This window comes from Oncorhynchus gorbuscha, linkage group LG16, assembly GCF_021184085.1.
Source record: "Oncorhynchus gorbuscha isolate QuinsamMale2020 ecotype Even-year linkage group LG16, OgorEven_v1.0, whole genome shotgun sequence".
Lineage (NCBI taxonomy): Eukaryota > Metazoa > Chordata > Actinopteri > Salmoniformes > Salmonidae > Oncorhynchus > Oncorhynchus gorbuscha.
In genome coordinates, this window is record NC_060188.1 from 36,531,089 (window position 1) to 36,656,665 (window position 125,577).

The following is a 125,577-nucleotide window of genomic DNA, read 5'->3' on the forward strand; positions in this document are numbered from 1 at the left end:
AAAGCATTACATGGGCTTGCTCCTACCTACCTCTCTGATTTGGTCCTGCCGTACATACCTACACGTATGCTACGGTCACAAGACGCAGGCCTCCTAATTGTCCCTAGAATTTCTAAGCTAACAGCTGGAGGCAGGGCTTTCTCCTATAGAGCTCCATTTTTATGGAACGGTCTGCCTACCCATGTCAGAGACGCAAACTCGGTCTCAACCTTTAAGTCTTTACTGAAGATTCATCTCTTCAGTGGGTCATATGATTGAGTGTAGTCTGGCCCAGGAAGGTGAACGGAAAGGCTCTGGAGCAACGAACCGCCCTTGCTGTCTCTGCCTGGCCGGTTCCCCTCTTTCCACTGGGATTCTCTGCCTCTAACCCTGTTACGGGGGCTGAGTCACTGGCTTGCTGGGGCTCTCTCGTGCCGTCCCTGGGGGGGGTGCGTCACCTGGGTGGGTTGATTCACTGTTGTGGCGGAGATCTTTGTGGGCTATACTCGGCCTTGTCTCAGGATGGTAAGTTGGTGGTTGAAGATATCCCTCTAGTGGTGTGGGGGCTGTGCTTTGGCAAAGTGGGTGGGGTTATATCCTTCCTGTTTGGCCCTGTCCGGGGGTGTCCTCGGATGGGGCCACAGTGTCTCCTGACCCCTCCTGTCTCAGCCTCCAGTATTTATGCTGCAGTAGTTTATGTGTCGGGGGGCTAGGGTCAGTTTGTAATATCTGGAGTACTTCTCCTGTCCTATTCGGTGTCCTGTGTGAATCTAAGTGTGCGTTCTCTAATTCTCTCCTTCTCTCTTTCTCTCTCTCGGAGGACCTGAGCCCGTGCTTTTACACCTGCATTGTTTGCTGTTTGGGGTTTTAGGCTGGGTTTCTGTACAGCACTTTGAGATATCAGCTGATGTACGAAGGGCTATATAAATAAAATTTGATTTGATTTTGATTTGGTGCGGTCTGCCCAACGCATCACCGGGGCCACACTGACTGCCCTCCAGGACATCTACAGCCCCCGGTGTCACAGGAAGGCCAAGGAGATCATCAAGGACCTCAGCCACCTGAGCCACCACCCGCTATCATCCAGAAGGCAGGGTCAGTACAGGTGCATAAAAGCTGGGACCGAGAGACTGAAAAACAGTTTCTATTTCAAGGCATCAGACTGTTAAATAACCATCACTAGCTGGCTTCCACCCGGTTATGCAATCTTGCATCTTACAGGTTGCTGCCCTATGCACATAGACATGGAACTCTGGCTACTTTAATGATGGAATACTGGTCACTTTAATAATGTTTATATACTGTTCAATGCATTTCATATGTATATACTGTATTCTAGTCAAGGCCATTATATTAAACTATTGCTGTACATATAGTATTCTATCTTATGTACACTACCATTCAAAAGTTTGGGATCACTTAGAAATGTCCTTGTTTAAAAAATAAAAAACAATTTTGTCCATTAAAATAAATTCAAATTGATCAGAAATACAGTGTAGACATTGTTAATGTTGTAAATGACCTTTGTAGCTGGAAACGGCTGATTTATTTTATGGACTATCTGTATAGGCGAACAGAGGCCCATTATCAGCAACCATCATTCCTGTGTTCCAATGACACAAGTTAGCTAATCCAAGTTTATAATTTTAAAAGGCTAATTGATCAAAAGAAAACCCTTTGGCAATTATGTTAGCACAGCTGAAAACTGTTGTACTGATTAAAGAATCAATAAAACGGTCCTTCCTTAGACTTGTGGAGCATCAACATTTGTGGGTTTGGTTACAGGCTCAAAATGAATATCTATCTTCTGAAATTCATCAGTCTATTCTTGTACTGAGAAATTATGGCTATTCCTTGCGAGAAATTGCCAAGAAACTGAAGATCTCGTAGAACGCTGTGTACAGTCATGGCCAAAAGTTTTGAGAATGACACAAATATTAATTTTCACAAAGTCTGCTGCCTCAGTTTGTATGATGGCAATTTGCATATACTCCAGCATGTTATGAAGAGTGATCAGATGAATTGCAATTAATTGCAAAGTCCCTCTTTGCCATGCAAATGAACTGAATCCCCCAAAAACAGTTCCACTGCATTTCAGCCCTGCCACAAAAGGACCAGCTGACGACATGTCAGTGATTCTCTCATTAACACAGGTGTGAGTGTTGACGAGGACAAGGCTGGAGATCACTCTGTGGTGCTGATTGAGTTCGAATAACAGACTGGAAGCTTCAAAAGGAGGTTGGTGCTTGGAATCATTGTTCTTCGTCTGTCAACCATGGTTACCTGCAAGGAAACACGTGCCGTAATCATTGCTTTGCACAAAAAGGGCTTAATAGGCAAGGATATTGCTGGCAGTAAGATTGCACCTAAATCAACCATTTATCGGATCATCAAGAACTTCAAGGAGTGCGGTTCAATTGTTGTGAAGAAGGTTTCAGGGTGCCTCAAGAAAGTCCAGCAAGTGCCAGGACCATCTCCTAAGGTTGATTCAGCTGCGTGATTGGGGCACCACCAGTACAGAGCTTGCTCAGGAATGTCAGCAGGCAGGTGTGAGTGCATCTGCACGCATAGTGAGGCGAAGACTTTTGCAGGATGGCCTGGTGTAAAGAAGGGCAGCAATGAAGCCACTTCTCTCCAGGAAAAACATCAGGGACAGACTGATATTCTGACCTAGAAGGAGAGCATTCCAGGTGAAGCTGGTTGAGAGAATACCAAAAGTGTGCAAAGCTGTCATCAAGGAAAAGGTTAGCTACTTTGAAGAATCTAAAAGATTCAATGTATTTGTTTGTTTAACACTTTTTTTGGTTACTACATGATTCCATATGTGTTATTTCATATTTTTGATGTCTTCACTATTATTCTTTAATGTAGAAAATAGTAAAAATAAACAGAACCCTGGAATTACTAGGTGTGGCCAATCTTTTGACTGGTACTCTATGTAAAACAATTGTTATTTATATTTACAATCCCTTTCATCCAAACAGATTACCCATTTACCTAGCTCATCAATGGTTTATCAATTTGTAAATTACAGTGCATAGAGAATGGTGTTATTTCTATCAGGGAAAAATATGTTATTCCACCACTGGAACCGACAGGTTTCCTTGTGCATAAAGGTGTTGGAATTATGAGGGAATTACGTCAATGCCAGAATATGATGTATCTGTAGACACACCTCTGCCACACCTTCATTTCTCTCATCTCTACCCTAAACAAATAGGTAGCTGGCACATGCGTTACCTCGTGCCTAATTTTAAGGTTAGAACATAGAAAGAAAAGTGCATAAAAAAGGATTAAAGTTAATTTTACGCTCATGTAATCTGGGCCTGAATTCCCCCCTAATTGAATAATGGTACAGTAGGTAGCCCAGGTTGTTCAAGTGTTGGGCTAGGCAGCGAAAAAGTTAACTGAACTGGCAAATGGAGGACTACTGGTCTCAGATCATACACATCACTGACAGTCTGAACTGGTCCACCCACTACCGTTGATCAAGGTACATGAGCAAGGGCGTAAACAGCTTATTCTAGCGGTTATTTTCTAGACCTTCCAGGTGTCCAACCCTTAGAGGATGCCCAGACTGATCAGTGAAGTGAGAAAACAATGAAACTGAGCAATTCAAGTTTGGATTACCAGGCTATACAAAGGCAGGAACTCTCACCATAACAACTATGGGACCAGAGGTCATGTAGTACAGGAGACTGGGGTAAAAGGGCTTCCTCCTTAACTCCTGGTAGTGCTGAGAGAGCAGCTCCTCTGATGCCTGAAGGAAAGAAAGCCAACATTGTTTTAACCTTTATTTTAGTCTGGTATTTACAGTGACTTCATTAAGTATTCATACCCTTGACTTATTCAACATTGTGTTGTGTTAGAGCCTGCATTCAACGTTTAAAATCTACACAGATTTTCAAGTAGATTTAAAAACAGTGAACATTCAAACAGTGAACATTCACTGTCTGCTTGGTAAGCAAACTCCAGTGTATATTTAGCCTTGTGTTTTAGGTTATTGTCCTGCTGAAAGGTGAATTCATATCCCAGGGTCTGTTGGAAAGCAGACTGAATCAAGTTTTCCTCACAGGATTTTGCCTGTGCTTTAGCTCCAGTCCGTTTATTTTCTTCCCCCCCCAAAAACTCCCTAGTCCTTGCTGATGACAAGCATACCCATACCTACCACCAAATATGAAGAGTGGTACTCAGTGATGTGTTGTTTGCCCCAAACATAATGCTTTGCATTCAAGACAAAAAGAGAATTGCTTTGCCACATTTTTTGCCATATTACTTGAGTGCCTTGTTGCAAACAGGATGCATGTTTTGGAATATGTTTATTGTGTACAGGCTTCCTTCTTTTCACTCTGTCAATTAGGGTAGTATTGTGGAGTAACTACAATGTCGTTGATCCATCCTTAGTTTTCTCTGATCACAGTCATTACATTCTTTAACGGTTTTAAAGTCCCCATTGACCTCATGGTGAAATCCCTGAGCTGTTTCCTTCCTGTCGGGCAACTGAGTTAGAAAATACACCGGTATCTTTGTAGTCACTGGGTATATTGATACACCATGCTCAAAGGGATATTCAATATCTGCTTCTTTTTTTGTTTTACCTATCTAACTATAGGTGCCCTTCTTTGTGAGACACTGGAAAACATCCCTGGTCTTTGTGGTTGAATCTGTGTCCATGCAATTTATGTGACTTGTTAAGCAAATTTTTACTCCTGAACTTAGGGTTGCCATAACAAAGGGGTTGAATACTTGATTCGACTCCTTTAATTTGTGAATATTTCTAAAAACTAAATTCCAGTTTGACAATTTGGGGTATTTTATATTCAGGCTGTAATGACAAAATATGGATAAAGTCTAGGTGTATGAATACTGAATGAACAAGCACAGTCCAAGTTCCAATTTTCGGATCAGAGTGCAAGTTGAAGCTACTATCATATTGCTTATTTTCATACTACTTACACCTATCCAGATCTACACAAATACCTAGGAGGCAGGGGCTTTGGGGTTCATTTGGAATTGGCCATCTCACCTGCAGCATCTTCATGCCCACCAGTTTGAAGCCTCTCTGCTCAAAGCGTTGCATTATCTGTCCCACAAGGCGGCGCTGGACCCCATCTGGTTTCACTGCAATAAGAGTACGTTCTCTCACACCAGGGATCCCTATACACAGATAGAAGAAAAACTCTTACACATATGCTCTGAAGGGCAGTCCCAGACACAGATTACGCCTAATCCTAGACTAAAAAGCACTTTCAATGGATATTCTCGATTTAACTGGCTTTTCAGTCTCTGGGACACCGCCCCTTAAACTTTTAGCAACAGGCATGCCAACTGTGGATGTTTAATTTCAGACATCAATTTCCTGTGTTTGAGGGGTGCAAAATCCACTTGTTTACTTAAATCTCACTGGATTGATGGCTTTCATTTCACCCTTTCAACTCTTTCCTACTCTTGCTTGTGCAATTACTTCCCCCCCCCCCCGTTTACGTTACGACTGCGGGAACGTTTGCAATGACCTATCATTTTAATAATAATGGCACCGGAGTGGGTGGCTGTTGTTTTACGAGCTCCTAACCAACTGTGCCATTTTGTTATTTTTTTTTGCATTGTTTGTAACTTATTTTGGACATAAAGTTGCTGCTTACCGTCTCTTATGAGCGAAAAGAGCTTCTGGAAATCAGAACAGCGATTACTCACCTCAAACTGAACAAATATTTTTTTATTTAATGAGTCCGACGCTAAGGATATAACGCTTTCCGGAGAACAGACCCAAATCCCTGTCATTCATGTGAAGAAATGGCGGAGACACCAAGGGAGAATGTCGGGGTCCCTGTTAGGATTCGTAGGTAAGTGAGTAAATCGCCATTACCATCGGTTCTATAGGCCAACGTGCAATCAGTGGAAAACAAACTTGATGATCTACGGTTGAGACTATCCTACCAACAGGACATTAAAAACTGTAATATCTTATGTATGTTTCACCGAGTCGTGGCTGAACAACGACACGGATAATATAGAGCTGGCTGTGTTTCCCGTGTATCGGCAGGACAGAGAAGCTACATATGGTAATGCGAGTGTCTATTTGTCAATAACTCCTTTTGAGTGATGTCTAATATTAAAGAAGTCTCGAGGTATTGCTCGCCTGAGGTAGAGTACCTCATGATAAGATGTAGACGACACTATCTACCAAGACAGTTCTAATCTATATTATTCGTATCCATCTATTTACCAGAACAAACCAATGCTGGCACTAAGACCCCACTCAACGAGCTGTATATGGCCACAAGAAAATGCTCATCCAGAAGCGGCACTGTTAAGTGGCCTGGGACTTTAATGCAGGCAAACTTAAATCCGTTTGACCTAATTTCTACGAGCATGTCACGTGCAACCAGAGAAAAAAAACACCTTTACTCCAGAGATGCATACAAAGCTCTCCCTTGCCCTCCATTTGGCAAATCTGACCATAAAAATCGCCTCCTGATTCCTGCTTACAAGCAAAAACTAAAGCAGGAAGTACCAGTGACTCGCTCAATATGGAAGTGGTCCGATGACGCGGATGCTACGCTACAGGACTGTTTTGCTAGCACAGACTCGAATATGTTCTGTAATTCATCCAACGGCATTGACGACGTCATCCCCACAGTGACCGTACGTACATATCCCAACCAGAAGCCATGAATTACAGGCAACATCCGCACCGAGCTAAACGCTAGAGCTGCCGCTTCCAAGGAGCTGGGCATTAATCTGGACGCTTATAAAAAAAATCCCACTATGCCTTAGAACGAACCATCAAAACAGGCAAAGCGCCAATACAGGACTAAGATTGAATCCTACTACACCGGCTCTGATGCTCGTCGGATGTGGCAGGGCTTGCAAACTATTACTGACTACAAAAGGAAACCCAGCCACTAGCTGTCCAGTGACACGAGCCTAACAGACGAGCTAAATGCCCTTTATGCCCGCTTCGAGTTAAGAACGTTGACCTGTTTAAAGGTCTTGCTCTCATCGGCTATGGAGAACAGCTGATGCTCTCATGCATTCTTCAGTGTTGCTTGCCTAGAAGCGAGCATAGAAGACATTTAGCTCATCTGGTAGGCTCGTGTGAATGGGCACAAGAGAAGGGAAAAGGTGTGAGGAGGAAAGCGCATAGATGTGAGAAGGAATTATGCACTACATGCTGTTTGCAGTGGCTGCTATGAAAGGGAACAGTGTTTGCAGGTTGTGTATTCATTCCACCAATTCTGTTAAAACGTTTGTTAAATGGAACAAAACTGGGATAAACATACCAGAATTTGAACAATAGAAACTCTCGTTTGCAACTGTTTGGACTAATGATTACACTATGTCAGTACTGAATGTGTCACTGTCACCTTGATTACAAGCCTACTAGAAAGTGTGTGCCCTCAGGCCTGGAGGGAAGCAAAAGTAATTCTGCTACTCAAGAACAGTAAAGCCCCCTTTACTAGCTCAAATAGCCTACCAATCAGCCTGTTAGTAGTAAACATTTGGAAATATATATATTTATATTTTACAGTAAACAAATTGACAGCAGACTTTCATTACGCTTATAGGGAAGGACATTCAACAAGCTCTGCAGTTACACAGATGTCTCTTGTTTTTCAGAAATGTCCATATGTCTACCCACACTCACAGACTGGAATAATACTGTTCAGCTACAGGCAATATTTACTCCCTTGGAGAGCATGGGTCAGGCTGGCTAGCCAATCAGGGCTAGTGTGTGCAATGGGTTGAGACACACAGCTATTGTCTGATTGGCTGAAACTATGAGGTGGAGGAAATAATTTGTCATGTGAGGGGGAGAAAGGGTGAGGATGGGTTAGAGTCAGACTGCACGGCTCCAGAAAGCAAATAAACAAATGCTCACACAAACGGTGTGCATCACACAAACATAGCGTCCTGTTGTGCCCTCAGCAGGGGGATTTTGTAACAGAGTTGGACATTTATTTTATTTAGTGTCATTTTAACTCCCAAATTATCAACACCATGACCAGAGTAGTTATATCACAAAATGGGGGTGGGAACATTAAAAAAAAAGTGTTACATTTGACTCCATAGGATTTTAATTAATTCTTGCAATTTTACCGTGTTGATTTCAGGAATCCTTAAACTGAAATTTTCCAAGAATTTTGCAACCCTAATAAGGACAAAGGACCCATGTTTAGCACCAGGTATAAACATGTCTTTAAAATCACTGTCACCCTTTGTCTAAGAGGGAATTTCCTCTTGACCTAATGGTTTCTGGTGAATACAGGATTTAGTGTTCAGATCCCACCTATGACGGGCAGCATTTCATTCCAAAAGTGTCTCCCTCACCACAAACCTTCATTTCACACCACTTTAAGACAACTGCATAGGTGTGGGAAGAAGTGCCACCTAGTTTAGGCCTGTGTAGCCTAATTATTTTACAGATGATCATGTCTCAAGTATAGGCTATCTGCCATTCCAATAACCAGAACCAGACACTTTGTTTGGTAGGCTAAGATGGGGCTTGGGAAGTAATCACTCAAATTCATAGGCACAGCTATGGATGCAAATATTGACAGTCTGAGATTGGAATTATTATTTTTAAATAGCCTGAATGAATTAATATGTGAAATGCTAAAAACTTCTAATCTGTATTTTGGCAAGGAATAAAAGTGTATAGTTAATCTATGTGCATAGTGACAACCAAATAAAAGACTGCTGTGTGTATGTGCGGGGAGAGTGTGTGCGAGCGAGAGAAGCAAGGTAGAATTGTGCTTCTGTTTGTAAACCTCACCCTATCAAGTAGCCTATAATTCAGTTGAAATGTATGACCCACTGCCCTATTTACAGTAGCCTACTTCTTAAACAGGTCTGTCCTCGTGGTTTAAAAAAGTACTAGGTCACGATCACCTATCAAAATGTGACCACTGTGAAACAAAATGACCCTACACCACAAGTGTCCAATCTATCTGATCAAATATGATTTGATCCAAAACAGGGTTACTATTTTAGCTATTGCCTGCCCTTACCAATGAGTGATACACTTTTAATTTGTAGAAAATAGACCGAGCTAATGACCTAACGATTCACTAAACATTGAATTAAGAGCATTTGAAGGCATGTGCACAACCCACCTGTCCCTGACTTTTCCTAAATGTGTGTATTTTACACTCTACCAGAACTTTGGGATAAATATAATAAAATATAATACAAATATATTGATGATTTTTTTTTTTACCTCAAAGCGTCAAAATGAGCATACGTATATTGAAACAGTAGAATAGCCAGGACAACCAGTACCAACAGCAACCAGTCTAATAAATCCATTTACTATACACAATCACAAAGAAATTCATTAAGATTCTGTTTAGGAAGGTCATAAAAACATGATACCTAGACAATTTATTTCAAAAGAACAGAAAAGCATGTTTTGAGTTTTATTGTTTTATCCATTCTGTGCTTAGTAGCTGAGGCTATATATGGCTGCATCATGAAATCAACTTTAGCAGACATTACATGCTTATATTCCCCTGCTCTGCCACAGTCAACACATACAGTATATATTTTACAGTAGGAATATAATGGAAGAAACAGAATAAAATAAATGACTATAGCTGATTGTCAACAGTATTTTGAAAATGAGCCCACACACACAATTTTGATAAGACTAGGTTCATTAGAAACATCTGAATCTACTCTTAGGGTATAGCAATAGGGTATAGCAATCACAACTTCTGGCCTGCATGGACCTCTGGAGGATTATTTGAAAAAGTGCTGTTTGGTAAACTCTGTTCCCTTTTTGTCAATGCACACTGAGCTGGTCATCAGTCTCTTCATTCTCAATTTGACAATTGATAATATTTTCACCCATCAGACTATTGTACATTTTTGTCTTTAGACCACATCTATTATAAGGGTTAAATTAGTTTAAATATAGTTAAGGTGTAGTTTGGATGGGCAACTAGCTGGGCAGGCAACTGTTGTCCTACAGTCAGAAAATACACTATAGTAATTTTAGAATTTACAGTCTATGCACTTTCGGGATCAATCTATTTATTTAATATGGCATATTTGCACAATTGAAAGATCAAATGGTCAGAATGACCATTATGAGCTTTCTTGTAGTGTTAATCACTTCTCTGTGCAAGCTTAACAAAAACATATGAATAGCCTACTTGTACACTACTATAGTATGATAGCCTATAGTACTTACAATGGTATAGCCTACATAGGCTACTAACCTGATATGGTACTGTATCCAGTGCATCGATGTCCAAGGAGGAGAAAAAATGCGAACTCAGGGATATAACTTTTACTCGCTGGTAGAACTCCCCAACCCCGACAGTAAGGACTCGGCAGGATAAGGTTTTTCAGCGCACACCTTTGAAATAGAACCATTATTTCAACAAACCAAAGTTATAATCGACTTGTGATATTCTTCAACATATGTACCTGTTGAAGTCAGTAATGGTCCTTTAAAAGAAATCACGAGTCCCACCCCCGTAATTTTAGAAAGGTAGCATAAGGTACATGTTTAACCCTAAATATGCTGGTTTTAGGTCTACAGTGGCATGACCAACTTGTTGGTTTTCAGTGTGCCTGGCCCCTGGTAAGAACCACATACAGTGCATTCGGAAAGTATTCAGACCCCTTGACTTATTCCACATTTTGCCACGTTACAGCCTTATTATAAAACAGAATTAACCTATTTAGACGCTTTGCTATGAAACCCGAAATTGAGCTCAGGTGCATCCAAAAAATGTCTGCAGCATTGAAAGTCCCCAAGAACATAGTGGAACCACCAAGATTCTTCCTAGAGCTGGCCGTCAGGCCAAAGTGAGCAATCAGGGGAGAAGGGCCTTGGTCAGGGAAGTGACCAAGAACCCGATGGTCACTCTGACAGAACTCTAGAGTTCCTCTGTGGAGATGGGAGAACCTTCCAGAATGACAACCCCTGCAGCACTCCACCAATTAGGCCTTTATGGTAGAGTGCCACTCCTCAGGTAGAAGCCACTCCTCAGTAAAAGACACATGACAGCCCCCTTGGACTTTTCCAAAAGACACCTAAAGGACTCTCAGACCATGAGAAACAAGATTCTCTGGTCTGATGAAACCAAGATGGTTTTTGGCCCAAATGCCAATCGTCACGTTTCGAGAAAACCCGGCACCATTACTACGGTGAAGCATGGTGGTTGCAGAATCAGGCTGTGTTGATGTTTTTCAGCGGCAGGGACTGGGAGACTAGTCAGTATCGAAGCAAAGATGGAGCAAGGTACAGCAAGATCCCTGATGAAAACCTGCTCAGGGGGCTCAGGACCTCAGACTGGGGCAAAGGTTCACCTTCCAACGAGGACAACGAGCCTAAGCACACAGCCAAGACAGCGCAAGAGTGGCTTCGAGACAAGTCTCTGAATGTCCTTGAGTGGCCCAGCCAGAGCCCGGCTTGAGCCCGATCGAACATCTCTGGAGAGACCTGATAATAGCTGTGCAGCGACGCTCTCCATCCAACCTGACAGGGCTTGAGAGGATCTGCAGAGAAGAATAGGAGAAACTCCCCAAATACAGGTGTAGGGTCATACCCAAGAAGACTCAAGCCTGTAATTGCTGCATAAGTTGCTTCAACAAAGTACTGAATACTTACGTCAATATATTTTTGTATTTATTTTGATACATTTGCTAAAATTACCAAAAAAATGTTTTTGCTTTGTCATTATGGGGAATGTGTTTAGATTGATGAGGGGGAAAAATGATTTAATCAATTTTAGAATAAGGCTGTAACGTAACATTTGGAAAAAGTAGAGGGTTCTGAATACTTTCTGAATGCACTGTACCTATTTAAAAAGATACCCATTGAAGATGCATGTCATTGGCCTACATCCTCAACTGTTACCAGATATTTTTTTTTCTGACACTTATTTGGTTGAATAAAAAACTAAAATACATTAATGCCTGGTTTCGGGCCTTATTTTTAATAACAATTAAGTGTTGGAGTCAGACTCTAGATTAAGATTAAAGGGCAATTTTGTTCTAAAAGAAGACAAACCAATATTAGGCGTATAATACTAGTTTCGTTTCATTATCATCATCATCGTTAAAATAATAGCTATAAAAAAACGATTTAAGAAAGTCATCTTTTTTTAAACGAAATGAACTACACTAGAATTAGGGCTTCATCTAGACTTGTAGGCGAAAAGTTCCAAACTGTTGGCAAGTGCAGGGAGCAGAACTCCCATGGTTAAATTATTAAAATTGCCCTCGAGTCCATTCCACCCCTTTGGAAGCTAAACAAACACGTAACATCATGTTAACAAACAAAGAGTGGGTCATTTACCTGAAAGAGAAGACAAAATTGGAGCAAGTAAAAAGACAAATTCTAGGGTCACGGTCACACTGGATTAAAAAGAATAACCCAGAACAATCCATATTCCCTTCTCCAAGTAGTGTTTGTAAGGCTAAGCATTTCCATTGCAATGAATCCTAACCAAACTGAACTTTTTTCATTTCTGGTGACGAAGAACAAGCAAGGCATATCATATGAGAGAAACACACAGGTACAAACACACCTACAGGAAACAATTTATCCACAGTAAATATCAATACCTTATTTTTTGTTAGGGGGTAGATCAGATTTAATATTGCTGATAGATTGTAGCTTCCAATGTAATTGTTTGCATCATACACATACAAACATACACGTATATATACACAGGCATATATACAAATACACACATATATACATACATACAGGCATACATACAAAAACACACACACACACACAAAAAAAAACACATACATACATGCATACAAAAAAATATACACTGCTCAAAAAAATAAAGGGAACACTACAATAACACATCCTAGATCTGAATGAATGAAATATTCTTATTAAATACTTTTTTCTTTACATAGTTGAATGTGCTGACAACAAAATTACACAAATTATCAATGGATATCAAATTTATCAACCCATGGAGGTCTGGATTTGGAGTCACACTCTAAATTAAAGTGGAAAACTACACTACAGGCTGATCCAACTTTGATGTAATGTCCTTAAAACAAGTCAAAATGAGGCTCAGTAGTGTGTGGCCTCCACGTACCTGTATGACCTTCCTACAATCCCTGGGCATGCTCCTGATGAGGTGGCGGATGGTCTCCTGAGGGATCTCCTCCCAGACCTGTACTAAAGCATCCGCCAACTCCTGGACAGTCTGTGGTGCAACGTGGCGTTGGTGGATGGAGCGAGACATGATGTCCCAGATGTGCTCAATTGGATTCAGGTCTGGGGAACGGGCGGGCCAGTCCATAGCATCAATGCCTTCCTCTTGCAGGAACTGCTGACACACTCCAGCTACGAGGTCAAGCATTGTCTTGCATTAGGAGGAACCCAGGGACAACCGCACCACCATATGGTCTCACAAGAGGTCTGAGGATCTCATCTCGGTACCTAATGGCAGTCAGGCTACCTCTGGCGAGCACATCTTTGGGGGGCTGTGCGGCAGCACAGGCAGCAGAACGTTCTCCACGGCGTCTCCAGACTGTCACGTGCTCAGTGTGAACCTGCTTTCATCTGTGAAGAGCACAGGGCGCCAGTGGCGAATTTGCCAATCTTGGTGTTCTCTGGCAAATGCCAAACGTCCTGCACGGTGTTGGGCTGTAAAGCACAACCCCCACCTGTGGACGTCGTGCCCTCATACCACCCTCATGGAGTCGAACATAAACACACATACGGGCGGAAGGGTAGCCTAGTGGTTAGAGCGTTGGACTAGTAACCGAAAGGTTGCAAGTTCGAATCCCCGAGCTGACAAGGTACAAATCTGTCGTTCTGCACCGAACAAGCAGTTAACCCACTGTTCCTAGGCCGTCATTGAAAATAAGAATGTTAACTGACTTGCCTAGTAAAATAAAAAAATAAAAATACATATACATACAGACACACATATACATACACACATATATATACATACATACATACATACATACATACATACAGACATATATATATGTGGTTGCTAGCAAGCCAACAGCAAATGTTGCTAGCAAGCCAACAGCAAATGATTTTGTATATATTTATCTCCAATATAATCATCGATAGTTAATAAATAATATACACAACACACAGTGACCAGGAAGCATCAGGCGCTGCTCAGCGGGCAACCTGTGTTGATCTTGCCAATCACTGCACTATTTCCACATAAAGCCAAGTCAATGAAATATTGTCACACAACATTGAACTTTCACAGCAGTATAAAAAGCCTTGCAACCAAATCATTGCACATTTACGGCATATGGTTAATTAATCCACACATCAACAAGCTGATATTGAGAACAGGGGGGGGGGGGCACAGTTATGTTATGGGGAAGGGAGGGGTAACGGCCGAGATCCACAGAGAAAGTTGGGGCGATAAAACAACGGAGGCCCATTCATTTTCAATGGAGGGAAGAGAAGTGGGCGGGGAGAGCATGGGCGAGGGAGCATGGACAGGGCGGGACCACATTTAGGGAAAGCTTAACTTTATGCAAATATTTTGCAAAATCACAGCACTATCGACCAATCAATGCTCATTATAGCTTCCAGACCCTACTGGATTGGCTGTTGATACAGAGCATGCTTGATCGTTTGCTAGCACCCACCCACATGAGGGTGACGTTAGTGGAAATCCGAATTTCATTAAGAGTCCTTAAAAACGGTCAATTTTGTTTTTCATGAATTTCTGTGTTTGATGTCATGTCTGGCCTATGTCATGTCTCTCACCCTATCGCAGTTAAGGTCGAAATGGTCCATTTCAATGTTTAAAAAAATATGCATTGTGGGGTTAGACCTATACATTCAATATTTATTTATTGTCTGATGTATTTGCTTAACGTACAAGAAAATGCACTGCGCTAGGTTGAACAGTGAAAATATCCATAGCCTAATAAAATATATTTTTGAGTTTTAGCCTGTCTATGTGCTCTTAGCCAACTCCTTTGTTGTTGCTTAGTCAAATGAACTAATCCTGAATTATTGGAGCACACACAGGGCCGGGTATCCCAAATACAGATTATATATATATATATTTTTTTTAATTGAGTTAAGAACAAATTATTATTTACAGATTAGGCCTAGTTCTGGACTATTTTTATTTATTTATTTAGAATCCAGGAAACCGGAACCCAGGGTGGTATTGTCAGTTCTGGAGAACCCCTCGTGAATGCAGGTTTTTTATTCCAACCTTATAATAAATTGTGATCATTGTACATTGCTTTCTTTTAAAGTCTACTTGTCATTGTTTTTGCAATTCTTTCAAATGTAATCGCAAGATTCAGTGTCACGTCATAGCACAAAAACAATTAACAAAAACAAAACATTTTTTAATTTTTTATAAACTTTATTAATTAAGCATAGTTTCTTCTGTTTCAGAATGGAATGATATGAAAGACATTAAGTTGAAAGTCTGTCTCCTTTGGAGATGAAAAACTGAAGGCAAGATCAATAAAAGCGTACAAGTTTGTTTTAAAAACTCAAAATCGAGTTGGAAAGTGCTGAGTCCCAGCCTGGCCTTGTCGCAGAGGCCTGGGACGGAAGGCCTGGCTCAGACCGCTTCAGTCTGGTTTAAATTGGGTCTAGGCAAGACCAGATCTGCCCATCTTGCCGTCCATCAATTTGGCCTCGTCATCATCAATGGCAACAGACAAGTGAAGGAGGGCGCTGCTAAAAAAAATAATAATAATAAAACCCTCTACAGCAGAAATGAAGCGCCAGTCCGTACTTTTCTCAGAGAATCTTCAACCCAAAAGACAGGCCAGCCCATGTGGAGTTCCTATCCCTCTGGGAGGCTCAATAGAGGTGGTGGCTCAGAATTAGAGGGGGTAGATAGGAGGGGAGTGGGCAGCACTTGTTTGGATAGACCACAATGTTGAAAATCTGAGCTGTTTGGAGTGGGCGATGTGCTATAGCTTGACAGTGCCAGTGGGAAGGCTGCTGTTACACAATCTGTAATAACGCAGGTCGTTTACCAGTCTGTGCACACTCTGAGTGAAGGAGGGCAAGTCCTAAAACGAGAGAGAGAACGAAAGAGAGGCACTGGTTACAAAGAAAACAAAAATGTGAAATTTAAACATCCAATGTACCAGAACACCCATTGGAACTATCCTACCAGTGTGTGCTAGTGTATATATTGGAAAAGAGACAATGTAAATTGTATGTTGCATATGGCAGTTTTTGTTTATAAGCACACATACTGTGCCCCCTGGCCCTCCTCCAGTCCCAAATATGGGCCATGGGAAATTTAGATATTTTGTTGCACATATGCAAAGTCACATGCATAACAGATTTTATGGTAATTAAACAATTGCATCCTGTCATACTCTAAGCATTCAGTTCAAACAGGAAAATCTGAGATACAACGATGCTACCGGTTTTCCACTCATATTTCTCAGTCCAGAGTCTCTGATAATTCCAAGAGCACATAACCATATCATATTTGGCTAATACCCCACCACCATCACCTCTTTCACTATGAAACACAGTATACCCTACCCTAGACTCCCACCGCCGCGGCCATAACCCACTCTATAAACCAATTCCCATTAAGTCTTACCCGCTCCAGTTTAAAATTGCGGCCGAGCACCGCCCGCTGGTTGGCGTCCACACCCTGGCAGCCGTTGAGGAATTCGGGCATGAAGGCAGAGTAGAACGCATCAAAGTCCACGGAGGCCATGTTGTACACTGCCAGGGCGATCTCCTCTTGGAGCAGGTCATGACTTTTGTGGAGGAGCACCTGTAGGAGCACGTTGATGAAATGAAACAGCATGGAGGTCCGGAACAGCTTCTGGAATAGACACACAGACAGCAAGAACAAACCAAATTATTCCGCTGCTCTATCGTTATACATCAGTCTGAGACTGCCATCATTGAAGTCGTTTTTCAACCGTTCGCTGCCTGCACCTGCACGCCTGACCAGCATCACCACCCTGGATAGTTCCAACCTTGAATATGTGGACATCTATAAGTACCTAGGTGTCTGGCTAGACTAAACTCTCCTTCCAGACTCATATCAAACATCTCCAATCGAAAATCAAATCAAGAGTCGGCTTTCTATTCCGCAACAAAGCCTCCTTCACTCAAGCCGCCAAACTTACCATAGTAAAACTGACTATCCTACCGATCCTCGACTTTGGCGATGTCGTCTACAAAATTGCTTTCAACACTCTACTCAGCAAACTGGATGCAGTTTATCACAGTGCCATCCGTTTTGTTACTAAAGCACCTTATACCACCCACCACTGCGACTTGTATGCTCTAGTCGGCTGGCCCTCGCTACATATTCGTCGCCAGACCCACTGGCTCCAGGTCATCTACAAGTCCATGCTAGGTAAAGCTCCACCTTATCTCAGTTCACTGGTCATGATGGCAACACCCACCCGTAACACGCGCTCCAGCAGGTGTATCTCACTGATCATCCCTAAAGCCAACACTTCATTTGGCCACCTTTCGTTCCAGTTCTCTGCTGCCTGTGACTGGAACGAATTGCAAAAAAAAAAAAAAAAAAAAAAAAGCTAAAGTTGGAGACTTTTATCTCCCTCACCAACTTCAAACATCTGCTATCTGAGCAGCTAACCGATCGCTGCAGCTGTAATATTGTAATTGTAATATATGCCATTTAGCAGACGCTTTTATCCAAAGCGACTTACAGTCATGTGTGCATACATTCTACGTATGGGTGGTAGTCTATCGGTAAATAGCCCACCCATTTTTACCTACCTCATCCCCATACTGTTTTTATTTATTTACTTTTCTGCTCTTTTGCACACCAATACCTCTACATGACCATCTGATCATTTATCACTCCAGTGTTAATCTGCAAAATTGTAATTATTCGCCTACCTCATGCCTTTTGCACACAATGTATATAGACTCTCCTTTTTTTCTTCCTACTGTGTTATTGACTTGTTAATGGTTTACTCCATGTGTAACTCTGTGTTGTCTGTTCACACTGCTATGCTTTATCTTGGCCAGGTCGCAGTTGCAAATGAGAACTTGTTATCAACTAGCCTACCTGGTTAAATAAAGGTGAAATAAAAAAATAAAAAAATAAAGTTTGTTGTGACATCAAAATGAGGGGTGTAGTACAAAACAAAGTAATCAGCGATTGGATCATCAAACCAATCAGAGTATCAAAGCCAATGATTAATTTACCCACGTGTTCTGGCCCAACCCATTGGCTTCTGCAAGCAATCAGACGGTCTAGAAGTCTGCTAAATGACTTAAATGTAAATGTAAATGTAGAATGGATCCAGACCAATTGTGGAGAAGAAACTAACGTCCGTGGGCCACGCAGCATTTGGCCGGAGCAAGGAGCTTGGGTAGCCAGGCAAATCGACCATATAAACTGGACAGATACTAATCCCAGAGAGTGCTTATATTATCCTGTCAGGTACTGTAACTGTCTGTCCATTATTTAAATGTTGATTATGTCATCAATGTAAAATGTAGTTGTAAGGTCTTTTTAGTTCTGTGTGGGACCACAGGAAAATTAGCTGATGTAATTTTGGGGCGGCAGGTAGTCTTGTGGTTAGAGGGTTGGGCCAGTAACCGAAAGGTTACTAGATTGAATCTCCAAAGTAAAAATCTGTCCTTCTGCCTCTGAACAAGGTAGTTAAACCCACTGTTCCTAGGCCATCATTGTAAATAAGAATTTGTTCTTTACTGACTTGCCTAGTTAAATAAAGGTTAACTAAATAAAAAAATGTGGATCCTAATAAAATGGACATTAGACATTTGTTTACAGATCATGTGCAAACAGCATCCAGTCCTTTGGAAAGTTTTCAGACCACTTCACTTTTTCCACATTTTGGTACGTTACTCTAAAATTGATTAAATTGCCCCCCTCAATCTACACACAATACCCCATAATGACAAAGCAAAAACAGGTTTTTATAAATGTTCGTTAAATTTATAATTAAAAACAGAAATATCATATTTACGTAAGTACTCAGACCCTTTACTCAGTACTTTGTTGAAGCAACTTCGGCAGCGATTTCAGCATCGAGTCTTGGGTATGACGCTACAAGCTTGGAAGACCTGTAATTTGGGGAGTTTCTCCCATTCTTCTCTGCAGATCCTCTCAAGCTCTGTCAGGTTGGATGGGGAGAGTCACTGCACAGTTATTTTCAGGTCTCTCCAGAGATGTTGCATCGGGTTCAAGTACGGGCTCTGGCTGAGCCACTCAAGTATATTCAGAAAGTTGGCCCGAAGCCACTCCTGCGTTGTCTTGGCTGTGTGCTTAGGGTCATTGTCCTGTTGGAAGATGAACCTTTGCCCCAGTCTGAGCTCTTGAGCAGGTTTTCATCAAGGATCTCTGTACTTTGCTCGTTTATCTTTCCTTCGATCCTGACTAGTCTCCCAGTCCCTGCCGCTGAAAAACATCCCCACGGCATGATGCTGCCACCACCATGCTTCGCCGTAAAGATGGTGCCAGGTTTCCTCCAGACGTGACGGTTAGCATTCAGGGCAAAACTTTCAAGCTTGGTTTCATCAGACCAGACAATCTTGTTTTTGATGGTCTGAGTCCTTTAGGAGCATTTTGGCAAACTCCATGCGGGCTGTCATGGGCCTTTTACTGAGGAGTGGCTTCCGTCTGGCCACTCTACCATAAAGGCCTGCCTGACTGGTGGAGTTCTGCAGAGATGGTTATCCTTCTGGAAGGCACTCCCATCTCCACAGAGGAACTCTGGAGCTGTATCAGAGTGACCATCAGGTTCTTGGTCACCTCCCCGACCAAGGCCGTTCTCCCCCGATTGCTCAGTTTGGCCGGACATCCAACTCTTGGAAGAGTCTTGCTGGTTCCAAATATCTTCCATTTTAGAATGATGGCAGCCAATGTGTTCTTGGGGACCTTTAATGCTGCAGCCATTTTTTGGTACCCTTCCCAAGATCGGTGCCTTGACACAATCCCGGTTTGGAGCTATAACGACAATTCCTTCAACCTTATGGCTTGGTTTTTGCTCTGACACGAATTGTCAACTGTGAGACCTTATATAGACAGGTGTGTGCCTCTCCAAATCATGTCCAATCAATAGAACTTAACACAGGTGGACTCCGATCAAGTAGTTGAAACAGGATGCACCTGAGCTCAATTTCGAGTGTCATAGCAAAGGGGCTGAATACTTATGTAAATAAGGTATCCGTTTTTTATATTTAATACACTTGCAAAAATGTACAAAAAAAAACTTTTCGCTTTGTCATTATGGGGTATTGTGTGTAGATTGCTGAGGAATTGTTTTTATATAATGACTTTTAGAATAAGGCTGTAACGTAACAAAATGTGGGAAAAGTCAAGGGGTCTGGCTTTGAACTAGATGGTGGAACATTGCTGCGGGGACTTGCTTCCATTCAGCCACAAGAGCATTAGTGAGGTCGAGCACTGATGTTGGGCAATTAGGCCTGGCTCGCAGTTGGTTCAAATTCATCCCAAAGTTTATCAATGGGTTTGAGGTCAGGGCTCTGTGCAGGCCAGTGAAGTTCTTCCACACTGATTTTGACAAACTTCTGTTAGTGGATTGTCAATGTGACACTGAAACAGGAAAGGGACTTCCCCAAACTTGCCACAAAGTTGGAAGCACAGAATTGTCTAGAATGTCATTGTATGATGTAGCGTTACGATTTCCCTAAGGGGCTTAGCCCAAACCATGAAAAACAGCCTCAGACCATTATTCCTACTGCACCAAACCAAAGGTAGCGTTCTCCTGGCATCCACCAAACCCAGATTTGTCCATCGGGCTGTCAGATGGTAGAGCGGGATTCATCACTCCAGAGAACAAATTTCTACTGCTCCAGAGTACAATGGCGGTGAGCTTTACACCACTCCAGCCGACGCCTGGCTTTGCACATGGTGATCTTAGGCGTGGCCTACCACTTCGCGGCTGAGCCGCTCCTAGACGTTTCCACTTCACAATAAAAGGATTTACAGTTGACCGGGGCAGCTCTAGCAAGGCAGAAATTTTATGAACTGACTTGATGGAAAGGTGGTATTTTATGAGAGTGCGATGTTGCAAGTCACTGAGCTCTTCAGTAATGCCATTCTACTGCCAATGTTTGTCTATTGAGATTGCATGGATGTTTGCTCCATTTTATACACCTGTCAGCAATGAGTGTGGCTAAAAAAGCCAAATCCACTCATTTGAAAGTGTGTCCACATACTTTTGTATATATAGTTTAGAATTAGATAGCAACAGAAAGGTAATCATATTTTCATGATGACAACAATATTAGGTGAGGTTATTAAGTTGGACCATACAAATAAAGTGTCACAAAGCAGAGACAAAGGGTAATTTTGGAGCAACAATAAATGCACTTTAGGAGCTGAACTCACTCTGTGGTAGAGCTTGTGCTTGCTGTTGAGGGACTCCAAGTAAGAGAGGTTCTGCTTGAAGATGTGGATGTCTGGCTGTAGGAAAGACTGCCCAAAAGCCTGGAGAAATAGATTTGAGCCCATGTCAGGGAATTCTACAGTCCTGTCCAAAAACAACCCATAACCCATTCACCCTAGATACTGAAATAACTGGATAGTTATAATCCAGGGTTGGTCAATTCAAATTGAAGGCAGTTCATTCAGAAAGAGGAAAAACAGTTGAAATTAATAGCTTCTACTTTTAAGGTTATTGAGAAGTCATTGAAATCGAGCTTAATTCCTGAATTGACTGAATTCAATTTGAATTGACCACAATCCTCTTTAAGCAATATGGTATCGTTATATATATAACAATTTTTTCAACAGAACATTGTACAAATGGCAGCAACATGCTGTATTGTGTTTACAACTTACATTTGAAAATAGGCAAAAAGCTTATCATAGCTCTACAATGGACAGGCTAGGAGGTGGAATTTTCTGCACATTGCTTAATGATTAGAAGGGTGCTATAAACCAATTATATCATGTACATGAGGTAAATATTAAAAAAGGCTATTATTAACTTGGCGTTGTAGTTTCATTTAGACATTTTTGGAAATGTATTGACAAATTCACTAAAGCGCCGTTTCTATTAGCACTTTGAAGTCAATCCGGGTTGGGCTGGCCTTGGTGGACTTGTTTGAATTGAGTTTCCACTGCCTCAAAAAATAAATAATGTCAAGTTGTTAGGTAGCCAATATGTGACGTGCAGCTGGCTTCGCTAATGAAGAACTGAATTCACCCTCATCATGCTGTAACTAACATTACCACATACTCATGCCAGCGCCAGCCAGACTCATATTTAGCTTGCTAACGTTCTCTATGACCTGGCCAGCTAAAATTAAACTGATTTGCTAGCTAATGTTAGGTAGCTACCATTTGAGGGCTGACCGTTCTCATAAAAGTTTATTGTGTAGTGCAAAAATGAATGAAGGACCCAGCTATGGTGGTAATTCGTGTCATGTCTGACAACTGCAGTAGTACTATCTAACATCAACAAGCACAGACGAGCTAGCTAAACATGGTGTGAGCACCCCCCCCCCCAAACACTCACCTGCATGGCAGCACTAAACTGGGCCTCATTCTCCATGGCCTCCTCGGCCGATCCCCTCTGCACACTGGCTAGGACAGAGGTCTTGAAGAAGTACCTCCAGTTATGGTGAAGCACCTGGTATAGCAGCTCAAACATCTCTGCTTTGACATCTGGAGAGGAACGCTGTGGAACAGACAAAGAAATCACAATAGACCTTTATTATCCATTGTTGATCAAAAATTCATATATTTTTTTTCTGACCCAGTGCCCAAACCTATCGATGGACAAGCCACACACACACAGTGCATGTATACATTTTTTTGTTATATCAGTGTGAATGAGAGTGCGCACTCTCACCTCAGCCACAATAGGATAGACCTGCTCCATGCAGAGAGCTATTATGCTGGGTAGGAAGGGTTTGAAGGCCTGACCGGGCTCCTGAACCACCACCTGGAGAATCTTTAAGAACTTCTCCACCACTCGGCAGCCTGCGCTGCCCTCCTGCAAGATACTGGCTGCCAGCTGCTCCCTGGGACGGACGGACATACAAGAACGTAAACGAACAATGTATAGCTTCTAAACGTGTAAAACCATCATGGGGTTGTTGAGGATGGCCACTCCTTGCATCTACAGCGCTGTCTATTCATTTGAGAGGGGTTACATTTCTCTAGCCTCATCCCTCAACTGTATATCAAAACATGTGGCGGGACTGCTGTTTTGTTGTTTTCAGAATCCCAGATTGTAGCTTTAAAATGGTCACAATATTTGTGTCTAAGCATGTGTGTGTGTGACCTACCTGGTGAACATGCTGAGGAAGGTGTGTATAATTTGTCCGGTGAAGGGCACGCCCATCTGAACACGCAGACCTTGAAACAGTGTGAGGAAGAAGCTCAGCATCTCATCCGTCACATCTTGAGGATAGAGTGCGTGACAACGGGAAAGACAGAATGTCAGAAAGAATAACTCAGCGTTGGCATTATATCAAAGACCAGAATGTTTTGAATGAAAATGAAATTTGAAGTGATAAAGAAAATGAAATCTGCAAACGGTCCCTTTTAAGGTGACTACAAGCTTCACTCCATTGATCTACTGTATGTGCGTACATGTGGGTGGAACGGGATTTTGGAGTAGCGGACACCTTTTCGTAACATGACATCCTCGCCGTTTAACTCCCATTCACAAGGGGGCGATAGTTGTTTAAATTTTTAAAAACATTTTTTGGTCTTTTAATTTTGTGAAAGCAAGAAAGAGTTACCTTCCCTTACTAGTAGTAGCTAGCTGGCAGCCTGGCTAGCTGACTTTAGCCTGGATAAAAACATAGCAAGCTAGCTTTTTTAGCTTCCCACATCTCCATGTGAAATAATCATAATGAAAAAAATATGCCCTGCCAAATATTTTACTTGCCGGTGTAACCTAAAACATTATCCCACTTTGATATGCTGCTTGCATATTAACTCCCATATCAGCTAAACATAGAACGTCATGTTTTGGTCACAGAGTAAAAAGCACATGGCTAGCTAGTTGGCTACAGCAAGGTTCTACCATTTCAAAATATCCAACCTTTTGGGTGGATTCTTGTTGTTTGGTTTACTGTTTGAACAGCTGTTGAGATTATCAATGCAAAATAGGCTACTTTGATGAATAGCCTATTTATCAGATGGAAACAAGTGACAACACTGCCCCCATGGCAGCAGAAGGAATGATACCACGTCTCACTTTTTTACTACCTGAAAGTTACGTAGAACGCCAGAGTGTATTACAAGGAGCAGACACTTTAGTAGACGAAAAAAGACATTGCAACACTCCGAATCTTGCGTATGCGTAGAGCTTGTAGTAAACTTGAAATATCATTCATAAAAAGGTGAATGTCATTGAAAATGGGAAAAGGGCACAAGCAACATTTGTGAAATTGTTAGAATGGCTGAAAGTACAGTTGCACACTGTGTGTACTTGTTAATAAATATTTTGTTAAGTGCAACGTTTTTGTCACATACATTGACCTTGCTCAGGCATATCACACGTATAACGTTACATTGTAAAATTACTTGAAATGTACTGTGGTGGTGGATTTTAAATTTGAATTTAAGGGAGATAAAAATCAGTGAATGGGTAGTAAACTTACAACAAGTCAGCTCTCTATTATGACTGAAACTGTTGTGTTGTAAAATTGTGTTTTTTCTTCTAACCTGGCTGCTGGATGAAGACAGGAAAGAGGCCCAAGGAAACTTGCACGGACTCCTGGAGACTCTGGTAGCAGATCTGTCGGGATTTGGTGGATTCCCCGGAGATGCTGTCCACTATATCTCTCAGCACAGGCAATGTCTGGTGCAACACTGCTTTCGCTAAGAAAGAAAAAAGAGGCGTGGGGGTAAGAAAGATGTTAGGGTTTATGCTATGAAGCCAAAAGAATGATGTCTCTAGTGTTCCTTCCTTACAATCAGTGCATTAAACTTCAGAGGTAAAACGACTACATCACTCTGTGTTGATTATTGTACATTGTCCCAGTCAAAAAAGGGCTTTACTCAGTCGGAAGTTTTTTAAAAATAGGAATTACATGGAATTATAGTGGTATTATAATTACATAATTATTCCCCCATAATTAACCTTACATTTAAATCAAACGTTTTATTTATGCATTGAATTATATACATAGTGGCAATAAAAAGTAGGCGAACCCTTTTGAATTACCTGGATTTCTGCATAAATCGGTCATTAAATTATCTGATCTTAATCTAAGTCACAACAGAAAAACTGTGTGCTTAAACTAATAACAAACAAATTATTGTATTTTTCTTGTCGATATTGAATACATCATTTAAACATTCACAGTGTAGGTTGGAAAAGTATGTGAACCCCTAGGCTAATGACATCTCCAAAAGCAAATTGGGAGTCAGGAGTTCGCTAACCTGGAGTCCAATCAATGAGACACGATTGGAGATGTCGGTTAGAGCTGCCTTGCCCAATAAAAAACTCACAAAATTTGAGTTTGCTATTCACAAGAAGCATTGACATTGAACCATGCCTCAAACAAAAGAGATCTCAGAAGACTGAAGATTAAAAATGGATGAATTGCATAAAGCTGGAAAGGGTTACAAAAGTATCTAAAAGCCTTGGTGTTCATCAGTCCACGGTAAGACAAATTGTCTATTAAATAGAGAAAGTTCAGCACTCTTGCTACTCTCCCTAGGAGTGGTCATCCTGCAAAGATGACTGCAAGAGCACAGTGCATAATGCTCAATGAGGTTAAGAAGAATCCTAAAGTGTAAGCTAAAGACTTACAGACATCTCAGGAACATGCTAACATCTCTGTTGACGAGTCAACGATACGTAAAACACTAAACAATTCATGGGAGGACACCATGGAAGAAGCCACTGCTGTCCCAAAAAAAATCCATTGCTGAACGTCTGAAGTTTGCAAAAGTGCACCTGGATATTCCACAGCGCTACCGGAGAAATATTCTGTGGACAGATTAAACTTCAGTTGAGTTGTTTGGAAGGAACACACAACACTATGTGGGGAGAAAAAAAAGGCACAGCACACCAACATCAAACACCTCATCCTAACTGTAAAGTATGGTGGAGGGAGCACCATGGTTTGGGGCTGCTTTGCTGCCTCAGGGTCTGGACAAGCTTGCTATCATCGACAGAAAAATGAATTCAAGTTTGTCAAGACATTTTGCAAGGAGGCTATCTGTCTGCCAATTGAAGCTCAACAAAAGTTGGGTGATGCAACAGGACAACGCCCAAAACACAGAAGAAAATACGCCTTCTGGAGTGGCCCAGTCCAGAAGGCGTCCTGACCTCAATCCGATTGAGATGCCGTGGCATGACCTCAAGAGAGCACTTCACACCAGACATCCCAAGAATATTGCTGAATTGAAACAGTTTTGTAAAGACGAATGGTCTAAAATTTCTCCTGACCGTTGTGCTGGTCTGATCCGTAACTACAGAAAAAGTTTGGTTGAGGTTATTGCTGCCAAAGGAGGGTCAACCAGTTATTAAATCCAAGGGTTCACATACTTTTCCCACCGTGCACTGTGAATGTTTACACGGTGTATTCAATAAAGACATGAAAACATATTTGTTTGTGTGTTTGTCTATTGTTGTGACCTAGATGAAGAGCAGATCAAATTTTATAACCAATTTACACAGAAATCCAGGTATTTCCAAAGGGTTCACATCTTGCCACTGTGTGTGTGTGTATATATATATATTAAAAGATTTGGGAAAAAATTAAGAGACCTCAGCAAAATGATCCGTTTCTTTCGTTTGACTATTTATAGGTATGTGTTCGGGTAAAAAAAATTGTTTTGTTTTATTCTATAAACTTCTGACAACATTTATCCCAAATTACAAGTACAAATATTGTCATTTAGACTATTTATTTGCAGAAAATGACAACTGGTCAAGATAACAAAAAAGACGCAGTAATGCAAAGAAAAGAAGCTCAATAATTTTTTAACGTAGGAAGAAAAATTAATATTTGGAAGAATAACCCTGACGCTTTCATGCGTCTTGGCATGCTCTCCACCAGTCTTTCACATAGATGTTGGGTGACTTTATGCCACTCCTGGTGCAAAAACTCAAGCAGCTCGGCTTTGTTTGACAGCTTATGACCATCCATCTTCCTCTGTGGTCCTGTGTAGCTCAGTTGGTAGAGCATGGCGCTTGTAACGCCAGGGTAGTGGGTTCGATCCCCGGGACCACCCATACGTAGAATGTATGCACGCATGACTGTAAGTCGCTTTGGATAAAAGCGTCTGCTAAATGGCATATATTATTAATCACATTCCAGAGATTTTCAATTGGGTTCAGGTCTGGAGATTGTGTTGGTGAGACTCATGTCGCCTACGGTAGACCTACAGTATATTGAAAAATGTGTGACCAATAATTACATAAAGGATTGGAGGATTCAAAATTAAAACCAAAAGCCACCCCATGGGTCTCCCTGTGGCGGCCGGCACGGATATCGAACCTGTATCTGTAGTAACGCATTTGGCACTGCGGGAGATCCCCTCCACTCCGGAGCCCCCATCCACAAAGTATCAAACTACAGAGAGGTGTTGGTAAAAGGTATATTGTCCTGTTAATATCTGAATAAAGGCCAAAATAATATTTGTAACAGCCAAAACTTTTATTTCTGTTTTTAGAGGGAGAGAAACGCTGGGCTAATTGTGCGCCGCCCATAAAGGCCAAAATATAGCTCTGTTAATAGCCATAATGGTGCTGTACAACATGACAGTGTGTGTTTGAAAGAGCATTTTTATAATTATTTTATTAACGAAAGCAAAGACGCTGAAGAATAAATACAGTACTGTACAGTATATGTTTTTACATTTGGAAAATAAAGCATTTAAAGTATTTTTAAGATATAAGCCAGCTGCATTTGTTTAATAGGCTACTGTGCAGTCTGACAAGTAAATATAGCCTACGGTACATACTGTAGTAAACATGGGAAAGTGCCTAATTCCTTACATAAGGAGAGCAGGTCATGTCCAGACTTTCTTGGTGACCCCAAGGACTCATTAACTCGGTCTAATGAGTTTTTGGGTTGCATCAGTCATGGACAGAAACTTTTGAGACACAATATTAATGATGAACACCCAGAGGTTCACCGGTAAGCCACATTTGCCTCACTGTTTGTATTCAAATCAAATCAAATTGTATTAGTCACATGTGCCAAATACAACAGGTGGTAGACCTTACAGTGAAATGCTTACTTACGAGCGTCTAACCAACAATGCAGTTAAAAAAATGGATAAGAATAAGAAATAAAAGTAACAAGTAATTAAAGAGCAGCAGTAAAATAACAATAGCAAAACTATATACAGGGGGGTACCGGTACAGAGTCAATGTTTGGGGGCACCATTCTGTGCCCACTTGTGGTATGTATGTCTCTTCTGTTATACATCCTTGGAATAGCAGAACAGCATAGCGGTCTGGACAGCCCTTGCTGTGCCTGGTGAGCAGTTGGTCAAGTTCTGTTGCCAGAAGAGGAATGGAAATGTCAGGGTGAACCGACGACCTCGCCGGGTATGTTAACTCTGCCTGTCCGAGGTGGAGTTCCAGAGCTCACAGGTGTGCCTGACATGGATTGTGACTCCATCATGTTCCTCGCCCTCTTCTATACGTCATTCTCATAAAGATGCCATTATTAGTTACATTGTTTTAGTTTGAACGTGCAGACTGGCATTAAGAACAGCAGGAATGTTTCCCTAGTCAGTGCCATTATTAGTGCAATGCCCCTTAAAGTGTTGCCAGTGTGGCGGGGTGGGTGTCAACCCCCCTTCCTCCTCCTCCCTTCCCCATGGGCTAGGTCGGTCTTCTGTGCGCGGCTCTGCGGCCCATCCTGTGCCCCCTGCCCTCGTAGCTTGAACCTCGCACACTTTCAGTGGATACAGCTGGAGAACTGCAAGGCAATCCCATTGTGCACCACTCAGAGCCATGATAAATATATATTGTCCTGCTAATAACAGGGTTAATAATATATCTGAGAGAATATCCAACAGGCTTTTAAATATTTTGTTTTCAAATAATGTCAAATGAGTGAGAAAAAGGCCATTCTTGAACATTGGGTGAGACATTGTTTGAATTTGTAAATAAAGCCAGTTTGTTATTTAGAATTATTTATCTCCGTTTTTAGAGGAAGAGAAACCAAAACCCTACAATCATCTCATGGGTCTTCCAGTCAAGGGTTGCACAGGTATTGAACCAGCATCTGTAGCAACACCACTTGCACTGCTATGCAGTGTCTTGGACCGTTGCGCCACTCAGGCGATGTACAACATGACCAGTCGGGAGTGGCCTACACTACTACAGTAAGAGAAAAATAATCCTAAAATAAAATAAAAATCTTAGTGTAAGAACCGTTTTAGAAAGTAATACTGAAGTCGTGCACAATTATCAGTTTCTATTTAGGTTTATGTCACCCATTCATTGTCAGTTAGAGACACAGTAGGACCCAAAAGCATAATCAGTGCTCAAACTCCCCCTTGCGCTGGTCTGGAGCAATGAAGTGGTGACGCTGGGCACCGTTCTAAACCACAAATCACCTCTTAGGCCTGCAGCATAAACACAAAACTTAGTGGAGCAACCACTGTACCTTCACACTGTTCATGTACCATATTGGGGTATGCAGTATTACCGTCAGTGCCCACAAGGGGTGCAATTTCTTTCCAAACATTGTTTACTAGCAAATTCTCAGAGGACGCTAGCTAAATGCTAATAAGAGCAAGCGAACATAAACTAAATGCAAGGCCAGACAACCCAGCTAATAAAGTCATAATTATATAGTATACCACCCAAACCTAGAAATAAATACTTAAAAGTACCCATTGTCATCACATCTTTCACCACATTATTTCTTAGTAAATACCAGCCGAAACAGGACTATAGAAGGAAGCGTTAACAAAACTATAAGAGACTGATAAAGGTTGATAAATGGCATGATGCCAAACTGACTGTCTTCCAGGCCAAGGCGGTGTGGGGGCTGGTTGGCAGTGCCCCTCAGTAGGCGGTAGTGGCGGGTAAGGGCAGCCAGCAGGCTGGCGTGGCTACTGGAGCGGGTTTGCCATTGCTGCTCGCTCTCTGGCAGGTTAGACCAAGGCAGCAGCAGCATGTTGGACAGAGCCCTGCACACAAGCATGTGGGCCTGGAGGAGTGGAGACACACACACACATTAGACAGATCCCTCCACGCATAACCATACTCATATAGGTGGGGTGTATAGACATTCCATGAGACACATTATGCATACACGCACACACACACACCCTAAAGTGCTACACCCCAGAATCAAGACAGATTTTTAAAAATGATTTCAAGTGGTCCACTTCGAATCAGGAAATAAGATTAAGGCCAGGCATTGATAACAACCCATGGGTGGATTGAATTTCAGCCCTGAGCCTCAAAATAACACTAAAGCCATAACGGCGCACTCTGACCTCTTGGGGGAGCCTGCGAGTCTGGCTCTCTGTGATGAGGTTGAAGATGTTCTGCACGGCGGGCAACGTGACTAGGAAAACAGGACGCACGGTGGTGGCCATGGACACCATAAGATGGCATGCCGACAGCAGCAACTTTTCAGGTACCTAGAATAGAAATACAGTTTGACAATGAAATAGGTAACAAGGAATTGATAAAGACTCTTAGTTGACTTGCTGAAATGATCTGATAACCAGTTTTTGGCCAATGAGCACACAAATATGCAAGCTCAGTTGGTCAGCATAAAAATGGAACCACTGTGTGTCATGATACCAATTGCACAACATCAGCAACCAGGTAAGATTTAACAAAGACATACTGTTACTACCACATACTGTGTGTGTGTGTATAGTTACCTTAGCAGTGATGAGTGGTGCAGTTGCGTCCATGGTGGAGGTGACAAGGCTGATGAAGCGGCTCTGATTCTGCCTCTGGACCTCACTGTAGAATTGAGCCAGCCAGTGGGAGTAGGCCTGCAATGCCGCCAAGGACTGGGCATGGCTGGAAACAAACACACATTAACAACTGTGACAATACAGTTATATCTGTCAAGAAAATCAAACACTCTGACTATTTTCTTAGCACACATTTTTGGTTTAATAAAAGGGGTGAATTCTAACAGACTATGGTAAAAGACAGCAGTTTGTGACGAATCCACTTTATATCTACAGTGCCTTCAGAAAGTATTAATACTCCTTCACATATTCCACATTTTGCTACAGCCTGAATTCAAAATGGATGAAATATATTTATTTTCTCATTCATCTACACACAATACACCATAATGACAAATTGAAAACATGTTGTCTCGAAATGTTGGCAAATTTATTGAAAATGAAATACAGAAATATCTAATTTACACAAGTTCACACCCCTGAGTGAATACATGTTAGAATCACCTTTGGAAGTGATTACAGCTTTGAGTCATTCTGGTTCTTTCTGGGTAAGTCTCTAAGAGCTTTGCACACCTGGATTGTACAATATTTGCACATTATTATTTTTTAAATTCTTCAAGCTCTGTCAAGTTGGTTGTTGATAAGACAGCCATTTTCAAGTCATACAATAGATTTTCAAGCAGATTTACGTCAAAACTGTAGCTAGGGCTAGTCAGGAACATTCAAAGTTGCCTTGGTAAGCAACTCCAGTGTATATTTGGCCTTGTGTTTTAGGTTATTGTCCTGCTGAAAGGTGAATTTGTCTCCCAGTGTCTGTTGAAAAGCAAACAACCAGGTTTTCCTCTATTACATTTATTTGCCCCAAACATAACACTTTGTACTCAGGACACAAAGTTCATTTCTTTGCCACATTTTTTGCTGTTTTACTTTAGTGCCTTATTGCAAACCAGATGCATGTTTTGGAATATTTTTTATTCTGTACAGGCTTCCTCATTTTCTGCATTTTATTAGGATCCCCAGGTTTATTTGTGCAATATGAGATGGAAGGAAGTTCCATACAATAAGGGCTCTATATAATACTGTACGCTTTCTTGAATTTGTTCTGGATTTAGGGACTGTGAAAAGAACCCTGGTGGCATGTCTGCTTGGGTAAGTGTGTGTGTCAGAGCTGTGTGTAAGTTGACTATGCAAACAATAAGGGATTTCCAACACAATATTTCTTGTAAAAAGAAGAACTCTTAGCCAAGAGACACTGGCATGCATAGTATTTATATCAGCCCTCTGATTACAATGACGAGCAAAACGTGCTGCTCTATTCTGGGCCAACTGCAGCGTAACTAGATCTTTCCTTGCAGCACTGGACCACATGACTGGACAATAATCAAGATTAGACAAAACTAGAGCCTGCAGAACTTGCTTTTTGGAAAGTGGTGTCAAAAAAGCAGAGCATCTCTTTATTACGGAAAGACCTCTCCCATCTTTACAACCATTGAATCTATATGCTTTGACCATGGTAGATTGTAAACTAAGTTACCGGCAAGTAATTTAATCTCCTCAACTTGTTCAAAAGCCACACCATTCATTAACATATTCAGCTGAGGTCTATAACTTAGGAAATGATTTGTATCAAATAACACGCTCTTAATTTTAGAGATGTTCAGGACCAGTTTATTACTGGCCACCCATTCGAAAACAGACTGCAACTCTTTGTTAAGGGTTTCAGTGACTTCATCAGCTGTGGTTGATGAGGAGTACATGATCGAATCGTCAGCATGCATGGACACACATGCTTTGTTTAATGCCAGTGGCAGGTCATTGGTAAAAATAGAAAAGATTAGAGGGCCTAAAGAGCTGCCCTGCGGTATAGCACACTTTACATGTTTGACATTAGAGAAGCTTCCATTAAAGAAAACCCTTCGAGTTATATTAGATAGATAGCTCTGAATCCACGATGGCAGAGGTTGAAAAGCCACAGCACAAACCTTTCAACAGGTTATGCTCAATAATATCAAAGGCAGCACTGTTATCTCCACTCTACTGTGGAGTAACTACAATGTTGTTGAAACATCCTCAGTCTTATTCTTTCACAGTCATTAAACTCTAACTGTTTTAAAGTCCCCATTGGTCTCAAGGTGAAATCCCTGAGTGGCTTCCTTCCTCTCCGGCAACTGAGTCAGGAAGGACGCCTGTATCTTATCTTTATATGATGGCGCCGACAGAGATGGTCGCATCACTTCGAGTTCTGTGTGTATTAAGTAGTTTTTTGGGAATTGTTAGATTACTTGTTAGGTATTACTGCACGGTCAGAACTAGAAGCACAAGCATTTCGCTACACTCGTATTAACATCTGCTAACCATGTGTATGTGACACATACAATTGGATTTGCTTTAATCTTTGTAGTGTCTGGATGTATCCAAAGTGTAATGAATTACTTAACCATGCTCAAAGGGATAATCAATGTCTGCTTTGTATTTTTACCCATCTACCAATACATGCCCTTCTTTGCGATACATTAGAACCTCCCTAGTCTTTATGGTTGAATCTGTGTTTGAAATTCACCGCTCGACTAAGGGACCTTACAGATAATTGTGTGTGTGTGGGGTAGAGAAAAGAGGTAGTCATTCAAAAATCATATTAAACACTAATAGAGTGAGTCCATGCAACTTATTATGTGACTTAAGGAAATGTTTACATCTGATCTTATTTAGGCTTGCCATAACTAAGGGGTTGAATACTTGACAACATTTCTAAAAACATAATTACACTTTGACATTATGGGGTATTGTATGTAGGCCAGTGACACAAAATCAAAATGGTATCAATTTTAAATTCAGGCTGTAACAACAAAATGTGGTTAAAGTTAAGGGATGTGAATACTTTCTGAAGGCACTGTAGACCGTGGCAGTAAACGGTTGACACTCACACGTCGATGAGGTCCGGCTTGAGCACAGATGGCACGGCAGTCTCCAAGTCATACAGGCTGATCTGAGAGCCATAGCATGTGACCTCCACCAACCTAGAAACACAAGTGCAGACACACTAAACAATGATGCAATCTGAATTATTTCCTTATCAAAATTCTCCCCTGTAATACAAGACAGGATTGGGGTCAATTTGATTTCAATTCAGGAAATACTGCATTGTCAATTCCAAATCAAGACATAAAATCGTCATGCCACTTCAAAAATTAACTTGGAATAATTCAATCAAGTGTAGGTGGTCAGTCAGGAAAATGCATAATTTCATTTTGGCCAAAAGCTATTTTCTCCCTTTCTCTTTCACATATTGGAGGCCACCAAAGGGATAGACACTAGGAACCAAAACGAAGTTAGACACTGATGTTTGACAACAGAGCAAGTGGGTCAAATTCATTTTCATTTAGCCAATTCAGGAAGTAAACTGAAATATCAATGGATGCGACTGAATGAAGAAGTGTGGCACACTAACCGCTCCACCACCGCTAGCGCATCGTTGAAGCGTGCGGCGAAAACGTCCCCAATGAAATACCCAGCCAGCCTCCCAACAGCCTGAAGTAGGGAGCTGAGGTCCCTGAGAGCGCAGTGTAGCCTCCGACAATCATTCTCTGCTGTAATGTTCAGTCTCCGACCTGCCACAAATAAAGAGTAGAGATGAGGATAAGCACATGCTCAATTTCATGAATTAATCTTTCAGTAGTCCATTACATGCATTGCATGCTTTTCAGAAGACTCTTTCAGTACTGAAAATGACTTGGTGCTTTTTTACAGCACTTTTGGTAAAATGAAAGGCAAACAACCCCTGCCTTCTGAGAGAACTAATTAGGTGTTAGAAAAATGGCCCAGCCTATGAGAGATACTACCATATCACTTAGACCTATCCTATTCCTTAAAATCTACATCTGTAACAATGAGATAGGTACTGAAAGTTATTTCTGGATACCACGATTGGGATTTATTCACTGCAGATGTCTAAAAAAACAAAACGTCTTGATTGTGTGCATCTTCACACCCCAGAGCTAATACTTGGCAGAAGCATCTTTTGTAACCAGTCAGCTGTGAATAATTTTGAATACGATTCTACCAACTGCACAACTCTTAGGGCAACACACACTCAGTCGGCAGTTTATTAGGTACCTCACCCGTTCATGAAAATGGTTCGCTCCTACAGACAGTGAGTCACGTGGCTTGCTATATAAAGCAGGCATCGAGGTATTTAGTTACTGTTGGATTTAACATTAAAATGGGCAAAACTAGTGACCTAAGCGACTTGGAGCGTGGTATGATTGTCTGTGCCAGGCGCACCAGTTCCAGTATCTCAAAAATGGCCGGCCTCCTAGGCTTTTCACGCACAAGTGTCTAGGGTTTACTGAGAATGGTGCGACAAAAAAAAAAGTCAGTGGTAGTTCTCTGGGCAAAAACAGTTTATTGATGAGAGGTCGAAGGAAAATGGCAAGAATCATTCAAGCTAACAGGCGGGCCACAAACAGGCAAATAACGCACAGTACAACAGTGCTGTGCAGATTGGCATCTTAGAACGCAAACTTGTCGGTCCTCGTCACAGATGGGCTATTGTAGCAGGCGTCCACACCGGGTTACAATCCTATCAGTTAAAAACAAGAAGAAGAAGCTCCAGTAGGCACACGATCGCCAACACTGGACAATTGAGGAGTGGAAAAACATTGCTTGGTCTGACGAATCCTGGTTCCTGATGGCAGTCAGGATTTGGCGTAAGCAGCATGAGTCCATGGCCCCACCCTGCCTGGTGTCAACGGTACAGGCTGGCAGCGGTAGTGTTAATGTTTTATTAACTATGATTTACTCAGGGGAGCCCAATTGAGATCAGGGTCTCATTTTCAATAGTCCCCTGAGACCATAAAGCAAAACACAATAATGTGTGGGGAATGCTTTCCCGGCACACGTTAGGTCCATTCATACCAATTGAGCAACGTTTGAACGCAACACCTTGTAGAATCCACGCCCCGAAGAATTCAGGCTCTTCTGGAGGCAAAGGGGGTCCGACCCATCGGCCAATGAGTGTATATCCATTGTTTTTGTAAAATTACTCAGTACATTTAATTGGGAATCATTGATGGAGGGCAATATTCAAACCTGGTCTTTGATTATGAAGAACATTTTAGTCAGGAATGAGAATGGACCACTTAATACCACTTGAAAAGCCCTTCTAGCAAATGATTCTGGTGTGTCTTTGGCAATCAGTCTGAAAACCTAGTATCACATTTCCTTATCTCCAAAATCATATCGTTGTCACGCCTCCCTTGAAACACTTTTTGGCGTATCTCCATTCGTTAGGCTGCTGGCTAACATTATGCTTTTCTTCCAGGAATGTCTTTTTACATAATAATAATAATAAAGATTCCATGATTTTATTTTTGTAAGATCCAAAAAAAACTGAGGCAGTGGGAGAACATATTCAAGTAAGTAAATACATTTTTCAAATGTAATTTTTTAAAATTATTACCTAGCTAGCTAGCTGGCTACAGTAGGTGCCTTTGTAGGCTAACGCAACTAAGCTGCTAGCTAAGTAAATTAAATGTATCAGCTAGCTAACTTCCTATTAGCTAGCCTTCTTGATGTAATTCACTGTAAATTAAAAACAGTCTCCAAATGCATTTGTAAATAACAGTCATGAAAAGGGGTGAAATTGCAGCTCCAGCTGTCAGTAAAAGGAGAGTGTAGGCTACTGCACAGAGCAGGTCATTTTGTGGGAGGACATTATGAAAAGATTCTCCAGTCCCTAGAGAGTAAAACTTTGAGGACAAAGAGAACATAATATTCAGTGCCAACTAATTTGAGTATAATAAAGCCTGTCTTTGTGTTGTTTTCTGTCTTCAGATAGGGAAACCAAAGCCTGCTTGCAAATTAAGACAGCACTCCTAATGAATGTCGCAAGAGACCAAGAGTATATCTTAGATGTCATGGGTTACATAGTGCCTTCAGTGAGTATTCATACCCATTGACTTATTCCACATTTCGTTGCGTTACAGCCCAAATTCAAAATAGTTTAAATATTTGTTTTATCCTCTCACCCATCTACACACAAAACCCCATAATAACAACGTGAAGACATGTTTTCAGAAATATTTGCAAGTTTATAGAAATAAATACATGAGGCAACACGTTAGAATGACCTTTGGCAGTGATTACAGCTGTGAGTCTTTCTGGGTAAGTCTCTAAGCGCTTTGGACACTTGATTTGTACAATATTTGAACAAAATTCTCCAAGCTCTGTCAAGTTGGTTGTTGATCATTCCTAAACAGCCATGATCAAGTCTAGCCATAGATTTTCAAGTAGATTTATTTTTATCACAAAAAACATGACAAGCATATCCATTACATTTACATTTAAGTCATTTAGCAGACACTCTTATCCAGGGCGACTTACAAATTGGTGCATTCACCTTATGACATCCAGTGGAACAGCCACTTTACAATAGTGCATCTAAATCTTAAGGGGGGGGGGTGAGAAGGATTACTTTATCCTATCCTAGGTATTCCTTAAAGAGGTGGGGTTTCAGGTGTCTCCGGAAGATGGTGATTGACTCCGCTGTCCTGGCATCGTGAGGGAGTTTGTTCCACCATTGGGGGGCCAGAGCAGCGAACAGTTTTGACTGGGCTGAGCGGGAACTGTACTTCCTCAGTGGTAGGGAGGCGAGCAGGCCAGAGGTGGATGAACGCAGTGCCCTTGTTTGGGTGTAGGGCCTGATCAGAGCCTGGAGGTACTGAGGTGCCGTTCCCCTCACAGCTCCGTATGCAAGCACCATGGTCTTGTAGCGGATGCGAGCTTCAACTGGAAGCCAGTGGAGAGAGCGGAGGAGCGGGGTGACGTGAGAGAACTTGGGAAGGTTGAACACCAGACGGGCTGCGGCGTTCTGGATGACAAGTGCCTGGATTAGGACCTGCGCCGCTTCCTGTGTGAGGCAGGGTCGTACTCTGCGGATGTTGTAGAGCATGAACCTACAGGAACGGGCCACCGCCTTGATGTTAGTTGAGAAGGACAGGGTGTTGTCCAGGATCATGCCAAGGTTCTTAGCGCTCTGGGAGGAGGACACAATGGAGTTGTCAACCGTGATGGCGAGATCATGGAACATCCATAACATGAGGCAGTCACCACCATGCTTGAAACTATGAAGTGGTACTCAGTGATGTGTTGGATTTGTCCCAAATGTAACATTTTGAATTCAGGACATAAAACATTTTTGGTTTTGTTTTGTACACAGTGTATTTGGGCTTGAGGTTGAATACTGAGACTCAAACAGACTCAAAAATTTCAGCTTTTAATTTGTAATCCATTTATAAAATTTTCTAAAAACAATTCCACTTTGACATTATGGGGTATTGTGTGTGTGGGCCAGTGACACAAAATCTCAATTTAATCAATTTTGATTCAGGATGTGAAACAAAATGTGGAAAAAGTCAAGGGGTGTGAATATTCTCAGAAGGCACTGTATCTATTGGCCTACATACTTCAGCAAATGTACACAAAAACAGTTAATCACACAATGTATAAACCTAAACCTAACCAGCAGGCCAACCCTGCTGGATGGAGGTCTGCTGGGTGTGGAGGGTTCTGTTTCAGCCCAGCAATTAAAACCTGATTCAACTTAAACCTCAAGTGTGCTACTGCTTTACTGGAACAGTAGTGTGCTCACCCAGTAGATCAGGGATCAGTGGGGCAAGGTTGGCCACCACTGGTATCGAGTTCATTTTGTTTACTTGAAATAACGCTTTAGTAATAATAGTCCACTTGTTACAACTCAATTATCTACTGTTGTTAAGACCTCTAATCTTTACATAGGAGTTAGCTTATTTATACATTTTGCAGTGATTAAGTGTTTTGATTCTTTGAAGTATTTAAAAATGTTATTTGTTAAACTATTAATAACAAAATAAATTAGTGTCAATGTTGATTAATCACAATTCTGCAATGAAGAGGGGAAGGGGTTTGGTTATAATGTTTCTGTTGTATTCTCAAATGAACATTTCCTTTTTGTTTATTTGTAAGATCAATAATCCGTTTTTTTCAAAAGTCAAAAGTATGGACACCTACTCAAGGGTTTTTCTTTATTTTTACTATTTTCTTCATTGTAGAAACAAATATAAAAATGTGATTCTTCAAAGTAACCACCCTTTTGCATTGACAGCTTTGCACACGCTTGGCATTCTCTCAACCAGCTTAATGGGGTAGTCACCTGGAATGCATTTCAATTAACAGGTGTGCCTTGTTAAAAGTTCATTAGTAGGATTGCTTTCGTTCTAAATGCGTTTGAGCCAATCAGTTGTGTTGTGACAAGGTAGGTGTGGTATAGCGGAGATAGCCCTATTTGGTAAAAGAACAAGTACATATTATGGCAAGAACAACACAAATAAGCAAAGAGAAACGACAGTCCATCATTAGTTTAAGAAATTAAGGTCAGTCAATATGGGACATATCAAGAACTTTGAAAGTCTCTTCAAGTGCAGTTGCAAAGACCATCAAGCGCTATGATGAAACTGGCTCTCATGAAGACCGCCACAGGAAAGGAAGACCCTGAGTTACCTCTGCTGCAGAGGAGAAGTTCAATAGAGTTAACTGCACCTCAGATTGCATCCCAAAAAAATGCTTCAGAGTTCAAGTAACAGACACATCAACTGTTCAGAGGAGACTGCGTGAATCAGGCCTTCATGGTCGAATTGCTGCAAAGAAACCACTACTAAAGGACACCAATAAGAAGAGACTTGCTTGGGACCAAAAACACAAGCAATGCACATTAGACAAGTGGAAATCTGCCCTTTGGTCTGATGAGTCCATATTTGAGATTTTTGGTTCCAACCGCCGTGTCTTTGTGAGACGCAAAGTAGGTGAACGGCTGATCTACCGCATGTGTGGTTCCCACCATGAAGCATGGAGGTGGTGTGATGGTGCTTTGCTCGTGACACGGTCTGTGATTTACTTAGAATTCAACGCACACTTAATCAGCATTCTGCGGTGATACGCCATCCCGTCTGGTTTGCGCTTAGTAGAACTAACATTTGTTTTTCAACAGGACAATGACCCAACACACCTCCAGGCTGTTTAAGGGCTATTTGACCAAGAAAGAGAGTGATGGAATGCTGCGTCAGATGACCTGGCCTCCACAATCACCCAAACCCCAAGCCAATTGAGATGGTTTGGGATGAGTTGGACTGCAGAGTGAAGGAAAACATCAAACAAGTGATCAGCATCTCCTTCAAGACTGTTGGAAAAGCATTCCTCATGAAGCTGGTTGAGAGAATGCCAAAAGTATGCAAAGCTGTCATCAAGGTGGCTACTTTGAAGAATCAAAAATATATTTTGATTTGTTTAACCGTCCATATGTGTTATTTCATAGTTTTGATTTCTTCACTACTATTCAACAATGTAGAAAATAGTAAAAAAATAAGAAAAACCCTTAAATGTGTAGGTGTGTCCAGACTTTTGAATGGCACTACATGTGAAACCATTTCGCAGCTTATATGGCCTGCATCGGCAATGCAAATAACATTTTATGTCACATGGGCCGAATACAAGGGGTGTAGCAATGCTTGCACCATAGTACCCTCCAAGCTCGTCATCAAGCTCGAGACCCTGGGTCTCGACCGCGCCCTGTGCAACTGGGTACTGGACTTCCTGACGGGCCGCCCCCAGGTGGTGAGGGTAGGCAACAACATCTCCACCCCGCTGATCCTCAACACTGGGGCCCCACAAGGGTGCGTTCTGGGCCCTCTCCTGTACTCCCTGTTCACCCACGACTGCGTAGCCACGCACGCCTCCAACTCAATCATCAAATTTGCGGATGACACAACAGTGGTAGGCTTGATTACCAACAACGACGAGACGGCCTACAGGGAGGAGGTGAGGGCCCTCGGAGTGTGGTGTCAGGAAAATAACCTCACACTCAACGTCAACAAAACTAAGGAGATGATTGTGGACTTCAGGAAACAGCAGAGGGAACACCCCCCTATCCACATCGATGGAACAGTAGTGGAGAGGGTAGTAAGTTTTATGTTCCTCGGCATACACATCACAGACAAACTGAATTGGTCCACTCACAAAGACAGCGTCGTGAAGAAGGCGCAGCAGCGCCTCTTCAACCTCAGGAGGCTGAAGAAATTCGGCTTGTCACCAAAAGCACTCACAAACTTCTACAGATGCACAATTGAGAGCATCCTGGCGGGCTGTATCACCGCCTGGTACGGCAACTGCTCCGCCCACAACCGTAAGGCTCTCCAGAGGGTAGTGAGGTCTGCACAAAGCATCACCGGGGGCAAACTACCTGCCCTCCAGGACACCTACACCACCCGATGTTACAGAAAGGCCATAAAGATCATCAAGGACATCAACCACCCGAGCCACTGCCTGTTCACCCCGCTATCATCCAGAAGGCGAGGTCAGTACAGGTGCATCAATGCTGGGACCGAGAGACTGAAAAACAGCTTCTATCTCAAGGCCATCAGACTGTTAAACAGCCACCACTAACATTGAGTGGCTGCTGCAAACACACTGACACTGACTCAACTCCAGCCACTTTAATAATGGGAATTGATGGGAAATTATGTAAATATATCACTAGCCACTTTAAACAATGCTACCTTATATAATGTTACTTACCCTACATTATTAATCTCATAGGCATACGTATATACTGTACTCTATATCATCGACTGCATCCTTATGTAATACATGTATCACTAGCCACTTTAACTATGCCACTTTTTTACATACTCATCTCATATGTATATACTGTACTCGATACCATCTACTGTATCTTGCCTATGCTGCTCTGTACCATCACTCATTCATATATCCTTATGTACATTATTTATCCCCTTACACTGTGTATAAGACAGTAGTTTTGGAATTGTTAGTTAGATTACTTGTTGGTTATGACTAAACTGTCGGAACTAGAAGCACAAGCATTTCGCTACATTCGCATTAACATCTGCTAACCATGTGTATGTGACAAATACAATTTGATTTGATTTGCTTACGAGCAATGTTCCAAAGTAAAATAACATTTTTGGGGCACTGAGCAGATTTTAGATCTTGGGAGCTGAATTTTGTGTGTAACTTACGTATACACAGACTGTAGAGTTAGTTTTAGACAGTATCCAATAGGCTACTGTAGCAAATTGAGCATAATAGCGACAAAACAAGCGGCGCAAATCCCGTAAAATGTTCACGTGGAAATAAACTCTCAAAAACTCAGCGTTCATTTCCAGAAAACTTCATGTCTAAATATTTCTATGAACATAAGATTCAACAACTGAGACAAACTTAAGTTCAGACATATAACTAACAGAATTGGAATCATGTGTCCCTGAACAAAGGGGGGGGACAAAATCAAAAGTAACAGTCTGTATCTGGTGTGGCCACCAGCTGCATTAAGTACTGCAGTGAATCACCTCCGAATCTGGACTGCAGATTTGCCAGTTCTTGCTGTGAGATGTTACCCCACTCTTATACCAAGGCACGTGCATGTTCCCAGACATTACACTTTTGTTTTTAAGTCCTGGATATCAAACCCCTTAATGTTACTGTTGGACATTTCTCAGGGGAATGGCCATAGCCCTCACCCTCCGATCCAACAGGTCCCAGACGTGCTCAATGGGATTGAGATCCGGGCTCTTCGCCAGCCATGGCATAACAGACATTCCTGTCTTGCAGGAAATCACGCACAGAATGAGCAGTATGGCTGGCCCTACATTGTCATGCTGGAGGGTCATGTCAGGATGAGCCTGCAGGAAGGGTACCACATGAGGGAGGATGTCTTCCTTGTAACGTACAGCGCTGAGATTGCCTGCAATGACAACAAGCCCAGTCTGATGATGCTGTGACACACCGCCCCGACCATGACGGACCCACCACCACCTCGATCCCGCTCCAGAGTACAGGCCCGCCTCGATCCCGCTCCAGAGTACAGGCCTCTGTGTAACCCTCATTCCTTCAACAATAAACGCGAATCTGACCATCACCCCCCCAGTGAGAAAAAAACGCGACGCGTCAGTGAAGAGCACTTCTTGCCAGTCCTGTCTGGTCCAGCGACGGTGGGTTTGTGCCCATAGGCGACATTGTTGCCGGTGATGTCTGGTGAGGACCTGCCTTACAACAGGCCTACAAGTGCTCAGTCCAGCCTCTCTCGGGCTATTGCGGACAGTCTGAGCACTGATGGAGGGATTGTGCGTTCCTGGTGTAACTCGGGCAGTTGTTGCCATCCTGTACCTGTCCCGCAGGTGTGATGTTCAGATGTACCGATTCTGTGCAGGTGTTGTTACACGTGGTCTGCCACTGCGAGGACGATCAGCTGTCCGTCCTGTAGCGCCATCTTAGGCATCTCACAGTACGGAAGTCAGTCTCACACAGAAGTCAGTTCTATTTGAGACGCAGATCGCGCCGTAAGTCCTGCCTCTCCCATTTCCTCATTGGTTTACCCACGTGGGTGACCGAAAGACAAACGAGGTCGGTGGCGGTAATGCACGTAATTTATGAAAGTTGCCAATAGCAATATAAAGTCCAGAGAAGAAAAAGCATGGAAGGAGGAGAGAACACTAGAAACGATTCGGATGATCGGTTTATGTGTGGATTAATTGTCGGAGTAGAGGACCTTATTTTACCTGAAATGCACAACTCAATGTTTATATCCCAGGACAAATTAGCTAGCAACAGCAATCTAGCTAAATAGGACAAATTAGCTAGCAAGTGCAAGCTAGCTAGCTAAATTTCCATAAAAGTTCAATGCTTTTCGACCTGTCCCCAAATATATGTAATTGGTTCAGAGTGTATGATTTCTTTAACCTGTGTGTCGTGATCACGTTTGGTGAGGGAGGACAAAATAACTGTATGCACGATAGCGCACGCGCACAGCCGGTTTGGGTTCCGTGTAAGTTTTCATAACGGTGACCTTAATTTCCTACAGTCTGTAAGCTGTTAGTGTCTTAACGACCGTTCCACAGATGCATGTTCATTAATTGATTATGGTTCATTGAACAAGCATGGGAAACAGTGTTAAACGCTTTACAAAAGAAGATCTGTGAAGTTATTTGGATTTTTACGAATTATCTTTGAAAGACAGGGTCCGGAAAAAGGGGCGCTTCTTTTGTTTTTACTGAGTTTAGCTTTTGATTTCGGTGATGTAGCAGCCTATAGTGGCCTTTATATGGTGTTCAATGCAAGCCTATATTGCATGAGACTTTTAAAAACGTTTTTCATTATGAAGGGCTTGACATTAATTCATGATTTTTTTGTTGGTCTGTAACATGGACCAAATAGGTGACTGTAAATTACATTGTGTTGTATGATACAAGACACCACTTTACAAAATAAAATGTATTATTATTACCATACAGAGAATTAGACTATGTAGGCTTCTCTTCTGCCTATTGGTTTATCTGCATATTCAAGCCTGTCAAAATACAACACCGCCCCTTTAATTAAGGCATACGCTTTTTAACTGACTGGCTTTTCAAAGATGGCTTGAAATATAGCCTACACATTTTGTGATTTTGTTGGAAGCAGTAACCCGCCGTTGTTGACCTGAGATGTAGGCTTGATTACCATTATTATCTACGACTGGGCTAATAAATCGCTAACTAGCAAAGAATATAAACAAATGTGCACATGCACGGATCTGAAAAACGCATTCACTCGAGGATGATTTAAAGTCTGTGCTACCCTCTCCAATAGGATTATACTCCGCTGCGCTCTGGCTCTGCCTACAACAAAACCCCAGACTCAATCTTGCAAAGTTATATATTTTTTTGTTTGTTGCATTGAAAAGGGGGTGATATAATGTTGACTTTATCACAAAAAAAAAAACGTTGACTTATATAGTGCAAACTAATGGAGCGAACTCAGTAACGTTCAATCACCTGCGTCTCTGCGCAGCACTGACCTAAAGGAAGAAAGAGGCTGCGCACGCACACAGTTTAGAGGGAACATTGCCCTTCCCAACGACGCAGTTAAAATAATTATAATCGTAACACAAGGAATAAAATACACAAGAATGGAGCCATATACAGGGAGTACCAGTACCAGATCAATCTACAGGGGTATGATGTAATTGAGGTAGATACAGTACATTAGGAAAGTATTCAGAACCCTTGACTTTTTCCACATTTTGTTACATTAGATTAATTCAAAAATGTATACAATTATTTGTTTCCATCAGCCTACGCACAATACCCCATAATGAAAAAGTGACAACAGGTTTGTAGATTTTTTTGTGCAAATTTCTGAAAGTAAAATCTTATTTACATAAGTATTCAGACACTGCTATGAGAGTCGAAATTGAGCTCAGATGCATCCTGTTTTCATTGATCATCCTTGAGATGTTTCTACAACTTGTGGTAAATTCAATTGATTGGACATTATTTGGAAAGGTAAACGGGGCGGCAGGTACCCTAGTGGTTAGAGCATTGGGCCAGTAACTGAAAAGTTGGGGCTCAAAACCGCGAGCTGACAAAGTAAAACAAATCTGTCGTTCTGCCCCTGTACAAGGCCACTGTTCCCGGTAGGCAATCGTTGAAAATAAGAATTTGTTCTTAATTAACTGACTTGCCTAGTTAAATAAAAGGTTAAAAAAAGAACCATCTGTGTATATAAGTGTACAACACTTCAAAATCACTGAGACGCGGGCAGTGCATGTTTGAGCAAAAACAATCCATGAGGTCGAAGCAATTGTCCGTGGAGCTCTGAGACAGGATTGTGTCGAAGCACAGAGCCACGAAGGGTACCAAAAATGTCTGCAGCATTGATGCATCATCGTTATTTTTGTGGATGATGCACACTGCCTGCCCTAAAGGACACCAGGTGTCGCAGGAAGGCCAAGAAGATGATCAGGGACTCCAACCATGCCCTGTTCTCAACACTTCAAATCACGCAGACGTGGGCAGTGCAGGAGCATCATGGCAAAAACTGGAAGACTGGCCAATAGTTTCTACCCTCAGACCATCAGGCTGCTGAATAGATACACCCCCTATGCAACCCCCCCTCCCCTGTTAATGAAATCTGTAATCACAAAATGTTTCAAGTTGACCACCACTGTACAGCAGGTGAGCAAAAACTTGGTTATGAAGAGCCTTCACCCTAAAATTTTAAATATTGAAATGACAAGCATATTAGACCATTTCTCCCTTCTTGCTGCAGCTTTAGCACAATCTCAAAATAACAGAAATCCTGTGAAAACCAGCATGCTGCAAACCTTCTAAAATGTTTTGTCACCAGTGCTGGTTTTGTTGAAATTTTTGTTCCTCATGAACTGTTGCTCCTATGGCACAAGTCTGTTCTGCACCTTTGGATCTCCGCCCAAGCAAGGAATTTGATTGGTTTGACGTGTTGCGAAGCATCACTGATTTACATTGAGTTCCGACCCCTCTTTAGAAGATTTTTTGTCATGGAATTTCCTCCGGCTTCCCGTTTTAGAGAAGCCTGGTTCGCAACTGAAAACCTAACCCTGGGATAAAGTTGTATTTTTCAGCGGGTCAATCACACAGTCACCACTTCCACCAAGTATTAAAGGATCATTTAGCATTTTTTATAACCAAATCTAAATTTGTCATATAAATGGCATGTTATAGAATGGTCCAGAAACTTTTTTTTTTGCAATTTCACTTCTTTTTGAGCAACCAGTGAACCACTTCATCCTCATTGTGCAGTTTGGGGCTCAAAGGCTCCAAAAACACCCAAATATGTCCTTTTAGAAACAAAAAAAGCCCTCAGTATAGTTAAGCAGGACTTTACATGTTGAATACATGAAATTCCAAACTTTATCCGCAACGTTATATTAAATTTAGTTGTGACACCTCTCCGTCCATTTTAGCAGCAGAGAGATGGAACAGCTGGATAGGGAAAACGGTCAGTCAAGTTCAGAATGAAACAATTTCATGTGTACAACATCTGAAGACCTGCACAGTATACTCAGAACGTTTCCATTTATAAAAGGATGTAGTTGGGTGTTTTTAGAGCATTTTGTATGTTTTTTTGGAACACCTGGGTCTAGACACTTCTTTTTGAGAAACATTCTCCAACCAGCGAATCACTTCCTCATCCTTGTTGTATACGAGGATGAGGAAGTCAATTCAAATAAATAAATTAAAAATCACATGCTCGTAAACAGGTGAAACAGTGAAATGCTTACAGGCCCTTCCCAACAATGCAGAGGGGGGAATAAGCCTTTGAGCCCCCCATACTGCACTGGATGAGGAATTGATTCACTGGTTGGGCAAGTTTCTCAAAAACAAGGAAAATCTCAAAAAAGTCAGAACCCTTCTATATCCCAATTACATAAAAAAAAGACTTGGTTGTAAAAATTTGGCTGTAAAAAATGCAAACTTCTCATTTAACTCTTCGTTTTTTAATTATATTATTCATTATTAACATTTCTGTAACGTACTCTCACTTTTCAAATGTGGAGTTGGTTGTGTATATCATTTGTATTTAAAAATAATTAAGGCAGCAACATGAAGACTGAAAGGGGCGTGTAGACTTTCACTACGTACTGAACCAGACACCTCCACCCACATCGGGGCTACAGAGGAGACGGTCTGCAGTTTAAAGTTCCTCGATGGATCTAACATACTGTGTATTACTACTAAATGTACTACATACGATTTAGAGGGGACTGTATAGTAAAAACGAATGTAGTGGGCTAAAAATAACACCATTACTAGGCTCACCCGTTCTGAGAACGCATCATATAATGAAGGGGTTCCCAAACGTTTTCACTTGGGGAGGGGGGGTGGGGAGGCCTGCCAGCATTGGGTTACATCCTGTGCCTCCCCCCTGCACACACACATGCCTATTTTTATGGGCACAAGCACTGTTCATGACACAAACTGTTCACACCCCTCTTGTTAGTGGAGAGAATTTAGCACCTTTAAAGCTTCTTTTCTGCAATTCTATACAATTTGCCATTTCTAATGTGTATTAATGTGATATTTGAGTGACAAAAAAAGTACAACATCTCTGGGCTAAAAGGCCTAAATAAAAAAACGTTAGCTGAGAGAGGGAGAGATATATACATATACACACACAGTTTAAGTCGGAAGTTTACAAACACATTCGTTTTTTTACAATTCCTGACATGTAATCCTAGTAAAAGTTCCCTGTCTTAGGTCAGTTAAGATCACCACTATTATAAGAACGTGAAATGTCAGAATAATAGTAGAGTGAATGATTTATTTCAGCTTTTATTTCTTTCATCACATTTCCAGTGGGTCAGAAGTTTACATACACTCAATTTGTATTTTGGTAGCATTGCTTTAAAATTGTTTAACTTGGGTCAAACGTTTCAGGTAGCCTTCAACAAGCTTCCCACAATAAGTTGGGTGAATTTTGGCCCATTCCTCCTGACAGAGCTGGTGTAACTGAGTCAGGTGTGTAGGCCTCCTTGCTCACCCATGCTTTTTCAGTTTTGCCCACAAATGTTCTATTGGATTGGGCTCAGGGCTTTGTGATGGCCACTCCAATACCTTGACTTTGTTGTCCTTAAGACATTTTGCCACAACTTTTGAAGTATGCTTGGGGTCAATGTCCATTTGCGACCAAGCTTTAACTTCCTGACTGATGTCTGGAGATGTTGTTTCAATATTTTCACAATTTTCCATCCTCATGATGCCATCTATTTTGTGAAGTGCACCAGTCCCTCCTGCAGCAAAGCACCCCCACAATATGATGCTACCACCCCTGTGCTTCACAGTTGGGATGGTTTTCTTCGGCTTGCAAGCCTCCCTCTTTTCCTCCAAACATAACAATGGTCATTATGGCCAAACAGTGCTATTTGTGTTTCATCAGACCAGAGGACATTTCTACAAAAAGTACAATCTTTGTCCCCATGTGCAGTTGCAAACCGTAGTCTGGCTTTTTATGGGGTTTGGAGCAGTGGCTCCTTCCTTGCTGAGCGGCCTTTCAGGTTATGTCGATATAGGACTCCTTTTAAAGTATAGATACTTTTGTACAGGTTTCCTCCAGCATCTTCACATGGTCTTTTGCTGTTGTTCTGGGATTGATTTACACTTTTCTCAGTTCGTTCATCTCCAGGAGACAGAACACGTCTCCTTCCTGAGCGGTATGACAGCTGCGTGGTTCCATGGTGTTTAAACTTGCGTACTATTGTTTGTACAGATGAACGTGGTACCTTCAGGCGTTTGGAAATTGCTCCCAAGGATGAACCAGACTTGTGGAGGTCTACAATTTTATTCTGGGGTCTTGGCTAATTTCTTTTGGATTTTCCCATGATGTCAAGCAAAGATGCACTGAGTTTGAGGGTAGGCCTTGAAATACATCCACAGGTACACCTCCAATTGACTCAAATGATGTCAATTAGCCTATCAGAAGCTTCTAAAGCTATGACATCAATCTCTGGAATTTTCCAAGCTGTTTAAAGGCACAGTCAACTTAGTATATGTAAACTTCTGACCCACTGGAATTGTGATACAGTGAATTATAAGTGAAATAATCTGTATGGAAACAATTTTTGGAAAAATGACTTGCACAAGGTAGATGTCCTAACCGACTTGCAAAAACTATAGTTTGTTAACAATACATTTGTGGAGAGGTAGAAAAACGAGTTAATGACGCCAACCTAAGTATGTAAACTGTATATGTATTTTTTTTTCACTTTACTGCCGAGAGCTCGCAAGTAAGCATTTCATTGGACCGTTAACACTCCTCTGTTATTATGTGCATATGATGAATAAAATGTTGTCTCATGCAAAAAATTTCACTCACTTGTTCCTGAAGTGACGATGAACTGCTGCAAACCCAGGTACACATCCAAGTCCTCTTGAAGGACAGGGAACTGAGAGAGAGAGATAAATGGTTCAGGAGTCAGGGGTTTAAGAAATAGTAACTCCAACATCAATGTTTGTCAGGCGTTTTGTCTTGAAGACAACACCATGTTGTCATAAGCGCATCACATTAAACTATTGCAGGGTGAAAGGTGATACATGAACCAGACAAAAAAGGCCTGCACATTCAATGTGCATAATACCACCTTTAAAATCAACCACATTTTATTAATTAGGCGCATTTCAGTGTGTTGACCTTTTTTGGGATTTTCCAGGAATAAAAACAAACAAGGAGAACACTCACCAACGTGGCGAAGGCATGGGATGGCAGCAGCTCCATCACCTTGACAACAACCTCCAGACTCTGCCGCAAGTACCGTTGCCATTCAGTCTGTTGCTATGGTAAGATTTAGATGCACTATTGTAAAGTGACTGTTCTACTGGATGTCATAAGGTGAATGCACCAATTTGTAAGTCGCTCTGGATAAGAGCGTCTGCTAAATGACTTAAATGTAAATGTAATGTAAATGATACAGGTTGAGGAAAAACAAGCAGTCTGTGTATGTGTATACACGGTTGTAATATATGTGATTAATGGAGACATCAAAATGTTCCTTTAACACACTAGGCAATAAAGGTGCAGACAAATATAATTCTCAGCACAACTGACGAAAGCAGTGCGAGAAGTAAAGCCTCTTACATCATCATCCAGGGTCTCATCATCCAGCTCCTCTAACTGGGCTTGGTTATATCGGAACTGGATTCGGTTGAGAACCTCTCTTAATAGCAGCACTAAAGCGTCCTTATACCTGTAGGACCGCACAAGAGGCCAGATTAGCAGCCAGTAGAAGAAGCAGCGTCATACAAGAGGCTAGTAATTAAAGACAGAACCATATTAAAACATTAAAGCAACTCTGGCCCTCAAGGGTTACTGGGTGTGCAGGCTTTCGTTTAAGCCCTTCAGTAAGACAGACTCCGCTAATAATATCCCAGACTGGATGCTATGGTTAGTTGATTACTTGAATCAGGTGTGTTGATCAAGTGACGTGCTGGGAGAAGTCTGCACAACCAGTAGCTCTCCAAGATCAAAGTTGAAGAACCTTGCATTACAGACACTGATCCATAAATGTTTCACACATCAGAAGGCACTATTGATAGTACATCCAAACTCCTTTGCATTATATACAAGTAGAACCAGAACAACACAAAGTGACATTACATCCATTCAGTTGTACCTGTTCAGCACACCATCTCGGTCAGCCAGCCTACTTTTGATTTTAGTGGTTAAATAATCCAAGAAGATACTCCAGATGTCCAAACAGGCAAAATAGCCTTCGTGGGTGGGCTATAACAATAGAGCAGAAGAGCAGTTATTTTCTCTACAGTACATGACAGAGGTTTCTGATTCCTCAACAGTCAAACTCTAGGTAATATTATTATGGAAGCCATCTTGGCCTGCTGCAGAGTTTTCTTTTTCTCTAATCTTTCCTCAACTACGGTATACGATACTGTAGTACGCGCATACTTCCATAGGATATTTTGGTGTCAGCAGCCCCTGTGAGCAGCGTAAAGGCAAATGTAGAAAGTAAACAAAATGGCTGAAAGGATGTGCTACCTGATTGAAAGTGTACTTGAAAAGTAGGGCTAAAAACTCCACCACAGGAAACTGAGCGTTGGACTCGATCCGCCGAAGGTGCACGCTGACGAACAGGCGCAGAAAGTCAGTGAACTTCTCTACATAACTGCAGACAGAGGGAGAGAGTGCCACATATATCTTTGCATTAGTCAAACTGATATATTGGTTGACTGATATTGGCCTGTTTTGGTCTTTTACAGATGATACCCGCCTTTACAATGGATGGAGTATAATTTCAGATAGTAGTTGTGTACAATGTCAGATGTGGGTCATTCCATGACTAGAATGCCTTTTTGTCCCTCAGACATGTGTACATTTTTCTAAAACACTCCATTTAAAATAGGATCACCCTCTCAAAATAAACCATGCTCAAAATGTTCATTAAAATGTTTTTACTTGTAGAGTATATTGTTTAACACTTAACATTAACTAAATCTAAAAACAGGTACTTTAGAGATATTTACATTAACATATTTAACTATCCATAAATTAAGGTAAAGAAAGTGTATCCTTTATCTCTGCTGCATTCTTAACCCTCTTGCTTCAGAGCATGCGTTTACTAGGCCTACATGACGGGAACGAGTGTGCAGATCTTTTAACAATTCTGCAACTTTCTCCACTGGGAATTGGAAAGGACTGCAGATAGTATATTATGCATGGAATGAGCCATACACTGACACATCAAGTTCAAAACTTAAGGTTTAAAAAAAAAAAGACCAATGTAGTTTCCAAGATCCCGTCTAGCCTCTTCAGAATTTGAATGCCGATTCCATCTTTGTGGGGCTGTATTTCCTCAGGACCACAATATGTTCAGAAAACTGGTCCATGGCTGGAAGACTTGTCGGCAGACATATCGGAATGTGTATTTTTTAAAACATTTTTACTCATTTAGCAGATGCTCTTATGCAGTGACTTAATGGTCAGCTCAAGGCCAGAGATTGTTCACATAGGTGCCTCGAGGATTCGAACCAGCAACCTTTCGGTTACTGGCCCAACCCTCTTAACCACTAGGCTACCTGGCCCCATATTGGTCAGGCTCTACTTTATATTGAGGTCTCTGGCTAAATTTCTGAACCAATAACCAAATCATGAATGCATTGGCCAGCTACCTGATTTCATTCTAGGGGCTGAGCTATTTCTGTTCTGTGCAGAATTTGAATACAAGACTTGAAGTGGAGTGAAATAGGTTCCGGTACTCTTTATATCCAAGTCAAGCACTGACCACTCCTCTCAAAGCCCCTGTCATAGCCTTCCCCAGCCCCTTCTAAAAAGTCTATCTGTGCTGACAAGCCAGGCAATCCGATGCACTTAATGGCATCAAGGAAGTATCTGACAAAGTATTTGATGCACCAGAAGATGTTAGCAGCACAAAAAGGCTCACTTCAATATAGATTACACTTATTTCCTCAAAATATTAACTTTTGTCTAACAAACTATTTAAAAGACTATAGACACGTGGAAAAAGCATCACATTTTTTTTCTGTCTCCATGATACACATCTGATGTCGCCGTCAAAACACTATGCAGAGAACCAGAATATTTTGTGAAAACGACACTGATGACCTGTTATATTTAAACAGTGAGTTGTTATACTGAACCAAAGTATAAAACACAACATTAATCAATTTGAAATATTTTGCTGAGTTACAGTTCTTATAAAGAAAATCATTCAATTGAAATAGATTTATTAGGCCCTAATCTATGGATTTCACATGACTGGGCAGGGGCAAAGCCATGGGTGGATGGGGAGCCAAGCCTAGCAAATTAGAATGGGTTTTCCCCCACAAAAGGGCTTTATTACGCCGATGATCCCGCAGGTGAAAAAGCTCGATGTGAAGGTCCTGGGCTGGCGTGGTTACACGTGGTCCGCGGTTGTGAGGCCGGTTGGATGTACTGCCAAATTCGAGAGATTATCTTGAAAAAAGGCTAAAATGCTAATTAACAGGGATTTAAACACATTTGTGCACAAAATTTGTGAGAAATATGCTTTTTGTGAGTATGGAACATTTCTGGGATCTTTTATTTCAGCTCATGAAAAATGTGACTAATACTTTACATGTTGTGTTTATATTTATATTTTTAAAATAGATTTTTTAAAGTGTAAGTATGATGTAATTAAAGTACTTCTCCAAATCAGAATAATCAACTCCACCCCTAAAAGCAATGCCATTTGGTGTAGTCTGCTATTTAATATGTAAAGAATTGATTGAATGTTGCAATTTGGTCATCGTCAAAGTATTCAGACCACCTGACTTTTCCCACATTTTGTTAATTTACAGCCTTATTGTAAAATTTATGAAATTATTTTATTTCCTCATCAAATCTACACACCCCATAATGACAACGCAAAACAGGTTAAGAACATTTTGCAATTTATAAAATAACAGAAATACCTTTTTTAAACGTAAGTATTCAGACCCGTTGCTATGACATCCGAAATTGAGCTCAGGTGCATTCTGTTTCCATTGATCATCCTTGAGATGTTTCTACAACTTGATTTGTAAATTCAATTGATTGGACATGATTTGGAAAGGCTATATAAGGTCCCACAGTTGACAGTGCATGTCAGAGCAAAACCCAAGTCATGAGGTCAAAAGAATAGTCTGTGTAGAGCTCCGAGACAGGATTGTGTGGAGGCAAAAATCTGGGGGAGGGTACCAAAAAACGGCTGCAGCATTCAAGGTCTCCACGAAGACAGTGGTTTTGAACCCGATGGTCACTCTGACAGAGCTCCTCTGTGGAGATGGGAGAACCTTCCAGAAGGACAACAATCGCTGCAGCACTCCACCAATCAGGCCTTTATGGTAAGAGTGTTCAGACAGAAGCCACTCCTCAGTAAATGGCACATGACAGCACGTTTGGAGTTTGCCAAAAGGCACCTAGGAACCTCTCAGACCATCAAAAACAAGATTCTCTGGTCTGATGAAACCAAGATTGAACTATGTAGCCTGAATGCCAAGCGTCACGTCTGGAAGACACCTATAGCACCATCCCTACGGTGAAGCATGGTGGTGCAGCATCATTCTGTGGGGATGTTTTTCAGCGGCAGGAACTGGGAGACTAGTGAGGATCGAAGGAAAGATGAACAAGCAAAGTACAGAGATCCTTGATGAAAACCTGCTCAAGAGCTCAGACTGGGGCAAAGGTTCATCTTCCATCTTCCATTTTCCAACAGGACAATGACCCTAAGCAACGCAGGAGTGGCTTCGGGACAAGTCTCTTAATGTCCTTGTGTGGCCCAGCCAGAGCGCAGACTTGAAACAATAAAATATCTATGGAGACCTGAAAATAGCTGTGCAGCAATGCTCCCCCATCCAACCTGACAGAGCTTAAGAGGATCTGCAGAGAAGAATGGGAAAAACTCTCCAAATACAGCAAGTGTTTATTGCACTGTCTGTACTGAAGCTGCAACAAAGTTTCTTATTTCTGACTGAAAAGTTCTGTTAAAACTCTAATTTGTTTAGGAAAAACATTCCCGATTCCCGTAACCATCGCTCTCTTTACGTGCATCGCATGCGATCAATTACATCAATAAATTATAACTAACTCCATACACAGTAATGTCGACAGCAAATTGGATGCGGAGGACGTGAAAAATACATTTGAAAGGGGCAAATGTTTACTGTTTGCTCAGGGGGGAAAGGGGAAGTCAGCTCTGTGGAAGACATTTGACTTAGTTGTGGAACCTGCTGAAGATCATGAAAAAGGAGGGTATAGGAACAAGCGTTGCATCAGTATTGTGTGTGCCAAACAGTTGCTGTAAGATTACAATATTTAAAAAAATTCTGAACATTTGGAACATTGCAACCACTAAACAAGTGTACCAGAGTCTGTGCCAACAAAATAATTAATATATAAAGCCTTTGATACAGCAGACAAAAAGAGTAGCATGCATTTGTGAATTGTGGTTTATTTATTGTTTTGGCCTTAGTTATTTAATTTTAAAACCAAACTGCTTGATTGTATTTCAAAACATGAAACATGTGTGATGGCATGCACAAATGAATTGATTGATACAGTAACTTACATATTGAAATATAGGCCTAAGTATGTGTGATGGCATGCACGAATGAATTGATTGATACAGTAACTTACATATTGAAATATAGGCCTAAGTAAGTTACGGTATTAAGACTAAACAGGACTCCCTCTTAGGCCTACAGCTCGATTTTGGTTATACAAGGCTAAAGAGTAGCCTGCTAATGATAACGACATTACTTAATATTATAATGACGATCATAATAATAATTGTAATAATATCAACAAGGAGAGCAAGAAAAATTAAGGTACAGGAGTGAGAGCCGTGTGCATATTATGTGTGACAAACAGCTGCTGTTAGATTACAATATAATTTTTCTGCCTATTTCTGCTAAATAAATAATACCAGTTTGTTCTAACGGGAAAAAAGCGGTAAAGCTTTTATTATAGCATAGCATAGATTAAAAATAGCCAAATCTGTGAAATTGCTTTATCCGACATATTGCGGTTGCATGAGGCAACCATATACAATTTCAATATCACGTGTCTTAGATGGACTGTGCCATCCCTGTGGCCTCCACAACGAATCAGACAGGTGTCCTGTTCACCATGAAAGAAAGAAACATTCCGTTCTGCTCGACTAAAGTAATCTCGGTCGACCAAAAGCATATCGAACAAACAAACAACCAGTTGACTAAAAATGGGGTCTGCCCTAATCAATACACCCAGTCACTACAAAAGATAACGGAGTCCTTCCTAACTCAGTTGCCAGAAAGGAAGGAAATTGCTCAGGGATTTCACCATGAGGCCAATGGCGAGTTTAAAACAGTTACAGAGTCTAATGGCTGTGATAGGAGAAAGCTGAGGCTGGATCAACAACATTGGCGCTACATTACTCCGCAATACTAACCTAATTGACAGAGTCAAATTAAGGAAGCCTGTATAGAATACAAATATTTCAAAACAGGAATCCTTTTTGCCACAAGGCACTTAACATTTTAAGTAATACTGCAAAAAATGTGGCAAAGCAATTAACATTATGTCCTGAGTACCTACCACTCCCCATATTTTCAAGCATAGTGGTGGCTGCATCATGTTATGGGTATGCTTGTAATTGTTAAGGACTGGGGAGTTTTTCAGGATAAAAAGAAATGGAACGGAGAGGAAAACCTGTTTGTCTGCTTTCCACCAGACACTGGAAGGTTAATTCACCTTTCAGAAGGATAATAACTGAAAACACAAGGCCAAATCTACACTGGAGTTGTTTACCAAGAAGAAAGTGAATGTTCATGAATGGCCGAGTTACAGTTTTGACTTTAATCTGCTTGAAAATCTTTGGCAAGACCTGAAAATGGTTGTTCAGCAATGATTAACAACCAATTTGACAGAGCTTGAAGAAAGTTGAAAATAATAAATGGGGAAACGTTGCACAATTCAGGTGTAGAAAGCTCTTAGAGACTTACTCAGAAAGACTCAACTGTAATCACTGCCAAATGTGATTCTAACATGTATTGACTCAGGGGGGTTAAATACTTTAAAAAAAATACACATACATATATATACACACACACACATACATTTCTCATATATACATATATTTTTAATCCAAATGTTAGAATTTTTTCTACTTTGACAGTGTATTTAGTGTTGATCATTGAAAAACATATATATTTTAATCCTACCGTGTAACAACAAAATGTGGAAAAAGTAGAAAGGTGTGAATACTTTCTGAAAGCATTGTGTACTGTATGTGTTCTATTTAATTCCATGTGTGGGCCTACCTCTCGTCCAGCTCCTGCAGCCGGCTCTTGACGGTGTGCGCGTTGTTCTCCCTCGTCAGCCTCTGTAGCAGGAAGAAAGTCTGCTGAAACATCCTCAGTAGGTACTCCTCAAAGTCTAGGGGCACACAGTTCTTGGACACCAGCTCGTTGATGCACGTCATGGCCAGCACTCCCAGCCGTGACCTGTCCACCTGCCCGCTGCCGCCCATCTGATGCCCGGGCCGACCTCCGCCATTGGCAGGGGGAGCATGCTCGCCATTGGACGAGCACGACGAGTAGATAGAAGGGGGAGTCTTGGGCTTGACCCGCAGGTCACAGCCAAAACGGGCAAAGTGGAAGATAGAGGCGAGGAGGGAAGGGGTGATGCTGGTAGAAAGGGGGATCCAGCTGAATAGATGGGCCAGACACTCCAGAGCTAGGGAGCACAACTGTTGACTGTCATCATCCAGTGCTGGGATGGGCTGGGATAGCAGCTTGGAGTAATGGGTGCCCTGCAATAGACTGCCCAGCAACTCTGCTTAAAAGGGAGGTGGGACGAGGACAAATAAAAGGCCGGGTTAACATCATCTCTCCCAGTCCCACTCCCTCTCTCAAATACACACACATTGTCATACAACCTTCACAAACACACTTAGCACAGTTGTCTCCTCTCCTCCCCCATTGTTCACTCCCCCCTTGTAGATCTAAGATGACTGGGTGGGTGAAAGCAGTAGCATAACCTATACAATCTAATCAGATCTGTAAAGGGTGTGAACAACTTTCTGGAATGAAATGTGCCCCCTGATTTATAGCCCACATTCTCACCGCTTTCTCCTGAGGTGGGAGAGGGAGGGGGGGTGGCAGCCGTAACACTGTGCTTATCCCAAATCGTCTCCAGGATACCTGCAGGGTAGAAATGTAGAGAAGTGATATTATGGATGTGCACATATCACACCGCTAGAATCCACAGAACAGAGAGAGTGATGTGGGGAGAAAGAGGGGGGGGGGGTAGTAAAGTTCACAGGTTGTTGGCAACCTAATTTGGGAGAACGGGCTCATAGTAATGACTAGAGCGGAATTAGGGGAATGATGTCAAATACAGTATGTAATAGGGAATTGATATAGACTAACAATCAAACGAGGGGGGGGGGGGGGGGGGTGGATCGTGGCTCTTCACTGGTCACGGCAGAACACTGACATTCCTGTCTTGCAGGAAATCCAGCACAGAACAAGCAGTATGGCTGGTGGCATTGTCATGCTGGAGGTTCTTGTCAGGATGAGCCTGCAGGAAGGGTATACCACATTAGGGAGGAGGTCTTCCCTGTAATGCATCGTGTTGAGATCGCCTGCAATGACAACAAGCTCAGTCAGATGACGCTGCGGCACAACGCCCCAGACCATGACGGATCCTCCACCTCCAAATTGATCCCGCTTCAGAGTACAGCCCTCGGTGTAACGCTCATTCCTTTGACGATAAATGCAAATCCGACCATCACCCCCCGGTGAGCACTTTTTGCCAGTCCGGTCTGGTCCAGCGACGTTGGGTTTGTGCCCATAGGCACAACAGGCCTACAAGTCGTCAGACCAGCCTCTCTCAGCCTATTGCGGACAGTCCGAGCACTGATGGAGGGATTGTGTGTTCCTGGTGTAACTCGGGCAGTTGTTGTTGCCATCCTGTACCTGTCAGGTGTGATGTTCGGATGTACTGATCCGGTGCAGGTATTGTTACACGTGGTCTGCCACTGCGAAGACGATCAGCTGTCCGTCTTGTCTCCCTGTAGCGCTGTCTTAGGCGTCTCACAGTACGGACAATGCAATTTATTGCCCTGGCCATGTCTGCAGTCCTCATGCCTCCTTGCAGCATGCCTAAGGCACATTCACACAGATGAGCAGGGACACTGGGCATCTTTCTTTTGGTGTTTTTCAGAGTCAGGACACTGAAGATGCCTTTCTACTAAGTTTTCTTAACTGTGACCTTAATTGCCTACCGTCTGTAAGAGTCTTTACAACCATTCCACAGGTGCATGTTCATTAATTGTTTATGGTTCATTGAACAAGCATGGGAAAGTGTTTAACCCTTTACGATGAAGATCTGTTAAGTTATTATTTGAAATTTTACTAATTATCTTTGAAAGACAGGGGCCTGAAAAAGGGAAGTTCCTTTTTTTTTTACAAGTTAATATTAGGGATGCACGATAGATCAGTGAACATATCGGAATCGGCCGATATTAGCTAAAAATTCCTGCCCCGGGCGATGTTTTGTGATGCTCGCCACAATAAGGATTAGGCACAATAGTGGAATTTGCGGTTCACCTTCAAAATAAAAGTACCTCTTTGAATGTAATGCAGAAGGTTACAATTGGTGGAATCATGCCATATTAAGTCTTGATCATTTTAAACAAGGTTGGAATATGCAATGAAATGGGGTTTCAGTCTACTCGGTGACACCCACAGAACACAACTGTCAAGAGTTTATGCAAATATTAGCGTCGTAGCTCTTATCGGGGGACTGTGACATCACCTCCCCAGTCAGCCTATTGACATTAATATCGCACTGTACAGCTTTACCTAAGGATTGGGGATCAATGAAATGGGGTAACATGCCTCAAATGCAACTAACTAACAAATTAGTCTTTTGTTGATTTTATATAACATTCCAACCTTGTTTAGCAGGATATATTAAATTATGGCATAATTCTACTATTTGTATTAATTTGCATTACCGTCAATGACATACTTTTGTTTTGAAGGCTAACCGCAAAGTCCGCTATTGTGGCTACTTCTTACTGTGGCTAGCTTCACATATATGAGTCCGACCACCATTAATCAAAATAGAACGGTCTTATAAATCAGGGTTATTGTAGATGACACCTAGCTATATAGTTAGCTAGCTAACAACAGATGATTGTTTTGCTATGTTTTTGGGGAAGAAAATTGTTTGCATCCATGAGCTAGCTAGCTTTTTTTTAAATGACCAGCACTGTAGGTGCGCCAGACACCTTTACAAGCATTCTAGCATACGTATCGATGAATCGTTGTGACATGAGTGACATTTAATTACTACGCATTAATTTATTATGTGACGTGCAGTCATTTCAGGTCCTGATTGGTCAACAAGTTTATTTGACACGTCAAATAGTGTTATTAGATGTGAATCTTTTTTTAGAAATCCTGATAAAGAATGAAACGACTGAACAAATGAACAACGAAACAGCACAGCAAATAAGTGAAAGAAATAGGTTTTGATTATGTTTTACTGGTAATGGGGACCTGTAAATGCCAACAAAATTACTTTTTGGTCAGTGTACTGTGTGTATTCTTTATTTAACCAGGCAAGTCAGTTAAGAACTAATTCTTATTTACAATGGCAGCCTAACCTGGCCAAACCCGGGGGACGCTGGGCCAATTTGTGCGCCGCCCTATGGGACTCCCAATCACGGCCGGATGTGATACAGCCTGAACTCGAACCAGGGACTGAAGAGACACCTCTTGCATTGAGATGCAGTGCCTTAGATAGTTGCGTCCATGTGCGTGTTAACTATTTAACTGTACTAGAATGCTTAAAAGGAGAGCAGAGACCATTCCAGAGTTTGCTTTGCCAGTCAGCCGTTTAGGCAGTGCACGAATTGCTTTAAATATGATGTCGGCATTTGAAATGGAATTTTCCAAAATGAGTTGTATAATTAATAAATCATTCTAAATACTTACCCAGAGAGCATGACTTGGCCACATTTAAAAAATGAGCTGTGGATTGTTTTAAGCTCGCAATTTTGGCACTGCACCCGGCAAATAGCCCACCAAATAGCCGATTGTTGAGATGCAGCGGCAAGTGAAAAGCAGTTAAATAGGACTATGCAGTATTTCTAAATACAATCGTAGATTGGGACAATCATTTCCTCCTCCAGGTAAGATGGATGCATTGTAAAATGTGCGTCTCCCACTTTTCGCAGCCCTAGATGGTTTAATAAATTCACTTAGGTCCCCCGTTTTGCCCATTTGAATGTTCAATCAAACAGTAACAATGCCTCGATGCCTGTCTGCCCGTTTTATATAGCAAGCCATAGCCATGTAACACTCTGTTGGAGCGGTCCGCTTGGTTCGGGTTTATAAAATGCCACATTTTTCCCGTGATATGAAAGGAAAAGAAAGGTCTCTGATTAGGCCTACTCTGTCCCTACGCCCTAAGGAAGACATTGTTCAGAACTGTGTCTTGCAGTGATTGACTTAAATTATTAGCCTAAATTATGGCTATGCAATATACTCAAATTAGGAATCGTAGCCTATATAACATTAGTCTGCAAATGCGATTTTAGATGCATGTAATCTTTATTATAAAGGTGCAATTTTATGGTGAAAAATAATAGCTACGGATGTCAGCATTTGACATTTTACCGTTCCAGAAGTAAGAGTCAATTTATGATCAGTTTTAGTACTGGTTGACGTTGCATGCCTTTCCACAGACCTTTACATTTTATATTGTGCCGATAACAAATGTCTGGGGTCATTTGTTTGTTTTTGCTGTTCTCCAAATAGCATTAGAGGTTTTTGTTTTTGTTTTATTGTGTAGAAATGCAGTAGATGAGCTTCAACTTCCCCACAACCAACTATGCCATACCATTTCACGTCAACAATCTACACAAAATACATTTGTGAGAAAAATTTTAATAAAAACACTAATATATCTTGAGTAGATAAATATTCAAATTCCTGGGTCAATGTTAGAATCACCTTTAGCAGTGTTTACAGCTGTGAGTCCTTCTGGATAAGTCTCTAAGAGCTTTCCACACCTGGATTGTGCAACATTTGCCCATTATTCTTTTTATAATTCTTCAAGCTCTGTTAAATTGGTTGTTGATCATTGCTGGACAACCATCAGTCTTGCCATAGCTGTTCAAGCAGATTTAATTCAAAACTGTAACTCGACCACTCAGGAACGTTCAGTCTTTTTGGTAAGCAACACCAGTGTAGATTTGGCCTTGTGTTTTAAGTTATTATCCTGATGAAAGGTGAATTCATCTCCCAGTGTCTGGTGAAAAGCAGACAACCAGGTTTTCTACTAAGATTTAGTCTGTGCTTAGCTCCATTCTGTTTCTTTTTTATTCTGAAAAACTCTGCATAACATGATGCAGCCACCACTAAGCATGAAAATTATGTAGTCATACTCATTAATGTATTGTATTAGATTTTCCACAAACATAAAATGTATTCAGGACAAAAAGTAAATTACTTTTCCAAATTTTTTGCAGTGTTATTGTTGCGAACAGGATGCATGTTTTGGAATATTTTTTATTCTAGACAGGCTTCCTTCATTCACTCTGTCAATTAGGTTTATATTGTGAAGTAACTAATGTTATTGATCCATCCTCAGTTCTCACATTAAAGCCTTTAAACTGTTTTAAAGTCACCATTGCTCTTATGGTGAAATCCATTAGTAGTTTCCTTCCTCTCCAGCAACTGAGTTATGTCGTCTTTATACACCATCCAAAGTATAATAAATAACTTCACCATGCTCAAAGGGATATTCAATGTCTGCTTTTTTTTACCAATAGGTGCCCTACTTTACGAGGCATTTGAAAACCTCCCTGGCCTTTGTGGTTGAATCCGTTTAACTTATGTGACTTGTTAGAACAAACACATTTGTGACTTAAATATTTTTTACTCGTAAACTTATTTAGGCTTGCCATAACAAAAGGTGTTGAATAATAGACATTTAACCTTAATTTTTAATTGATGTAAAAAAAGGAAGAAAAACATAATCCCACTTTGACATGATCGGGTATTGTGTTTACAAAAAAAATCGTAATGGGCTATTGTGCCAGTGACAATTTTTTAAAATCTACATTTAATCTATTTTAAATTCAGGCTGTAACAAAATGTGGAAAAGGTAAAGGCATGTGAATAGTTTCTGAAGGCACTGTAACTGGAAGCATGCTATTGAAAGAACCAAAGGATTCTGTACTGGCACGCATCACATCAAGCAAGGAGCATTTGAAATGCACTGCACTGTGAAGAAAGAAAGAAGTTCTAAACTCCATGGGAACTGACTGAGGTGTCAACACTTGTTAATGATAGCCAGCAAGAACTAATCTCTTGGACAAATGTGTTCAGTCAGCACTAGGGCTGTGGTGCTCACAAAATTTTGTCTGCCGGTGATTGTCAAGCAAATAACTGTCGGTCTCACGGTAATTGACCGTTAATTAACAATCATTGAGCATGTCCTGGCTTCCACACAGTCTACAAGTACCTGATGCAGACTTTTGGAACATCAACATTTTTAAAAAAGTCTAATAAATCCATGTAATATATCCCACACCTTCCCAATAAATACCTTATTTATCTTAGACAGGTCTAAAGAAACATGAAGAAAATGTAGTCTTTTTCAGAATAAATTAATATCATACTCAGTTGTCCTTATATAAGGTGCTGATGTGGCTATGCCAAATTGCTGTGGGCTACATTTGTTTATTTAGCAGACAACATTTCCTTATAATTCCATGGCATTATGTTAAATTATTTTATAGTATGAAAAATACAACTGAACAAATCTGAATAAAATATAAATATGTTCTCCCAGCGATTTGAGGGAGTGCGCACATGTGGCTATTCTGTGTAGAGCAGTTAACAAAAGCATATAGGAGCACCCATTTCAAATTTTGAGTTATTAATGTAACTTTAGTTGTACAAATGTTGGGCTATATGTTTAGATTTTTAATACATTGTAAGGCTGCATGACGAGACTCATGATTTATTTTAAAGTCGCTTGAAAGGCACGAGCTCTGCTGTTTTTTGCGCAGGCAATACACACTCCAATAGTCTCTCATTCACAATTTGACAAGCACTTGATTATTTCATGGCAGGATCCCCTTTGTGGCCATAATGCACCCCCCCCCCAAAAAAATCTGTGTGCTGCGCAAGTTTTACAGAGCAAGCCAGACTGCTTTAGCCATGGCACCTCCTACTCAATTTTGGCTGAATAACTTAAGTGCAGCTTTGTTGAATTTCTCAACTTTTGCCATCCAAGCAGTGCCAACGTGCATGAACACTGCGAACTGCTCCGCTTGGGTAACAGGCCAGCATTTCACCTCCCAACTTCCCAATGTAATGAATGGGCTAACTTGCTCACCTGTCAGTAATCCCAGCACTGTGGGGACCTGCTCCAGCAACAGTTTGCGCAGTTCGTCTTTCCGTGCCACGCTCAAATCCTCCCGGGGGCACGCCAGCTCCTCGGATGTGGTCTTGAGCAAAACCAGTCCCAGAGAGGCCATGGTAGGAGACTGGATCAGCTGCAGTAACACACACAGAACACACACATCAATTTGTGATAACATCACAGCAAAAGTGCATTCTGTAGCCTTTTATTTTGGGCTCCCGAGTGGTACAGCGGTTTAAGGCACTGCATCTCAGTGCTAGAGGGGTCACTACAGGCCGTGATTTGCTTCCAGGCTGTACCACAATCGTTCGTGATTTGGAGTCCCATAGGCCTGAGCACAATTGGCCCAGCGTCATTAGGGTTTGGCCAGGGTAGGTCGTCATTGTAAATAAGAATTTGTTAACCAACTTGCCTAGTTAAATAAAAGGTTAAAAAAATAAATCCTAAAGTAGTAGAACTACAAATTATACACACGATCACAGCAAAAACAAAACGTGCACACACACACCAACATTTTTTGAATCAAACCAATCAGTGCACCTGTCCAGAGACAAAGAAGTGGTGGCCTCACTTTTGAACAAAAACTATAGGCAACTAAATGTACATTAAATGTACATCAATCTGATTGTGACTGTCACTTGGAAAATGTATATTTTTTAAATGGCATACCCCAATACTGTACCTTGTGTATGTTAATTTATTGTTACTGTTAGTATGTCTAAATTGTACTTATGTTAGCATGCATTTGCTAAAACACAAGTCAGCTTAGACATCTACTTTAGGCATGACAAGTAATTTTTCCAACAACTGTTTACAGACAGATTATTTCACTTATAATTTTCACTGTATCACAATTCCAGTGAGTCAGAAGTTTACATACACTTAGTTGAATGCGCCTTTAAACAGCTTTAACAATTCCAGAAAATGTCATGGCTTTAGAATAGGCTAATTGACATAATTTGAGTCAATAGGTGGTGTACCTGTGGATGAATAGATGTTCAGGAGTCTTATGGCTTGTGGGTAGAAGCTGTTTAGAAACCTCTTGGACCTAGACTTGGCGCTCCGGTACCACTTGCTGAGAGAGTCTATGACTAGGGTGGCAGGAGTCTGAAATTTTGTAGGGCCTTCCTCTGACACCGCCTGGTATAGAGGTCCTGGATGGCAGGAAGCCCTGGTGATGTACTGGGCCGTACACACTACCCTCTGTAGTGCCTTGTGGTTGGAGGCTGAGCAGTTGCCTCACCAGGCAGTGATGCATCCATGCTCTCGACGGTGCTGCTGTAGAAGTGTTTGAGGATCTGAGGACCCATGCCAAATCTTTTTCAGTCTCCTGAGGGGAATAGGTTTTGTCGCGCCCTCTTCACAACTTTCTTGGTGTGCTTGGACCATGTCAGTTTGTTGGTGATGTGGACACCAAGGAACTTGAAGCTCTCAACCTGTTTCACTGCAGCTCTGTTGATGAGAATGGGGTGTGCTCTGTCCTCTTTTTCCTGTAGTCCACAATCATCTCCTTTGTCTCGATCATGTTGAGGGAGAGGTTGTTGTCCTGGCACTACACGGCCAGGTCTCTGACCTCTCTATAGGCTGTCTCGTTGTTGTCGGTGAACAGGCCTACCACTGTTGTGTCATCGGCAAACCTAATGGTGGTGTTGGAGCCGTGCAGTAATGAGTGAACAGGGAGTACAGGAGGGGACTGAGCATGCACCCCTGAGGGGCCCCCGTGTTGAGGATCCACGTGGCAAATGTGTAGTTAACTACCCTTACCACCTGGAAGCAGCCAGGAAGTCCAAGATCCAGTTGCAGAGGGAGGTGTTTAGTCCCCGGGTACTTATCTTAGTGATGAGCTTTGAGGGCACTATGGTGTTGAACGCTGAGCTGTAGTCAATGAATAGCATTCTCACAAAGATGTTCCTTTTGTCTAGGTGGGAAAAGGGCAGTGTGGAAGTGCAATAGAGATTGCATCATCTGTGGATCTGTTAGAGCGGTATGCAAATTGAAGTGGGTCTAGGGTTTCTGGGATAATGGTGTTGATGTGAGCCATGACCAGCATTTCAAAGCACTTCATGGCTATAGATGCGAGTGCTACGGGTTATGCAGGTTAGTGTTTTTGGGCACAGGGACGATGGTGATCTGCTTAAAACATGTTGGCATTACAGAATCGGACAGGGAGAGATTGAAAATGTCAGTGAAGACACTTGCCAATTGGTCAGCGCATGCTCGCAATACACGTCCTGGTAATCCATCTGGCCCAGCGGCCTTGTGAATGTTGACCTGTTTAAAGGTCTTACATTGGCTGCGGAGAGCGTCACTTCGGCTGAGGAGCGTAACCACAGAGTCTTCCAGAACAGCTAGTGTGCCCATGCATGCTTCGGTGTTATTTGCCTTGAAGCGAGCATAGAAGTAGTTTAGCTTTTTTGGTAGGCTCGTGTCACTGGCAGCTCTCAGCTGTGCTTCCCTTTGTAGTCTAATGGTTTGCAAGCCCTGCCACATCCGACGAGCACCGGTGCCGGTGTAGTACAGTTCAATTGTAGTCCGGTAATGGCACCTTGCCTGTTTGATGGTTCACAGGAGGGCATAGCGGGATTTCTTATAAGCTTCCGGGTTAGAGTCCCGCTCCTTGAAAGCGGCAGCTCTAGCATTTAGCTCAGTGCGGATGTAGTTGGTGAAACTAACACTGTAAAAGTGTGAAAAATAGATGGAATTATTATTTCCTGACAGTTGCTGGTTAAAATACAATCTTCACAGGACCTCCTAAATCAGTAGGCTTTGCATGGGTGGAGTGTCGGCTTGCCTGGTGACATCACCTGAATTAGTTAATAAACGAATAACAAAAAGCGTTCTGAACTACGGCTGTGGTGGTCATGAAATTCCGTCAGCCGGTGAATATCAAGCAAATAACTGTCGGTCTCATGTTAATTGACCATTCATGAACAAACATTTTGCGTTGCCTGGCTTCCACACAGCCTACAAGCCCCTGATGCAGACTTTTGGAACGTCTACATTTTAAAAAGTCTAATAAATCCATGTAATATAGCCAACACCTTCACAATAAATCCATTATTTTAGACAGGTCTAAAGAAGCATGATATGAAGAAAATTTGTATTTTCAGAAGAAATGAATAGCATACTCTGAGTTGTACTTATATTAGGTGCTGATGTGGCTATGCCAAATGGCTGTGGGCTACATTAGTTTATTTAGCAGACAAGATTTGTTTAGACTTCCGTGGCATTATTGTATAGTATGAAGAATATAATTGAACAAAGCTGAATAAAATAAAGGATATTTTCTCCAAACGATTGAGTGCACATACCGCTATTCTGTGTTAAGCAGTTAAAGAAATAGGTCTTCCTATATGCTTAATTTAAGAGTTATTAATGTAACTTTAGTTCTACAAATGTTGGGCTATACATTTTGATTTTTAAAAAGTTGCTTGAAAGGCATGAGCTCTGCTTAGATTTTTTGCACAGGCTGTGCACACCATCAGTCTGGATGGCTTCTGGGTTAAGTGGGCATTGTGTCAAGAAGCAGCGCAGTTGGTTTGTGTTTCGGAGGACGCACGGCTCTCGGCCTTCGCCTCTCCCTAGTCCGTACGGGAGTTGCAGCGATGAGAGAAGACTAACTAGCAATTGGATAACACAACATTTGGAAGAAAACTGGGTAAAAAAAAAAATATTGGGGGAAAAAGTAAAAGTATTTGGTTCTAAATATACTTAAGTATCAAATTCCATATATTAAGCAACGCGGAAGGAGCCATTTTCTTGTTTTAAAAATGTACAGATATCCAGTAGCATACTCCAACAATTAAGCATTTGTGTTTAGTGAGTCCACCAGATCAGAGGCACTAGGGATAACCACATATTCTCTTGATACGTGAAATTGGTCCATTTTCCTGTCCTGCTAAGCATAAAAATGTAACTAGTACTTTTGGGTGTCAGGGAAACCGTATGGAGAAAAATGTACATTACATTCTTTAGGAATGTAGTGAAGTAAAAGTAGTCCTTCTGGCCCTGCTGTAGCTCAGTTGGTAGAGCATGGCGCTTGTAACGCCAGGGTAGTGGGTTCGATCCCCGGGACCACCCATACGTAGAATGTATGCACACATGACAGTAAGTCGCTTTGGATAAAAGCGTCTGCTAAATGGCATATATTTATTTATATTTATTTAGGCTATTTTTTTTGGTGAACTATAGGATCCCCCAGATTTGTTTTTTTTTACATAAGTAATTACACAACTGGATACAAGTGAAGACAAACATCGGCGCCGCAACTGCGTGCGTGCTTATCAGAGGTGCATATTGAAGATATTGGAAGAACTGTCCACATTTACTTTGTCAGCCAACGAACAGCAAACGCACTAGCCTACGTCAATCTACTATCCTACATAGTACAAAAGTCGACCTATTTTATTCTGTGCAAGAAATAAATATTCCAAACAGTCTCGGGCGATGGATCCCAAATTAATACAAAACAACTTTTTTACGCAATGTGACTGACTCAACAGATCAGAACTTTTAGCTTAAAACATTGCTAAACTATTAGGCTATTTCTTCACATTATAAGAACAGCAATGCGCACATGGCAGTAGGCTAAAAGCGCAAATGTTCCATTAGCAGGAAAACACCATTATCAAAAGTGACTGCAAATGTGACTATGCATGTAATGCTTTTATTATAAAGGAACAATTTTATTATAAAAGGTGCATTTTTATGGTGAAACTTATCTTCCCCAAACTTGAAACTCATGCACTGCTTATGTATGTCAGTTCATGTGTTTAATGTGTCCACTTTAGTTGTGATACAAACCTCATCAAAACATATAGGCCTATGGGCTATAGGCTAAATGAGGTGTGCGACTAGGATTCAAAAAAGCAAAAAACAAACAAACATGGTTTCTTACCTTATGCTGGGCATCATTCACAAGTGGTAATATTGTCACCCATTAGACTATTTTTTATTTAATATAGTCTTTAAATATACAAAATAACATGTGAGAATTTTTGGGGGATTTAGAATGGACCATTATCATGCACCTGTCTCGAATCAGGGGCAGCGGGAAAAAAAATACATGTCGTGTATGCACTTAAATAGCGAATAGAGAACGCTTTTCCCGTGGTTCATTTTCATGCCAGGCAGGTAGGCTATACTCCTGTAGTAAAGACAAGCAGAGTGTTTAATATTAGGAAAGTTGATGAATAAATAAATATAGTAGGCCTAGCCTATAGAAAGCTGATGGGGTCCTCCTATTTTTAATAGAGGCCATCACTCTGTTTTTCTCCCGCAATTGCATAGCTTATAGAAACTAGATTTTCAATTGCATTGATCCCAGAGTGATTAAATGGACAATAGAGTGCTGAGTACCAGGCAGTTAGCAAGTTTGGTAGGCTGCTAATGACCATCAGCATCAGAACTTGGAGAAGCCTATTTACTGTGACTAAGTGTTCACGTGGAATTTGACTGCCTTTATGACTCGTGATCGCTGGTGTGGCGGTAATACGGTCACTGCAACAGCCCTATTCTGAACTTCTCTGCCAATAATAGCTCGTTTTCAGTTTTCCCCTGCTCACTCAGACCACGCCCAGACAGTCCTAGCAAAATTATTGCTTGAGAAATGGATTTATTTTTAGACCATTTTATTCAAAAACTATTGCAATAAGGTAATTAATTGTTTACCAGAAATGAATTTTTAGCCTGTCAAGCAAATTAATGAAATTGTGGATTGCAGCCAAGTGCACAATTTTCAGATACTTAAAAAGTTGAGAGATGTCAAATTCTTGTCAAATTCTTATTTATAATGACGGTCTACCAAAAGGCAAAGCACACATCACGACGAGACAACACTACATAAAGAGAGACCTAAGACGACAACACAGCATGGTAGCGACACATGGCAGCAGACCAACATGGAAGCAGCACAAAACAAGGTACAAACATTGTTGGGTACAGACAGCAGCACAAAGGGAAAGAAGGTAGATCACAATACATCACACAAAGCAGCCACAACTGTCAGTAAGTGTGTCCACGATTGAGTCTTTGAAGAGATTGAGATCAATCTCCAGTGTCCAGTGTAAGTGTTTGTTGCAGCTCGTTCCAGTCGCTAGCTGCAGCGAAATAAAAAGACGAGTGACCCAGGAATGTGTGCTTTGGGGACCTTTAACAGAATGTGAGTTAGTTTGGCAGGTGGGGTGAAAGAGCTATTACGATAGAGGAAACCAAGTCTAGATTCAACTTTAGCCTGCAGCTTTGATATGTGCTGAGAGGACAGTATACCGTCCAGCCATACTCCCTAGTACTTGTATGAAGTGACTACCTCAAGCTCTAAACCCTCACGAGGTAGTAATCACACCAGTGGGGTGAGGGGCATTCTTCTTACCAAACCACATGACCTTTGTTTTGGAGGTGTTCAAAACAAGGTTAAGGGCAGAGAAAGCGTGTTGGACACTAAGAAAGCTTTGTTGTAGAGCGTTTAACACAAAATCCAGGGAGGGGCCAGTTGAGTATACGACTATCATCTGCATATAAAGGGATGAGAGAGCTTCCTACTGCTTGAGCTATGTTGTTGAAGTAAATTGAGAATAGTGTGGGGCCTAGGATTGAGCCTTGGGGTACTCCCCTGGTGACAGGCAGTGGCCGAGAGCAGATTTTCTTACTTTATACACTGCACTAGAGAGAAGTAGTTAGCAAACCAGTCCAAAGACCCCTCAGAGACACCAATACTACATCGCCGGCCCATAAGATTAGTCTACCGTATCAAAAGCTTTGGCCAAGTCAATAAAAAGAACAGCACAACATTGCTCAAAGGCAACATCATTGAGGACCTTTAAGGTTGCAGTGACTCATCCATAACCTGAGCAGAAACCAGATTGCATACCATAGTGAAAACTATAGACATCCAGAAAGCCAGTTAGTTGATTATTGACAAGTTTTTCAACACTTTTGATAAACAGAGCAAAATAGAAATAGGCCTATAACAGTTAGGATCAGCTTGATCTCCCCCTTTAAATAAAGGACAAACCGTGGCTGCCTTCCAAGCAATGGGAACCCCAGAAAGGAGTGGCAGGTTAAAAAAAGGTCAGGGATAGGCTTGGCGATGATCAAGGCAGCAAACTTAAAGGGACTAAACCATCTGACCCAGATGTTTTATTTGGGTCAAGTACCTCAGATTCAGTGACCGCCTGCAAGGAGAAACTTTGTAGCGGGGGAAAGAAGAGGGAGGAGCATCGGGGCTTGTCGCATTAGAAGGGGTGGTAGATGAGGAAATGTTGGACAGGCAAGGAGGCATGGCTGAGTCAAATAGGAATCCTGACTTAATGAAGTGGTGATTAAAGAGCTCAGCCATGTGCTAGTCAGCCTGAGTATACGTGTTGATATGCAACATTCTGATGAAGGCCATTGACAGCCTAAACATCGTGATTTTAATATTTAGATAAATAAAGTATGAAGTTGTTAATTGTGACCAAGAGTTCCCCCTACTCCAGTGGTCACAATTACATTCAGCCATGGGGCGTTTCTTTTCTTGAGCGGATGGTTGGGGGGCCGGAACATAAAACATTTGTACACTGCAAATTGACCGCATGAGGCCCAAAACGGATACACAGAGTACAAAACTTTAAGAACACCTGCTCTTTCCTTGACATAGACTGACCAGGTGAATCCAGGTGAAAGCTATGATCCATAATTGATGTCACTTGTTAAATATACTTCGTATCAGTGTAGGTGAAGGGGAGGAGACAGGTTGAAGAAGGATTTTTAAGCCTTGAGACATGGATTGTGTATGTGTGCCATTCAGAGGGTGAATGGTCAAGACAAAAGTTAAGTGCCTTTGAACAGGGTATGGTAGTAGGTGCAAGGCGCACCGATTTGTGTAAAGAACTGCGATGCTGCTGGGTTTTTCACACTCAAGTTTATCAAGAATAGTCCACCACCCAAAGAACATCCAGCCAACTTGACAACTGTGGAAAGCATTGGAGTCAACATGGGCCAACATAGGTTTAGGGCTAGTGGCGAGTTAGTTGAATCTCTATGAGCCATTTGTGAGGCACTAATCAAATATACCAAACAGTAAAGTTTTATGTGCAAAGCAAACATAACATATTTAACACAATTTTAGCAGGGCTCACCTGAAGGGTGTTGGTGAAGAAATCATGGTAGAACATGGGCCAGTCCTGGCGACCAATATCCACTATGACTTTACAGAGTTTGTTGCGTATGAAGAAGGGCATAGCTTTGTGCTGGGCCAGCAACAGCTTGGGCAGGCAGCTACGGATCTCCATTTTGTCCTGCGAGGCTACTCCCAGCCACATCTTATTGACCAGGTTCTGAAAAGGCAACAATGGGTAGATTTTCAGGTGTTATGACGACCACTTTGCATAACTTTATTTGAACTAGCCAAACACTTATAACTTATCATGATCATAACCATAATTAGGCCTATAATGGAATGAATTTCTATTGCATATTCATTCCAGTCATCAGCAACACACCACTAGGTTGGGTACATGTCTAATATCAATGTGTTAACAATAACAAGGGTTATAAAATGACTATGGGTTGAGGGAAATTCTCATTTTAACCTGTTGATCCTACCCCCCACTTTTTTGAACATTCTGTTAAAAATCGCGCAACATTTCAGCGACTTGCTACTCATGCCAGGAATATAGTATATGCATATGATTAGTATGTGTGGACAGGAAACACTCAGACGTTTCTAAAACTGGTTAAATCACGGCTGTGACTATAACAGAACGTGCGTTTAATCGAAAAGTGCAGGAAAATCTGATCACTGAAAATGGGAAAATATATCAATGCGCCACTTGCATGAATTGTCTATGGGAAAGCAAATTACCTGGAGCCGAGATTGCAATTCCTACAGCTTCCACACGATGTCAACAGTCTTGTCATTTGCCTAGGCTTTGTTTCTTGGTCAAACGAAGAAGAGACAGCCCATTTCTTCAGGTCTCCGACCGGATATTTTGGTTGAGATTTACCCGGACATTATTTCCAGACGTACAGCTATAGAATTACACATCGCGTCGTGATCAATTTGATCGCTTATTAACGTTTACTAATACCTAAAGTTGCATTACAAAAGTATTTCGAAGTGTTGTGAAAGTTTATCGTCGACTTTTTTTATTTTAAAAAATGACGTTACATTATAAGACGCTATTATTTTTCGTTGATTACACAGTCATCATAGATCGTTATCTAGGCTATATATGGACAGATTTAATCGAAAAAAGACCCAATAGTGATGTTTATGGGACATCTAGGAGTGCCAACAAAGAAGATCGTCAAAGGTAATGAATGTTTTATATTTTATTTGTGCGGTTTGTGTAGCGACGACTATGCTTATTATTTTGTTTACGTCCCCTGCGGGTCTTTTGGGGTGTTACATGCTATCAGATAATAGCCTCTCATGCTTTCGCCGAAAAGCATTTTAAAAATCTGACTTGTTGCCTGGATTCACAACGAGTGTAGCTTTAATTCAATACCCTGCATGTGTATTTTAATGAACGTTTGAGTTTTAATGAGTGCTATTAGCATTTAGCGTAGCGCATTTGCATTTCCAGATGGGACGCCTGCGTGCCAGGTAGGAGCAAGAGGTTAACAGATAATTTTAAACCTTTTTGGAAAAAAGTGTACATTGTGAGAAGCCTGGGGTGGGGTTAGCCATTAATTACTGTTCTGCATCGTAACACGATCATAAAATCCTAAAATGTTGCAACATTATGATCTGTCCAACACGTTTTCCGACAGTTTTTACATGTGCCATGGAAGTACTCTTGACGCTATATTATGCAGCCGTTATAGTCAGGTGTCAAAAGACTAAGAATACCGCAATATGTCACAATGCATGAATATATGCACTTATTGCATTATAATAATACATTTCATTTTAAGTGCTTTTCAAGACACCCAAAGTCACATACACAAGAAATTATATTGTCATAATATATATTTGGCAAGTTATGACACATGCTATGAAGCTTAATAACACTTATGAACAGTTATGGAGGACAGCTTATATCTTTGGGCTTTTAGTAACGTTCATAATTATAAATCACAGTGAGAAAAAAAATATTAAAGGGACACTTTTGGATTTTGGCAATGAGGCCCTTTATCTACTTCCCCAGAGTCAGCATTGGCTCATGAAACTACATCTAACTTCCTTTAAAAAAAATGGTATCAATGAGTTCATCAGACTCTGGGGAAGTAGATAAAGGGCCTCATGGCCAAAATCCAAAAGTATCCCTTTAATAATATACTGTAGGCTACAGAAACAATTGCAAAGGCCTACATAACCTTACATTACAGATGCTCTTTCCTAGAACCCAAAGAGGTACCCATAACACAGTTTAAGAAAACACTGCACAGGTCATAAGAATGTTTTAAGAGAAAATCCTGTGTTATGGCATGTTTAATATTGACGGCGGCACACTTTCGGAAATCATGATCAAACAGCTTATTTTCAAGATATATTGCCACTGGCCCCAGGGCTGACCACAAGATGCAGACTCATCCCAATCCCCAAAATAGTTCTTCATTAAAAGGCTATCACCAAAGTTCCTGAAGCATTAGTGATGGAAAATGTCTTCAAGTGTGGAGAGCCCTCAATTTTTGTTTCATCTAATAAGAAAATGATCCGGCAGTCCGTTTCTCGAGCCTAGCCCCTATAATACAACTTTTTTCCCCCCTTTAATATACAATTTTTATAAGAGGTGTGAATGTTTGAATGTTAAAACTAAATTGGGATGTGAATGTTTGCTTTCTCGAAAGCACGGCAACTAAACAGTCTCCTCTGTCCAAAAATACAGAATCTTGAGAGTCTGTTCATAGCGGAATTGAATCTTGACACATAGAAATGGGAGTAGACACTGGGAGGAATCAATTACTTTGAAGTCGGCTCACCACCACTTCATCATTGTTGTTAACAGTTGGAAAAAAGGTGACTGCAGCGAAGTCCTGTAAGGCAATACTATAAGAAGTTAAACGAGAAGGAAATGCAAACTTTGCGAGGTGGAATTGGGGTAATGTTAGTACAGGTGCAATGCTTAACCATCTGAAAGGAACGCACCATAAGACCCAAACCGTGGCTGGCAGCTGCATTGTGAATTCACATGGAATTTTATGAATTTTCGGATCATTTAAACGGAAAAATATATATTTGTAAATTGTTTAAACCTGTTATGATCGCAGCGATGCCCATACAGGGACCAAAATCAGGGGAAATTTCAGTGACAACTAAAAATACAACTTCGTAACATTAAACATTCTTGAAAATGCAAGTGTCTTACACCCTTCAAAAGATTAGAATCTTGGTAATCAAACTTTTTCCAATTTTACACCAAGTCACTTGGCTCCGTCATAACCTCACACGGTCTCTCCTATCATTGCTATGCAGACGACACACAATTAATCTTCTTTCCCCAGTCTGATGACCAGGTGGCGAATCGCATCTCTGCATGTCTGGCAGACATATCAGTGTGGATGACGGATCACCACCTCAAGCTGAACCTCGGCAAGACGGAGCTGCTCTTCCTCCCGGGGAAGGACTGCCCGTTCCATGATCTCGCCATCACGGTTGACAACTCCATTGTGTCCTCCTCCCAGAGCGCTAAGAACCTTGGCGTGATCCTGGACAACACCCTGTCGTTCTCAACTAACATCAAGGCGGTGGCCCGTTCCTGTAGGTTCATGCTCTACAACATCCGCAGAGTACGACCCTGCCTCACACAGGAAGCGGCGCAGGTCCTAATCCAGGCACTTGTCATCTCCCGTCTGGATTACTGCAACTCGCTGTTGGCTGAGCTCCCTGCCTGTGCCATTAAACCCCTACAACTCATCCAGAACGCCGCAGCCCGTCTGGTGTTCAACCTACCCAAGTTCTCTCACGTCACCCCGCTCCTCCGCTCTCTCCACTGGCTTCCAGTTGAAGCTCGCATCCGCTACAAGACCATGGTGCTTGCCTACGGAGCTGTGAGGGGAACGGCACCTCAGTACCTCCAGGCTCTGATCAGGCCCTACACCCAAACAAGGGCACTGCGTTCATCCACCTCTGGCCTGCTCGCCTCCCTACCACTGAGGAAGTACAGTTCCCGCTCAGCCCAGTCAAAACTGTTCGCTGCTCTGGCCCCCCAATGGTGGAACAAACTCCCTCACGACGCCAGGACAGCGGAGTCAATCACCACCTTCCGGAGACACCTGAAACCCCACCTCTTTAAGGAATACCTAGGATAGGATAAGTAATCCTTCTCACCCCCCCCCCTTTAAGATTTAGATGCACTATTGTAAAGTGACTGTTCCACTGGATGTCATAAGGTGAATGCACCAATTTGTAAGTCGCTCTGGATAAGAGCGTCTGCTAAATGACTTAAATGTAAATGTAAAATGGCTATTACAGAGAACAAATCCCATTCTTTTGTTTGAGAAGAGCAATCAACAACAGAAACATTTTCTGCCATGACAGTTTTTACACATTCACATCTGAAGGTAAGATTATGACTTTACATTCTGATATCTAGCTCTTATTTCTCTTCCTGAGGGTTCCAGTGATCAAATGAAGTACCGTTTTCTTTGATAAATTCATTTTTATAGCCTAAATCGAAACTGTGTAAACCGTTTGTGCCGTGAATTCCATCGCTATCAATTATTTACGGAGCATTCGAAGCGATTCCCCCCTGTAAACAATCGTTTATCTAGTCATGGTGGGTTTCAGTGCATTCCTCTGGATGTTTGCAACACAGCCAAACGTCATCGTTTTTTTGGCGGGGAGAATTGACCAAAGTGAGCTGATTTGAAGACAACGATAAATGACTACCTTACGCACCAATAATTTTAGCGAAGCTTCATTGATTGACTATATTTCTGCCCAATGACCACTGATCTTCTTGAAATCTAGCTGGGTAGATAGCCAATGAGCTGAGCTGAAGTAAACGCCAGTATGTAATGGTTTGGGGTTGGACCACAATTCCTTGTTTGTAATCGCATGCGCAGGGAACTCCATCCCGCCTTGACGACCAGAGGAGTTGCTGTAAGGCTTTTTACGCGCAGCTGTATTTCGGAAAGTTGTAGTTTCAACGATTTCATTGAAGATATCATGGCGAATAAATGAGGTAAAGCGAAGTCAAACTAAAGTAAAAGTGAGACAGATTTTTTTGTTTGAGGAATCTTGGAGTGTTATGATTCAAACGAACTGAGGAGCTGTTTCTGCAAGGACAATACGTACTTCTGGGCGGTTAAGTGCTAATGCCGTTTTATGAAATATTTAAAATATATATATTATATATATATATATATATATATAAAAATAAAAAAATCCAGGTAAAGCGAAGTAAAACGCTAAAGTAAAAGTGAAATATATAAAAAATATATATATTATATTAAAAAAAATATATATATTTTTTTTATATATTTCACTTTTACTTTAGAGTTTGACTTCGCTTTACCTGAAAAAAATAAAATAAATGAAATGTGTGGTTTGTTTGTTTGGGGGTATACATATACACACACACACACACACACACACACACACACACACACACACACACACACACACACACACACACACACACACACACACACACACACACACACACACACACACACACACACACACACACAACAATGGCCGGAGTTGAATGGAACAGCACTTCACCTTAGTGACTGTTTCCTCTGCTCTATACAATACATATGTTTATTTTATGTGATGATAAAAGGCTCATACAATAAATATTTTTTTAATGTTTTCTTTCACAGTGATAGCGACTCCGACTGGGAGCCCCCGGTGCCAAGCTGCCCGCTCTACCTGTGCCCCCAGTGGTGTTCATATGCCACAGTTCATTACTGCAGACATGACTGTGCCTCAGGGCCAAAAGGGCACAGCATGGAGGCATCGTCGTGTTCTGTGTCGCATGAAATGCGCCACTTGTTCAGTTTGCCTCTGCTTTAAATCAGAAAGAGACTGCTATGGGATATGGCACAGGCAGAAAAATATTATGATGAGGACTTCCAATGGGTGTCCTTTAACTTCTTCGATATAGGGGGTGTTCTTTTAATTTTTGGATAAAAAAACGTTCCCGTTTTAAACAAGATATTTTGTCACGAAAAGATGCTCGACTATGCATATAATTGACAGCTTTGGAAAGAAAACACTGACGTTTCCAAAACTGCAAATATATTATCTGTGAGTGCCACAGAACTGATGCTACAGGCGAAATCAAGATGAAATTTCAAACAGGAAATGGTCCAGATTTTGAAGGCGCTATGTTCCAATGTCTCCTTATATGGCTGTGAATGCGCCAGGAATGAGCCTACACTTTCTGTCGTTTCCCCAAGGTGTCTGCAGCATTGTGACGTATTTGTAGGCATATCATTGGAAGATTGACCATAAGAGACTACATTTACCAGGTGTCCGCTTGGTGTCTTCCGTCGAAATTATTGCGTAATCTCCAGCTGCGTGCATTTTTCCATTTGCTTCAGAGGAGAAACCCAACTGCCACGAATGATTTATCATCGAATAGATATGTGAAAAACACCTTGAGGATTGATTCTAAACAATGTTTGCCATGTTTCTGTCGATATTATGGAGTTAATTTGGAAAAAAGTTTGGCGTTGTAATGACTGATTTTTCGGGGGTTTTTCTTAGACAAACGTGATGAACAAAACGGAGCGATTTCTCCTACACAAATAAGCTTTTTGGAAAGACTGAACATTTGCTATCTAACTGAGAGTCTCCTCATTGAAAACATCTGAAGTTCTTCAAAGGTAAATGATTTTATTTGAATGCTTTGCTTGTTTTTGTGAAAATGTTGCCTGCTGAATGCTAGGCTTAATGCTATGCTAGCTATCAATAATCTTACACAAATGCTTGTGTAGCTATGGTTGAAAAGTATATTTTGAAAATCTGAGATGACAGTGTTGTTAACAAAAGGCTAAGCTTGTGAGCCAATATATTTATTTCATTTCATTTGCGATTTTCATGAATAGTTAGCTTGAGGCTATGATTACGCTCCCGGATACAGGATTGCTCGACGCTAGAGGTTAATTTTATTTATTTATTATTTTCTAATATTTTTTAAAACATGTTTTTGTGTGTGTGTGTGTGTTAGAATTGCTTTTTGATATGTTGTATATAGTTATTTGCACTGCTGTATATAGTTATAGGTCATTTCACCAATTCGACCACTTGGGTACATTTGGGCAACTTGTGTGGGACACCTGGGTGACTTCATGCTAAATGTCATGTAGCTCACCCATTCCTGAAGTTATCAGTCTCAAACTTTGCACACCTACAGTTGCTCTCTTGTGTTATCCATCAAAATTATCTCCAGCATCCTATTCTAGTACATGTGAAAGATGATACTACAACAATAAAAAACAGAAAACGTATGCTCTTTCTTTCTCTTTTCTTCCACCAGATCTACTGTGTTATATTCTCCTACATTCAATTAACATTTCCACAAACTTCAGAATGTTTCCATTCAAATGATACCAAGAATATGCCATTCAAATGATACCAAGAATATGCATATCCTTGCCTCTGGGGCTGAGCAGTTAGATTTGGGTATGTCTTCAGGCAGAAATTGAGAACAAAGGGAAGCAGCCATAACAGGTTAAACTAAGAAATTTTCTTCATTTGTGATATGCCTCATTTTATTTAACCCTTGTTTTACCAGGTAAGTTGACTCAACGACGTTAGGAAGTCAGCCATGCACTGATGTACATACAAAAATACAGACTAGAGTTAAGTTTCTTTTCACGAGGGAACTTCTTGTTTGGAGGTTCCAAAAATATATCTGCATAATGACTACAACGTTAATGTATTCAACAACAGTCATCAAACACCAATGAGCCTACACAAAGGACATGAATCCAAGAACCTCTTGGAGAGACCCATTTCCATGGAAACATGAGACCCTTATGATCATCAAGCAAAGTGATGTTGAAAACATGCACAGTACAAGTTCCAACAAACGGAATACAAATTCAAAACAAACGTACAAAATTCTAATTATGACGCTACAATCATCACCCAGGAAACTACTACTCTTGAAATAGTGTAGCCCATAGCTGCAAAAACCCATAGAAACAAAGCATGTCACCCTTCCACTGATCTAATCAAGCTTCACACCACTACCATGTCACAACAAGCTTATCCTTAAATACAGCTTTACCAATGGAACTATCAACAGGTTAGCTAATGTTAGTTTAGTATCAAATAAATTATAGTTTAAAGTCATGTATCTCCGAGCAAACTGATTTCTTTAACACGAGATCTCATGTTCTGAAAATGTCAATATGTGACATCTGCATTAAGTACTGAAAATGTCTTGAGTTTATTTATCAACAGAAAGCAGCCCAATTAAAATAACCATTGCTATGTAATGTTGTGCTATTATTAATCTTGGACACAGTGATGCGTTGTGAGGTCTGCACAACGCATCACGGGGGAAAACTACCTGCCCTCCAGGACACCTACACCACCCGATGTCACAGGAAGACCAAAATGATCATCAAGGACAACAACCACCCGAGCCACTACCTGATCACCCCGTTAGCATCCAAAAGTTGAGGTCAGTACAGGTGCATCAAAGCTGGGACCGATTGAAAAACAGCTTCTATCTCAAGGCCATCAGACTATTAAACTGCCATCACTAACACAGAGAGGCTGCTGCCTACATATACAGACTCGAAATCATTGGCCACTTTAATAAATGGATCACTAGTCATAAAAAAAAAAAAAACCCTTTAATAATGTCTACATATCTTACATTACTCATCTCATATGTATATACTGTATTTTATACCATCTATTGCATCTTGCCTATGGCGCTCGGCCTTCACCCATCCATATATTTATATGTACATATTCTTATTACAACCCTTTACATTTCGGTGTATTAGCTAGTTGTGAAATTGCTAGATAATACTTGGTAGATATTACTGCACTGTCAGAACTAGAAGCAGAAGCAATTCGCTACACCCACATTAACATCTGCTAACCATGTGTATGTGACCAATAACATTTGATTTGATTTCGACTATTCATAACATTCACCAAATTAACTTACCTCAAATACTGTGAGACTGTACATCATCACATACTCATTGCGAGTGTTGGAGAGGAAGTACAAGCAGTGGCGCCAAGCTCCCATCTGCTGAGCAAAGTTATTCAGCAGCTCTTCTGCAGAAAGGGCAGAAATAAAGGAAGCACATGATATATATATTTTTTTTTTAGTCACTTCAAGTCATTGCTTACATAAAAAAGGTAATTATGACAACTTTTCACAAATATAATAACATTTATATAGTGCTTTTCATAAGAATGTCAAAGAGCTTAAAATGCAAAAAACAAGCAACACATCATCATGAGAAGCTTAGCTAGTTAGACTTGGCCTCTATTGGTTGACCTGAGTGCATGCATGCTCTAATGATGGAGAGAAACAGTTCATGACATGATCAGAGGAAGATGGTCAGGGCGACAGTTGATGAGTCTAGTGCAGGACTACTCTGGGAACCAGTCTGTTGTGTTGCTACTGGACCTCTCCTCCTTCACAATGTGCAGCACCCACTTGGATGATGTCTCAGCAGCTCTGTGCGCCAGAAAGCTCACCAAACACAGTTCAGAGTAGTAGCCCTTCGTCCTCACTACGAGCCTTTTGCCTCAGCACTGAATTATTTTACTTTACAAATATGAGGATATATCTGTCATTAAAAATGCATCCGCACTCTATAGCAAATAAATATAAAAAGTTCTGCAAACTGGCCACCATTTCGCCACCAAATGTTGAATGAATGCAATTATCATGGAACTTTGAACCAACATAGCAGTACCCATTACAATTTTAAAATCACATATCAAGTGCACCACAGTACATGGCTCTGGTCCATCCTACTATAATGCTAAATTTCATAAGGGTGGCAAGACTTGCTCAGATGGTTGCACAACAATACTTTTGAATATTAAAGTTTCTGCACCCATATCAAATTTGGCACGGTAGTAGCACCAGTGCCACACTCACCAATCTCTCTCTTGCGCTCGTTGGTTGTACAGCTGTGGAAGAACTCTGTCATGAGACTCTCCAGAGCGCGCAGTGAGCTCTCCTCTGATGCCTGCCGGATCAAAGGAGGAAGGGAGCGAGGAATGATAGAAAGGCGGGGAATAGGAATTGGAAAATATGAGCGATAGGTAGAGAGCTTTAAGAAAAAATTGTTAGTTTATCAGAGTTAAGAATGTGACCTTAACTCACTCCACAGCTAGCTTACAATTGTGCCAATGGAGCTAGCGAATTGGATCGTTTTCTTTAGCTCAATTGGTTGGTACGTTGTCAAAGGGGTGAGTGTTTGCGATCAGAGGATCACTAGTTGGAGCCCGGTATGGGGACAGGGACAGTGGAGGAAACTACCCTGTTAGCTACACACTGACAACAGTTTCATTAAGCCAGGAATGCACTACATGATTTTGGCCACGATTTAGTTTGACATCAGAGAATAAATCCCGATGTTGTTGCCTACTCGGGGCGTGCGGCTCTCACCGACGCTCATTGAATGTGAGTGGGTCAGAGAGACAATCTAGGGGCTACCGATCCAGTCTTTGAGCAGTACGGATAATTTCAAACATGTTTGATTTTATCGGCACAAAATCTGCAATGCTGTTGTAGTGTGAGATATGCAACGAAAGATTTTGAACAGTGATCAGGAAGAGCCAATGAGAGCTCGCCAATGTGATGATAATGTTGTAACACATCACCCAAAATGTGTAGACTCTCGAGCATGGGCAATGACTACTACTAGTATGCGTTTGTAGCCTTTAACCAAAGCATCAAATTGTTACAGCTCTGAAGTTCACAAGCAATGTTATTGAATTCAAAATGTATAGGCTACACACACTACATGACCAAAAGTATGTGGACACCTGCTCATCAAACATTTCATTCCAAAATCAGGGTCATTAATATGGAGTTGGTCGCCCCTTAGCTGCTCCACTCTTCTGGGAAGACTTTCCAGTAGATGATCAAACATTGCTGTATGGACTTGTTTCCATTCAGCCACACGAACATTAGTGAGGTTGGGCACTGATGTTGGGTGATTAGGCCTGGCTCGCAGTCATCCCAAAGGTGTTCGATAGGGTTGAGGTCAGAGCTCTGTGCAGGCCATTCAAGTTCTTCCACACTGATCTCGACAAACCATTTCTGTATGGACCTTGCTTTATGCACGTAGGCATTGTCATGCTGAAATAGGAAAGGGCCTTCCCCTTTCCTAGTTGGAAGCACAAAATTGTAGAATGTCATTGTATGCTGTAGCATTAAGATTTCCCTTCACTGGAACCAAGGGGCTTAGCTCGAACCATGAAAAACAACCGCAGACCATTATCCTTCACAGCTGGCACTATGCATTGGGGCAGGTAGCATTCTCGTGGCATCCTCCAATCCCAGATTTGTCTGTCGGAATGCCAGATAGTGAAGCGTGATTCAACACTCCAGAGAAGGTGTTTCCATCTTTCCGGAGTCCAATAGCAGCAAGCGTTACACCACTCCAGCCGCAGCTTGGAATTGAACATGGTGATCTTGGGCTGCTCGGCCATGGAAACCCATTTCATGAAGCTGCTTCCAGATGCAGTTTGAAACTCAGTAGTGAGTGTTGTAACCAAGGACAGATGGTTTTTACTCACTTCAGAACTCAGTGGTCCCATTCTGTGAGCTTGTGTGGCCTACCACTTCGCGGCTGAGCCGTTGTTGCTCCTAGACATTTCCACTTCACAATAACTGCACTTACAGTTGACCAGGGCAGCTCTATTTAACCTTAATTTAACTAGGCAGGATGAACTGACTTGTTGGAAAGGTGGCATCCTATGACAGTGCCATGTTGAAAGTCACTGAACTCTTCAGTAAGACCATTCTACTCCCAATGTTGGTTTAAGGAGATTGCATGGCTGTGTGCTCGATTTTATACACCTGTCAGCAACAGGTGTGGCTGAAATAGTAGAAACCACTAATTTGAAGGGCTGTCCACATACTTCTGTATATATAGTGTATTTCAACTCTGTATGGCAGGTGTGAATGTCTGACTGAAAACATTTACGAGGCTGCATTTGAGCCACAGCTCATTCTAACTACGTTAAAATGAAATCACAATTATTTTTGCAAGACAGCGTGGTATCGAGAATCCTCACGACCTAGTGAAAAATCTTGTGACCTCCATCTGTGCCACATTGTTTAGTCTGCGCACCTCTACGTTGGGGACGATGACGAGAGGAATGACGATCGTTTAATGTGAGAGGCTCAACAATGTTAGGATTTTGAAAGTCATGTGGTGTATACACAGCTTTAGGGGCAGTAAGGTCAAATGCATGTCACAAATTCATCCAAATTGCATAGGGCCCTGGACAGATGCTTCACTGTGACGCATATGGATAATACTCACTAATTTCCTCATCGCATTGGTAATTTCCACTCAACTGCCATTCATAATCATAGTATAATGGTATGCACTAAACTAGCAGCAAAGGGGGTCTGTAATGACAACTAAAATGTCAATTCACTATTTAAGAGAGAATTGTTCAATTATTAGCATTTGAGTAAGGAAGGACAGTATAGCAAAATGGAATATAGTGATTCCTCTGCATATCTGAAGCATCTTGCAGATCAAAAGGCCCGAATTCTTCAAATGGGCCGCAACATGCAAGGATTACTCAATGCAAATATTTGGTCTTGCAAGATGGGCGTCTTGTGTCGCAGACAGACGAATTCGACACACATCCCGGAAACCAGGTAGCCTACTCATATGTGGACCACAAACAAGAACCGTTATCTTGTGCGACAGGGTTTGAATGCTCTTTAAAATATATCTCCTTCCAGAATTATGGAATTATATACTGGGAAAATATCGTTGAATAGATAAATTAGAAAGCTTTAAAGATATACGCCACATTTGACTATACCGGTAACTAACACATGCAAATAATGAGTGTAATAAATGGATATGACTCAATACTAAGGGTTTCACATTTTCATAAAAATATTATATAACGTTACTCAGTAAAGGAGACAATTTCTGTTTAGTTATCCCTTTGCTTTAGTCTACAACATCTATTTCTACATTGTCCGCTATGTATTGGATTCTTAATAGTATCCATTTCCTGATATGTTAGTTAATTAGCTAGTTAACTGTAATGTGGCAAACCAAAACCCATACTCACCATGTTCGGAGTTAATTTTGATGGCTCTCTAGACGTCCAATAAATATTTGTAGCAAGCAGGCTACTTGTGTTGGCTACACCGGCAGAGGCTCATGTTGTGGCAATGGGCCCACTCGCGACTACAAGACACCGCGACATTGCATCATAAAAATGCAGGAAAAGTCATTTATTATTCTAGATGTCGATACAATGTATGGCTTTTTAAGAGACGACCCTTGCTATTGTTGATAATGTTGCTACACGGGGTTTAGTGGAGGTGAACCAGACATGTAGCTAAGTCTGCCTAGCTGTTGCAGTGGGAATCCCGGTTAAAAATAAAGCACGCATTAAAGATTGTCTGTTTGACGGGTTTACGTCGTAAGTGCTCCGGAAAATCTGATACAAACTGAATTTACAGCATCGTGCTTGTTCCTGTTTTCTGTGTTATTCTCCTGAAGCGGCTCTGCCCAGACCCAGTGTTAGCTTTGGCTAAGCTAACTGGTTGCTTTTGAGCTGCTGTACTGAGCCTGAGGCCTTGAAGTCGCAACTTCCTCCCGGTGAATCAGCCCCTCCCCACCGGAAGTAACATTTTAATCTTGAGCCGGATGAGTCCGCCGGCCACAAACAAAATATAGCGTATTACATTAAATATTTTCACAAGACTCTCTCTATTTGCAAACGTCCCACTAAGGTTGGCACATTTAGAATAGGAATTATGTTATCAATTTACAGCACACACACATCAAGATCAACCCCACATGCTTCCCTCCACCCCATCAGAACCTTGGCCCCATGCACTTTTTTCTTTCTTTGAAGATACTCAGCAATATAAGGTTTGTTAAATGCCCATTACCCCCAGAAATGTCTGAGTGATGCATCAGAGCAGTGACACCGGTGTACCAAAAATGAGATCTGAGACGCTGAGACACTAGTCTGAATCTCAGCCATCATCTGGCTCTGACTGCCATTGTCTGGAGTGGCCCGAGTGGGCTTTATAAACCCACATTAATCTTTTCAGTTAGACGCTGTTTCTGTCTGCAGAGGGCTAAATAAACACACCAATCTTAAATCAGAATCAGGCACACAAGGAGCCCCTGGGGAATGATGGACTCACCATAATAATGTATGCCTGATCAGGTGTGTTTCCCCCCAAATCATCCTATGTCCTTTGCCTAGTGCTAAACAAACTCACTCCAGATCTATATATTTTTGTATGTCACATACAACGCCAAAAAAAGGTTGACTTTTGATGATCTGGTGAAAACTCAATCTTATTAGTCTTAAAAACGTTGAAGCTACAATCTAGCTCTTAACTGAGGGCTTGGTTTGATTGGTATCGATGCGTGGGTTAAATCACTGTGGAAGCCATAAAAAACACATTAGTATTTGTATTTATTAGCGATCCCCATTAGCTATTGCCAAGGCAGCAGCTACTCTTTCTGCGGTCCAAAGACATTAAGGAAATTTCAATACACATGAAAAAAAAACAGTTTATCATAACATTAGTACACCAGTACATATGTATAATACCACCATACAACAATATTACAATGTACATGTGTGTAGAGCGTTTGTGATAGCGGCTGTGTGCATACATATTACAACCTATGTGTTTGCTCCATAACTTGTTACTTCATACACCTTATTCAGAACCCTAGACTTTTTTACATTTTTTTGTTACATTACAGCCTTATTATAAAATGTATTTTTTCTCCTCAATCTACACACAATACCCTACAAAGCAAAAACTGGTTTAGAATATCTGTAAATGTATTAAAAATAAAAACTGAAATATGACATTTACATAAGTCTTCAGACCCTTTACTCAGTACTTTGTTGAAGCACCTTTGGCAGAGATTACAGCCTTGAGTCGTCTTGGGTATGACGCTACAAGCTTGGCACACCTGTATTTGGGGAGTTTATCCCATTCTTCTCTTCAGATCCTCTCAAGCTCTGTCAGGTTGGATGGGGAGCATCGCTGCACAGCTATTTTCAGGTCTCCCCAGAAATGTTCGATCGGGTTCAAGTCCAGGCTCCGGATGGGCTACTCATGGACATTGAGATTTGTCCCAAAGCTACTCCTGCGTTGTCTTGGCTGGTCGTTGTCCTTTTGGTAGGTGAACCTTCGCCCCAGTCTGAGGTCCTGAGCGCTCTGGAGCAGATTTTGATCAAGGATTTCTGTACTTTGCTCCGTTCATCTTTCCCCTTGGTCCAGACTAGTCTCACAGTCGCTGAAAAACATCCCCACAGCATGATTCTGCCATCACCATGCTTCAGATGTGATGCCAGGCATTCAGGTCAAAGACTTAAATCTAGGTTTCATCAGACCAGATAATCTTGTTTTTCATGGTCTGAGAGTCTTTAGATGCCTTTTAGTAAACTCCAAGCAGGCTGTCATGTGCCTTTTAATGAGGAGTGGCTCCTATCTGACCACTCTCCCATAAAGGCCTGATTGGTGGAGTGCTGCAGGGGTTGTCCTTCTGGAAGGTTCTCCCATCTCCATAGACAAACTCTGGAGTTCTGTCAGAGTGACCATTGGGTTCTTGGTCACCTCCCTGACCAAGGCCCTTCTCCCTGATGGCTCAGTTCTAGGAAGAGTCTTGGGGGTTCCAAACTTATTCTATTTAAGAATGATGGCGGCCACTGTGTTCTTTGGGACCTTCAATTCTGTAGAAATGTTTTGGTACCCTTCCCCAGATCTGTACCTCGACACAATCCTGTCTCAGAGCACTACAGATAATTCCTTTGACCTCATGGCTTGGTTTTTTTCTTTAACATGCACTGTCAACTGTGGGACCTTATAAACTCAGCAAAAAAAGAAATGTCCCTTTTTCAGGACCCTGTCTTTCAAAGATAATTAGTAAAAATCCAAATAACCTCACAGATCTTCATTGTAAAAGGTTTAATCACTGTTTCCCATGCTTGTTCAATGAACCATAATCAATTAATGAACATGCACCTGTGGAACGGTCATTAAGACATTAACAGCTTACAGACGGTAGGCAATTAAGGTCACAGTTACAAAAACTTAGGACACTAAAGAAGCCTTTCTCCTGATCTGAAAAACACCAAAAGAAAGATACCCAGGTTCCCTGCTCATCTGCGTGAATGTGCCTTAGGCATGCTGCAAAGAGGCATGAGGACTGCAGATGTGGCCAGGGCAATAAATTGCAGACCACGTGTAACAACACCTGCACAGGATCGGTACACCCAAACATCACATCTGTGGGCAGGTACAGGATGGCAACAACAACTGCCCGAGTTGCACCAGGAACACACAATCCCTCCATCAGTGCTCAGACTGTCCGCAATATGTTGCGAGACTGGACTGAGGACTTGAAGGCCTGTTGTAAGGCAGGTCCTCACCAAACATCACCGGCAACAACGTCGCCTATGGGCACAAACCCACTGCCGCTGGACCAGACAGAACTGGCAAAAAGTGTTATTTTAATTTTTTTTACTAGGCAAGTCAGTTAAGAACAAATTCTTATTTTCAATGACGGCCTAAGAACAGTGGGTTAACTGCCTTGTTCAGAGCAGAACGACAGGTTTTTACCTTGTCAGCCCGGGGATTCGATCTTGCAACCTTTCGGTTACTAGTCCAATGATCTAACGACTAGGCTACCTGCTGCCCTCTTCACTGACGAGTCATGGTTTTGTCTCACCAGGGGTGATGGTCGGATTCAGGTTTAACGTCGAAGGAATGAGCGTTACACCGAGGCCAATACTCTGGAGCGGGATTTGGTGGTGGAGGGTCCGTCATGGTCTGGGGCGGTGTGTCACAGCATCGTCGGATTGAGCTTGTTGTCATTGCAGGAAAACTTCACACTGTGTGTTACAGGGAAGACAATCCTCCTCCCTCATGTGGTACCCTGCCTGCAGGCTCATCCTGACATGATCCTCCAGCATGACAATGCCACCAGCCATACTGCTCATTCTGTGTGTGATTTCCTGCAAGACAGGAATGTCAGTGTTCTGCCATGGCCAGCGAAGAGCCCGGATCTCAATCCCATTGAGCACGTTTGGGCTCTGTTGGAACGGAGAGTGAGGGCTTTGGCCATTCCCCCCAGAAATGTCTGGGAACTTGCAGGTGCCTTAGTGGAAGAATGGGAATACATCTCACAGCAAATCTGGTACAGTCCTTGAGGAGATGCATTGCAGTACTTAATGCAGCTGGTGGCCACACCACATACTGACTGTTACTTTTGATTTTGACCCCCCTTTTGTTCAGGGTCACATTATTCCATTTATGTTAGTCACGTCTTTGGAACTTGTTCAGTTTGTCTCAGTTGTTGAATATTGTTACGTTCATACAAATATTTATACATACACATGTTAAGTTTGCTAAAAATAAATGCAGTTGACCGTGAGAGGATGTTTCCTTTTTTGAGTTCATTGACAGGTGTGTACCTTTCCAAATCATGTCCAATCAATTGAATTTACCACAGGTCGACTCCAATCACGATGGAGAAACATCTCAGGGATGATCAATGGACACAAGATGCACCTTTGCTCAATTTCATGTTTCCTAGGAAAGGGACTGAACACTTATGTTTATAAGGTATCTGGTTTTTATTTTGAATAAATTTGCTAAAATTTCTAAAACCTGTTTTTGGCTTTGTCTTTATGGGGTATTGTGTGTAGATTGAAGAGGATATGTTTATATTAAATCATTTTAGAATAAGGCTGTAACGTAACAAAATGTTGAAGAGGTTTTTAAAGATGTCTGGATTGTACCATGTGCTTGGTAGTTTATCTGTTGACAGGTTCATATACTCAGACGGCATCTCACTCCGTGGTCTTTTCTCAATTCCTATCACGAAGAGTTTTGAAATCAACCACACCCCCTTTGAAACAGCTGTTTTCAAAAGGCGAGGAGAGGACGGAGGCAAGGAATTGAGAAAATCCAATTGAGAAAAGGTCCCTAACTACCAATTGAACACTGTGAGGAGTGGGTCTCAGTCAGCAACTTGTGTCAACCCATGTAGATGAAAATGTTTTGTCCCTCCTCCTCAGACTACCAATGGTTTCTTCCATCATACAAACGCTCATGCTTATGTCTCATGTCTTCCTGGTCCAGACAGTTACTTGGTTCTCTCACTTTCAGTTCAAACTGGTGATTTCAACTCTTTAGGTACATGTAGCACAGCACTCCCTGCTGGCAGTCTTTGGGCCTGCATGGTATAGGCCCAAGCTCTGTCGACACCATCTCCTTCAATCCTGCATGGAGTCCACTCAGTGAAGGGAAACCTACCAGCTACGACCAGGGCGTCATCTGGAAGCTCAGCCTCCATCTTCTCCTGCAATAAAGAGAGCTAGGCAAACACATACACACATATTCATCCAGCTGTCTGTTTTTCAAATCAGTTGGCTTGCAGCTGTCTATTCATTTATAGCTAGCTAACAGGTGTTTTTGTTCCGGCAGCCAGATGATATGGGAATTGACCCCTCAAAATCGTCATGCTATGCTCCATCTTACTGAGCAAATGGTTTGACCGCTATGGCTGAGTATCTGTATCGTCTGCACACATTAATTAATAATGTGTGTCAATGCAAAAAGACTTACCACGCTGGGGGCCAAAAACACAGTAACATTCTTACACTCAGTAAGGTCCACCTGGAATGAGAAATGCAAATATCATCATCCAAAAAACTCTGGGCCCGAACAATAAAGCTTGGTAAAACAACTAGTAGTAACTCTTTGTGGAACTAGTAATAGTGAAAAAGGTATAAAATATGTGGATGAGTTTTACCAACAACCAAACATGTGAACTCAACTCAAAACTTAATCATCCCCTAGCCCCTGCCCCCTGGACATGTATGTAGTTTTAAATAATTGGATTGGTGTAAGCAACATGCTGAAAATTCCAACAAGCCTATCAGAGTGCAAGATTAAGCTATTGGCCATATAGTTTACCTATCTAATCCTCTTAGATCTGAAGTGAAGAAGCTAGCAGTTGGTATGGGGTTGGGAAAAAGACACACAACATCTGCCTGTTTCACACCTTCCAGAGGTCTTCCTGCCGATACGACACCTTCCCATAATGGCCTGCTCTCCATGCGTGGAAGTTAGCTAGACGAACTAACCAGGGGTTGAGTTCGTATCCTACTGTGGGACCAAAGCCGTGTTTGTGTGCTTCCAGCACCTGAAAAGATAAAAACATGAACTTGGTTCTCAACAAAAGGTACCGTTTCTCTCTCTTTCACACATGCACACACACACCTTGTGGACACCAAAGCCCTGTTGCAGCTTACAGATTCAGCATACACAGATACCCATTCCATATCTGCAGGGGCACGCCCAAACTTAAAATTAGAGCTGGGCGATATGTTAAATTAATTAGATAAATTTGAATGTACAGTTGAAGTCGTATGTTTACATACACCTCAGCCAAATACATTTAATCTCTGTTTTTCACAATTCCTGACATTAAATCCAAGTAAAAATTAATTGTCTTAGGTCAGTTAGGATCACCACTTTATTTTAAGAATGTGAAATTATGTTTCTATATGATAACAATAGCCTAATATATTTACATGCCATAAACTATTGTTTTTTTAACAGTTTCACTAATTAATTCTAATTAACTTAATCCTTTGAAGAGGGGGATGACCGCAGCTGCTTTCCAATCTTTGGGAATCTCAGACGACACGAAAGAGAGGTTGAACAGGCTAGTAATAAGGGTTGCAACAATTTCGCGCAGATATTTTTTTTAGAAAGAAAGGGTCCAGATGGTGTAGCCCGGCTGATTTGTGGGGGTCCAGATTTTGCAGCTATTTCAGAACATCAGCTGACTGGATTTGAGAGAAGGAGAAATGGGGAAGGCTTGGGTGAGTTGCTGTGGGAGGTGCAGTGCTGTTGACCGGGGTAGGGGTGGCCAAGTGGAAAGTATGGCCAGCCGTAGAAAAATGCTTATTGAAATTCTCAATTATAGTGGATTTATCGTGGTGACAGAGTTTCCTATCCTCAGTGCAGTGGGCAGCTGGGAGGAGGTGCTGTTATTCTCCATGGAGTTTACAATATCCCAGAACTTTGAGTTTGTGTTGCAGGAAGCAAATTTCTGGTTGAAAAAGCCAGCCTTGGCTTTTCTAACTGCCTGCGTATATTGGTTTCACTTTAATTATACAACAAATCTTATTTAGAGTTGATATATTGTGAATCGGCCATAAGTTTGAAGAAATATATACATATGATTTTTAAGCCACATCGCTCAGCCCTACTTACAATCCTGCCATCACCGGAGCCCAAGTCCACAAGGTTACCATGTCGACCACTCAGCAGTGCCATCACATTCCGCACTTGTTTCTTGCTGGCGGGGAGATAGGGCACCTGCAGAAAATATCGTAACCCACATCGGTTATCAGAACTAGGAGACAGAAATGTCTTTAACACTTTACTTAAAAGCCTACAGATGCAATGTACTACGATGAGGTTATAATGCATTGTAATTGTTGTCATGAGCATGTATAACGCCCTTATGTCTTATAAAGGCGTCAGCATGCTTCAGTTCGGCTGACCTCAGCTAGTCGAACCGAACGAAGGTGCTCACATATTCCCTTAAAATACCTTCACTTGAAAAACAAGAAAAATGCAGCATTGGTACCGTGTGGCTTAGTTGGTAGAGCATGGTGTTTCCAACACCAGAGTTATGGGTTTGATTCCCACGGGAGACAAGCATGAAAATATATGCCCTCATTACTGCAAGTTGTTCTGGATAAGAGTGTCTGCTAAATTACTCCAGTCCTTGGGGCCTAATTGGTCACACATCTTTTCCCCAGCCCCAGCGAACACACCTGACTCCAATAATCAACTAATGATGATCTACAGTTTAGAATGCAATCAGTTTGACACCACTCCGGCCCCCCAAGGACTGGAGTTGCTCATCCCCGTCTTATAATCATCTCATAATGATTCTGATTTAATAAAAAAATAGCAATTGTGAATAGTACATCCATTTTGGGACTTTTACATTTAATAATAAACCCACAGATTCTCAAAGAATATGACTTATTAAATCCTCATGAGCTCAGTTCAACTGTCGTGCGTAACCCAGCAGAATCCAAAATATAAGCTTATTTTACTTCACTGTTTGTGAACAATTTCATTGTAAACAAACACTGTATAGCGTCATGGTTAAACCTATAATTTTGGTCTCATGGATGGTCAGTCCTGGCATCCATAGCTCTGCCTATGAATTTGAGAGTGGTTACTGATTATATTTCTCCAGCCCCATCCCACAGCTGTTAACCAAAACAGTGCGGGTAGCCCTCTTTGTTATTGAACGGAGCTTTCCCATTCAAAAATGTGATATAAAGACAGGAATAGCATATTATAAGCCTTATTATAAGACATTATAAAGGCTCATATTATGAAGCATTATACCTGGATGCTTTAAAGTGAAGCGTAAACTATAGAGCCAACACAATTCCCCAATCCTCATGACAGAAAGACAAGTCGGATCTACATAATATACACTGAACAAACATATAAAACGCAACATGTAATCTGTTGGTCCCATGTTTCATGAGCTGAAATAAAAGATAGCAGAAATGTTCCATATGCACAAAGAACTCATTTCTCTCAAATTGTGCAAAAATGTGTTTACATCCCTGCTAGTGAGCAGCTCTTCTTTGAGAAGATAATCCATCCACTTGACAGGTGTGGCATATCAATAAGCTGATTAAAACAGCATGATCATTACAGAGGCACACCTTGTGCTGGGGACAATAAAAGGCCACGAAAATGTGCAGTTTTTTCACACAACACAGTGCCACAGATGTCTCAAGTTGAGAGAGCATGCAATTAGCATGCTGACTGCAGGAATATCCACCAGAGCTGTTGCCAGATAACATTAAAATTAATTTCTCTATCATAAGCCACCTATAGCACCATTTTAGAGAATTTGGCAGTATGTCCAACCAGCCTCAACCGCTGACCACATGTGTGCCATTGTGTGTGCGAGCGGTTTGCTGATCAACGTTGTGAACAGTGCCACATGGTGGCTGTGGGGTTATGGTATGGGCAGACATAAGCTACAGACAACGAACACAATTGCTTTTATCAAATGGCAATTTGAATACACAGAGATACCGTGATGAGATCCTGAGGCCCATTGTCATGCCATTCATCTGCTGCCATCACATGTAGACATGATAATGCACGGTCTCATGTCGCAAGGATCTGTACATAATTCCTGGAAGCTAAAATGTCCCAGTTCTTCCATGACCTTCATACTCACGAGACATATCACCCATTGAGCAGTCCACCTGGTCGTGCTGCTGCTCCAGTTTCAACTGTTCTGCCTGTGGCTATGGAATACTGACCTGTTCACCGGACGTGCTACCTTGTCCCAGACATGCTGTCTTTAACTCTCTAGAGATGCCAACTGACATTTACTCCTGAGGTGCTGACCTGTTGCACCCTCTACAACCACTGTGATTATTATTATTGTATCTATGAACATTTGAACATCTTGGCCATGTTCTGTTATTATCTCCACCCAGCACAACCAGAAGAGACCTTGGCCACCCATCATAGCCTGGTTTCTCTCTAGGTTTCTTCCTAAATTCCCAGTCTTTCTATGGAGTTTTCCCTAGCCACTGTGCTTCTACACCTGCATTCCTTGCTGTTTTAGGGTTTTAGGCTGGGTTTCTGTACATCACTTTGTGACATCAGCTGATGTAAGAAGGGCTTTATAAATACATTTGATTGATTGAGCAAGTTTGGGATGCTCTGGATATGGGGTGGCAGGGTAGCCTAGTGGTTAGAGCGTTGGACTAGTAACCGGAAGGTTGCAAGTTGAAACCCCCGAGCTGACAATGTACAAATCTGTCGTTCTGCCCCTGAACAGGCAGTTAACCCACTTTTCCTAGGCCGTCATTGAAAATAAGAATTTGTTCTTAATTAACTGACCTGCCTAGTTAAATAAAGGTAAAATTAAACAAATGAAAAAAAAATATCCAGCAACTTCGCACAGCTATTGAAGATTAGTGGGACAACATTCCACAGCCCACAATCAACCGCCTGATCAACTCTACGCAAAAGAGATGAGGTATGAGGTGGTCATACCAGATACAGACTGGTTTTCTGATCCACGCCCCTGCATTTCTTTTAGGCATCTGTCACCAGTCATGTTAAATCCATAGATTAGGGCCTAATGAATTTATTTAACGTGACCGATTTCCTTATATGAATAGTAACTCGGTAAAATCTTTGAAATTGTAATATTTATATTTTTGTTCAGTATATTTGTATTTGATGATTCTGTAATTGAATTGCACCCCAGTGAAAACGACCCAGGTCTTACCTGTAACCTCAGAGGGACTTTTCGAAATCCCGGCATGAGAACCCCTGCCCACATGGCATAGACAGCTAGCCCTGTGCCAGCAGTTATCTGGACAATTCCCCAAGCACCTAGATGTTTCTCCTTGAACTCCGCAAGAAACTCTTCCGGACTGTCCTCTTCCATACTTGAAATACAAAAAATATATATTTTAGCAATAAAGAAATGTGTTATATTTAAGCAATATGAACAAAATACAACGGCTAAGGGCTGTTCATAAGCACGAAGCAGCGTGTTGTGCCTGGACACAGCCCTTAGTCGTAGTATATTGGCCATATACCACAAACCCCAGAGGTAACTTAATGCTATTATAAACAGGTTACCAACATAATTTGAACAGAAAAAACATTGGTTTGTCATACCCGTGGTATAGAGTCTGATATGCCACGGCTTTCAGCATCCCGGAGCCAAACTACCCAGTTTATAATATGCAGTTAGTATAGCCTAGTAGTGTCTAGTCCTGTTGCAGCACATAATCTAATTCTTTATCAGGGCTATCAATAAACCTGGAATATTGAAAGATGCTAGCTAACAACACATTTTTGTTCTGGAAAAACATAATTGAATGGTGTTATATCTTTGTATGACTCAGTTTTTACAGGCTGTTTTTTATAGGCTAGTTTATTACAAATGACATTCATAAACTTTCAACATACAGTGCATTCGGGAAGTATTCAGACCCTTTTGACTTTTTCCACATTTTGTTACGTTACCGCCTTATTCTGAAATGGATTAAAAAAATATATATTCCCTCATTAATCTACACACAATACCCCATAATGACAAAGCAAACATTTTAGCTAACTTATATAAAAAAATAAGAAATATGACATTTACATTAGTATTCAGACTCTTATTTTGTTGAAGCACCTTTGGCATTGATTACAGCCTTGACGCTACAATCTTGGCACACCTGTATTTGGGAAGTTTCTCCAATTCTTCTCTGCAGAGCATCTCAAACTCTTGTCAGGTTGGATGGGGAGCGTCGCTGCACAGCTATTTTCAGGTCTCCAGAAATGTTTGATCGGGTTCAAGTCCGGACCCTGGCTGGGCCACTCTTGAACATTCAGAGTGTTGTCCCGAAGCCACTCCTGCGGTGTCTTGGCTGTGTGCTTAGGGTCATTGTCCTGTTGGAAAGTGAACCTGAGCACTCTGGAGCAGGTTTTCATCAAGACTCTCTCTGTACTTTGCTCCGTTCATCTTTCCCTTTGATCCTGACTAGTCTCCCAGTCCCTGACGCTGAAAAACATCCCCACAGCATGATGCTGCCACCATCGTGCTTCACCGTAGGGATGGAATTGGCCAGGTTTTGAGCGGTGCCTGGTTTCCTCCAGACGTGACACTTGGCATTCAGGCCAAAGAGTTCATTCTTGGTTTCATTAGAAAAGAGAATCTTGTTTCAAATGGTCATCGTTCTTTAGATGCAGGCTGTCATGTGTCGTTTACCAAGGAGTGGCTGCAGTCTGGCCACTTTACCATAAAAGCCTGATTGGTGGAGTGCTGCAGGGGTTGTCCTTCTGGAAGGCTCTCCTGTCTCCATAGAAAAACTCTGGAGCTCTGTCAGAGTGACCACGCTTTGGTCACCTCCCCGACCAAGGCCCTTCTCCCGATTGCTCAGTTTGGCCAGGCGGCCAGCTCTAAGGAGAGTCTTGGTGGTTTCAAACTTCTTTCAATTAAGAATTATGGAGGCCACTGTGTTTTTGGGGACCTTCAATGCTGCAGAAATGTTTTGGTACCCTTCCTCAGATCTGTGTCTCGAAACAATCGTCTCAGAGCTCTACGGCAATTCTGTTGACCTCATGACTTGGTTTTTGCTCTGAGATGCACCGTCAACTGTCTGAACTTATATAGACAGGTGTGTGCCTTTCCAAATCATGAGGGCTGAGGGGCTTACGTTGCAAACTTCCCATGCTTGGCTAATCATTTGGACCGAAGACAAATATGGCTGCGAGGATTCCCCCCAAGTGCATAAGGCGAAGATGGTAAGTGGACATGGGTGTGTCTATTATGAGTTTGAAATGCAGCCTATAATGCTCAAAGTAAATAATTGAATTTAGGGGGGAAATACCCAGCCTATATGCAATAAGAAAACGCAATTTAGGAAATGTCTGCCTGAGTTAACGGAAGCCCCCATCTCCATACAGTTTTCGGTTTCCAAAACTAGAATCTGAAACGCTTTGAACACACCGACAGCATTATTGCATTTTTGTACACCAGAATGACATTAATGTCCAATGAAACACCGCGTTTGCCTTGCAGCATTGTTGCAGAGCGTTCGGTGTAGTGCATATGTTGGATTTACCAAACGTATGCGTCAAACTGTATGCGTAGACGGCTTGACAGAAATGGTAGCAGAAGGTGAATGTTGAACTTTTGTTGCATACATATCTAGATTATGCTGCGTCCTATTTTGCGACCTACACTGTCGGTGTGTTCGACGCTTTACTATATAGTCAATTGTGACTTTGTGGCTATGGAATCTAGTTGAAACCGTTTATCATCTGCATACGGGCAGATCAAAATCAAGCCTTCGCCCAAGCTTTTTCCAAATAATCAATAACAAAAACCTTAAACCAGGAACTACTGCTGCTCATAATCATATTCTGGTCACCGCTAGAAGGGATCCAGTTTTTGTCAAATTAACGTCAGATTTGACTTCTCGTAGCAGATAAGGAGAATTGTGATCATGTTAATTAAAGGTTTAGCTAAAATGCGCGTTAATTTGACTAAATCGGGATCCCTTCTAACCATGACCCATAATATTCTCACGGTTTCATCTCCACGAGAGATGACCGACTGGGCTGATCCATTGTTTTGATGAGATGATGCATTTCTGAGCTAACCTTTTATTACTTGTTATAACGAACAAGCAATATGACAAATCGCTTGAGGATTTACGAGGACATAAGTTATGCATTAATTTCTCCTAATACGTGATAACATGTAGTGAAGAGAAAATAAAATAACCGAGAAGCAATTACAGACCTGTCAAGCTGCAACCTTGGACGGATTTTACCCTTGACGGACCAGACGAATGAGTCCGTATGCTAATGCGTTGTACTAGTACATAATCTATTGTTGATCTGCGTTCCACTGTACTCAAGGTGGTTTGTGTATTTTGTTTAAATATTAACTAAACATATACAGTTAGCCTCGATGTTAAGCCTCTTAAAAATGAGTTATTTGGATCTCTTAGTCTTACACATTCTCTCAACTTTTAGGCTTAGATTAAAGGGTTAGGCTACCCAAATAAAAACACATTTTGATTTATTTACCCTGTAAACACGGATATTGTCATTCCGCCAAGTCTGTTGCAAAACGTTTCTTGGACAAAAGCAAACGGAATGTGGTGGGACATATTTGTGGCAAGAAACCCATTCAAGTCATACCGATATGCATTTTTCGCACATCATGTCCAAATAAGAATCCAAAAGTATCTAAAATTGATTGTGAAGCGAAGTCACTGATTTGATTAGGGGATTTGAATATGGGAATGTAAGGGCAGGGTGGTGCTAGTGTCCTAAAATCTGAGAATGTTCCAATTGAAATGCAACCGGTGTCAACCTTATTTGATCAATGAAAAGGACCAACACGCTTACCATTTATACATATCTACAGCTTTATTGAATCATGACTTAAATGGAACACAGCACTAATAGTAATATAAATCACACACTTGACTCAACAGCTAACCTAACGTGTCTCAAACTACGGCAATAGAAGGAAAAGTCATATTTGCGTACCTATATACAATAATTTACCTTTTTTCTTTGTACTTGGCAATTAAGGCAAAATGTTATATTGCAAAGGTTTGTTTAGCCTACAACTAAGTGTTTTAATGAGGGAAGAAACTGATTTAGGGCTCTATTCAATCAGATCCGCTTTAGAAAGCAAGTGGTGTCAGAGGTCGAACTGTTTTAAAGCTGTCAAATCCACAAGTGGCTCCAAGCATTACACCTAATGTGGACTTTGCCATTGGCTGCACGGAGTCGCTCATAACAGAAATCCCATTCGCCTGGTTTACAAGTTCGAACACTGGAATGTGAGATGTAATCTACACCTCGATTAGGATGATAGAAATCCTCATTATTTCGTTAATGATTTTGAGTGCAATTATTTCTATATAGCCGACACTTCCTCATTGTGAACTTTAATACCAGTGGCTTTGTGACAATGACTGCAACAGCAGCTGCTCACAGATTTGACAGCACAAACACAGTTCCATCTCTGACACCACCAAAACATCTGCTATGCAAGTGTTTGCCATTGCTGGTCTGATTGAATCTAGGCCTTAATCATGTGTATCTGAGAACCATACAGACAACATTAAGCTAAAATGGGCAGTAAAACAACCAGCAACTAAGCTTCCATAGTGTAGAGGAAAATGCAAAAGTGAAGGTCTTCACGGACCCATCTGTACCCAAATACCCGGTCGCGTTCGTTTCCAGAATAAAGTAGCTTTAAAAAATAATACTTTTCTGTTGCTTTTCTCATTCGGATCGGGTGTGGAGCAACCAGGAACGGGTCTAGAATGTTTTATGCATATCGGGTCCGGGTGGGAAAGCCCAAGGTCCATTTCGGTACCGGTCCAACTTTTTGGACCTGTGAAGACTTCTAGTCTGGAGGCAACTTGATCCTCCTGACCAGAAGAGCAAAGCCTGTCAGTTGCTGTCTGCGTCATCACTGATGATCCCCTGCAGATTACTCCAGTCTGTGGCTCTCTTGCGCCCCCTACCTGCGTGACTGTCCTCTTCACTGTCTGAGCTTGAGTTGACTACACGCTTATAAGCAGAGGATGGAGGGGAGGACTGTTGCTGCCATTTGGACACCCCTCTCCGCTTTGGACGACCTGAGAGGTAGAACATTAGTAGTTAATTTATCAAACAGTACGTCCATCAATGTGACCATTTTTGGTTTTACCCTACTACTTTGTCTGCATTAATAGACAAAGTGACACATTGATTTGTTGAGTTAGTAGTTAGCAGCAGTGTCATTATATCAGTGGTAATTTACCCTGTCCGGTAAGAGAGGCAGATACCACTGAGGTTTTTAAATCCTGTTTAGAGACCCATTTTTGCATGGCCTATAGCATCTGATTTTATTCAGGGTATCTGCAGGTTCTACTTCTGATCTTCACGGCTAGCTTGCAGCTAGCTAGCGCACAGCTTGCAGCTAGCTAGCTCACAGCTAGTTTGCACTCACCGTGGCATCCAGTATCGAAGCTATCCCTGAGCCCCACCTCCCGGCCTACTCAGCTGTTCACCCGAACCCCACTCATACACGGCTAGAGCCCAGTACTCCACCGGATCCTTGCTGAAAACTCTGGACCTTGGCATCGTTTCACCGCTGCTACCGATTGGCTATAGTGGCTAACGCCACTGCCACGAAGCTAGCACCAGTTAGCCGTGAGCCAGGCGCATCTCCCGGCTAGCAAACTAAATTCTGCAATACCTCTTTTGCCTGCTGTTGTTGTGTTAACTGATTAGCTGTTGTTGTCTCACCTGTTGTTTTAGCTAGCTCTCCCAATCAACACCTGCGATTACTTTATGCCTAGTTGTATGTCTCTCTCAAATGTCAATATGCCTTGTATACTGTTGTTCAGGTTAGTTATCATTGTTTTAGTTTACAATGGACCCCCTAGTTCCACTCTTCATACCTCTGATACCTCCTTTGTCCCACCTCCCACACATGCGGTGACCTCACCCATTACAACCAGCATGTCCAGAGATACAACCTCTTATCATCACCCAGTGCCTGGGCTTACCTCCACTGTACCCGCAGCGGAGGTAAAATTCTGAGATTTCCATACCCAATTATAACATTTTCCGTCAAGATAGAACTGCCAAAGGTGGAGGAGTTGCAGTCTACTGCAGAGATAGCCTGCAAAGTAATATCATACTTTCCAGGTCCATACCCAAACAGTTCAAACTACTAATTTAAAAAGTTACTCTCTTCAGAAACTGTTACCGCCTGCTACCGACCCCCCTCAGCTCCCAGCTGTGACCTGGACACCATTTGTGAATTTATCGTCCCCCATCCGCCAACTCCTGAACAGTCTGTGGTGCAACGTGGCGTTGGTGGATGGAGCGAGACATGATGTCCCAGATGTGCTCAATTGGATTCAGGTCTGGGGAACGGGCGGGCCAGTCCATAGCATCAATGCCTTCCTCTTGCAGGAACTGCTGACACACTCCAGCCACATGAGGTCTAGCATTGTCTTGCATTAGGAGGAACCCAGGGCCAACCGCACCAGCATATGGTCTCACAAGGGGTCTGAGGATCTCATCTCAGTACCTAATGGCAATCAGGCTACCTCTGGCGAGCACATGGAGGGCTGTGCTGCCCCCCAAAGAAATGCCACCCCACACCATGACTGACCCACCGCCAAACCGGTCATGCTGGAGGGTGTTGCAGGGAGCAGAACGTTCTCCACGGCATCTCCAGACTCTGCAACATGTGCCCAGTGTGAACCTGCTTTCATCTGTGAAGAGCACAGGGCGCCAGTGGCGAATTTGCCAATCTTGGTGTTCTCTGGCAAATGCCAAACATCCTGCACGGTGTTGGGCTGTAAGCACAACCCCCACCTGTGGACGTCGGGCCCTCATACCACCCTCATGGAGTCGGTTTCTGACCGTTTGAGCAGAAACATGCACATTTGTGGCCTGCTGGAGGTCATTTTGCAGGGCTCTGGCAGTACTCCTCCTGCTCCACCTTGCACAAAGGCAGAGGTAGCGGCCCTGCTGCTGGGTTGTTGCCCTCCTACGGCCTCCTCCACGTCTGCTGATGTACTGGCCTGTCTCCTGGTAGCGCCTCCATGCTCTGGACACTACGCTGACCGACACAGCAAACCTTCTTGCCACAGCTCGCGTTGATGTGTCATCCTGGATGAGCTGCACTACCTGAAGCCACTTGTGTGGGTTGTAGACTCAGTCTCATGCTACCACTAGAGTGAAAGCACCGCCAGCATTCAAAAGTGACCAAAACATCAGCCAGGAAACATAGGAACTGAGAAGTGGTCTGTGGTCACCACCTGCAGAACCACTCCTTTATTGGGGGTGTCTTGCTAATTGCCAATAATTTCCACCTGTTTTCTATTCCATTTGCACAACAGCATGTGAAATGTATTGTCAATCAGTGTTGCTTCCTAAGTGGACAGTTTGATTTCACAGAAGTGTGATTGACTTGGAGTTACATTGTGTTGTTTAAGTGTTCCCTTTATTTTTTAGAGCAGTGTATGACTGTATATAGATGTAACTTTGCTGGTTGCATCCCATTTCCCAAATCATTAATAAAAAAATAAAAATCGATAACACAGGAGCTAAAATGGAACCCTGGGGCACACCTCTATTAATCAAGAAAGCTAGGCTTGTGATTGTCAGTATATACACACAGAAAGATAATTGGTTTAGGAACTTACTGCCCCTTCACTGAGACCAATGTTTCCGAGTCTAGCTAGCAACAATTCATGGTCAACTGAATCAAAGGCCTTTGATAAATCCAAACAGCGTAGCACAATGTTGCTTTTTATTAAGTGCATTAATGATGTCTTTTGCCACTGCCATAGCTGCAGTTGTGGTGCTGTGCTCCGATCTAAAGCCAGACTGAACCCCGCTCAGTATGTTCTTTTCAATTAAGAAGTTTAACTGAGTTCACTAGGGATTCATAGACTTTGGCCAGGATAGGGTGTTTAGAGATAGGACGATAGTTATTAGTATCTGAGGGATCTCCACCCTAATAGCAGTGAGAGGACATAAGCTGATTTCCAAATGCTGGGTATGGAATTGATTACATTAGAACCCTACACTGATTTGATAATCTTCCAGAACTTGGTAGGGTTGTTTAGGTTATCTTTGACTGCATGTATATAGTAACAAGTTGTCAAAAAAAGCCTGCTCTGTATTAAAAATCAAAGGTGACTCTGTAGAGATTTCATGGTATCTCCCGGCCCAGAGTTTGGTCGCACATTACCAGAGATCAACAATAAAAGCTTAACAATACATCAGTTGCCCAATGTGTGAGGACCAGTGGAGGATTGTCAATAAAACAAACTGCTCCCTGACCTCGACCTGTTCACAGGACCCCTCCCTTCCACACCTGTCTCCACCTCTGAATGCTCGGCTATGAAAAGCCAACTGACCCGTATGTGATACAGGAATCAAACAAGGGACTGTAGTGACACCACCTGCACTGAGATGCATTGCCTTTAGACTGCTGTGCCACTCGGGAGCCCAGACCGGTTGCATCACCGCCTGGTATGGCAACTGCTCAGCATCGGACTGCAAGGCAATAAAGAGGGTAGTGCATATGGCCCAGTACATCAAGCATCCTGCCACCCAGTACCTATATACTAGGCTGAGTCCGAGAGAGGCCCAAAAAAATTGTTGAAGACTTCAGCCACCCAGTCATACACGGTTCTCTCTGCTTCCACACAGCAAGCGGTACCGGGGCACCAAGTCCAGTTCCAAAAAGCTCCTTAATAGCTCCTACCCCTAAGCCATGAGACTGCTGAACAATAAATCAAATGGCCAACCAGACTATTTACATTGACGACACCCCCCACCCCTTTGTTTTTACACTGCTGCTACTCGCCGTTTATTATCTATGCATAGTCACTTTACACCTACCTACATGTACAAATTGCCTCAACTAACCTGTACCCATGTATATAGCCTTGTTACGGTGTTATTTTTTTTCAGTTAACTTAGTAAATATTTTCTGAACTCTATTTCATGAACTGCATTGTTGGTTAAGGACTTGTAAGGAAGCATTTCACAGTAAGGGCTACACCTGCTGTATTTAGCACACATGACAAAATCGACATGATAATTACACAGGTGCACCTCGTGCTGGGGACACTAAGGCCACTAAAATATGCAGTTGAGACACAATGCCACAAATGTCTCAAGTTTAGGGAGAATGCAATTGGCATGCTGACAGCAGAGATGTCCACCAAAGTTGTCAGAAAATTGAATGTTAATTTTTCTACCATAATCCGCCTCCAATGTCATTTTAGAGAATTCGGCAGTATGTCCAACCGGACACAAAACCGCAGACCATGTGTATAGCATCATGTGAGCGAGAAGTTTGTGGATGTCAATGTTGTGAACAGAATTCCCCATGGGGACGGATATGCTACAGACAACAAACATTATTGCATTTTATCAATGGCAATTTGAATGCACAAAAATACCGTGACCAGATCCTGAAGCCCGTTATGAGGCCCAATTTTGTACAAGGTGTTTGACCAACAGATGCATATCTGCATTCCCTGTCATGTGAAATCCATAGATTAGGGCCTCATTTATTTACTTCAATTGACAGATTCTCATATGTAACTAAGTACAGTACATTCGGAAATTATTCAAAGCTCTTGGCTTTTTACCAGTTACATTACAGCCTTATTCTAAAATGATTTTTTAAATGGTTTAAATCTTCAATCTACACACCCCACAATGATAAAATGAACAGTTTCTGAAATTTGGGGGCAAACAAAATACAGAAATACCTTATTTACATAAATACTCAGACCCTTTGCTATTAGACTCAAAATTGAGCTCAGGTGCATCCTGTTTCCATTGATCATCCTTGAGATGATTTTACAACATGGAGTCCACCTGTGGTAAATTCAAATAATTGGACATGATTTGGAAAAGGCACACCTGTCTATATAAAAAGGTCCCATACTTGACAGTGCAAGTCAGAGGAAAAACAAAGCCATGAGGTCGAAGGAATTGTCCGTAGAGCTCCGAGACAGGATTGTGTCGAGGGACAGATCTGGGGAAGGGAACAAAAAAAATGTATGCAGCATTGAAGGTCTCCAAGAACAGTGTCCTCATTCTTAAATGGAAGAAGTTTGGAACCGCCAAGACTCTTTCGTAGAGCTGGCCGCCTGGCCAAATTGAGCAATCGGGGGAGAAGGGCCTTGGTCAGGGAGTTGACCAAGAACCCGATGGTCACTCTGACAGAGCTGCAGAGTTCCTCTGTGGAGATGGGAGAGCTATCTCTGCAGCACTCCACCGATCAAACCTTTATGGTAGAGTGGCCAGACGGAAGCCACTCCTCAGTAAAATGCACATGACAGCCCGCTTGGAGTTTAACAAAAGGCACCAAAATAATCTCAGACCATGAGAAACAAGATTCTCTGGTCTGATGAAACCAAGATGGAACACTTTGGCCTGAATGCCAAGCGTCACGTCTGAAGGAAACATGGCACCATCTCTACGGTGAAGCATGGTGGCAGCATCATGCCGTGGAGATGTTTTTCAACGGCAGGGAGACTAGTTAGTATCGGGGGAAAAAGATGAACGGAGCAAAGTACAGAGAGATCCTTGATGAAAACCTGCTCCAGAGCGCTCAGGACCTCAGACTGGGGCAAAGGTTCACCTTCCAACAGGACAACAACCCTAAGCACACAGCCAAGACAATGCAGGAGTGGCTTTGGGACAAGCCTCTGAGTGGCCCAGCGAGAGCTTGGACTCGATCTCTGGAGACCTGAAAATAGCTGTGCAGCAACGCTCCCCATCCAACCGGACATAGCTTGAGAGGATCTGCAGAGAAGAATGGGAGAAACTCCCCAAATACAGGTGTGTATTTATTTTAAATATGATATTGTTGCTAGATAGCCATGCAATTGATTGAACAGTAAATGTAATGTCCGACAAAAACTTTCCATTGGTATGCCTATATAGGCTACTTGATGTATACACAGCAAATGTCGCGCTCCGCTCCGCTGGCACATCTTCTCAAATTAGGGCTTTCCCCCACCCCAAACAATATTTCAACCAATCGATTGGTCTACATTTTTCCATGTGTATTTTCCTCATATACTGACACATCCTATGCGTTCTAATCAACTATATTCACTGAGCTTGTCTGATGCATTCAGCACATGGTTTGATTAAATAATTAAGTCATACAAAGTCCAACCAGCAATCGATTTGATTGTGCCGACAAAGCGCTGACTTGCTGCGCTTTGTTAAAAACATTTTTTTTTTAAAGACAGAGTGACTGACTAGCACCTGTTTCCTCTCTCCTCACCACAACAGAACAAAGTGTTTATCGCTCTGTCCGTGTTGTAACTTTAATGTGTTAGAGGTAATGTTTAAGTTTATTCTTTGAGCTGTATCTAAAGATATTTCTTTAGATTTATTTGCATATGTAATTGTATTGGGTTGTGTTGAATTACGCTTTTTGACTTCAAGAATGCCTTGCGAGAGGAATGAGTGATAACACGCCAATTATGTGCAGGTGCTAGTGAGTGTGGCTGACTTTCCGACAGCATCTTACCTGCACCACTCTGTACCAAAACAATTGTTGTTAAATGTAACGTGAACAAGTATTCTTACTAAAAGAAACTTTCGTATCAAACCCGACGTCCCGAGTCATTAATTTGAAGTTAGTTCATCTAAAATTTGGTGCCGAAACCCGGGATATAAGCTGCGACAAAGAAGTGGCTGAAATGACTGAGGAGGAACGTCGGCATGAGGCAGAAAGAATGAGACTAAAGCGGGGTACCATTCGAGGCGCAACAACGCGGATTTTGAATCAGATTGACGTGGAAATATCCCAGTCAAATCCGGATACCGATCACTTGAGTACATTGTTGGAATTGTTATCAGCTAAGGAGGACAGTTTGTTTGAACTCGATCGTGGAATTGAACGGTTAACGCCATTGGACGGATTGGAGGCAGAGATTGCATGCACGGAGGATTATAAAGAACGCATTATCATGCTGAAGAGTCGTGCACAAAGAGTGATAACGAAGAAACAGGACGTCAATCCACTACCAGCCCGGGTGAGTGACGCTAACTCAGTAAGGCTACCGAAGTTGATTATTGAGAGTGGTGTTTGATGCCTCGTCCCATGAAGATGGCTGTCCATCTCTCAATGACTGTCTACTCACAGGACCGAACCTGAATCCGGATCTGCTCAGCGTTCTGATAAAGTTCAGACTACATGAGATCGCATTCATGGCAGACATCAAGAAAGCTTTTCTGCAGATATCCCTAGCAGAGAGAGAAACCCGACGTCCCGAGTCATTAATTTGAAGATAGTTAATCTAAAAATCTGTGTTGCTGAAGCTGCAACATAAAGCCATTTGACTCAAAAGTTCTGTGAACAAAATCCCTAATTTGTTTAGGAAAAACATTCATTATTCCCTCAACCTGTTCTCTTTACGTCATACATGTATGCATCGCATACACGTGACCAAAGACTTAGGATTAGTTCCGGAGGACAAATCGGACGGGATTTGTTTTTTTCCAAACTGCTCCCTGTAAATTGTCCATTTCTTTCCAATAAATGGACAGTTATGACAGAAGCCTGAAGGTATTATTTCAACATGTCCAGGTGACAGGGCCACACTGATAACTCGAGCTTGGTTCCCAAGTTTCTGAACCATCTTTCCTATCGTGTCACTATATTAATGTATAGCTTATGCGCAGGACTTAGTTCAATATATCGAATCACGTAATTGTTCTCCTTTCGCAAAATACGAGCAACACCTGTCAAAGAATAAGTCTGAACACTCACAGACTTACACGGTGACACTAAATAGGCCATAACCCAACTCAAAATCATGCAAACAAAAATGATCACCGATGAAACACTATACTGGTCACAAAGACAACACACAAATTGTATATTTAGGCACGCTCACGCCATTATTTGTTCGACTGAACACTCAGACTTACATGGTGACACTAAATAGGCCAATTGGGGCCCATTAGTCAGTCTCTCTTACGGTCATGTGCACCAGGTGTAAATGCTGGTACGTTAACAGTTCTGGTGGTAGTATTTACAGCATTAACTAGAGTTGCAACTCTCCATTTACTCTGTGTGCAAAGGGGGAGACGGAGTGCGAGAGAAGCGAAATAGGGGCAGATGCTTTCATTACAGGAAGCAGGTTAATGCACCTTACTGTTGAAAAAATAATGGTTTAATGAACACCAAAAAATCTGCAGGAACATTGTGTAGCCTTATCACCAACGTAAGCAAAATGTATTTGGTAAGAGGGCAACTCTAGCTAATATTGTGGTCTATCAAATTGTATAGGCTACCTTGATCTCTTCTCTTTCCCCCCTCTGGCAATGGCCAGACTCGCACACACAGAAGTGCACATGTGGAGGGCTCCCCATCTACAAAGTGCACCTCGAGTATTATGTAAACAAATAAAGTGGGCATGGTGGCAACAATTAAACAGCAGCACAATATAACAAACAATGTAGTCATCTCCATCGCATGTTTTAAGACCTTTGAAAACTAAATTGATGACATTTAGACTTAAAGCCTTTAAAAATCTGAAATGAATTTAAGACTAAGGACCCTCTGACACCCTGTTTATTGCTACTTTAGGTTTAATTTTTTACAACCAGTCTAACTTTATTGTTCATTTGATCTACATTTTGATTTCAGATCTACAGTTTGTGCTTCAACAAGTATTCCCTGTACCTAAAGTTGAAACAAAGATGGAGAAGATTGGATAAGACTATTAAAGCAATAGAACAGAAAAATATCCACCTAGCCAATCAGAGTGCATGGTCAGGGTATGCAATCAGCTAAGATCTAGAAGCAAGCAGTTGATTAAGGAGTGGGCAAAAATGTCACCTTGTGTAGTTATGATGTTGCAGACATCTAGGTCTGCCAACTCCTGAGCCTCCTCTCTCTTAAGTCTGGCTTTCTTACACTTCTCTATAGAAGGCTGGCCTGAGGGGGAGAGACAGAAGCCATTAGTCCCCAGCAAGTTTCCACTGTCCAGCAATAGCACCATGGCTCACTCCACCTCACGGATATCAGCCCCGTTTATACCTGGTGCTAATGTGTCCTTCGTACTAATCTTGTCCACATTTTGATTGTCCCCATTTTTTTTATATAGGTGTAGATTAAAAGACTCATTGTGATCCGATGGTGATTAGGAAGATCTGATCACATTTAGAGGTAGTCAGGCACGCATCGTGTCTGGATATACTTACAAGTGTAGACGCATCTGGACAGTGAAGCCATTTAAATCATCGTCATCTCACCCTCAAATCATTGACAGGTGGCACCATTGACTTAAAACATCAATAAGAGTCTTTAAATACATATAATATTATTAAAACAATTATGCATACAGGCAGGGTCCTGGAAATCTGGTAACAATGCGGCACAGTGGACAGAAACATTTTTATACCATGTGTATGTCAAAATGTGTGCACAATCAGAATGTTGACAAGATCAGGACAAAGGACACATATTAGCGCTAGGTATAAACAGGACTTTAAAAGTATCACATAGGTGTAAACAATTTAGTGGATTCGCCCTTTAACCAATTGAATGGCTACATGGAGCTATTGCGTACAACCTATTCAGTCAATTGAAATATTTTCAATTTGGTGGAGTGAGCGAGGGCATACGGACCAAATGAGAGAATTTAAATTCATTTCCCCAGCCCCCCCAATTACCCTTGACACCCAGTTCTTCAAGCTCCCTCTTCAGCACAGCCACCTTTGACTTGATGGAGCAGCAGCCATCCAGGAGCTTCTTGTAGTTCCGTCTCACACCACAGAGGGCAATGTAACGCCTCAGCTTGGCTACCGCCCTGTTGTCCTTCATGTTACATGGATGTAGCACATTTTTCCAGGATTAGCCTAGGCTAATACCCTGACTACACCACTCACATTGCAAAATAAATGTAGGAAAATATGTTACTAAATTTTTGCACCCACAGTGCTCGGGCGCGCCAACGAGCGTCTGCGTTGACAAGGGCTAAAATAGAAGTAATTTCTATTTCTGACGCAGATCGCTCTCCCATCTCCTCACTGGTTTATAGAAGCAGGTACCCACGTGCCATCTCATTGGCTATACCCACGTGGGTGATTGAAAGACACACTGTTTTGCCAGTTGTCGTGGTAATACTATGAAAGTGTAGATACCAATCACCATATAAGTTCAAAGATTAAAAAGCCTAGGAGGAGAGATGACAAGAAACGATTCGGGTTGACCGTTTTGTGTGTGGATTAACTGTCAGAGTAGAGGACCTTGTGCATTTCAGGAAAAATAACAACTCAATGTTTATATCCCAGGACAAATTAGCTAGCAACAGCAAGCTAGCTAAATAGGACAAATTAACTAGCATGTGCAAGCTAAATTGCCATACATGTTTAATGCTTTTCGACCTGTCCCCAAATGAAAGTAATTGGTTCAGATATTTTAACCTGCATGTCATGACCGCGTTTGGTGTATGGGGACAAAATACATTTATGCACGATGGCACACGCGCGCAGCCAGTTTGGGTTCCATGTAAGGCCGACTCCAGAAAGAGCCACTTGCCTCTACACTTTATATTGCCTTGAAACCAGACATAAAATTGTATAGAATTCTTCATCAGGCAGAAATTAGCGTTTGAGTGAGGCAAGTTTCCTCTTACAACCCCTACAAACCAGAATGTTGAATAAAATTATATTTTAACAACTTTACCGGTTGTTCATTCAGTTGGTCCTTTTGATGGTAGGGAATGCAAGACAATATATCCACAGGAAAGTATAATTACATCAATGTTAAAATTCTATTTATTAAACATTCTGGCTTGTAGAGGTCAGGATGGGAAACTTTCCCGATTCAAAAAGCTAACTTCTGCCAAAACAAAGAATTCTATGCAATTCAACGTTGGGTTTCCAGGCAACACTTTGTACAGATCAGAAGGGATTTGGGGACGCATAGGCAATATAGCAGTAGCTCCACCTTGCCTTTGGCTTGTAATTTCATCATACTGCGTATTATATTGATCCAATACCTTCAGAACTACTTCAGTATTTGAACCAGGTCTGAACCAGGTACATTGCGAATGTGAAAGTGTGTTGGCAACTACCTGTGCCTACTGTGTGCTGTAGTTGGCATAGAAGCCACTGGCCTCACCTTTCCACCTTTGGATCCACTCTCACTGCTCTCACCCTTTAATGGCCGCTTCGCCACAGACTTCCTCTTTTTCACCTGTTCTGGCCTGACCTCACTTTCCTGTTCGTCCTCCAATGATGGGAGGGATGAGCCAGAGTCAGAGTCTTGGGCTGGCTCATCCTTCGTCTTAGCCATCACTTCTTCGGTTTCATCTGAGAAAGAAGAAAAATTACTTTAGGGAGGGGGAAATAGTACATTACTTGAACGCTTGTCATTGGGGCTACATAATGGTATCCTATCCCTGGATTTTTCACTATGTTCGGGCCTTTACTAGGACACATTATGCACGCTCATGAACACACCCACTTGATAACTCACCCTCTCCCCCGCTGGCTTCCTCTGAAGATGCACCGTCATTCTTTTCTCCCTCACTCTTTGACCTGGAGTCGTTGTCATTTCTTTGTATTTTTACCCCTTTCTGCGCCATTACTTCAGCCTCTCCATTGTGCTCCGAGTCACTCCCAACAACCTGCACTCTTTCTCTTCTCTGCAATGGTTCTCTCTCCCTCCTTTTCAAACACTTGCTCTGCACTTTCACTTTCACATTTTCTTTTACTCCCGCTCTTTTTTTATCCTCTTCAGAGTCACTTTCTGAATTGACTTTGTCCTTTTCCTGTTTGTGGGTTTCATCTCGTTTCCTCTTTTTGTTCTCCTCAAAATCTTCTTCCTCGACTTCAGAGTCATGTTCTCTCTTCCTCCGATTCACCGTTTTGATCTCAACATCACTTTCTGAGCTAATTTCAGTCTTCCCACCATCGTGTACTCCTTTGTGTCCCCCTTTGTTTTTCTTGGTGCCAATTTGGGAGTCATTTTCTCTCTTCCTCCGATTCACCGTTTTGATCTCAACATCACTTTCTGAGCTAGTTTCAGTCTTCCCACCATCGTGTACTCCTTTGTGTCCCCCTTTGTTTTTCTTGGTGCCGATTTGGGAAACTTGCTCAACACTTCCCATGTCCTTCCCCTCCTCTTCTTCCGCCATCTGCCTTTCTCCATTTCCCACTCTCTCGAGTCCAGAATCTGGGGAATCTTAAAATAGTTAAAGGAAATAAAATGTCCAACTTAGATTGAGAAAATATTGCTTAAAATACCTTTGTGGCTATCACAGATATGGTAAGTCTTAATTCTTTAAAACAAATCATGGGATGAGTCTCAACTTCATAATAGGCATGGCTCACACAAATCTGAATAAATGTGTCTCAAGTTAATATTTGACCAGCAATATGAGCCGCAGCACACACTGTGGGCTTTCACCATGACAAAAGGGCAGAATTTTCATTGCACCGCTATAATTAAAAACTTAGATGGGACTGCACATAATATAAGTTGAGCTGTGGACAAGTTGCAACACACTAACTCAAGTTATTGGATAATATACATTTTCAGACATTTATTTAAAAAACAAGCTTAATATAAATAAATAGTAGGGAGACATTTTCGTTAACATTTGTGCCGTTTTAAGTGAGGAGAATTTCACCCAAGGGCCACTACTATTGGAAATGACCTGATTGGGCCGACTGAAGCCGAGATCTCTTTGCCTTGGATCCATCTGCTTTGGTCCTGCCTCCTTTCTCCTCCTCACCCCTCTTCCGTTTGTTGTGGAGAGGCGTCGGGGTAACGTGGCTAATGGCTTCATTGTCACTGCTGTCACTGTCCTGAGAGAGAGGCAGAGGTCCCAGGTCAGATTATAATCGAAACCAGCTCGAATCGAGATAAATGCAACAGCTCGGGACTGTCGTGACAGCATGCACCTACCAGCAGCAATAACATGAATGTAATGTAATTGGGACTGGAAAACTGTAGTGACTTAATCCGAAAAAAACTAAACAAAAATATAAAAACGCAACAATTAAAGATTTAACTGAGTTACAATTCACAAGGAAATCAGACAATTGAAATGCAGAGCATTCGGAAAGTCAGACCGCTTGACCTTTCGCATTGTTACGTTACAGCCTTATTCAAAAATGGATTTAAATGTTTTTTCCCTTGACCTCTCGGGTGACACAGTGGTTAAGGGCGCTGTACTGCAGCGCCAGCTGTGCCACCAGAGACTCTGGGTTCGCGCCCAGGCCGCGACTGGGAGGTCTGTGGGGCGACGCACAATTGGCCTAGCGTCGCCCGGGTTAGGGAGGGGTTGGCCGGTAGGGATATCCTTGTCTCATCGCGCACCAGCGACTCCTGTGGCAGGCCGGGCGCAGTGCGCGCTAACCAAGGATGCCAGGTACACAATGTTTCCTCCGTCACATTGGTGCGGCTGGCTTCCGGGTTGGATGCGCGCTGTGTTAAGAAGCAGTGAGGCTTGGTTGGGTTGTGTATCGGAGGACGCATGACTTTCAACCTTAGTCTCTCCCGAGCCCGTACGGGAGTTGTAGCGATGAGACAAGATAATAGCTACTAAACAATTGGATACCACGAAATTGGGGAGAAAACAGGGTAAAATTCACACAAAAAAAGTTCCCTCAATCTATACAATATCCCATAATGAATAGGCAAAAACAGGTTAAGACATTTTTGCACATTTATTAAAAATAAATAAAAACAGAAATAGCTTATTTACATAAGTATTCAGACCCTTTGCTATGAGACTAGAAATTGAGCTCAGATGCATCCTGTTTTCATTGATCATCCTTGATGTTTCTACAACTTGATTGAGTCCACCTGTGGTAAATTCATTGGACATGATTTGGAAAGGCACACACCCATCTATATAAAGGTCCCATAGTTGACAGTGCACAAACCAAGCCTTGAGGTTGAAGGAATTGTCTGTAGAGCTCCGAGACAGCATTGTGTTGAGGCACAGATTTGGGGAAGGGTACAAAAAAAATGTCTGCTGCATTTAAGGTCTCCAAGAACACAGTGGCCTCCATCATTCTTAAATTGAAGAAGTTTGGAACCGGCAAGACTTCCTAGAGCTGGCCACCCAGCCAAACTGAGCAATCCGGGGAGAAGGTGGTGAGTCTCTGATCCACCTCTACGCAGACGACACCATTCTGTATACTTCCGGCCCTTCTTTGGATACTGTTAACAACCCTCCAGGCAAGCTTCAATGCCATACAACTCTCCTTCCGTGGCCTCCAATTGCTCTTAAATACAAGTAAAACTAAATGCATGCTCTTCAACCGATCGCTACCTGCACCTACCCGCCTGTCCAACATCACTACTCTGGACGGCACTGACTTAGAATACGTGGACAACTACAAATACTTAGGTGAATGTTAGACTGTAAACTCTCATTCCAGACCCATATCAAACATCTCCAATCCAAAGTTAAATCTAGAATTGGCTTCCTATTTCGCAACAAAGCATCCTTCACTCATGCTGCCAAACCCTTGTAAAACTGACCATCCTACCAATCCTAGACTTTGGCGATGTCATTTACAAAATAGCCTCCAATACCCTACTCAATAAATTGGATGCAGTCTATCACAGTGCAATCCGTTTTGTCACCAAAGCCCCCATATACTACCCACCATTGCGACCTGTACGCTCTCGTTGGCTGGCCCTCGCTTCATACTCGTCGCCAAACCCACTGGCTCCATGTCATCTACAAGACCCTGCTAGGTAAAGTCCCCCCTTATCTCAGCTCGCTGGTCACCATAGCATCTCCCACCTGTAGCACACGCTCCAGCAGGTATATCTCTCTAGTCACCCCCAAAACCAATTATTTCTTTGGCCGCCTCTCCTTCCAGTTCTCTGCTGCCAATGACTGGAACGAACTACAAAAATCTCTGAAACTGGAAACACTTATCTCCCTCACTAGCTTTAAGCACCAACTGTCAGAGCAGCTCACAGATTACTGCACCTGTACATAGCCCACCTATAATTTAGCCCAAACAACTACCTCTTTCCCAACTGTATTTAATTAATTTATTTATTTTGCTCCTTTGCACCCCATTATTTTTATTTCTACTTTGCACAATCTTCCATTGCAAAACTACCATTCCAGTGTTTTACTTGCTATATTGTATTTACTTTGCCACCATGGCCTTTTTTGCCTTTACCTCCCTTCTCACCTCATTTGCTCACATTGTATATAGACTTGTTTATACTGTATTATTGACTGTATGTTTGTTTTACTCCATGTGTAACTCTGTGTCGTTGTATCTGTCGAACTGCTTTGCTTTATCTTGGCCAGGTCGCAATTGTAAATGAGAACTTGTTCTCAACTTACCTACCTGGTTAAATAAAGGTGAAATAAATAAAAATAAAATAAATAAAAAAGGGCCTTGGTCAGGGAAGTGACCAAGAACCTGATGGTCACTTTGACAGAGCTCCAGAGTTCCTCTGTGGAGATGGGAGTACCTTCCAGAAGGACAACCATCTCTGAAAAACTCCACCAGTCAGGCCTTTATGGTAGAGTGGCCAGACGGAAGCCACTCCTCAGTAAAAGGCCCATGACAGCCCGCTTGGAGTTTGCTAAAAGGCACCCAAAGATTCTCAGACCATGAGAAACAAGGTTCTCTGGTCTGATGAAACCAAGATGGAACTCTTAGGCCTGAATGCCAAGTGTCACATCTGGAGGAAACCTGGCACCATCCCTATGGTGAACCATGGTGGTGGCAGTATCATGCTGTGGGGATTTTTTATCAGTAGCAGCAAGACTAATCAAGATCGAGGGAAAGATAAACGGCGCAAAGTACAAAGAGATCCTTTATGAAACGCTCAGGACAAGACTGGGGCGAAGGTTCACCTTCCAACAGGACAATGACCCTAAGCACACAGCCAAGACAAGTCTCTGAATGGCCATGAGTGGCCCAGCCAGAGCCCGGACTTGAACATATCAGGAGAGACCTGAAAATAGCTGTGCAGCGATGCTCCCCATCCAACCTGACAGGGCTTGAGAGGATCTGCAGAGAAGGGAAGAAACTCCACATATACAAGTGTGTCAAGCTTGTACTGTCATACCCAAGAATACTTGACGCTGTAATTGCTGCTAAAGGCGATTCAAAGTACTGAGTAAAGGGTTTGAATGCTAAAGTTATTTTATTTTATTTGATCAAATGTGCAAATATTTCTAAAAAACTGTTTTTGCTTTGTCAATATGGGGTACTACTGTGTGTAGATTGAGGGGGGGGGTGCAATCCATTTTAGAATAAGGCTGTAACGTAACAAATTGTGGAACAAATCAAGGGGAATACTTTCCGAATTCACTGTAAATTCATTAGGCCCTAATCTATGGATTTCACATGGCTGGGAATACAGATATGCATCTGTTGATCACAGATACCCTACAATTAAAAATAAATATAATACAAATTTTAAAAAATACAAATAGTCAGGTGCATGGATCAGAAAACCAGTCAGTATCTGATGTGATCACCATTTGCCTCATGCAGTGCGACATATTTGCATAGAGTTGATCAGGCTGTCGATTGTGGCCTGTGGAATGTCGTCCCACTCATCTTCATTGGCTGTGTGAAGTTGCTGGATATTGGCGGGAAAGCGGTTGTACACGGCGATCAAGAGCATCCCAAACATGCTCAATGGGTGACATGTCTGGTAAGTATACAGGCCATGGAAGAACTGGGACATTTTCAGCGTCCAGAAATTGTGTACAGATCCTTGCGTCATGGGGTTGCGTATTATCGTGCTGAAACATGAAGTGATGGAGGCGGATGAATGGCACGACAATGCATTAAAATTGCCATTGATAAAATGCAATTCTGTTTGTTGTCCATCATTTGTCTGCCCATACCATAACACCACCATGGCACACTCGGCTCACTACATTGACATCAGCAAACCGTCGCCCAAACACTATAAAAACACTGTCTGCCATCTGCCCGGTACAGTTGAAACCGGTATTCATCCGTGAAGAGCACACTCGCCAGAGTGCCAATGGCCATCGAAGGTGAGCATTTGCCCACTGAAGTCAGTTACTACAACAAACTGCATGGTCTGCGGCTGTGAGGCCGGTTGGACGTACTGCCAAATTCTCCAAAACCACTTGAGGGAGCTTATGGCAGAGAAATTAATATTCAATTCTCTGGCAAAAGCTCTGGTGGACATTCCTGCAGTCAGCATGCCAATTGCGAGCTCCCTCAAAACAGACATTGGTGGCATTGTGTTGTGTGACAAAACCACACATTTTAGAGTGCCCTTTAATTGCCCACAGCACAAGGTGCACCCGTGTAATGATCATGCTGTTTTATGAGCTTCTTGATATGCCACACCTGTCAGGTGGAAGGATTATCTTATCAAAAGAGGAATGCTCACTAAAAGGAATGTAAACAAATTTGTGCACAAAATTTGAGAAATACGCTTTTTGTGCATCTGCAAAATCAGCTCATGAAACATGGGACCAACACTTTACATGTTGCGTTTATATTTTTGTTCAGTGTATTTAAGAACGAAATGTACTTCAAAATGATTCCTTCCACACTTCTGACCACCCAAGACCTGTAGCGGTCATCTTTTCACCCAATCACTTCAGATCTGTGTGTACTCAATGGAGAAAGAAAATATTTAATCACAAGTTATGGGGCATCAAACTGTGAAAGACAGGACAGCAGCTCTGGGTCAAATACATGTCATAAACTTTACTTACAAATACATACAGACATAGGCTATATGTGAAAGTACCTGCAATCTGCTTGAGTTAGGCTGAAGGTTTGCACTTTTGAGACTGTTCCATGGTACTGGGCAAACTAAATTGAGTTTAATTCAAGTACTTACCTATTTGATCCAGGTCTGAGGGAGATATATTGATTGAGAAAATCGTATCTACTCACAAACATCTTTACCTGCATCCTCAGCAGTTCCTCCTCTACCACTCTCTTCATCAACTGTCTGTCCTCCTGGTTTAGTGAGTCCCGGACAACACATGCCAAATACCGCCCTCTTAAGATGCCAAGAGTCAATGTGCTAGGAGACAGAGTAAGGAGGAAAAAAAGAGAATGAAATAGATACATTTACAATGAAACAGAGAATGGAAACTGACATTATGACGAATATGACGTAGTGCTGGGGAAATCTTTAGGGGATGTAGTACTTCATTTCCTTAGAGAGACAAGATTATTGGGTAGGATTTAGACCGGGGTAGACCGTCAGTGTAAATAAACATTTGTTCTTAACTGACTTACCTAGTTAAATAAATAAAAAATAAAGGCACCTTAACCTTAAAGTTGGTTGCCAACCACCATATAAAATCCACAGAAGGACAACTTTCTTCACAAGAGCTCTGCTCCACAAAGTATAAATGCTCTGACTTCTGCAGAGTGAATTTTTCAATTTAACTAGGCAAGTTAGTTAAGAACACATTTACAATGAGGGCCTACCCCCGCCAAACCAAGACAACGCTGGGCCAATTGTGCGCAGCCCTTACGGCCGGATGTGACACAGCTTGGATTCGAACCAGGGACTGTAGTGCCGCCTATGGCACTGAGATGAGGTGCTTAGACCACTGCACCCTTCGGGGGCCTCAATACAGACGTCTACACAGACTCGCCTTTTATGAACGAGTCATTCAGAAAAAAAGAACTTTCCAGTCAGTAAAAAGGGTCGTTTAAAAATAACGAATAGTGCTTATGGGTATCGTGAACGAGGCATTCGAGTGGGTTGAGGCAATCGGTAATTAATGAGCGTGTAAGTGTAACTTTAGATGGTTTAGGGAAACAGCTCGAGATTTAACTATGGTTCTAATGATGAACTTAGCTTTTGGGAAACCGGGCCCTGAGCGTTAGAGAGCAGACACGGCAAACTGGGGAACATGCAAGCCAACCACGCAAGAGCGGTTATGGTATGTTAAACCTTTGCCACAAGCTAGCAAGAATTTCCATGCATGATTTGACTTCGTCTAAAGAAACTGCAAAAGTGAGTTTACCTTAGGTCAGGACAATCACGGAGTTGTCCAGAAACGAACCTCCGAATCTGTGTTTCCTCCGCTGACTTCATTTATTAGACAGATAAAACTATGCTGCTTGATTTTTTCCCTCCAGATTTGGCACAACATTGCGTAAGCGTAATGACGCAAGTAGCTACGTGTTACTTGCCGTTTGTGTCGTCATGTGGATTTCAAGACAACAGAACTTTTGCACAACGTAGCAACGCCCACTTCCGTCCAACTTCCTACCCTATACATAGCTTCCTGTCAAGCCTGATTGTAGCCATACTCGCCCCGAAATCGCTCTTTTTATCATTACCTCAGTATATTAATATAATCATATTTCTATAGCTTTTTTAAAAAAATCATTCGTGTTTTAAATTCTGTTTATCCGTTCAGTTAGTGTTTATTGTAATTCGATTGTCTCTTTAGCTAGTAATGTTAGCTACCAGTACCTAGCTAACGTTAGTGCTAATGACGTTAACGTTATTTGTTCCGGCATCTTTATTGAAATTTAGGAAATTGAGATTTCATTGAACCTTATGGTGGGCTTCGACGTCTGAAGGGAGCAGTACCTTCGATGTGGAATAACTACGATGTCCAAAAGATCCTCATGTCACCGATGGGAAGCATCAACTGCATCTGGGCTGTGGCTTGCCTTTTCACAAAACTCCCAGTTGTGGGCCTCTCTTGTGAAGGCATGGGCCAAGGAGCAATGAGCTATTACTGCAATGCATCTTAACTTTTTTTGCTGTGACCATCCATTGTCTTACACCCTGTAGTCCATTTGTTAATTAACACCCCTGCTTATACTCTGAACAAAATGTTATAAAGAGTTTTTTTTTACACGGACAAGAGGACAGAAACATTATTAACTGAATTATTTTTAATTAATTAATTTCAGAGATTGGTTTTGTTTCTCTTTCATTAATTGAAAGATAAAGGAGCTTCTCCCTTGTTTATTTTGTTTTTCCTGCCTAAGAACTTTTGCATGTACACATTAGTACCACCAATCACCCTTCTAAATAGTGAACACCACTGGATCTCTATTCTCTCACCTGAAGAGACTATGTGAAGCTGGTCTTCACTGAGCACAAATGTGCAGCCTTGAAAGTTGCCATCTAGGGGCAGTGACAGGAATGCTGGTGTCTCCTTATGGTGAACTGTGTCACGTTGTGATTGGAGGCTGCTGGTAAAGACAGGAGGTTCCCCACCTGTACCTTTCCCATGTTGCAGATCAATGGCTTGGATAGAGGGTCAAAGCTCTTGTATGCCTCTTCTATCTGGAAAATTGAGAGGTCAGGGAGTGTTCCAAGAAGGGTGCTGTAGTGTACAGCAGCCGCTGTGGTTAGCTAATCTAAACATTGTACTTGAAACCACCTGAAATTAAATAATTGTATATAGTCAAAGTGTAATAGAATATGACCAGCTACAAGGTAATACTCACCTAATCCCTCCCTCTGCCATGCGCTTGGTGATGGTAATTTTTCCTATGGGCCCAGGTTGCAGACCCTGTAAAAAGATAGTACGGGGGCACTATTCGAAATCTAATCATGATACAATTTATGTTTTCATTAAATAACTTATTAGCATTATGACATTATTATAACCATATGATGTTATGTGGTATAGCTATTAAAACATGCCATAGTTCTTGGCTTATGCCACTGCTGCTAGGCCTCTGTGCAGCTGTGCACAGGTGGGACGACTGGTGTTCCCATCTGGGAATTGTGTGCAGACTGGAATAGTAATGCAACTGTGGTTGCATAATGCAGTGCCAGCAACACATGAACAGTGATGTGTCATTGTTACAGGTTCTTAGGGCTTAAGTACAACCTATGATGTAAAAATGTAATTATTAAGACTATAAAAATCACTCGTGTGTCACGACCAGCAGACAGAAATGACTGGCGAAACATGCAACAGCCACTAAATTCATTACAGCAATACAGGTTTAAACTTTTCTATTAAGGGTATTTGCTAATGCGACCAACATAAGAGCTTACATAAACAGCAAGGAAGACAACTGAACAATTACTACACCAATAACGGTTTCATCGACATAGGTTAAGCGTAGTCCTAGACTAAGCAATGCCTCTTAATGCAGATCTCCATTGACCGTTACTTCTTAGTCTAAGACTAGGCTTCATCTCTGACTGTGTAACCGGCATGTAGTCTCACAAACAGCTGACTTTTCACCCTACACTCAAACTGTGGTTTCTCATTTTTCCTCATGGACCTGTAGCAGCAAGCCCCTATGCTGACCTCTCGTCACTTTGTCCCTGTTCGAAAACAGTTTGGAATAAAAAATGAGAAATGTTAGCTAGCTACTGTAAAATGCATGTCTTAAACTACGTTACAGCTTTGAATAAACGTCCTTGTCTGGTCTGATAGGCAAATTGGAAAAACTTACCTTCATAGTTGAAAAGGTAACTGGAGACAAAGTTTGAATCCTTTTTTCAACTTGGAGGTCGGTGCTTTGCTACTGGTCTTGGCCAGACGATATACATCCGTTACTGTTATCTTAGGCAGCTCTTGCAAGCTCCTTGAGTAAAACAGTGCCATGGTTGGTAAGGGACGGGGGTGTTGACGAATTGCTAGCCACCTTACTAGTTAGCGTGGTAATAAACTCAGTAAAAAAATAAATGTCCCTTTTTCAGGACCCTGTCTTTCAAAGATAACTTCGGTTTAAACACCGTTTCTCATGAATCTTTTAATTAATTTAAATTCACCTTTATTTAACTAGGTAGGCTAGCTGAGAATAAAGTTCTCATTTACAACTGCGACCTGGCCAAGATAAAGCATAGCGTGTGAACAGACAGCAGTGTTACACATGGAGTAAACAATAAACAAGTCAATAACACAGTAGAAAAAAAGTGTCTATATACATTGTGTGCAAAAGGCATGGGGAGGTAGGCGAATAATTACAATTTAGCAGATTAACACTGGAGTGATAAATGATCAGATGGTCATGTGCAGGTAGAGATACTGGTGTGCAAAAGAGCAGAAAAGTAAATAAATAAAAACAGTATGGGGATGAGGTAGGTAAATTGGGTGGGCTATTTACCAATGGACTATGTACAGCTGCAGCGATCGGTTAGCTGCCCAGATAGCAGATGTTTAAAGTTGGTGAGGGAGATAAGTCTCCAACTTCAGCGATTTTTGCAATTCGTTCCAGTCACAGGCAGCAGAGAACTGGAAGGAAAGGCGGCCAAATGAGGTGTTGGCTTTAGGGATGATCAGTGAAATACACCTGCTGGAGCGCGTGCTACGGATGTTGCCATCGTGACCAGTGAACTGAGATATGGCGGAGCTTTACCTAGCATGGACTTGTCGATGACCTGGAGCCAGTGGGTCTGGCGACGAATATGTAGCGAGGGCCAGCCGAATAGAGCATACAGGTCGCAGTGGTGGGTGGTATAAGGTGCTTTAGTAACAAAACAGATGGCACTGTGATAAACTGCATCGAGTTTGCTGAGTAGAGTATTGGAAGCTATTTTGTAGATGACATCGCCGAAGTCGAGGATCAGTATGATAGTCAGTTTTACTAGGGTAAGTTTGGCGGCGTGAGTGAAGAAGGCTTTGTTGCGAAATAGAAAGATGAGTCTGGAAGGAGAGTTTACAGTCTAGCCAGACACCTAGGTACTTCTAGATGTCCACATATTCTAGGTCGGAACCATCCAGGGTGGTGATGCTAATCGGGCGTGCGGGTGCAGGCAGCGAACTGTTGAAAAGCATGCATTTGGTTTTACTAGCATTTAAGAGCAGTTAGAGGCCACGGAAAGAGTGTTGTATGGCATTGAAGCTCGTTTGGAGGTTAGATAGCACAGTGTCCAAGGACGGGCCGGAAGTATACAGAATGGTGTCGTCTGCGTAGAGGTGGATCAGGGAATTGCCCGCAGCAAGAGCAACATCATTGATATATACAGAGAATAGAGTCGACCCGAGAATTGAACCCTGTGGCACCCCCATAGAGACCGCCAGAGGACCGGACAACATGCCCTCTGATTTGACACACTGAACTCTGTCTGCAAAGTAGTTGGTGAACCAGGAAACGCAGTCATTAAAAAAACCGAGGCTACTGAGTCTGCCGATAAGAATATGGTGATTGACAGAGTCGAAAGCCTTAGCCAGGTCGATGAAGACTGCTGCACAGTACTGTCTTTTATCGATGGCGGTTATGATATCGTTTAGTACCTTGAGCGTGGCTGAGGTGCACCCGTGACCTGCTCGGAAACCAGATTGCACAGCGGAGAATGTACGGTGGGATTCGAGATGGTCAGTGATCTGTTTGTTGCCTAGGCTTTCGAAGACCTGAGATGGGCAGGGTGGCTATAGGTCTCACAGTTTGGGTCCAGGGTGTCTCCCCCTTTGAAGAGGGGGATGACTGCGGCAGCTTTCCAATCCTTGGGGATCTCAGACGATATGAAAGAGAGGTTGAACACGCTGGTAAGAGGGGTTGCGACAATGGCGGCGGATAGTTTCAGAAATAGAGGGTCCAGATTGTCAAGCCCAGCTGATTTGTACGGGGCCAGGTTTTGCAGCTCTTTCAGAACATCTGCTATCTGGAGAACCTGGAGAGGCTTGGGCGAGTAGCTGGGGGGGGGGCTGTTAGCCGAGGTTGGAGTAGCCAGGAGGAAGACATGGCCAGACGTTGAGAAATGCTTGTTGAAGTTTTTGATGATCATGGATTTATCGGTGGTGACCATGTTACCTAGCCTCAGTGCAGTGGGCAGCTGGGAGGAGATGCTCTTATTCTCCATGGACTTTATAGTGTCCCAGAACCTTTTTTGAGTTAGAGCTACAGAATGCAAATTTCTGCTTGAAAAAGCTGGCCTTTGCTTTCCTGACTGACTGCGTGTATTGGTTCCTGACTTCCCTGAACAGTTGCATATCGTGGGGACTATTTGATGCTATTGCAGTCTGCCACAGGATGTTTTTGTGCTGGTCAAGGGCATCAGGTCTGGAGTGAACCAAGGGCTATATCTGTTCTTAGTTCTGCATTTTTTGAACGGAGCATGCTTGTCTAAGATGGTGAGGAAGTTACTTTTAAAGAATTACCAGGCATCCTCAACTGACGGGATGAGGTCAATATCCTTCCAGGATACCCGGGCCAGGTACAGGATGGCAACAACAAGAACGCACAATCCCTCCATCAGTGCTCAGACTGTCCGCAATAGGCTGAGAGGCTGGACTGAGGGCTGGTAGGCCTGTTGTAAGGCAGGTCCTCACCAGACATCACCGGCAATACCGTCGCCTATGGGCACAAACCCACCATTGCTGGACCAGACAGGACTGGCAAAAAGTGCTCTTCACTGACGAGTTGCGGTTTTGTCTCACCAGGGGTGATGGTCGGAATCGCGTTTATCGTCAAAGGATTGAGCGTTACACCGAGGCCTGTACTCTGGAGTGGGATCGATTTGGAGGTGGATGGTCCGTCATGGTCTGGGGCGGTGTGTCACAGCATCATCGGACTGCCTGCAATGACAACAAGCTCAATCTCAACGCTGTGCGTTACAGGGAAGACATCCTCCTCCTCGTGTGGTACCCTTCCTGCAGGCTCATCCTGACATGACCCTAGAGCATTACAATGCCACCAGCCATACTGCTAATACTCTGCGTGACTTCCTGCAAGACAGGAATGTCAGTGTTCTGCCATGGCCAGCGAAGAGGCCGGATCTCAATCCCATTGAGCACGTCTTGGACCTGTTGGATCAGAGGGTGAGGGCTAGGGCCATTCCTCCCAGAAATGTCTGGGAACTTGCAGGTGCCTGGTGGAAGAGGGGGGTAACATCTCACAGCTGGATCTGGCAAATCTGGTGCAGTCCATGAGGAGGAGATGTACTGCAGAATTTAATGCAGCTGGTGGCCACACCAGATACTGACTTTCTTTTGACCTCCCCTGTTCAGGGACACATTATTCAATTTCTGTTAGTTACATGTCTGTGGAACTTGTTCAGTTTATGTCTCAGTTGTTGAATCTTATGTTCATACAAATGTTACATTTGCTGAAAATAAGCGCAGTTGACCGTGAGGATATTTCGTTTTTTGCTGAGTTTAGCTAGCTAAGAGACAAATAACACAATCAAATTACAAAAATCTCTAACTGAACGGATAAGCAGAATTGTTAATAAGAATGATCCAAATTAAAAGCTATAGAAATGAAATCTTAATCTAATGAGATAATGATACGAGACTTAAAGG

General features: G+C 42.0%; 4 protein-coding genes across 11 annotated transcripts in view; all 4 read right to left on the reverse strand.

Moving 5' to 3' along the window:
• nme4 (NME/NM23 nucleoside diphosphate kinase 4) overlaps positions 1 to 10,811 on the reverse strand; it is a 22,759-nt gene extending 11,948 nt beyond the window's left edge. Inside the window, exons 1-4 of one of the 4 annotated variants that reach the window (XM_046306534.1) lie at positions 10,667 to 10,806; positions 10,203 to 10,342; positions 5,006 to 5,136; positions 3,638 to 3,739 (exon numbers count right to left, since the gene is read on the reverse strand). In XM_046306534.1, the coding sequence (XP_046162490.1) occupies positions 3,638 to 3,739; positions 5,006 to 5,136; positions 10,203 to 10,342; positions 10,667 to 10,752 (459 nt within the window). In that variant the 5' untranslated portion in view covers positions 10,753 to 10,806. Of the gene's footprint in view, positions 1 to 3,637; positions 3,740 to 5,005; positions 5,137 to 10,202; positions 10,407 to 10,666 lie in introns of those variants that run through there. The other 3 variants (XM_046306533.1, XM_046306536.1, XM_046306535.1) reach the window with 3 other exon arrangements.
• A 4,497-nt stretch (positions 10,812 to 15,308) lies between these two features.
• xpo6 (exportin 6) lies at positions 15,309 to 85,866 on the reverse strand. Of its 2 annotated transcripts, none has more exons than XM_046304858.1 (24): positions 85,300 to 85,866; positions 82,124 to 82,214; positions 81,173 to 81,285; positions 72,224 to 72,421; positions 64,080 to 64,239; positions 57,782 to 57,859; positions 56,978 to 57,494; positions 51,198 to 51,324; positions 50,818 to 50,927; positions 50,283 to 50,391; positions 49,887 to 49,979; positions 49,524 to 49,593; positions 34,252 to 34,411; positions 33,728 to 33,820; positions 30,765 to 30,909; positions 30,369 to 30,515; positions 29,887 to 30,076; positions 24,612 to 24,767; positions 23,222 to 23,336; positions 22,783 to 22,954; positions 22,447 to 22,608; positions 21,315 to 21,413; positions 16,542 to 16,772; positions 15,309 to 15,993 (listed from the first exon to the last, which is right to left on the reverse strand). In XM_046304858.1, the coding sequence occupies exons 1-24, from the start codon at positions 85,300 to 85,302 to the stop codon at positions 15,892 to 15,894; spliced, it is 3,441 nt and encodes a 1,146-aa protein (XP_046160814.1). In that variant the 5' UTR covers positions 85,303 to 85,866; the 3' UTR covers positions 15,309 to 15,891. The 2 variants fall into 2 exon arrangements, with proteins under 2 accessions (XP_046160814.1, XP_046160815.1); XM_046304859.1 differs by having other exon boundaries at positions 56,978 to 57,491; positions 85,300 to 85,865.
• A 3,629-nt stretch (positions 85,867 to 89,495) lies between these two features.
• antkmt (adenine nucleotide translocase lysine methyltransferase) lies at positions 89,496 to 98,918 on the reverse strand. 2 transcript variants are annotated; one of them, XM_046303931.1, is made up of 6 exons: positions 98,897 to 98,918; positions 95,586 to 95,748; positions 92,504 to 92,608; positions 91,284 to 91,424; positions 90,845 to 90,895; positions 89,496 to 90,593 (listed from the first exon to the last, which is right to left on the reverse strand). In XM_046303931.1, the coding sequence occupies exons 2-6, from the start codon at positions 95,745 to 95,747 to the stop codon at positions 90,387 to 90,389; spliced, it is 666 nt and encodes a 221-aa protein (XP_046159887.1). In that variant the 5' UTR covers position 95,748; positions 98,897 to 98,918; the 3' UTR covers positions 89,496 to 90,386. The 2 variants fall into 2 exon arrangements, with proteins under 2 accessions (XP_046159887.1, XP_046159888.1); XM_046303932.1 differs by lacking the exon at positions 98,897 to 98,918 and adding an exon at positions 98,607 to 98,827 and having other exon boundaries at positions 89,497 to 90,593.
• A 298-nt stretch (positions 98,919 to 99,216) lies between these two features.
• hirip3 (HIRA interacting protein 3) lies at positions 99,217 to 119,531 on the reverse strand. Of its 3 annotated transcripts, none has more exons than XM_046303930.1 (8): positions 119,374 to 119,531; positions 118,295 to 118,415; positions 113,056 to 113,206; positions 111,873 to 112,580; positions 111,516 to 111,706; positions 110,063 to 110,207; positions 109,227 to 109,325; positions 99,217 to 100,470 (listed from the first exon to the last, which is right to left on the reverse strand). In XM_046303930.1, the coding sequence occupies exons 1-8, from the start codon at positions 119,442 to 119,444 to the stop codon at positions 100,283 to 100,285; spliced, it is 1,674 nt and encodes a 557-aa protein (XP_046159886.1). In that variant the 5' UTR covers positions 119,445 to 119,531; the 3' UTR covers positions 99,217 to 100,282. The 3 variants fall into 3 exon arrangements, with proteins under 3 accessions (XP_046159886.1, XP_046159883.1, XP_046159882.1); XM_046303927.1 differs by having other exon boundaries at positions 111,873 to 112,571; positions 118,283 to 118,415; XM_046303926.1 differs by having other exon boundaries at positions 118,283 to 118,415.
• Between the last annotated feature and the right edge of the window lie 6,046 nt (positions 119,532 to 125,577).

Coding starts and splice junctions, on each gene's coding strand:
- xpo6 (XM_046304858.1), bottom strand. Junction 51,325..56,977: donor CTGCAGGAGCTGGACGAGAG/GTAGGCCCACAC, acceptor CTCTGTCTGCAG/TTATGTAGAGAAGTTCACTG. Junction 22,609..22,782: donor TCTATCCTATTGTGGCTGAG/GTGAGAGTGCGC, acceptor TCTGTTCCACAG/CGTTCCTCTCCAGATGTCAA.
- antkmt (XM_046303931.1), bottom strand. CDS start 95,747: ATGGAAGAGGACAGTCCGGAAGAGTTTCTTGCGGAGTTCAAGGAGAAA. Junction 90,896..91,283: donor GGCAGGAAGACCTCTGGAAG/GTGTGAAACAGG, acceptor TTCTCATTCCAG/GTGGACCTTACTGAGTGTAA. Junction 90,594..90,844: donor TGTTTTTGGCCCCCAGCGTG/GTAAGTCTTTTT, acceptor GTGTTTGCCTAG/CTCTCTTTATTGCAGGAGAA.
- hirip3 (XM_046303926.1), bottom strand. CDS start 119,444: ATGAAGTCAGCGGAGGAAACACAGATTCGGAGGTTCGTTTCTGGACAA. Junction 113,207..118,282: donor GGATGCAGGTAAAGATGTTT/GTGAGTAGATAC, acceptor CCTCTCTCTCAG/GACAGTGACAGCAGTGACAA. Junction 100,471..109,226: donor CAACATCATAACTACACAAG/GTGACATTTTTG, acceptor TCTACCTCTCAG/GTCGTCCAAAGCGGAGAGGG.